This window comes from Lepidothrix coronata, unplaced genomic scaffold (genome assembly GCF_001604755.1).
Source record: "Lepidothrix coronata isolate B3197 unplaced genomic scaffold, Lepidothrix_coronata-1.0 Scaffold10, whole genome shotgun sequence".
Classification (NCBI taxonomy): Eukaryota; Metazoa; Chordata; class Aves; order Passeriformes; family Pipridae; genus Lepidothrix; species Lepidothrix coronata.
Genome location: NW_016690190.1, coordinates 10,089,721 through 10,233,899, shown reverse-complemented (window position 1 = coordinate 10,233,899; position 144,179 = coordinate 10,089,721). Strand labels below are relative to the sequence as shown.

The 144,179-nt window shown below is 40.9% G+C and overlaps 3 protein-coding genes across 7 annotated transcripts in view; 2 read left to right on the top strand and 1 right to left on the bottom strand.

Annotated features, from left to right (window-relative positions):
* Window positions 1-9,957, bottom strand: part of RECQL (RecQ like helicase) — a 20,357-nt gene extending 10,400 nt beyond the window's left edge. For 2 of the 5 annotated variants that reach the window (XR_001873115.1, XM_017804849.1), the window contains exons 1-7: window positions 9,682-9,957; window positions 9,119-9,174; window positions 7,410-7,478; window positions 5,692-5,889; window positions 3,599-3,778; window positions 2,576-2,682; window positions 1,279-1,477 (exon numbers count right to left, since the gene is read on the bottom strand). Coding sequence is in view for 1 of the 5 variants with exons in the window: in XM_017804849.1 (XP_017660338.1) it covers window positions 1,279-1,477; window positions 2,576-2,682; window positions 3,599-3,778; window positions 5,692-5,889; window positions 7,410-7,425 (700 nt within the window). In the remaining 4 variants the exon portion in view is untranslated. Of the gene's footprint in view, window positions 1-1,278; window positions 1,478-2,575; window positions 2,683-3,598; window positions 3,779-5,691; window positions 5,890-7,409; window positions 7,482-9,118; window positions 9,175-9,681 lie in introns of all 5 variants that reach the window. The other 3 variants (XR_001873116.1, XR_001873118.1, XR_001873117.1) reach the window with 3 other exon arrangements.
* Window positions 9,958-10,085: 128 nt separating this feature from the next.
* GOLT1B (golgi transport 1B) lies at window positions 10,086-24,226 on the top strand. The gene is made up of 5 exons (XM_017804924.1): window positions 10,086-10,196; window positions 15,357-15,448; window positions 17,211-17,389; window positions 20,140-20,221; window positions 21,577-24,226. The coding sequence occupies exons 1-5, from the start codon at window positions 10,172-10,174 to the stop codon at window positions 21,613-21,615; spliced, it is 417 nt and encodes a 138-aa protein (XP_017660413.1). The 5' UTR covers window positions 10,086-10,171; the 3' UTR covers window positions 21,616-24,226.
* Window positions 24,227-33,161: 8,935 nt separating this feature from the next.
* Window positions 33,162-94,809, top strand: BCAT1 (branched chain amino acid transaminase 1). The gene is made up of 11 exons (XM_017804886.1): window positions 33,162-33,261; window positions 49,557-49,628; window positions 65,338-65,538; window positions 68,902-69,012; window positions 69,903-70,022; window positions 72,278-72,441; window positions 73,572-73,714; window positions 79,568-79,653; window positions 81,898-82,038; window positions 83,164-83,238; window positions 87,429-94,809. The coding sequence occupies exons 1-11, from the start codon at window positions 33,253-33,255 to the stop codon at window positions 87,468-87,470; spliced, it is 1,164 nt and encodes a 387-aa protein (XP_017660375.1). The 5' UTR covers window positions 33,162-33,252; the 3' UTR covers window positions 87,471-94,809.
* The last annotated feature ends 49,370 nt before the right edge of the window (window positions 94,810-144,179 follow it).

The following is a 144,179-nucleotide window of genomic DNA, read 5'->3' as shown; positions in this document are numbered from 1 at the left end:
ATATTTATGTAGATAGTATCCAGTGGGATAATACTGCAGTTACCAAAGTAGATGTCTTCTAATTCAATTTTACAGAATCACAGAATGGTTTAGGTTGGAAGGAACATGAAAAAGTATCTAGTTCCAACCCCCCTGCCATGGGCAAGGCACCTTCCACTAGACCAGGTTGCTCAGAGCCCCATCCAACCTGGACTTAAACACTTCCAGGGATGGGGCATCCACAGCTTCTCTGGGCAACCTGTTCCAGTGCCTCATCACCCTCACAGTAAAGAATTTTCTCCTAATATCTAATCTAAACCTACTTTCTGTCAGTTTGAAGCTATTTCTCCTTGTTCTGTCACTACATTTTCTTGTAAATAGTCTCTCTCCATCTATCTTGTAGGCTCCCTTCAGGTACTGGAAGGCTGCAATTATCAGACAAGTTAGGAAAAGTGAGTGGCATCACATTAACCAGTATTTGGGTTATTTTGCCAATCTGTTTTTACAAACAGCTTTTGAGTAAACACAGCTTTGCTAATAAATAAGCAATGTGGAATTTGGATACACAGACCAGACTGTAATAAGGAAAGAATTTAAAGGCTCAATACTGACAATCACTTGCTGCCTTAAAACAGAAACGCAGCCAGAGGTGCATATCCAAATGCCACATTGCCTGTTTAACTGTCATGGCTCTTGGCTCTGACAACACTGTTCAGAAAAACTGCAAAGGTTGATTTTACAGGTCATATTGCTTCAAATCAGGTTTTCTTTCAAAGGCAAAGAAACAGTAACCAGTAACAATATTCTACAACTGCCAAGACAGGGAAGAGACTGAAGCACACTTTCTTCCCCTGCAAGTCAAGGGCATTTGTTTCCAATTGCTTTAGAGGTGGTTAAAATATATCTCATGAATTTACAAAGTGCTCTACCTCTGTCACCCAAAGTGCCAGGGAACAGTGCACAGAATGATACTTTTTCATGTAGCAGTAGATTAAAGATAACTGTACTGTCCATATTAGAGACAGCAGCCAAAAACGTTGATTTTATGAAGCTCCAATTAAAGTGAAATGAATAAGGAGTTTTTCAGAACACTGACAGAAAAATCTAAGTTGAAATCATCCCTATTTGCACGCACTTAGCTCCTGGGCAAGGATACAGTCATTTGTGAATTAAATTCCTTGAGCCAACAGAGGTCCTAGTGATACACTAAGAATTTACTCAACACATGAAGAAAGCAGCTTTATTTCAGGCCCAATTATGCCTGAATAACCCTGCAGACTGGGTTTCTGAGGAGCATACCAGGCCTGAAGTCATGGCCCCACTGACTACAGCAATGGACCTCATCCACAGCAACACGAGCCAGACACCCGGCCTGGTAAGCCTTCTCCAGCTTGGACATGAACATCTTGCTCTTTGCAATCTTCTCTGGGGTCACATAAATGAGCTTCAGTTGTGAATTCCTGTTTAGCATTTCGCTGTGGACCCACTTCACGTGTTCCTGTTCAAAACAAAAGGAGACAGCAGCGGGTAACAAACTGGGACAGCACGCTCAAGTTGCTTAGTGCTAAGGCTCTTATGAGGTGATTAGCAATTCAGAAGGGGTAATTAACAGAGACTGACAAACTGTTACACGGTGTTTACCACTACTGTAAGCCTCTGGAGAAGATTGTTATATATAAAATGTTCATTTTAATACTTGGAAAAATCTCTGGTGGAACTTTGAAAAGGCAGAGTATTGAATATTTGTCTTTGCTTCATCATGTGGTATCAGTATTTTCCCAGTAAACTGTAACAGTTGGCAGTTGGGATAATTCTCTGCCATAATCTGATCATACAGTAGAAGCATGATCATCACAGAATCATAGAGTGGCCTGGGTTGGAAGGGACCTGAAAGATCACCTGGTTCCAACCCCCCTGCCATGATAATGTACCAAATATGCCAGTGGTACTACAAGTGTAAAATAATTTCTTGCACACAACCGTGGTCTTTATTACTGAATTTTCAAAGTGCTTTGCCTCAAAGTAGGCTTCAAGTTTGCACACTGCATCAAGCCACTGACTTATCAAATCCAGTGTCACGTGCAAAGTTAATGATCCCAGCCTCCTGCTAGTCAGGAAAATATATTTTACTTTAAAAAGCAATTGACTAATAACAGACTAAGTTGGGAAATAAGTTGCTTTTTGGCCTCTGGATCGAACATCTTTCCATCCTAAAGAGAGATAAATAGTAATGTCAAAGCCTGCAGGGCTCATCATGTTACTAGTGGACAAAAATCACCTAGTCCAAGCCTAGAAACCAAGTAAAAATTTACAACACACACCAGCCAAAGGTACTTCACATCCTCTAAACAGCCCCAAGAAACCTATTTATTCCATGGAAGCTGTTGGTTTCCATGTTTGTTGATGTCATTAAAACAAGAACAAAAGATACTCACTCACATTACCCATATCACAGCACCTTGCTGGCAAGATACTGTTGACAGAACAACATTAGCTGGTAAATCTGTGTCATCCATTCAATACTGACAAGCAACACTGAGGTGAGACACCAGCACATACAGCACAAAAACCACGAAGACTTGGCAGTTAAACATACCTTGCTGCTCGAGGCATTTAATGAAGCTGCAGAAATACCAAGCTGTTCCAAAACCATGAGCTGATCTTCCATAAGAGATATCAAAGGACATATCACGAGTGTGAAACCTGTAACAATCAATCATTGTGCCAACTGAACTCTTCACATGTCACAAATATCTCCTCTAATACTTTTTACTAATGCATCAGCCCTGCTCTCGAGAAACTGCCAAATGTAAGCTTAAGCTTCATACACAGCAGCAGATTCCCTTCCAAAATAGCTGACAAGTGAGTGCCAGATCACACTGGGATAATTCTTATTAAATGTCCATCACATGCACCTCCTCTTAGGATCTAGACCACAAGCAACTGAGCTGCAACAAACAGAGTATAAAAATCAATATACAAACCAAAGCAAGTTGGATATCTGAGTCATGAGGGAAATCTACCACAGAACTAAGCAGTGGTAGGTAATGGTAAATTTGGTCTTTGTAAATAAATAAAGTTCCATGCAATTGGATGGGTTATGTAAAAAAAAAAAAAAACCAACCAAAATCAAACCAATCAAACAAAACCACCAAAAAAAGCTTAAAAACCAGAACTGGATACTTATTTTTAAAAATTATTATCCCAAATAATCTGAAGCTCAAGCTTCAGAGTGGAAGAGACAAATGATAGATATCCATACTTCAATACTTTACAGTCTGTGTATTGAATTAAAAAGGAAAGAAAGAAAAAATAGTGACAAACTTTTTAAAAGTTCTTTCAGTGTTTAATAATAAAATGCATTGAGTAGAATCTTGATGAAATATGTGCCTTGGAGATATGATTTAGATTTAAATAATTTAAAGCAGCTATTGCTCCTTCAGAGAAAATAAAGAGAGTAAAGCAAATATTTCTAGCAAATCTATCTCATGCAGTTGCTCTTTTTTCCCCCCCATACTGTGATATCAGACACCAGCATAGTGGTCATTTTCCACATACCTATAAAAGAGAGAAAATAAATGCACTTCTTTATGTATGTCCTTTTTTTTTCCTTACATACCATCAGAACAGACAGCTGGTAACTGGTAGCAAAGGCTCTTGCCACCACCTGTAGGCATGACAAGAAATATATCCTTTCCTGCCATTGCAGCATTTACTGTTTCAAGTTGCAGTGACCTAAACTTCTGGAGTTTAAATTTGCCCTGCAGTGCAGTTTTTATCTTCTCATACCATGGAAAATCTGTTAAAGGGAAAAAAAACAAACCACAACAACAAACATGTTTCATAAGCAAGTTGAAATATAAGAAGGAAGGGTAATTTACATATTCAATAACTAAATCAGGAAGCAACACAATTTTAAGTTCTGGGAAAGTGTTTAAAGATTCAGTAATGGCACAGAAAAAGCCATACACAGCCTGAGTCCATTTAAACCAGTTTCTAGGGTGGACTTTTGGAAACTCTATAAAATGTAAACACAGTCCACCCCCAGATCAAAGCTCTCATTGCACATAAATGTGAACTAATGCAAAAAAACTCACAAGCAGATGAAGAACTTCAAAGCCCTAATGACCATGTTAACTCATTAGTCCAAAATTAACTGGAAATGAGAAGCCCACCCTGGAAATAAATCAAACCAGACCCTGAGCCCTGCAACAGTTGTCCAAACCCTTCCCTCATACAAATGCAGCAATTACAAATAGTATAATGAAGCAGGGATGCCTTTTTTTTTTTCCATATATTCCATCAATAATAAGCATTTACTAAAAAGGTGGGGGGAAAGTTTAATCTTCCCCAAAATAATCACTCCAATGTATTTTTTTCAATAAAGAGCTAAAGACTGCATTATTTAAAGAGATAATATTGTAAAAAACTTAAGTTTCAGATGCAATGGTATGAACTTTTTTCATGCCATTAAAATTAAAATGCAGAAAAGCTGTGGGAACCCCAGGTTACACCACATGCAATACAAGAATTAAACTCTGGGACATTACAAAGAAGTTTACAAAGAGCACAGCCAAGATCCCAGGCTCTCTATACCCAAGAAAAGCTTCCTACTGACTTCCATGAGCTTTATACTGGGACTAAATTTAGCCACTGCTCTTATTCAATGTGCACTCAGCATGGGATTGCAAAGATGTTGGTTTTCAAAGCACAAGAGGAAAGAATTAGGCACAGAGCTACCCAAAACAAATAATTTGTTCAATAGCATCAATTTGCAATTATAAAGTATCAGTATTCTTACATATGCATAGCAGTTCTCTCAAATATAGATAAATATGGATTAAACTACACAATAATTTCATTTTTTTAAAAAGCAAAAAAAGCAAATACATACAATAGATACAGACATTTCCAAATTGCAATTGAAGTAAAAAAGGAAGGGAAAAATAATTAAAATATCTGAGTCAAATTTGGCAAGGCATAATGTGGTCAAGACCCACCAACTATCCAAGATCTCTGAACTTGAAAAGACAGCACTTCCAAAAGGACAGCAGCCCTCAGACCACCATGGGGCACTTGCCTCTTGCACTAACTCCACCATACTAATGTATTCTACATTAATTTGGCAGTCAGCATCTATCTAATTTGCATTAATTTGGAACGATGGTGAAGCTGCATAACCCATGTCAAACACCACCAATGTCCTACCCACTCAAGCAGGAAAGAACTCAGAGTGCAAAACTGTTATTCTCAAATCTTGAGACGATCCAGAGCAATTATTTTTAGAGCACAAAGTGGGAATGTAAGTATTGCAATATCACAGGATCACAGAATATTCTGAATTGGAAGGGACCCACAAGAATCGAGTCCAACTCTTAGCCCTGCAATATAATTTAAGTACACGAGCATTGCAATAAAAATTTACTCTGGGATTCTTAGAGCAAATCAAATCAAGTTGTGACTTTGCAACAAGGAAAGAATAGAAGTAGTTGTGACAAGCCATTCTTGTAATAATTCTGCTCAGAACTCAGATTAGTATTTAGAAATGTCCAGTGAGTACAAACGTTACCCCATGTAGGATAGCAGGTCACCCAGCTGATGAAAATTAAATAGGACAATAAAATTATCCAAACAAAACTCTCTATGAATGCACTTTCCCCTACTGAATTAGTTTACCTCTCTGTTAAGATATTTGAATTTGACTCTGCAAACCTTTTTTGTTCCATGCCTCGGCTGAGGTTTCGGTGTCTTTACTTCCACCTGCCTCCACGTCTCCTGAGGACTGTTTTATCAGATTCTTCACTCTCATCTTCTTTTGAATGAGTTCCTGCTGTTTATCCACAAGCTCCTGTATCTGCATCTCCACTGCTTGCAGCTCATTCTCAATGGAAGCCAGCACCTCCTCTAGCACTGCAAGGAAAAGCAAGGTGAAGGCACAGCAGAGATTTCGGTAACGTGCTAATCCCAGTTTTAAATTGCATTTAATTTGTTGGTTGAGAACAATCCCAAACTAAACATAAACAAAAAGCATCTGGAGAGACAGACAGCCTGACAGGGGCACTGAGAAGATGATAACATCTAACAGTGTACATGCCATGTAAAAATACTTGTCAAGGCTTAAAAACTTATTTCTTCTGTTAGGAGGTCATACACACACAGGTGCACTGTAAGCTGTCATCTCTGATACACTGTATGAGAGATATGCAACACTATCATTGCCTGTGTTGACTAATAGAGAAAAAAAAAATAAAAATCCAGTTTCTCAAAAGCAGTGCCTCTCCAGAGAAACATCTGGAATTATTTTCTTTCCTGCAGCTGCATGTCAAGCAGTGGAAAGCACACTGCAGCCTGATACTAAAGCTGCAAGAGTTCCAATGAACACAAGGATGAGGCCAATCCCAAGGTGAGCACAACATGAGAACATTGTTAATAGAAAGCATTTACATGTGAGAAGCAGCATTAACCTCAGCAAGTTAAAGTCTTCTGGGTGTGGAAATAGGGACGTTTCAAAAAGCTACATTTCACACATCAAGATCTCCCTCCTATGCAGAACAAGAGGATCTACTGAACAACAAGGTTTGGATATGGAGAAAAAACACTTTTTTGAAGACAAGCAACCCTACACATCTGAAAAAAAGTGAGTAACTACTCCCTAAAATCTTGGGCTACATAAGTGAATTTGCCTCTTTACTTCCTATTATGCATCTGTATGAATTACAGATTGCATTCTAGAATCCAGTCCTCAGGGTTTAAAAGAATAGTTAACACACACCCCTGAATGCCAAGTGTGTATCACTATTTCAGAGTCAGGTTGGAAAACCATAAGAAGAAATCATTTCCTCCCCCGACAACCCCCAAAATAAGAGATTTTCATCCAACCATAGCAGATACGATAACGTGCTCGTGGAAGCAAACATGTATGATATGGAAAAAGATATCCTCCTTTCAAATGGCACAAAGTAGGGACATTTGTCTTCCTAAATGCCCACTGTTACCTCAGCAGGAGTTAAAAGTATCTTAAAATATGAAGCAGGTTTTCAGAATATTGAAAACCAAGCAACTTCCTTGACAAGCTTGATTGTCATCATAGTATGTTTTGGTTTGTAAAGTACCTTAAAGACCATCTCATTCCAAGCCCCCTGCCATGGGCAGGGACACCACCCACTAGACCAGGTTGTTCAGAGCTCCATCCAACCTGGCCTTGAACACTTCCAGGGATGGGGCATTTTGTTTTAGTTTTTATCTAGGAAATAAAAGTTAGCCAGTAAAAGAAATTTTTCCTTCAAATCTGAAGTATAATAGGATAGACCCCACAAACTCTTTTCTGCATACATTACATTCATACAAATAACAAGCAGTAACATCAGGAGACAGTGTCTGTCAGCTAAAAGAAAGCAAAATGAACATATTGAGTACTAAGTGTGGATTACCTGCAACAGCTGTCATCTTTGGAGATTAACAATGTTATCCTTGGGAGACCTTATTTAACCAAGCAGCTGCTACTAAGAAGAAAATAAAATCAATAAATTTAAAACTATATTTTGTAAGCAAACTTTCTAAACTTAGAACAAGTTTACTGCAAGAGATTCTTCATTAACATCGATGTTAATATAACAGTTTAAGTACTGGTTCATTTAATCTCCTTACATAAACAAGCCCCATTAGATGACAACTGCTTTTTCCTTTCTTCAAAAGGGACAAACTCACAACCAATTCCCAAGGGAACAGCTTGACAGCCTTCTAAATGAATCCAAGTGATAAGTATCCAAGCCACAAATTTTCTGAGAGTCATACACAGACCACTCACTCACATACCTTTGACCTATCTTTTTATTTGCCTCTTCAAATACTATTTTACAGAAAAGCCTGAACAAATTATAAAGAAGCAGCCACCATAACACCTAGAGAATCTGCTAGGAAGATGGAGAAAGGTAGTTTGATTCAGAGAAGGGGGATTAGTTTTTATTAGATCATCAGTGAAATTAACTTAGAATTCTATTTATTGGCTCATTTTTTGATCAACATTCTTTGTCATATCATATGGTAACAATATCAAACTTAAGAAATTTGATGTTCTCTCTGTTATTGAATTCTGAACTATTACATATATGGAAGCCAAGGGAAGGTGAAAGGGAACAAATTCAGCAGATCCTCACTGTCAGCTGATTCTACCATAACAAATATTTTGCTGTACTCCTTTAAACAGGGAGAAAATATAGATTAAAGATAACGTGTGAATAAAACACTGACTTTGCCAGAAGAGGTTATGATTAAAAGTAAGTTAAAAGTTCCCACTTCAGAATGAAGTTGACTATTGTATAACTCAGCAGTGTCCAGGTCACACACAAAATTTGAGCTACACAGTTCTGTCTTTATACCACCTGTCACTTGCACAAACATATATGGAAACATTAGTGTCCCCAAAGTACAGAGCAAGCAGGGACATCCAGAAAATCAGTAGGAGTGGCACAGACACACTGTAAAATGCATTACACTACTGCTATTGCCCAGTAAACATGAACCCCACAAATATCACTGGGCTGAGAGCCCAGGAAACATGAGCCATTTTCTTATCCAAGCAGTGGGAAGGGAATGAAAATTACCTATGGAAGTTTCCCTTTGTGCTGCTAAAGCTCCACAAGTCTTTAATTTAGCGCCTGTCTCTAAAAGCAGTAGCTCAGCATATCTTAGAATTCTGTACCACCACTGCCAACAAAGACCCCCAAGTGCCAACTGACTCACCCTGAAAACTTAATATGAGCTCATAAAACTTAAGTTAAACTCAGAGCTTACAAACCACAGTGGAGGAAAGGCAAGTGGGAGTATCTTGTCCATCTGGCAGATTTACCCCACTGTAAAAACAGTTCAGCTCCTGTGAATTTATCCCATTTCTAAAGAGCCCACGAGCAGGGAAGAGGCCTCTGAGCAGACACACAACGGCCTGAGGCAGACAGGTGAGTCACCAGCATCACCTCCCACTCTGCACCGACAGAAAACACCTTCCCAGTACTGGAAACCTTGTTACTCCTCCTTCATCCAGCCTCCATACCAAACCCCTCCTGCCCCAACCCTGAGAAGTGATGGTAACAGAAGGTTATCACGCCCAGAACCCTGAAATTACACAAGCAGGATGTGTCACCTTAGCGGGAGTTCAGCCGGGTACAAAATCCCCCATACGGAAATCTGGGAGGTCACCTTAAAAGAAAAACAACAAGAAACTATTAAGAGGAGGGCATAAAAGAGCCAAAGCGACAGCAGGGAGGTGTGGATATAGGGATACTGACAGAATCATGGAATCATGAAGGTTGGAAGAGACCTTTAAGACCATCCAGTCCAACCGTCCACCACCGTAACCCCTAAACCGCATCACCCAGCGCCAGATCCAGGGATGGCGACTCCACCACCTCCCCGGGCAACCCGTCCCAATGCCGGAATAAACACACGGGCCGTCTCAGCCTTTTCCATCCCGAACATCAGCTGCGGGCACGGGGCCGGCACGGCCGGGCGGGGGAGCACCTGCTAGGCGGGGTGGGAGAGAGGGAGGGAGGCAGGGAGGGAAGGAAGGCAGAGAAGAAAGGAAGGCAGGGACGGAGGGAGGGAGGCTGCCGGGGGAGGCAGGGAAGCACCTGCACGGCAGGTGCGGGGCAGGGGGGAGCGGGATGGATGGAGGGAGTGATGGACGGACAGAGGGAGGGAGGATACCAGGGACAAGCAGAGAAGCACTCGCTCATCGGGCGCAGGGCGGAGCAGGACGGATGGAGGGAAGGAGAGAGGGAAGGATGGAGGAAGGGACAGAGGCTGCCGGGGCCGTGCAGGCGGAGCAGGACTCTCCGCATCTCGCTGTCGCTTCCTCAGGCACGTCGGGTTTAGCCCTAGCCCGGGCTGACGCCGCCCAGCCCACGAGTTAGTGCCGGGACACGCTCCCTTATCCCAGTCCCTTATCCCGGTCCTCCACCCCGGTCCCACCTGAGCCGCCCCGGGCCCCGCCCCTTCCGCCGCCACCGCCCCTCGGCCAATCACCGCGTGGCGCCGCGTCCGCGCGGCGATGCAAGGCGGCCGCTGATTGGCGGCGGCCCTGCCCAATGGGCGGGCGCGTCTCACCCGGCGGTGCGTGTTTCCGGAAGACGTGGCCGCTCCCACCGCTCCCGATCCCGCCGATCCCGGTCCCGCTCATCCCGCTCCCGCCGCCACCATGATCTCCCTGTCCGACACGCAGAGTAAGCTTTGCCGGCGGTGCCCGGCCGGGCTGCGGGCGGCGAGGCTGGGGGGGTCGCAGGGCCCGGTGGGCCCTTTGTGCGCGGCGGCGGCTCCGGGAGCGGATCCCGCTGATCCCACGGGCACCGCCGGGAACAGCGGCGGGGTGGGAATGAGCCCGGGCCGGCGGGGCTCGCCCGGCCGCACCCCCGCGCTGTGGGAGCCGCGGCCGTGCCGGGAGCTGGCAGGGAAGGCGGCGGGTGGAATGGGATGTGGGGATGCAGGGAAGGGCAGGGCCCTCTCCTCGGCAGGGCTCTGTCACCAGCGCTGTCGGCGTTTATCGGGCTGCGAGCGCTGTGAGAATCACAGGAGGTTTGGGTTGGAAGGGACCTTAAAGATCACCTCATTCCACCCCCCTGCCATGGGCACGGACACCTCCGCTAAACCAGGTTGCTCAAAACTCCATCCAGCCTGGCTTTAAACACTTACAGGGATGGGGCAGCCACAGCTTCTCTGGGCAACCTGTGCCAGTGCCTCATCACCCTCACAATAAAGAATTCCATCCTCATATCCAGCCTAAATTTCCCCGCTTTCGGTTTGTACCCATTGCTCCTTGTCCGGTCCTTATAAATAAATGAATGAAAGCCGAGTGGTAAACAAAAGTATCACTTAGCTCGAGTCTTCCCGTGTGCCTCCCTGTGGGCGTCAGTGGCCTGGAAACAATTAGGTGCGAGTGGCTTCCCTGCATTTCTGGTGCTGTTATCACACCAGGTGTTTGCAAGTGACACTGAGGGGGCTGCGAGGTGAGGACCAGACGCTCAGTCTGGAGTGGGAAATAAAAACTACTTGTGTATGACTATAGTTTTGTGTTCAGTGAATAGAATTACTTGGAAATAGATATGCTTAAGGGGAAAGTACAAAGAAATCGAAGTAAAGAGGTTCGTAAGTGTGCCCTTGCAACCAGGAGAACCAAAGGGATCCAGGGGTGCATCGGGAAGAGCGTGGCCAGCAGGTCGAGGGAGGTGATCCTGCCCCTCCACTCAGCCCTAGTGAGGCACATCTGGAGTGCTGTGTGAAGGTCTGGGCTCCTCAGTGCAAGAGGGAAATGGAGCTGCTGGAGAGGGTCCAGCAGAGGCCACAAAGGGGATGAGGGGATCTGGAGCATCTCTCTAGTGAGGATGGACTGCGGGAGCTGGGCCTGTTTAGTCAGGAGAAGGCTGACAGGAGATCTCATCAATGCACATAAATATCTCCAAGGCGGGTGCCAGATGTTCGTGCCAGAGGATGGTGCCAGGCCCTTTTACAGTGGTGCCCAGCGACAGGACAAGGAGCAATGGCCATAAACTAAACCACGAGAAGTTCCACCTCAATGTGAGGAAGAACAGCTTTACACTGAGGGTGGCAGAGCCCTGGCACAGGCTGCCCAGGGAGGGTGTGGAGTCTCCCTCTGTGGGGCCATTCCAAACCCACTTAGTCGTGTTCCTGTGTCACCTGCTCCAGGTGACCCTGCCTTGGCAAGGAAGTTGATCTTCAGAGGTCCCTTCCACCCCTGATGATTGTGTGATGAGAGTTTAAGCTGCAAGGTAAAGGAGTCTGTGAGGTCTTTGATTTAAATTAACATCTCATGCATGATGCATTTCTGGTTTGATTGCCACAAAAGGAAAGGAGTTTGCCTGATAAGCACCACAGCATCAGTTATGAAGGAGGTTGTGAAAAATGTAGAAAAAAAAGTTAAAATAGCTAAGTTTGATTGCAGAATACTGGAAATGGAGGTACTGGAGTGCCAGTCAAGGCCAAAGATGAAGACAGGCAGCAAAGCTTAGCAGCATTCAGGGTCAGTGATTTCTTGAGAAATTCAAGTGCTGTGCTCTGTTACTGGGATGGGTACTAACCCTTTGGGTTACTTTTGAGATTTCTGGTTGAGTAAATCCATGTGGGCTTTGCTTTTGTTCATTCCCTAACCTGTCCAGAGTATTCACTGGGCGAAAAAAAAAAAAGAAAAATATCTTCAGGAAGAGATTCACTGTTTCCTAGTTCCTCATTTGGGACCTTATCTAGTTCCACTGTAGGCTTTAACTGTCAGAGCCAAGAGCAGTAAATAAAACACTGTGAAGTTTAGGGGGTTTTATGCGGGGTTTTTTTCACATTTTTTTCTGAAATTCTGAAGATTTTTCATCAGGCATTTTTAAACTCACTTCTGTCTTTAAAAATATGAAGTTAGCCATAGTGTCACTGGTGGAGTAGTGTGTCAAATACCTAGAGAGAACCACTGCATTGGTTGATGCTTGGAAAATTAAATTTGCAGCTGCAGTCTAGGACACCATTTTTAAGCAGTGTATTGAACGGTGTTATAAACCACCAGTAACTGCAAAAGAATGCACTTAGTTTTTCTCCTAGCAAATTCAGTTTTCAATACTAAAAAATGCTGCTAGCAAAATGATAAAGATTGAAACTTTTCATAATCTGTAAACTCCAGTAATTTTTTGTTTTCTGAGAGCCTGTAGTGCCCATTTCCATTTTATTTTGTGCTAAAAAGGCAGAGAATGTGCATTGCCTGCCCCGAACTTTCACAAGAAATGTAGCTTAATTTTAAGTCTTAATATTTATTAAGCTGTTTTGACACAGTGCTGCAGTTCTCTTGCACGGCTTATGGGATTTGTGCAGAAACATTGATGAAGTTTTGCTCACTCCTCTCATGAAATCATAATAATTAAAAATAAATTAAAAAAAAACAAAACAGAGTAAATGCAACCTGGCTAGTTTATGTGTCTGCAGTTCTAGGCATTAAAATGTTGTATTTGACTAATGTGGGAAAGCTCTTCTGGCACAGGAGAAAGCATTTAAAAATAGTTTGCTCCCTCTATAAATATTCATAATCTGTTGTTGAAAAGATTTTATACAAAATGCCAGCACTTTTTTTTTTTAATTCCTCTGAGAACATTAGTCGAATACAATTCCACATTCTGATATGAATCAAGTCAGTAATACCTTCTGCTGAGATATTAGCAACAGAGAATAATAGTCCTGGGCCATTCATCGTCTTCCAGCAGTTATTTTGGGACAATGACAACGGTGTTCCTTTTTTTCCCCTTTCCCTCCACTAACTAGAGAATATGGGTGGCTGCTAAAGTGAATCTGAATCCATTGTAGCAGAAGTGATTACAGGAGTGTCAGAGTGGTGATTGCAGCAGCTGTTGGGAGTTGGCCTCTGCCTCCCTGCCAGATCCATACCTTGTGCTGTGTCTGCGGGAGGAATGAATGCTCACCTCCCATGGCTGCATATTTGTCTTTCTGGCAGCTGCTCATTCCTTTGAGTCCTGCCTCCAAGTGTTTCCCTTCCAGAATACAGACTGTTTCTGCTCTTCTGAAGCAAAGAGTACTGGAGAAAAGGGCAGATTGCAATTGTTATATTGCCTTCAGTCAGCAGATCCGTTGAAAATGCACTTTGCAATTCTGTTTCTCGTTGTAAAGCAGTGCTGAGAACGTCTGCAGTAAATTGATTGTGGCAGGTTACTTAGCGGTTTTAATTGTGGGTTGTTAAAATGCTCATAGTAACACTTCAAAGTGGCCTGAGATAATGTAGAGCTACAGTTTTAACATCACGTGCCCTGCAGCCTTGCTGAAAGCTGAGCCCTTGCAGGAGTCTGGGAAGTGGAATGTTGCTGTAACAAACCTCTTTGAGTTGCTTGGAAATTTATTTGCAATAACTAAATGGAAGTTCTGAAGCAGGCAGAATGATTCTCCTTTGCTCCTGAGCTCTTCAAGCAAACTATCAACTCAATCTACAATTGCAGTCCAAAGTGTAATTAAAATATATTTAGGTAGCTCTGGCCAACAGTAGCAGGGAAGGCTGTGACACTGTGGGTGGGGGGGTTTTTTGTGTTTCAGGATAGACTATGCAAAACTACTTGGAACTTCCAAATACATATATATACAGACACTCTGGGCTGCCAGCCTGTCTGTGGTATTAGGGCTGGTATAGAATTTATGTATTCTGAAGGTTTCTAAATTCTCTGGTCCCAGGGATAGCAATAATGTAAGGGTGAGTGCATGGGTAGATGCAAAGATTTTTGCAGCCGTGTTGCTGCTGTTCCAGGTTTTTCTTTCCCATTCAGTCTGTGTGAGAGTCAAAAGGAAGGATTTAGAGGTTTAAAATTGAAAGCAGGATGTATTTCTAAGTATGGTCTTCAAGATACCTTAGAGGCCATTGCCAAGTGGTAATTCTAATCATAGTTTCACACTTCTAGTCCACTGTTTCACACAAACCTTCCATTCTACTCTCTTGCCTTCTCAGTATTTCTTGAGCAACTTTTACAAAACTCAAAGATCATAGAATTGTTTAGGTTAGAAAAAACCTTTAGGAGCACCAAGTCCAGCTGTTAACCCAGCACTGCCCAGACCACCACAATATAAGCCAAGACATTAACTGCAAAAGGTAGTTAAATCTGCATGGTAAGATCACATAAAATTAAACTGTTATGCAACACTAGTAGTCTGGAGATAATGTATCGTATCAAAATCTAACATTTAATTATGGAAAATGAAATAAGAAACATGACAATGATAATTGAACATTAGTCCCTCAATATTTAGTTAATCTACTAGTTTTGTGAAAACTGGCAAGTGTCTGGAGACCCAGGCTAGTGTTTGATAGCTGTCAGCACAAGTGTAACTTGGAAGAATTCTGCAGATTCATCTGAGTTGTGTTCCTTCCAGAAGCTGGGGGGAGTGGGACTGCTGTGCAAGGCTATGGGAGGTGGAATGTGAAGTCTCAGGAGGATGGAAAAGACCGGGGTACTTACCTTACTGGGTAAAGATAATGGGATAAGAACTGGAAACAGAAAACAAAGTTTTGTTGTCTCTTTACAAAACAATCCTTTTCTCCACAGCAGCAACAAATCAAAAGGGATGTCTTTGCCATATGAATGTATGCATGATTTTTGGCTGCATTAAATTTCAGTGTATGGTTCCAAATATGGACTTTTTGATAAGCAGCTTCCAAAGATCTGTCTGGTTTTGAATTAATTGATGTCTACAAGACTTACTATATTTGTACCCTCGGGGAAGCGTTTAAATTTAAAATATCTTTAGATTGGACATCCTAAGTTTGTTCACAATTTTTATGCTTGACTTTTTCCTGGTACCATGTTTTGTTACGTGCCTAAATTTGTTTCTTTTTTCAGAGATTGGAATGGGACTAACAGGCTTTGGAGTGTTTTTTCTCTTCTTTGGAATGATACTCTTCTTTGACAAAGCTCTTTTGGCTATTGGAAATGTAAGTGCCTTCTCTGCAGTCTTTAGGATTAAGTATGTGATATATTAAAGATAAACTAAAAATAGAACAGTCTGTTATCAGTTCGAAGCTGGATCACAAGAACTGCTGTGGTGAATTTGGTATAAAGGAAGAGTTATGCTGGATGATGTGAGTGAATCATTTTTCCTGATTGAAGTTAGAACAGCTCACACTGATCTAAATATCATACCTTGGGTCAGGCCTGAGGGATGTTGGTCAGACAAGAAGCAGCTTGTTCCACAGTTGTTGTGCTGCTGCAAATGTGGGTTTTAGATTGGCTGTCATTACTGAGGCGCTTTTTTGTGATCTTGTAAGATAACTGTCAATTTTAAGTATATATTTGGATAAGAATAGTGATGTGTTCTCTGTGTGCTGGCAAATGTAGCTTTGCTGTGCTTTATAAGGAAAGAAAGAAGTATGAATTACTGGTATTTGGGTTTAGAAGAGCCTTCACAATAGAGAGATTTAATATCTTCAGCTTTTACCGAGTCAAAGTTGTTGCATAAAGCAGCACAGGAAATAAATCCTAGGTCTGGTACACAAAATTCCCAATCCAAAGCAAATATAAAATGACAGGGTGTTTTCTGCATGTGATAATTAATCTCTGTGCCTCTGCTGTTCTCAGCTTCACCAGCCAGCCCAAGAACAGCCTGGTAGATGTTCACCCCCTCTTTTGCTGATGCCTAAAAGTCTGCAGGCTTAGGTTCATTCTCAGTCAAATACTGAGATTCACTGAAGGGAAATAGGAAATTGTGTACCTGACTTTGGGTGCATTAGCTGAAGCATTGCTGTGAACCATCCATCAAGTGTGTAGTGGAAGAGTAGAAAATAAAATAATGCTTATTTTTTTCTTTTCCTAATGTATGGTGGAAATACAAGATCCTGTTTAGGGAAAATGATGAAAACATAGGTAGGAAGAGCCAAAAGCAGGCTATGTGGTAACCAAAGATAATGCAAGAAAAGGTACTGTAGCCTTGCAGAAAGGTTCTTTTGGGTTTTTTTAAGGAAATTAGGAAGGGCAGGAGGTGATAAGAAAGTGATTTATTAAATAATATAAACTTAAACTTCATCTATAATCCTTAATAAAATCTGAGATACTATCACTTTCTGAGAAAAAATTTTGCCCAGATTTGTGCTTAAAAGCTGAAATAATTTCAAGTCCTGTTCCTGCAGGACACTACAAATAGTTCTCACTAGTTGGGACAAGAGTGATAGTGTTCAGTCTATGCTGGAACAAATAAACAGTAGAAAGACTCTACACAGTAAAAAAACCCAAAACGACTGATAATGCTGTTCAGCTGTTTTCCTTTTTTGCCTTTGCACTATGAGGTGGATCAGTCCAAGCTGTTGAAGATGTCAGTGCTACAGAACAGAGGTGCTTTTATGTTCTTAGTTTTTAGGAACCTTTCCTGTCAGTGGTACAAAGCTTCAGCACCACTTGTGGTAATGATTGTACTTATGTGACGGGACAGATGTAACTGTTGTCAGTAGGTCTTTTGTCTTGAGTGTGTTTGTCAGAGACCACAAAGGTAGACTCTTCACTTTTTAAGCAGCTGAGAGCTGCAAATGCTGTAAGATGGACTTTACAAAAAGAAAATCAATAGTAAATTCATTCTCACCATCTGTCTTCTGGTATTAAAAGAAGTGGTGCAAGAAATGTAGTCTAATTTTGTAAAACATATATATATTTACATCCTAAACTTGGGGACATAATTAGCTATTTTCTTTCTTTGGTCTTTTCTAGGTTTTATTTGTGGCTGGCTTGTCTTTTGTTATCGGTTTAGAAAGAACGTTTAGATTCTTCTTTCAAAAACACAAAATGAAAGCCACAGGCTTCTTCCTGGGTGGTGTGCTCATAGTTCTCATTGGTTGGCCTTTAATAGGAATGATCCTTGAAATTTATGGGTTCTTCCTATTATTCAGGTAAGTCCTGTTTCAAAATAACTTTCTGTGTTGGTGTATCTAGGAATAAATGTATTCATATAGTGCTTCTGTGTTACAGTTGACAAAGCAGCATTCTTTAAATGTTTGTTTTGACAGATTTTAAATGAAGTTGTTAATTTACATTTGCTAGAGGTGGAAAGTCGATAAATATTTTTCCAAGACTCAAATCTGCTAATGTTTGTGAGGCATATGTCAAACTGACTTTGTTCAGTTGATGTCTGACCAAGAATTGTAAAGCTGGGAGCCCAAATTGTTAGCAGTTCAAGGTTTAAATATTTCCTCATACAAAAAGCAGATACTTGGTATTTTTTTTTGGTGGGGAGTTAATTCTTTTCTTTAACAAATGTGGCAAAATACTTGGTTACTGCCATCCTTAGGTTTGTAACCATTTCATTACTATGGCAGCCCAGTGGAAAGATGTTTTCTGTCATGTTTCATGACACCTGTGCCCTAATAGAATCAAAACTGCTGGTTTGGTTAAGTGTCATCTCAACTGAGTTAAGGAAAAAATGGAAATTCTAATTTTTTTAACAGCAAACTTGATACATGTTGTAACTTTCACAATGTGTCATTTAAGTTCTTCATAAATGCAACTGTAATGGTGAAAGAATTTGACTTGTTACAACTAGCATACATATCTGTATTTTTATCTTTATTTCCGTGGTTGAACTTCCGTACTCGCTACAGAACAAAGCACAGAATATGCTAAGAAGTAAAAAGGGAGGCTTTTAGTTGTCCTTGGACTTCTGTCCAGATGAAGACTGTTTCATTAGTGCTTATTGATTGAGTAACAGACCCTGGAATATTCAGCAACTGGCTAAATAATACAGTTACTGTTAACCAAAGTCAGACCACTGTTCTCATGGTGTTCTTTTTGCACTCAGTAAAATTGTTTGCTGATCTTCTATTTAGTTTAGATTAATTTTTTTTTTAAAGTCTTAACTTGGCTCCTACTGAAGACAGTGAGATTTCAGAAAATGAATTTTGCCTGTTTAATATATGTTTCTTATTCTACTCTGTGTTACTCTGAATTCTATCACTGCAAGTGCTTTGATAATCACAGTATTTCACTGAATACATTGTCACTTCTTGCACGTAGCACTTGGGTTTAATCAGCCAGTACAAAGCAAGTAGAGTGTGTTTCCAACAAAACACCCTCCTTTTAAAGGATCTCAAAAGAATTATAAATTACAATGTGTAGGCAGGTAGGGTTATGGATTATCTAGTGGTGCTAGCCAGGGGCTACAGGGTAAAATAATGTTGGAGGGTTTATAAGAGGTCAATAGTTATCTCTAGTTCACTGGAACTATCCCTTACTCTGAAGAGTATCGACAAGGGATAGATAATTCCATGTGGGAATGTTTATCTGATCTGGATTCAAAACATCTCAAGACCATTGGAGACCAATGGTTGGACTCGGTGATCTTCAGGGTCTCTTCCAACCTTAATGATTTTGATTCTATGACCATCTTTTCTAGTGCTTACTAGTTGTTAGAATCTGAATCCCTTGCCTCAAGGTTGGCTGGTAACTACTTCAAACAAAGCTTTTTGTTTTGCTTCAGTCTTGTTCAGGTGTTTTCAGCAACTTGTTCCCTTCTGAAGAAATTACAAATGGAACCTTTCCTCGAGCATAATTTTATCCAATCCCTCAGGATCCTGTTGCTTGGTTGCATAGCAGAAACTTCCCTGGCTATTATGGGACAGTTTCTCTTGTGATCTAAGCTGCTTTTGGAGCCTTGTTCAGATTACAGGCAGCCAGAGTTATGGCTAACATTATTATCCTTCCTGTACTGACTATTCCTTATTCTTGGCTACACCAGCTGTTTCTATCCGCTACAAGTGGTTTGTGTGCCCTGCATCACAATTTGCTGGCCCACTGAAATGATCCAATCTTCAAAACGAGAAAATCTCCAAGAAAAACTTTTTGGTATTGATATTACCCAACAAAATATTTTTAAGCAGTGTGGTGAAGAGGATGATGACTTGTCAAACTTCACTGTTTCACTGTGGCTGAGGTCTCACTGCACGTTAGTCCCTACTGTACTCAGGGAATGTATCGCTCACCACGGGATCAGTGGGAATGCCACCCCCAGCTGAGCTGCTGCAGTTGGCTGCAAACAGCTGAGACACTGCCATAGGAAATCTGTTTTCCTGCTGCAGAGACAAAGTGGACAGTGCAAGGCCTACACTATGACAGCTATGACAGGCACCATGATTCAAACCTCTAACTTTATATAAATTTGGGAAATAAGTGAATACGCAACTCTGTCGTGCTTTATTTTCTTCAGTTAATGTCAAGAGTACCAAATATGCTTTTAATTACTCAGAACTAACTTCAGTTGTTTCTATATCGGGTCTTACAAGAATGTATTTCCTATAATGTAAAAAGAAATTATCTCAAAACATGTGTGGTAATTTTGAGGAATCAGTTGGGAGCATCAGTTTTGTTGACATAAGTTGGGTATTCTCCCCTGAGTTATTTTTTCATGAGCTGACTGAGCGTTGCCAGCTATGAAGGAAATTAAGTCAGTTTAAAAATAAGGTGTTTCTTTCCTGGTTTTCTCCTTTCTTTGCTGAATGTCTGTTGATATATTTGGTAAACTAGTATGCTGCTAACAAGCTCCAAGATTAATTGGTTTAAAAACTACCTGTTATTTTTTCATGTTATAGCAATATGAGAATTGCTTAATTACAACAACTAATGCAATCTTCTGGTATCTTACTTGAAGGGGGTTCTTTCCTGTGGTGGTTGGCTTTATTAGAAGAGTTCCAGTTCTTGGATATCTCTTGAATTTACCTGGTATAAGCTCGGTAAGTGTTCAGTACTTCATGCAACAATTGAAGCTTCTGCTGTGTTTTATTCCATTCATACAGCACCAGTAGAAATGCATCAGAAATAAAGCAAATATAACTTTAGAGCAATGACTTTGAGTGCATTCCTGTATAGTTCTTGCTTGCACCACACAGATCACATTCATTCCCAGGGAGAGACTTCTAGATGTAAAAACAGAAGGACACGTTTCAGAAGCTGCCTCTGCTTATGTGCTGTGAAGTGGGAGGAGCCCTGGACTGTGACCTGGAACTCTGGGGTTCTTTCTGCTTCACTCTTGGCCCTGGGTGACCAGATTGGCAAATCCTGCCACTGCCCTGTGCCTCTCCTTTTGCCCATAGGACGAGGAGGACACTGTTCTCTTTGTGCAGTGTTTGGATGTATTTACAAAAAGTGGCCTGTAAAAGCAAACAGTAGAGTACAGTGTTAAGTTTCAGCTTGTATGGCAAATCCAGAAACCCTCCTGGTGCATAATCATTCATCAGGTATATTTGTTAAGGTTTACTGCACCAGGCTACATCTTGCCATTACTACAATTTGGATTTTTTCAAATGGAGGTTTCCATTTTCTTAACAAAATAATCAGGGATTTGAAGACAATTAACTGGTGCCAGAAAGATGGTAATCTAGGGTGTTTCAGTCAACTACTTTTACTGTGCTAATTTCTGTATGTTTTAACACAAGCATTTTTAACTCTAGTTTTGAAAGCAACAGTTTCAATAGCTGCTACTAAAAATTAATAGGGGGAATTACTTGGATGGATAGGCTGTTTTTTAAAAATGAGTGTTCAAGATCATCTGTTCCAGTCTCACAGTTAGGCCAAGTTCTGGCTCATGATCAATTGAGTGTTTCATTTATCAATTGATCTCTTTTAGTCATATTTAATTTGATCATAATGGGGTTAAATCCTGTTTTAAAAAGATAATTGTTAATGTTTTATTCAAAGCCTACGTAGGCTCAGAAGAGAATCCACAGTAATGGTCAGTTGAAATATCTTCCTTGGTCTACTAATGCATGTGTGGCTGAGACTGTATTGTTTTGTTTTAACCATTAAGCTGGCAGTGTTATCTGCATTTCTTCTATTTCCTTTCTCATCCTGTTGCATCTTCATGTTGCACTGTTAATGTCTATATGAGACAAACATGTCATGCAGAAACACAATTGCAATGTAAGATTTTTTAATTTTCACAATCCTAAACCATGAGACCTCGGTGAGTACTACTTGACTCTCATTTCCAGTCACATACTAACTGTGCAAGTAGCAAGTAATATTTGAGAGTAGCTTCACTGTACGTAAACTTCCTCAGCTTAAAACCTTTTTGTCTCCTTTTCTACAGCTTGTAGATAAAGTTGGAGAGAGCAACAACATGGTATAATGACGAGAGGGCCGAAGACTGATTCTAAACTTACTGTATTATTTATAAAATCCTTTTGAAGAATACTCAGCACAAAGATTAAGTTGTGTACAAAGGAAAAAGCTTGTTACGTTCTTTACATAACAGTTTAATTTAAAATGTATAGTCAACAAAATACATTAGAAAAGAAGCTCGGCAAGTGTGCTTCTAGGAAAGTAACTCCAGAGTTCAGGAAGTAAACTGAAGAGGTGAAAGTCATGGAATAACCCATGTTACAACTGTTCAAGACTATTTTTGTTGGTTTTGGAAAACATGCTAGAGGCAATGAACCCTTGTGGAATTAACGGTGCCTGTGCTTTACCTCCTTATTTTGAAGGTGCAGTAGAGCAAACAGGCCTACATTTTTAAGGGTGACCCTTACCCAAACCCTCTGCTTGCTATCCTCAGAGTGCAAAAAATCCAACAGGAAACTTCTTGTGTAACAAGAGATGCGTCTTTGCATGAAGGTTAAGATGACTATTCATCTATAAGTGTATTATGACAATAAAAAGGAAACCCTACGCAGTCCTGTTACAAACATTTTTGTAAATATGTGGCTGAAATAAAACATTGTTATCTTAATGTTTCAAAGCCAAATGTTGGTTGATTGTATTTGCCTTCCGTTTCGGAATATGCAAAAGGTCAATCTTTAATAACTTCGGTCTTAAATGTTGGTTCTGAACATGTAGAACTCAATAGGGAACTGTGGAAACTGGTTTGCATTCCCTCCAGGTTGTTCTCCGTGAGTCATGTTACATGTGCATCCAGAGGAGAATGTAGCCCCTTGTCAGTAACATGAAAACTGTGTAAGATATGCTTAGTTCACAAAAAAAATGCATTAGGTTGAGGTGCTGATGTGAACCCTGTGAAATGTAACTTATCAGAATTTGGACCTTTGTTTTTAAACAGTTCGAAACTAAGGTTTCTTTGTTTACTCTGGAACTACACATTGACTTTATTTTTTACAGTAATAAAATGGAAACTTAAAGTTCTGTGTACGTGAGTCTCTGGGGAGAAAACTGAGCAACTGGGGCCGGCTAAAGGTCAAGTGCCAATCTCCATATATTTGTAGCTTTTCACTTGGGTTATCTTCAAATAACTTAAAACTTCTGTCCGTCACAGCCACAGCTTTGCTGTTACAGAGGATTCTTGGCTAACCCGGAATAAATGTCCCCTACTAATGCACGGGTCATTGGAATGTTAAATTGTGCACTTTCAAGAGGTCATTGGAATGTTAACGTTGTACACTTTCAATAGACTTAGTTATGTAGTGTCCTCACCTAAGAAACCAGGATTGCTCAGTGAATTGTACTTCTGTAGGCCTTGGGAGTTTCTGTTGTTTCACGGTCTTTTCAAACTTAATCCTAAAACAAATTACCCCAGAGTAGTATTTCAAGTAGCTATGTAGCCTTACAGGTCTAATGACTGTTTTTTTGGTGGTTTTTTTTGGTTTATTGTGCAGTTAAAATTGAAATTTTCCAAAATAACTTTAACTTAAAAAAATCCTCATATATCAACCCTTTTGAATGTTGCTCTGCAGTTTGTTTGTATGACATGTTTTATTTTCGTTACAACCATATAAATGGCTACAATCCACTATTGTCAATATTAAATTTGCTTCCTTCTCAAACAGGCACAAAATTATTCAGTAAAAAAAAGAAAAAGCTGTTATATTTACAGCTATTGTCAGTGAATGACATCTGAAAAAATCAGTGGGTTTATTCTGTAAATAATCAAAAATGGCTATATTTGCCTGATGGCATGTGTGGTATAGTTTACAGACAGGACTAAATATGATTTGTGGGCTCTACCTCAAGAGATAAACCATTTTAGATAACCCAATTTTGACTGCTCCTGTAGATCTGTTGTGTGTTACAGTGACTACAGAATAACACTACAGCAGCTTAGCAAACTCATCCTGTTTGTTCTGGTAGGGCACTAGTCTGTGCTGTGGGAACCAAGTGCTGCTTAAAGCAGACAGAGTTCATCATCTACTTTAGAAGTCAGCTGGAAGTTTTGTTCTTGTCTCTCAAAAAATAATGTGATGGGAAAGGTGGATTGCACCACATGACTATGGAGCCCTGGCTGGCAGCAAATTGCTTGGTGAGCTGAAGTACCCTCATCAACAGGGAAGCTGATGATGTATTTCTGAGGTGATTAATGTGTTGCTGTGTATGATGTTTTAGCTCTCTGAAAATCCAGGATATAGGCAGGTCATCTCACTTATAATTGAGTCATTGTTTTAAATCAAAAGTCAATTTTTTGTCACACGTGAACTGTTGTGAAAAGTGTCCGAGGGAACAGAATTGTATGTTGAATTTAGCATAGTCTTTATCCCTCAAGGTAATGTTGTCTTTGAGACGGTTTTGCCAAGATAAATGTGGGTGGCAGCAAAGGTCAAAACAACTTAGCCTTAAAGTGTTTCTGTCCTTGTAAAAATATCTCTAACAGAAACATGCTTGGAACGTTTCCCCTTTTAAATGTAATTTATAATCGCTGCTTTAAAACTCATAAGGATGGATCTTATTCTGAGCAAATGAATACTGTAAATATCCTTGTCATACCTTGAATAAATGGGTACCTTTTTCTATAATTTGTCTTCGTGTCTCTTTACATGCACATTTGAAGAAAGTCTTTTGGTAAGTTTTCCTTTCCAAAAGGGAGGGGGTGCATGCTGTTACTGCTTGGCTATCGTACACTGTTGTGACTTTTACAGTAAATAGTGTCTTGGATTAATCTTAAATGGAAAGGTTTTCTCTCTTTCTTACAATAAACCTTTTACTTAAACATGGCCCTAGTTTTTGGTGTTCCAGTTTTAAACACATCGCAACAAAATGTGGAAGTTACAGTTATGTGGGAAATAGTTTCTTTATTAAACCACCTCCTTTCCGAGGAAATAACTGTGAAACTTCAGGAGAGAAAGGGCACGTGTCTAGAACTTAGAGCAGACTTTCAGTTTAGTTCAGGGATATGACCATGAGTTCCCTGTATGCTAGAGAGTGACCTGATAAGCAGGTTTACCATTCCATGGTGCTCAGCAAACTTCCAGCCCACTGCTGAGCATTTTCAGAGGGAGCAGAACAGCAAAGCAAGGATTTTAACTGGTTGTTGAGGTGGTGTGTTGGTGTTATGTGCCAGTTAGTGCCCTCAAAACTTACTCTGACTAAAGTTCCAGCCTCTCGACTAACCTTTACCAAAGTTGGTTCTATGGTAAGGATTCCAAAGAACTGGCACTTCCTAATATAAAAGAAAACAAATTCACAGCAATGTCTGGTTACATTTGTTAAACTGTGAGAGGTATAAGGTATAATTTTAATCTGTAGATAGCTCATGGCCCATTCTCTTCAGTGACTAGAGGCCATTCATTAACCAGGAATACTTTGGCTTTGTTACTGCTCACAGTATGGTGCCACAGCAGTTCAGAGTCTCAGTCAAAAGCAACCTAAAGAAAAGAATCTTGCCCCTGTGGCAGATGTCAAAATCAAGGTTTTATGGAATTAAGTTAAATTTTTGATTCACCAGGTTTCAAGGCACAGACTCATCTACTTGTTACCAGACTTGTTGTCTGGTTCTTTTGATTATCAGTTAGGGTGGAGAGTAGAGTCCATGTCCCTAAACCAAACTTGTGTCTCCCAGCTCTCTCTTCAGAGGTCACTGTCACTGCCAGCCCTTGGACTCCTGTCTCTGTGTGGCTGCCGCATCCTGGCTTGCTTTGGCTGTTCAAATTGCCATTACCAGCTGTGACATCACTAGTGTGTCACTACCAGACTGATTTACCCAGCAGAATTTGTCCTTTGTAGCCCATTTGTTCTAAGCTTTACCCCTCTGGTATTGATCTTGGCACGTTAAAGCATCTTTTAGAAGACTTGGATCACATGCTTAGCCCAACAAAGAGATTATGCAGCTGCTGTAATCCCTTGCCAAGCCTAATTTCACCACAATTATATGCTAAAGCATCCTCCTCAAAAATATAAAAATTTACAGAAAAATGACAGGACTGACATGGAGTAATTTGGTGCGGAATTCATTATCTCAGATTAAGTGTTATGACTGATAATTTGGGATATGGACCAATATCTGTTTATAGAAATGCACTTAGTGTTGGTTACAAGTCATTAATGGTAGTTTAATTAATAGTTTACCCCCAGACGCAGCCCATGCCCAGAGGTGTGCTTGCCAAAATCCATCTGTGCTCCTGTGTGCTTTGCAGCAGGTACCATTTTCCATTGAGCACCGCTTTTCTGGGGAACCTGGTGGATCTCCTATAAAAATATATAAATTCGGAGTATCTTATAGAAGCATTGAGTTCCTAGCTGGTGATGGTCCTGCGGTCAGGGGTCTCCCCGCTGCCACCAGGAGGAGCCACGAGGAAGCGAAATTCCCGAGGTGAGGGCAGTGGGAGTGGCCCTGGGACTTGGGGGGATCACCGGCTCCCTTTGAGCACCAGCATGGTGCCAGCAAAGCCTGGGCAAGGGGTCATGGGGTGATGTCTCCTGTGCTCAAGGGCAAAACATACCTTTTATCGTCTTCTTTTGATTCAGCTGCACCACAAGCCAACAGCTCCGAGTCCTGTTGCAGGTAAGTGGGACCTGGGAAACAGCTTGAAAATTCCTGGCTGGTTTGTGGCTTCTGGAGCCTTTCTAAGCTTGACTTAATTTAGACCAGGGAACCTCAACGTGGCTTTAAAGTACAAAGAGGATGTTGAGCTTTTTATAGAGAGCTGTCGGTGCCGGAATGCTGCGTGTCAGCCCCGCTCCGGGCTGGCAGGATTTGAAGCAATCGGGTTGTACTTTGGAGATGGGAAAGCAGGCTTTCCACTTGGCACAGCTCAGCTGCCTCGCTGCCTCCTTTTTCTCCAGGCACTCCAAAGCTCCTCCAGTAACATCAGGAAAATCAAGATTTCACATTGATTTCTGTAATTTAATTCTACTACTTTGAAATAAAAGGCGTTTTTGGCTCCAAATGTTTTACACCACCAAAACAAACAAACAAACAAACAAGCAAAAACACACAAAAAAACCACCAATCCCCCAGTCTTCAAATATTCAGTTTTCATACTGAAACCAGGCAGTTCTGCAGTGAGTCTTCCATGTGCCCTGGCTGAGTGGCTTTTATCATTAACTGTCTGACTTTGTGCATCCAGAGAAGGGCAAGAGAGCTGGGGAAGGGTCTGGAGCACAAGTCTTATGAGGAGCAGCTGAGGGAGCTGGGGAGAGCTCAGCCTGGAGAAAAGGAGCTCAGGGGTGACCTTAACACTCTCTACAACTGCCCGAAAGGAGGTTGTGGTGAGTTGGGGGTCAGCCTCTTTTCCCAGGTAACAAGTGACAGGACAAGAGGAAATGGCCTTAAATTGTGTCAGGGGAGGTTTAGGTTGGCTATTAGAATTCTTCACTGAAAGGGTTGTCAAGCTCTGAAACAGGCTGCCTAGGGAAGTGGTGGAGTCACCATCCCTGGAGGTATTTAAAAGACAGGTGAATGTGGCACTCAGGGAGGTTGTGGTGGACTTGGCAATGCTGGGTAATGGTTGGACTCAGTGATCTTAAAGGCCTTTTCCCACCTAAACAGTTCTGTTATTCTATGAACTTGTGTGGAGAATTAGCCTCAACTTGCTTCTTTCCCCCCTTAAAATAAAACCCAGAACAGCACAAAACATCAAATGTTTCCCCTCTCTCACTTTTCTGCCACTTTGCGAGCAGGCCTGAGTGGGGTACAAAGAAGTGACTTAGCAATTATGGAATCTTGGGAGTGACCTTGAGTGGGGAAAATGGGCTGGCAAGGAATCCTGGTGCTTCCCTTCGAATGTGAAGGAGTGGGTTGACTTTGATGAGAGCTCAGAATTCATTCATTAGCACCTCATTGGTCCAGGTGCTAAAGCCTCAAACGGAGCCAGCTGGGGTGGGTTCCACTGCTGCTGCTCATGGCATCTCCCCGTGCCCCCTTTCCCACCTCTGGTACACTTCAAGTGCCCTTTGAAGGCATTTGGAGGGAGTTTAAATGCCTTTTGAAGGCTTTGCTCTGTAGTGTGACTGACACTTCACCTTCTGTGACAGGAAGGAAGCCGGGCCCTGCTGAGGTGAGGAAGGTGTGGCCACACAGAACCTTCTGGAAGAGCCCCATGGGGAGGCAGATGAGAGGAGAGGAGAGGTGAGGTGAGTAGCTGGAAGACAGAAGCCTGGAAGAAATGCTGGAAACAAACTCTGTTCTCGGTCAGTTCCCAGAGCGCAATGTTTTTATTGCCTCTTGGGGTAGAAATAAGTGACACATTCACAAAATGCTTATTTAGGAAGAATGCATAAAGTGCTGTTTCCCTGAGAGGGTGGGAATGAAAGGGCAGGAGATGTTGTGTTTATTTGGTTCCAATTACCCTCACACATGCACGACTTTTCCTTTCAGCCTTTTTTTTTTAGCATTTTCCTGGTTGTCAGATGTTGTGAGGCTGCCTCCCCTTTTATCTCTTCTCAACTCTCCTTTTTCAATGTTTCTTTCTGCGGGTGTAATTGTGCAGCCTGTACAGCTTTGTGAGGGCGCCAGCTGAGACGCTTCCTGCCCTTTAGCATCTACAACAATCACTTCCGACTCCCGGGCTTTTTATCTGTGGTTTTTACACCCAGATCCCTCTCCTAATCCATTTTACAGCAGAGCCCACACACAGTGGAATTGACGTGCCCAAGGAGATGGAAAAACGGCAAGAGGATGGGAATGAGCACCAGGAGAAAGTGCGTCTCCAAAAAGATCTTGTTTCTCTGGAAATAGCATCCAGTGGAACTTTACATCCCCCTTGAGCCTTTCCACAAGGTGATCTGTGCCTGTGACTACGAGACAGCCAATAGTGCCTTCATCTTTCTACAAAAGAATTTTAACTTTCCTCTCCTCTCCCAGAAGAGAACTAATAATTGCAGCCATTGCTTGCTGTGTATATGGCTTATTATTTCAGCTTCTCTCATCATTCTGTTGCAGCCCCAAACAGAAGAATTTAAAGGACCTGTCCTTCTCTGAAGTAAAAACAATTTTAAAAATCATCTTCCCCTAATACTTTGTATGTATATACACATATAGTACTTACACAATACTTTTTTCCTGCTAGGAAATTTCTACAGCACCAAGCTGATTCTCATCCAAAGGTTTTTGTTTCCCTCACTTTAAAAACTTTCCACAACTATGTTCCCAGTTCTGCAAGGCAGCTATATGGAAATCATATCCTGCAATTACCTTCTTAATTGTTCTTGTGAGTTTTAGTTTTGTGGCTGAAATCAGGCACAGGCTTTCCCTGAAGAATACTGTAGATTAAAGTTCATGTTTCCTTATTTTAAGTTTTGTGCCAATGCTCTTACATGCAGTTGTAGAAAGTATGCAAGACTGTGTTTTAGTACAAAAGCTAAGTAGAAGCAAAGTATTTCAAAAAGATCAAAACATAACATTCTGATTTTTTTGAAAATATACAATTTCTTTTAATAACTTTGGAACACATTTCAAGAGGACTTACATTACAAAGAGCTTTCAAAGTTTTAAAAGATCAGGATCAAAGTGAAACACAGATTTCGTTCAGAATTATACTTTTTGTTTGAATCAAAATTGGTTTCCCCACACTTTACTACAGGAAGTTTTCATTCCATTTCAGAAGGAAAAAAAATTCTCAGAATGCCAGCTTTCTCTTAAATGGAAAACCTGGTTCCTACCCACCTTCAACCAAGTTCTTTATGCAGACCAGGGTTGTGAGAGAAAACCCTGGAAAGTGTATCAAGAACGGCTTCTGTCCTTGTAGAATTATGGAATTACAAGTTTCCTCTTTCAGAATTCCTCCTTTGGCCTTATTTTGTAGAGCCTTTTCATTTTCACAAGAGCAGTTCCTCATATTTCTGTGACTTAAAGGTGAGTTTACTCAGCTCTGGTTTGGATAATGTGCATGACACAAAGTCTTCCCCTTGTGAATCCCTAGAACTTGTAGAAATACTTTGGACTTGGAGCATATAAATTACCTAATTCTCTCATATTTGTGAAAAATTTATTCATTAAAACTTCTAAAGTTTAACAATGCTGTAAAGCGTTCACAGAATTCTTGGTGTTAATGGAAAATGAAACGGTGTTGAAATGAACAATGGCTTGTTCTATGAAAATGAAATATTCAAACTGGAGAAAAGGTAAATTCTTACTGATGGATCAGTACAACTGAGGGAAGGAGTAGAGGTAAAGTTGCAATGCCCCTTGCCTTATAACTTCTGGAGTGTTACATAAAGAAGTGTAATAGACCGAGGTTATACAAACCAACACTGCAAAAATATGTCTGTATGGCACATTTACTAATGGCAACATCAGGTTTTCATATGTTGCAGCACGATGTAAGTTTTAAGGTAAGTTCTGTAGCTTCTCTGAGTTTTGTATCCCTTTTCTGATTTTTAATTTGCAAGTTCAGGGGCAATTTGGCTCTGAATAAAATAAAAAGATTAATAAAAAAAGTCTTTTTATTATATATCCTAGGTAACTTGGTGGTTTGGCTTTGCACCGATCCTCTGTAGGTCAGGTAATGTTTCTTCTTTCCCTTTCCTTTCCTTCTTCTATTTCTTAGTTTTGCTCAGGCCACGGATTCTGCTCTGTAACTCAGGAGTTTAAGGCAGTAATTTAAGGATAACTTGAAATGCATCTCTACAATGGAGCATGTTGCAGAGAACTTAAAAAGAAAAAAAGCTGACAGCACAGTACTGTTCAGACTGGCAAGCTGAGCTCTGGAAACAGTAAAACTGCACTCAAACAACTTTTCTTCCAGAGGGATTCAGGATACTGAAGTGAGTCTGGAGAAAATGTGCAACCTGTAATAATGAATGCAAAAAGATAAGTGGATAAATATCACGTTGAGGGGCAGACTCAGCATGACTTTTCTGAAAGGAAATCCTGACCTGCCCATCTAGAAAGTTCTTTGAAGGATTCAATGAGCGTGCAGGCAGGAGAAGTCCAATGGATACAATCTGCTTGGATTTCCAAAGGACTTGACAAAGTCTCTTACCAAAGGCTCGTAGAAAATAAGCCCCCCAAGAAAGGTGCTTTTATGGTTGCTCTCATTAATGGGTTTAAAGATAAGAAACAGGAGAGTTGAGAAAATGGAAAATGGAGAGAAATAGAGAAAGGACAAATTTGCCTATGAGATTAAAGCCTTCAAGAAAAGGGTGTTAAGCAATTCAGCCAAAATAGAGCTATTTGCAGAAGGACCTTGTGGAATTGAGTACACAGTTGTCAAAATAGCATATAAAAGTGCCAGTAAGTATAAAATTATGCACATTGCAAAACAAAACAAAAAAAAAAGCTAAATTTATGTAAACAGGGGTTATGAATGACCTGTTACCCAGAAACATTGGAATTAAATAGTTTGTAAATATATCTGTTTAGTTTAGTAATCAGGAACAGTCAAATTAGGAAACAGAACTGTAAGCATTGTGAAAAGAAATGGGGGGAAGGGTGGAAAGCAAATTAAACAAATATGGTGACCTGCATTTTGAGAGTTTTGTGTACTTTTATATCCCCATCTTAAATCAAGGATGATAAAGGTTATTGAACAGTTTTATAGTAAACCAAAAAGATTAAGACTCTTCATTAACACTCAACCATCAGATGGCTGACAGAGGATTCTACAGCAGACTGTAGAATCACAAATGACATAGAGGGGATGAACTGATCTTTGTGTTTACAGTCTCACAGTATCAGAAAAAATGGAGAATGATGTGAAACTTTCAAGTGGCAAGTTCAAAATAAAGCAAAAATTTTGCATTCTTCCACACAGCAGAGCTAAATTGTGGAACTCATGAGCACAAGATCTTAGAGATACCAAATTTTACATGGCTTCAAGGAACAAATTAATAGAACAAAAATCCATGAGGAACTGTTCAGCCTAGAGAATTCATCTTTCAGGAAGCTGCTGTGGTACAAATCCCTTGAGGCTAAAAGAGCATATCAGGAAAGTGCCTCTACATGCTTATTCTCTTCTTGAAACTCTTCTCTAGGCATTGTTATTGTGTACTGCCAGAGACAGGGTATTGAATTAAATGGACCCTTGGCCTGACCCAGCATGGTTTTCCCTACATTATGAATTGAAATCTGAAGATAACTCCTTGTGAACAGATTGAATTGCTCTCATGAGCACTGAGTAGCAGTGCCCTGATTATTAATTGTATCCACCTGATGTGTCTTTGCTGCCTTCCCTGCCTCTTGTTTTTTGCTCCCTCTTTCTTCTCTCTTAAATAGCTACTAAAACAGCACTGTTCATGTGAACTTGTGTTTTGGGTGGCATCGTTTACCTGTGTTTCTTTGAAATCCAAAACGCTTGTAAATTCATTTCTTACCTGGCTGAAGAGTGGCAGGAACAAAAACCTGCTTACACTTATGTAACCAATCTCTGGCACTATACAAGAGAGAATAATTCATGTACATCCTGCAAAGCAGAACTTGGCACTGCTGACAGAGTACCAGTGAGATAAAACAGCTTTCTACAACTGCTCTCAAGCAGATCAGAAGGAGAAAATCTTTACAAGAACAGTAGTAGAGGAAGAAAAGACTCGAACGTAAAATCAGTTACAATGAAAGCAGTAAGCACTTTGTGAACATTACACCGCGGCTACACTGGGATTTTCTCTTAAAAATTAATGATTTTTTGTATTATTACTGTACACTTTCACTGGCGGCAGCATGGGTAGAACTAACAGAGTAGACCGGCCTCTGATGTTTATTTTGTCTTCAGGTGCTGGTCACCTGCCTGGCGGGTATCTACACACAGAAATCAGCGCTAGAGGCTCGATGTTGGCCAGCTGGGGTGTGAAGAGCTGTGAAGGTACTGCCCAGCACGGACTGGGCACTGATCAGCGGGAGAGGACCCAGAGCCCCTCTGGGAAACATCAGCTGTCCCCAAACAAAACGGGTCGGGTGGGCCCCTCCTGTGTTGGGTGGCAGCGCTGGAGGACTCGGCACAAGCCGTGGAAATAGCGGTGGATGGGGAAGGCAGCGGGAGAGCCCAAGGCTTGCTGACGGTGGGAGGGGTAGCTGCGAGGTGTTGGTGTGTGTGCGCCAGACAGAGGAAATGACTCAGAGACAGCAAAGGATGAGTTTGGTAACGATTGTTACGGGAGAGAGGGCTGAGAGCGTGTTGCCCTCAGTACAATTCCCAGCAAAAGCACTTAATTACTGTCTCCGCTTGGCAGGAGCAGCGCGCGGCGCGGGGCCATTTTAGGGACGGGATGACCCTGCGGAGAGGTGCGGGCGGGAGGTCGCCCCCGGTGCTTCCCGAGGTGGGATGTGGGACGTGGGACGTGGGACGTGGGCTGTGCCCGTGCCCGCGGGAGGAGCGGGGCGGGGCGGCCCCCAGCCCCTCGCCCAGCTTCGGCAGCGCCCGCCGAGCGCGCCGCCCTCGCCCGCTGATGCAATCGGAGCCCGGCGGCGGCAGCAGCTCCATCCCCGGCAGCAGCTCCATCCCCGGCAGCAGGAGCCCCATCCCCGGCAGCAGCAGCAGCAGCAGCAGCGGGTGGACCGCCCTGCTCCGAGCCCGCCCAGCGCCGCCGCTGCATCCGCGCCCGGGGAGCTGAGATCCGCCGGCTCCATCCCGCCGAAATCCCGGCAGGAACATCCCCCCCGCCCGCCAGCATGATCAAGGTAAGCGGAGCGGGTTTCCTGCCGAGATCCCCTCGTCCATCCGTCCGGCGATGCGGAGCTTTTCCTTGGCAAATGGGTAGTTGATCGGTTTGTATTTTAAAGATTTTAATGCTCCGGTTTGTTATTTGTGTTTTGCGGAGGGGGTTTCTGTCCCCAAAAGATGTATTGTTTGAGGTTCGGAGGCAGGATGTGTGTGATTGTACCTCTTTCCGTGCAGACAGCATGTGTGGAAAAGAGGTAATTGTGTGGAAGAGAAATAATGAGTCGGGATGGAGAAGGGGGGAAGGGAAGGTGTATAATTTCCTCTGGGGGGGATTTCTTTCTGTTTATTTCTAACAGGGGACTCTCAATGACTAAAAAGAAAACAACAAAACAGCAAAACAAACCTGCAAAGGGTATGGTCTCCTGGCAGACATCAAGGCTTTCTATGCCTGTGAGTTTATTAAAGGACTTATGCCTGCCATTGTACTAAAATAGACTATGGGTAAAACCCAGTAACATGTGCTTAGAGGTTCTGAGTAATTTCACAACTAACTTTAAATAATGGAAGAGGAGTTGTCGGTAGCAAACACTGATGTGGCAGATGAGCATTTGTGGGGACTGTCCTTTTATAAATGTCATGTTTATTATGTTCTTCTGCTTAGTGAGGCTGATCTGGGGATTAAAAAGAAGTCTTCCTTGTCAAGGCAAAGGGCACGGAGATAGCACGGGTGCTTTTCAATTAGAGTGAGGAAACATCACAGCCAAGATACACCCTGTGGAACAGCTGCACTAAAAATAATTCTTGGGTTTTGAAAGAGGTCTGTGCTGGGCTGACTGTCAACTACACAGCTGCAGCCTGATGCCAAAGCTAACAGCTGAGGAAAAAACAGGACTGAGTTATTTGCTTTCCTTGGGTAACTACAGCAGATGGAATATGGGCACAACAGGTACGAGACTGGCAGGTGTCTCCCCAGCTCCTCTCTGCCGGTGATGGCAAGTGTTACTCACACCTCATCCTAGGGCTCACCAGCACTGCTCTCCCTTGGGTGGCTCTGGCACTGGTGGAGGTGGCACTGATGGCGGCAGGGCTGGGACAGGCGAGCCCCTGGAGAAGCCTTGGGAGGCTCTTGTAGCCCCATTCGCCCTCTCTGCAACTAAAGAGTGGCAGAAAACTGGTCTGAAACGTCCCCAGGCAGCTCCCACAGCCACAATACTCAGAATGAAGCATGTCAAGGAGTGAGGCAGACTGTGGTGTTCTAGATCATTTCTGATGTACCTGTTGTGTGTCTGGGAAAGAAGGCATGATCCCAGTCTCCAAGGTGTTGTCCAGCACCTGGCAGGAATGCTCTGGCATGGCCTTACAAAAAAACCCAAGTAGCTGGCAAGCCATAGACCTACCAGCCTGTCTACTCAAAGCAGCACTGACGTCTCATTGGAATCTTCTCACCTGCACAAACCTAGCTTTTTATTTTTACTGTAGAAAACACAGAGGGAAGCAACAGCTACAGCAGTGAAAGTACACTCTTGCCACTTGGAAGCGATGTGGCCTTGGGCAAGTCAGCTCTGTCTGAGCCCTTTCCCCTTTATTTGCCTCCTCTGTTCAGACTGTCAGCTCTGCAGGGCTGTGGCTGTCACTGTGTGTTTGTAGAGCAGAGGTACAGAAAACTGTGATTTGATTATCGTATTTATGCAAAACCTGAGACATTTATAAAGGTATCAGTAGGCAACAACATTATTACACCTCTTTATCCCTTCATCTCTCCCTTCATCATTTCCTGCATTTAGTCACAACCCTCCATTTTTCCTTGGAACTATTTCCAGCCCAACCACAACCTTCTCTTTCTGTTCTGTTTAAAGTAATGTTGTGCATAAGGAATGAATTACGCCTCTGGTTTCTGCAGTCCTGCCTTGTCCACCTAATGCACTGATTATTACTGACAGGCCTAGCACTCCTAACATTGTGTGATCCAGTGGATATGCTGATTTTTCCCAAGGAAATTGAGCATTGAAATGTGCTGCAAAATCATAGGTAAAAAAGAAGGTTGCAAAGTCATTAGGTAGCTGGCATCTTGCTAAATAGTCCACAGGCTATATCCCTGGTAGAATTTGATAGATGAAAATAATTAAAATGGATTTTATTAGTCATTAATTTATCCCTGGGAAGGTAGTGTTAAGAAAGGAGATAAATCAGTTCATTAATTGTGTAAACACTCAGGTGCTCTGAATTTATTCACCCATTTTAAAACAAATTGTCTGATGTGGGCATGCTAAAGAACCAGAACAGACATTATTTTCATTACTTCCTTTTGCTATGCTATTTTCTTAAATGAATAATCATAGCTGAATGTATAAGGAATTGAAGGTTACAAGTAGGTTTTAGGGCAGGACCCTCAGGGTTAGAATGAAGGAAGTAAGGTGTAAATTCTCTCTGTAAAATTTGCACAATCAGCCTTCTGAGGCCACACATGAGGACTGGCACATTCAGCCAGTGACATGTTATGTACTTCATGGTGCTAGATAAGGTCGTCAGAGGCTTCTATGACTTCAAGGCACTCAGTGCTGATTGTGGCTTTTGATAATAAATTGTGGCCATCCAGCTGCTACTATGGCTGTAATGGAGAGATTAAACGCCCAACCTTCATCTTAAATTTCTGGCTTTAGGTGGTAGTCGAGCATAAATCAAAGTATTATGTGATCCTAATTTGTCATTCATCGTCACTTACATGGTTGCAGCTTGAAACCTCTGATTCTTACATAGGATGAAGTGAATGGGGGGCCCCATTAACCTTTTAAACAGCTTCATTGCTTTATGACTTTATACATTAAAGGGGCAGGTGATACCACATCATGAAATAGAGCACCTGTTGCAGAAGGGCAATTTAGCAAGTATAACCATATGCTGTTGCAGAGGAAAATCCAGTGCCATGCTTATGGGAAGGCCTGATGTTGCCCTTCAGCACGTATATCAAATGGTATGAAAGTTAAATGGGAATAGTTGAAACTGTCTTTGAAATGATCAAGAAGTTTTACCCATCTGGTTTCTTGTGCATTTTGGCCCATTGTTTATTACTGTTTTTGCAAGCTAATGTCATCATACCATTCCAACAAAGTTACTCATTTACTTCCCTGTGCAGTGTGTTCCAGGTTTTATTTTAGATTATACCTGAAGCATTAATGAAGGACAACACATGACTTCTCAGTAGGTACACAGCTACTGCTAATTCAGTTTGCCTATTAGAGCATTTCCCACACAATATTTGATTAAAACACTCCTAGTAAGCACAGAAAATTAATTGTTTTCCCCGGTGTACAAATAGGGTTTAATTCCACAAGATTCTGATTGTATTAATTTCCGCTAGGATATGGAGAGATCAGTACCACACAAGTCATGTCCTCTTGTTTAATTTCATTTAGACTGTTGTCTCGATAGTTATCACTTCTGTAATAAATGTTTGAATTTGCATTATCTTTTCTGAGAATGAGCTTTTTGAAAAACATTGACACTGAGAGTCTGAGGGAACTGGGTGTGTCCAGTCTGGAAAAGAGGCTTTGGGGTGATGTAATAGCAGCCTTCCAAAATCTAGAGGAAAATTACAGAGATGGGGCCAGGCTCAGCAGTGATGTATATTAGGAGGACAGGAGAAAATGGCATAAATTAAAATTAAAAAGGCTCAGACTGGATATAAGGAAAAAATTCTCCCCACAAGGACAGTCAGGCAGTGGGTTGCCAAGAGAGAATGTGCAGTCTCCTTCCCTGGGAATTTCAAGACCCAACTGGATAAAGCCTTGAGAAACCTGGTCTGAGCTGAGAGCTGACCTTGCCTTGAGCAGGAGGTTGAACTAAAGACCTCCTGAGGTCCCTTCCAGCCTGGATTTTTCCTGTGGTCCTGGGAAAAAAGCTTAGAAACTGAAATTTTTTTTTAAAATCAGGTTTTAGTTTTTGTCACAGCGATGTCGATCAGTACATGTTTGTTCTGAGCCCTGACTGCTTGGCTTTTAACAACACAAGGAACTCTTTGCAAGGATGGTCTTTAAAGCCACCACTGCAGGCAGATTTCTTTGCAGAAGGTACTTTCTTTAATGTGTCAGTATAGTAGCAGTATTTTCCTCTCTGTTGTCTCAAGGAAGTCCAGGTGCTTTACAGAAGAGATTGAACTTTTTTTCTCATATTCAGAATACATCCTGACTTTACTAAACTTTTTTTCTCCTGATGTATTTTAAGAATAACTCTTTAAACATGAATTACTGTACCAGTAGTTGCTGCCCATGGAAAAGGAAGAGGTATGTCAGCACTCCTAGGGAAGTTACTAATATCAAGGGAAAGTTAAGGGGGTATCTCAGAGATTTAAACATTATTATAAAAACACCAACCTTAAGAAAAGTGCTGTCTTAAAAAAATAAAAAGGCTTCTTTTTTTTTTTTTTAATTGAATTTACAAAGTCTTCTTTTTACTTCTTTTCAATGCAACTGACTGCAAGTAAAATTCAGTTCGTGGTTAGAATTCTTACAGCTTCTGTGAAGGTTCTGTCTGGCAGTTTTCACTCCTGTAATACTTGATGTTAAAAGTTCTGAATTGTGGAATTTTTCCTTTGATACGTGGAAAATGAAACACTCGAAAAACTGAATAAAAGAGATGCTTTTGATTTTGTGTAATGTGGACATGACTGCATCTCAAATGTAATATGTAACTTTACCATATAAAATTGCATATCCTACTGTTAAAAAATTATGAATTCTCGAGGCTTTGTCCAACTGCATATCATCATGGAAGTCATTAAAAATCACATAAAGTCCACCTAAAATCAGCAGTAATAGTATAATTTCTTTCTTATATCTTATAATTTCTAGCTAATGTAGAGAGTCTCTCACCCTCCAATAAAATAATAGAAATTTTTAACCAAAACAGTATGGGAAAGAAAACTTCGTAGCAGATTTTAAGACTTGTGATATTCTCAACATATTTATCAGGCTAGCTGTGAAGCAAGTTTCTTACCAGATGTATGATACAGGTTTTATTTCCCTGATTCTAAACTTTGAGGAAACAGGTGGAGAGGTTAAGTTTTTGCTCCTGGATGAATAGAAGCAGAAGTAATTTTTTTTAATAGGATCTATAGTTAGTTCGTTATAAACTTTATTTGTGGATTTGTAATTCAGGAGTACCATAATTATTTTTTTTAATAGAACATCAAGATTTATTAATATCATCAAATTATCAAGGTCACAGTCAGTGCTAGTGTTGAGAGTCAAAACTGTGAGTCTTGATTTGTGCCCTGTACTGTGGCAATGCCTACTTACAGTCTGACAACACTCCTCCTAACTGCTAGAAAGTATTGCCTGAAGTATAGAAGTCAAAAGCTAGAAAAAATAAATAGTTGTGTCTTAGTATGGAGTATAATGTGAGCCAAGTTTATTCCTTTCACAGCATGAAGTAGAAGTTGTAGCATAGGATCTTATATAGTGGCTACACAGGCATCATTTCTGGCACACCTGTACAGCTGGATGTGTACATGCATGCAGAAAAAAGTCATATTGTATTCATTTGCTCATATATTTGAGGCATTGATCCATCATAAGTATATCATCTGAGGGTTTTTTTAGTATTTTTAATATTATCTTTTGCCTGTCAACACTTTTTCAGAGATAATTTTTGGCATTTACAGTTTTATTCTCTTCTTGATACCTGGAGAGAGAAGTTCAGTAACATCAACATTTTTTCTCGTTCTTCATTGATCTGAAAATCTAGCATTTATCATTGTTTCCTTTGAGATTTTCTTTTAAGGTGTTGTGCTGCAGCCAGCAATGTTTTTATTGTGTCAATTGGGAAAAATATTTATTAGAACATACATGTAAAATGCTCTGTCCTGCTGCTTCCAGGTGAACTGGATTTCAACAGTGGACAAATCAGATGCAATTCTAAACTGTTTTAGGGTGCTTCCAATTAGCTAGCTGGATACATTCAGATATAAGATGATGTATGACCAGAGATGTTCTGGTCAGGAGCGTTGATGTTCATGTGGATTGAAGCTGGACAAAACCCCTGGTTCATGGGGGTGTTACAAGTCATTTAGCAATTTACATTTGTGGAGCTGAGCTGGGCTGTTTGATCATTGGCAGAGATGTGGAATTGTAGGAAAACAAGCCCACATTACTTGCCATAGACCTGTTTATCATCTTCATTACAGTGCCATTTCTTAGCATGTCAAAGTCACCATTTTTCTAGCAGAGACTGCATCACTCCTCATTTGTGGTGCTCCTTTACCAGGCTGTAATTTGGGCAAAGGACCTCTCTCTTTGCTTTGTGTTCTTAATGCTGACACCTTTACAAGTATCTGTTACCGCACTTTTCCAAGGCCACTTTTAATGTGCTGGGTGATATTTTACTCTCAAATTCCCTGGGTGGCATCCAGTTTGTTCTGGGCACTGTCAACAACTGATAGGGGACTTCAGATGAAGGGCTTGCTCACAGGGTTTTTGGAAAAGACACAGAGTAAGTGTAACGGAGCTCCAAAATTTTGGAGTCTTATAATCCAGGTTTTCCCCCTGCCTTAGAATTGTTACACAGTTGAATACATACTAAGTAGGTGGAGTATCTGATTTTATCACTATTTTGAAACATTTTACCTCTTTTGAGAAGGTATCATCAAGAAAAGCAGCTTTTTACTGGTGTTATCTTGGTGTTTGTCCTCATTCACGGGAGTAATGTGTGACACTGTACAGTGATGCTGTAGTTGTGCCCTGCTTTTCCTGGATTGTTAGTAAACTTCCATGGGATTATTTACATTTGCTTGGTGTGGTGGATTATGCTCCTTACCTTTTGGTGCACCCACTGACTGCAACCCAAAGACTGTAAAGCAAGGAAGTCCCTAGAATATTCTGAGCTGCACATCTATCATGCAAATATGCTCCATCTCTGCTGTTATTTGAACAAGAACATTATTAGACATGCTGTCCTCAGACAGGTCCCAAGGATTTTCTTTTGGGTTAGCTCTGTTCCTAGTGCCCCTTATATCAAGGGGAAATCTTCAATTTCCTTTCTACTCTGTTGAATTGTGTCTATTTAAAACAAGGCAGTGTTTGAACACACAGCAAAAGATGCGTCACAAGGGTACAACCCAAGCTTTGGTAAAAGCCAGGGAGAGATCTCCCATTGCTTCAAATCTATCATGCCAGACTTAAAACCTGCTGAAGTCAATATAGGTGAGTCTTCTGCAGTTTGCATAAGTGAACAGCCAAACCCACATTGGTCATTTACATTCTTTCCTTTTCCCTAATAAGAACTGTAATGGATTGGATGGGTACATCTCTCTAAGGAAAAGGAGCTACAGATTTAGCTCCTGGGGAGCTGTGCACGCCCCATTCTGGCACCTGTCGCCTCCCAGTGAATTCCCTGAAGCAGCTGCTAGCCAGTGTGAGGTGTGGGATGGGACAATCTACGCCTGAATTTCCTGTCTGTAGAAGGGACAGATGTTTCTACCTTCCTTTACTTAGGTTTTGTGACTGTAGAGCCAGGCTTCTAGGTATTACAGTGAGAAAATTTATTTAAAGCTTATAAACAATAAAGGTCTTGGTTCTTTATCTGGAACAAACAGTTCCAGCCCACTATCAGAATCCAAGAGAACACAGTGTTTGCAACACCTGTAGACAAAGCTTGCTGCCTTTCTCATGTGATTTGGTTTTTTTTTTTTACCCTGCTTTGCACTATTTGTTTAAAGAGACCTCCTAGATCTCTGTGAGCCTTGAAAGCTCAAGATTGGGTCCTTCTTCATCACTGTGGCCACATGTCCAGGCAGAACACACATCTGGGTGTACACAGTTTTGCCTGCAAGCAAAACCCAGGGGCTTTGCTCAGCCATTTGAGAAGACCAGCATAGCAAAGAAGCACGTTTATAAGGAGTGCTCCTCTGACTAGTGAAGCAGAGTGTACCTGCAGACCTGAGCCCGTTCAGATCCCAGGTTAGATAGCTGCTGCCATGCTCTATCAGCTTCATCTGTTGGATTCTTCGCAGGTAAACCACCTGCTTGGGAAGCAGGGAACAGGAAATAACTGCACTGACAGCCAGCACACTGCAGAAAGTCATGCTTCTTGTGCCTTTGCAGCAGTGGCACTTGATACTTGGTGACGAATTAAACGGGCCACGTGAAGTTATCAGGGCAAGATGTGATACCAAGCCAGCCTGTGTCGGCCCTTTGCAGACCAGCCACCACATGTGCAACTGCAGAGTGTTTTGTTATACTCGATGTTATTCGAGAGCCAGCTGTGTAAGTTACTGTTTTATTACCTCTAGTTGGACCGTGCACAGGACTTGTGGTGAAAAAAAGTAACTCTTTCCTCCTCCAAAACCAGTCTTTTTCTTTTTCGTCCACAGAGCTTTTGTTTTCAGTGTGTGATTCATCTTTGCTCAGCAAAGGTCTTATGTAAACCTTTATTCCAGTGCAAAATGGACTTAAATGGGACACGGTCTAAGCACTCTGAGAATAGCTACAAATGACCCCTTATACAGGCCAGTGATTCAGGCTTGACCCCGTATTTCTCCTGGTTCCGCTGTAGTTATGAGGGAGCTTGCAAACAGGACTGTGTCCTTAAAAACAGGATTTTGTTTGCTAGCTCTTTTCTTTAAGCATGTCAGTTCTCATTTTGGAATCCATCACTGTCTCTGCTGTGGTTTGGTTTTGTGTGTATTTTTTTTTTCCCCCCCAGGAGCCTATAATGATTTATTTGCAAACTGCAGAAGCTTTGGTCTCCTGCACTAAATTGTCTTGCTTCCAGTTCTAAACCCTCAGACAATGACTTTATTTGTTTCTGCTCTCTGTGCCTTCGTGTTATTTACATTTTCATTTGGGAACTGCATCAAGCCAATTGCCTTGGTCATCAGCTGCAGGATCTGCGTGGTTTCCACCACGAGGCAATTTCACAAACAAATTGCAAGCTATATTGTATGCATCTTTAAATCAGATATGTCATTTATCTCAACAGCTGTTTCAGAATAAGAAATATAACCTGTGCAACTGAATCTTTGAGGAAAATAAGCAGATTAATTTTTATTATGCTTAGGCTCATCTTTGCTGGTATAGCAGTGCAGTTAAAAATGCATCCTGGTTAACTTTACTATAGGATCTTAAAATGCTGATTTAGTACCTGGCATTATAGAATACATGGGCTAAGAGAACTGTTAGGGAAATTATAATGAAGAGAAGCTTCCTTGTGGTAAACAGCAAAGCCCTTCTAGAGTGGTACAGAAAACTATGTGACAGTATTTATACCCTTTGTTTTTGGCAGTTTGATGTAAAAGGTCACATCTCAAAGAGAACTGGGCCTAAACACAGCAAAACCATGGCGACTTTTCAGAATTTTCACTTATTTTGTTTGTGCAATCTCCATATCACAGACCCACGAGACACTGTCTAGTTAGAAAACAGGCAGATGAATTTATAGGTCAACTAGATCCAGCTGGTGGCTTTAACATGTTTTTCTTTATGCCATTCTAGCAAACAATGCACTTGTTAAAAACCTAATTAATGCTAGAGCAGACAAACAAGCCAACAAAAGAGTCACTTAGAGGCACTGTTCATAGGAGTTAGAGATGGAAGAGCTCCATTAGGTCATCTGCCTCTTCCCCTAATTGTACGAGGCTGTTTTGCTCCATCAGAAGGGAAAAGCCAGTAAACTGTGAAGACAGAGGAAACACCATTGGGGAGTGAGAGCAACAGGAGGGTCACAGAAGGGAAAACAAACAAGAACAGTGTGAACAGGTGGGCTTAGAAATCAAGGTTAAAGCACACTGCATTTGTGAAGAGCATTTCTTTAGGGTACTTGCCTATTTCTCTGAAGAAGTAGGAAGGACAATTGTCTGGATATGCAGGAAATGTATTAAGCCAAATTAGCTAATGCCTAAAGGGGCACCACACAGAGATTACAGCTGCTTTAGGTCCTGCATTGCATGGGGCTGGTGGTAGGTTTTCAGTGTTTTTCAGTTGGGAAGGATCACACTTCAGGCTCCATGTTGTATGGGTGTAAGTCACAGCTAATGCAGCAATTTTTTCTGGCAAACTAATTTTAGCCTGAAGCTGAATAGATCCCTGCTCATGTTCTCCTTAGAGTCAGTCACAACAAATTAATCTGTCTTCTGTTTCTAGTGAACTCTTTTATTTTAGCCTTCTTGATAATTAAGTTTGCCAAGCACACAACCTTTTTTGATTTCAGAAGTAATCTTTCACCTTGTCTTGGATTTCAGAAGTAATCTTTCACCTTGCCTAGCCTTGCTATCTTCCAGGTAAACTGATAAAAGCTTTCTTGTACAACAGGTTAGGCATTACTGAACTAATTCAAATATTATTTTAAGCACCGAGTCAGAAAATTGACATTATTTCCAAGAGAGGTTTCTCATCTGAATGCTGACTGAAATGACTTTTACATTGGCAACATTGTCTTGTGTCTATTTAATTTCTTGAACGCAACCTGGTCTTCTTTGACAGTTGTGATGTAGTTATAAATGTTACTAAATAGGAATCTTGGATGGGCTAGATGAATATTTTCATTTCTTTATGTTCTCCGTTTTAAGGTTTTTCTAACCAATAAGTTAGAAAGTACTCATATAACCTGAATTGCCTTTTATTTAGACATAATAAAAAGAGTGATGCTTGTTTTAAGAGGAGCTTATTTCAATTTTATCCAAACTACTTAAATTGCTTTTAATTAAAGCAAATAAACTTCAAGCCAGAGCCACAGATAAGTGCCTGCACAGTCTTTGGGACTAATTTAATAACAGTCTATTTCAATTCAACCTTACTTTATGCAATGCAGCTTTCTTACACAAAGGAACTCTTCTATGTTCTAAGGCCTGATGCCTTTGTTCTGATGCAAAATTATCACTAAGTAGTGTGGAAGCTTTCATTTTCTGCTGTGCTGGTTGCCTTTTATTTTCCTTTGTTTTGTACTGTTATTGCACTGCCTCACTGTTTAACCAACATTAGTGCCAGCTCAAGGTTGAATAAACAGCCACAATAAGGCGATAATGTCAAGCTGACAAGGCATCAGGGCAGATGTATGATAGGAAGAGTAGTCTTAAAAAGTGTATTGAAAGTGCAGAAATCAACACAAATTCTCGGGAACTCAGTTAAAAGCTACACACTGAAACCACTTATAACAAATTGTCCTTTTATGTTTGGTTGGTTTTGGTTTTGTTCCCCTGCCCCCAGTGCTGATCTGTGAGTACCCTGAGGTGTATCATTGTAGCTGCACACCTTGATTTTGTGCTGCACACCTTCTGAATTCATGTTGAAGAGTGTCAAGCCAATGCTTGGAGAGTGCACCAGTCTAACAAAGATACCTCAAAGGTCTCTGTTTGGCTTGATAAGTGGTCAGAAATATCCTTTAAGAATAAGTCCTCCTGCTTCTTTCGTCTTGGTTTTGTAAAGAGCAGATTTAAAAGACATTGGTGGGTAAGTTGTGCTGCCCTGTCATGTAAATGACCCAGCACAAGGAAGATACTTGGAGATACTTGCACGGTAACACACATATAGGTATATGTTCCTGTTCACATACCTGCAATATAAAGACAGAATTAAAATATTTTTATATCATGCACCTTCTCCCATGACAGCTGAGGTTAACGTACCTGGCTGCTGGATTCCATAAATGACCTTCTTAAACTCTGGAAGTCTTTCACAAATGTCATTAAATAAATACATATTTTAGTTGATATTAAAAATAGTATTATAAGACTCGACCCTACAGCAGTTTTTCAGAATTTCTCTCTGTCTGACAGTGTGTGGATTTTTTTTTTTTTTTAAGCTGTGAACATCATTACTGTTTCGTTTTTCTTCAAATTCATCTTTTACGTGGTGTGGCTGCCAACACGTATTAACATTTCTTTGGAAGAGATGAAAGCTGTTCTGAAGTCATGGTAGTGCTTTTATAAGACTGTAGCAATACACAGAATATATGGCATTTGTGCACATTGGAGTCTATTCTATACCTGGTCCAGAAAGGCAACTGTGATTTGGGTGGCTTTGAATGACAAAGTGCTGGTCATCACACCCCTCACTTGCCTTGCCTCTGGCAGTACCATAATATGGGGTTGGGCACTGAATTTATTCTGATTTGCTATATTCCTGCAATCTGATAAGTGTTCTAATTTCATTATCCTTCCAGTGCAAATTAAAGGATGAAATATTTCTTAGACACTTAGTAGCCAGAAGCAAGCACGGGAAAAAGCAGTAAGACACTGTTTTAGCTTGGAGAAATGTCTCAGAAAGGACTTTCTTTATTGAAAATTGTCTTTCATACGACTGCAGAGGAAACTCCCTCTCTGACTTTGCTGGGGCCTGATGACTGCTACCAGATAGTCCTGGCTTTAAGTTTCTCTGCATAGCAGGAGATGGAGTTGCCTTGGTAGAAGGAACTCTGTGCTGTCACAGCTGCGCATCTGTTGTTTGTTCGCTTCTTTAGGTTCTCCTCCTCCCTGAATAGCCAATGCTTGCCCCAAAAAGCACTGTCTGTGATTCTTTCATGGGCATGAATTTGGGTTTTCAGATGTTCCCTGTCAGTGGTAGTTCTCTACCAGGGTGGTGGTGCTGTTGATGAAATTCTCACTCAGAGTGGAGGCATCGGAGCTGTCTGTGGGCTGACTTCGATAAACTGACTGGTGAAACCAAAAAAGATGACTAAGGATTTTCTGAAGCTGCAGCCCTTGAGTTGTTTTGAAAAGTGGCCAAAATGATTTTCTAGCTGAAAGTGTGAATTCTGCAGAAATTATTGGCAGTTTATTTCTTTACTCCTGCCTTCTGCTAGGGAAAGTTTTCTGTTCCCCAGTAGTGAGAAGAGTTACCAAACAGGGAAAATCAATGAGCGTGGAACTGATTAAAGAATCAGTTTTCTTTGAAAAAGGTTGACAAAGCACATGGCACATAGAGGTAACTGCAAAACATGTTTGAGAACTGGAACCTTTATTTTTTATTATTAATTAAATGATCTCATGCACTATAGATAAAGAAATGCAGTTTGCAGCATAAGTTTACAGTGATGAAGTTTCTGATAATCTTCGGTTCCTGTTTCATTACTGAAGGTGAGCCAATGAGATACTGGTGTATCTAAAACCCAAGCACAGCAGCTTGACAAAGCATCTGTTGGAATTGCAGTTTATAGAACAGATAGTCCCAAATGAGAAGAAAGAATTGGTGTCTCAAAAACCACTAAATGTGAAGGCTCAGGACAAGTGAAGGCAGACTCATGTATTCTAGGAAACCTAGAGAATCTGGGGAGGAGATGGGCCTATTTTTGTAGCAGAATGGCCTTTCAGCTGAAGGATAACTGATCTGACTGCATAGAAGACGTAGAGAAGGTGTGCCAAAGACAGCAGGGTAGCCAAGAGACAGTGATTGCAGGGTCACGATGCTAAAAGATGTTGAAAAGATGTATGTCTAAGGCAGTTTGAAGACCAAATAGAGGAGCTGAATGTCCAATTTTGGGAAACCTCTAGCAGAAGATGACAACTATTAAGCGTAAAATGTAGTAGAATTTCACAGTGAAAAATGACACATACACTCTATTTTTTTAATAGCGTTTAATCTAGTGTAATGCTTTACGCTTTTTTTTTTTCCTCATATAGGCTTTACAGGAATGGTAAAATGAATGTTAATTTTCAGTATCTTTGAAGGAAAATTTTGTAATACTGTTCTATCTTCAATTTACAAAAAGTGGTTACATATACCACAGCTCTACAACATGACATAGGAAATACGTCATGCTTGTGTAAAACTGTCATGCTTGTGTAATTTCATGGCAACTTTATACAGTCTTGAGTGACTTTTGAGAAGATGTTGACCCAGTGGCTTCAAATGTATCTTTAGGATAACATCACTGTTTTAATGGATGCAGTTTTAAATGTACCACGCTATTAAACACAAAGGGCAGATTTATGCTTGGCATATATCCCTTGGCAATGATGGCACTTAATCAGGGAGCAATTTTTCCTATTGCATTTAGCAGGTTTCAGATTTATAAGCCATGGAGCCATTAAAATATGACTCCATCAATTAGAAAGTAATTGTGTAATGCATTTCTAGTGCCGAGGGATTAACTCAATTTAATCTCAATGCGGTTAACAAAGGCAGTGAGCTACTTGCTTTAAACATGAGTTAAATCTGTAAAACATAATGACTTCATGGAGAACAGGATTGGCCCCATGGCACACGCCCAAAAACTGGGCTGTTGGCTTCACTCAGTTTAATGGGAACCTTTAACTGAAGGGCAACATGACTGAGCCCTCAGGGGCTGCTCCTGTAGGTGGTCTGTACTTGAAACTCATGTACTAGTTTGGTATCTTTAAAAAAGATCATAAAAGAGGATATTAAACTGTATCCAGCTTCTGTCCTCTCTGTGTTGATGCCAACACTTGCTTTAGGGCAACTTCATAAAGGAGAGACGGGGAGAAACTGAAGCATAATGGTTGAGCATTTGTCAGTATTTGCTGACATCAGTAATTATTATTAGAAAATCCAGCTTGGCATGCTGGATATTAGACAAAAGCCAGCAGTGGAACTGGAGCTCCTTGAGACATTCTTGTTCCACAGCTGGCAGTTCCCATCTGTGTTAGCTGGTAACCAGCACGCTCTCCATCCTAATTCGTTCCACTGCAAAGAAAAGTCAGTTGGCTTAATTAATCTGCAGGATACTTAACAATTGTTAACTGATGGTGTCATGAAGGCCTTCTGGGGGTTTTACACTGAATTTGGAAGTATTTGAAGGACATACTATTATACAATGTCCCTCAAAGAGTCCCTCGGTTTGGATAACACTTTAGTCCTGCTAAGGTTTGACATGAATGCCAGTGAACACTCTATTGAAGTCTTGTCCTTCTGGAGTAGAAAACACTAAGCTTTCAAGCTAAACCCCCCATATTTTTTAGTAAAAGAAAAAGCATATTGGTACATTGTAAAGAGATTTGTGGTTTCTCTCGACAGATTCTCCTTTAGTGGGTAGGAAGGATCCTGTAGCCATGATTGCCTGTCTCTCTGTATAGGGTTAAAAATAAAGAGGAAGAGAAGGGTTAAAGCTGATGGTGAGAAGGCAGGAGGGATGCTGTGGGCTCCCTGGGGCCTTGGGGGGAAGGGGACAGGAAGTGAGATCTGCTGTGGCTGGGAGTTTGGCTTTTTCTTTTGTTGATAGCAAGCCTGCAGTCTGTTGAAGGCCCACTGAAGATACTGCCTTTTTTTTTTTTTTCTATACCATATCCCCAAGATCTGCAGAAAGGGAAAAGAATAATGTTATTTGCCTTGTGTGTGTCACGCTTCAATGCCCATGCTCCATCTGGTCCCACCCCTGGCCACACAGTTTGGTGGCTGCTGTCTCCCTGACACAGCCATCCACCTGCAGGGAGCCCTCCTTGTAGGGTGGGGGCTGCTCCTTGGTTAAGAGCTTGGAGCAGGGATCTCACAGGCTGACCATGAAAGGTTTCCTGTGCACCTTTCCTTCAGGGAATTATACCTGTGACCTGGGACTTCCCACCCAAGATGCAGCAAGGGCAGGGTGGGAAGCAACCACCAAGAGGTGAGCAGCCAATGTAGAGGCGAAGTAGGGCTTTTCACCTGGAGGGTTGAAAGTCTCTTAAAGTCTCTTGCTGTCAGCCCTGGCAACAACATCCCTTAGTGTCTCTGTCTGTGTGATCCCTCTGTTGCTGAACAGAAGGATTCCTGGAACTAGCACTTCTTTTTTTTTTTTTTTTTTGTTCCAGTTCCTTTCTAACATAGTCAGTGGCAAAAGCCTGAAGTTCAACATAGTATATAATTCAAAATATTCTCATTATTTATTCGTATAGGTGGGCATTCCTTATCACTGTCTTTGTTTAATGAAGGATTAAATAAAACCAATTATTTCTTTTTCCTTTCACTCTGCCTACTCAGACTTCTCTGAGAACAGGCAAAAGTGAATCTGTTAGGTGGATACTCTAGTAGAGAAACTTGACTCTGATGAAATTGTGTAAAAGCACTATTTTTTTAGCTTTGAATGAAAGACTTGTGATGTTGTCCATATCCTTCTGCGCTTCAGAGTGATAATCTGATCTAGGATGTTGTCTCTCCTAGAAAGCCCTGAAACACAGTTGTGCAAAATAATGCAATTGAAACATAACTAAAAACCTAGAGGGTGGAAAGTTGTGCTAGGAAACTACCACAAAGTTCTTGCTAATATACTTACTGAAGATGAAGCTTGAATGGTCATTCAGAGCAATCTGTCCCTAAAATGAGTTAACTGAATGTGTTTCAATGTTTCTGCAATGTGCATTGAGTTTGATTTCCTCTGGTTTTATTTCTTCTAGGGCTGTCAGAATGAGTGCACGGGAGGAGGATGTTCAGGAGAAACAGCAAAGCACGTGACTGACTCTTTCAAGGTATGTTTTTTGTTAAAAGATGACTGTCTGAAGCGTTTCAGTGGATGGTGCTAGCCAGTATCCATAACATGGTAATGATTGTTGTGCAGGCATTCAGAGCTACTGACACGCTTGACTGTCATAATTCTGTAAATAATTCTGTAAATTGCATTTGCTGAACATGTTTTCTATGTAGAAATTAAGAATGTTACAAGAAGAAGTTTATTACAATTTCTGGTACTAGCTAAAAGGTTAGTAGTAATTAAAATTAAAATGAGATAGGTGACTTTAATTTTACTCTTATCTGCTTTGAATGCAATAGAAATCAAGATTGATTTTCCCCCATTAAGGTCTTTTTTCCAAACAACATTTCTGTAGCACTCTATTATTTGTTAAACTTTGGCATTATGAATGGTGTTCAAAAGAAGGTTTTTTCCATCTGGTCCTAAAGTTGCAGAGCTAAGGATCTCAGAAGGACTCCAAAGCACTCTGCAACTCTGCCACATTATGAGCACTCCACAAGCAAACAGAGCTATGATAATAATGAATGCTGAGCAGCTGCCAGGAACTGACATGAAATTGCATCCCTCTCTTTTTATTTTAATCTTATGCTTAGAACTGAGCTCAGTTAAGATATCATTCTTTTCTTCTTCCTCCTTCCTGAATGCAGTGGAAGTAACTAAGAGCTCATTTTAAACACTGTGTGGACACAGATGTCAAATTCCAGTTTTCTGTTGGAAATGTGAAGCCTGTCAGCACGTGCTCCTTTGAATTCTACACTGTGCTCATTTCCTTTTTTCCTGCCTTTTATACTTCTTTTGCCTTTATTCCTTATGTCACACATCTGTAATTCTTTCTCTCCCTCTCTTTCCCTGATTTACAGCCTTTAAAAAGCCTCATCTGTATTTTGCAGACATATAAAAGTAGTACCCAGAAAAAGGTGACCTCGCTCGTGCTTTTTCAGCAGTCCCCTTCCTGTTATTTCTGACTATTGTCAGCAGTACACAAAATGAAATTATAATTATACACTTTGTCATGTTCTTCCTGATTTTTTTGGGTGGTGTCGCTGCTATGCAGTCTTCTGAACTATGCTAAAGTAGCTAGTTCCCTTTCAGTTGTCAGGCTTTAAGCAGATAAGAAAAATGAGTGCCGGAATAAATGTTTTAAATTGGACTCCTTGATAAGGTTTATACCAGTGCTGATGTCATTGAGAACAGCAAAGAATTCTTGAGAGTCCAGGACTACAGAATTTCACCATGTAGCAACATGGCACTTAATTTCTATTTCCTCATTCTCAGCCCTTCCCAGTTCTCCTCTTCCTCATTTCTTTGCCTTGTGTCTCTCTGGCAATTCTGCCAAAGGAGGAAAATTTAGGATGATTCAGAAAATGCTGACAAAACCAGGCATGCAGCCAGGTTTGAAACCCCAAGAGTTCACAAGTGTGGAGTTTTGTGAATTCACCTTCAACAAATAGACAAGATAAATCTCAGTAGATTCATTCAGTGGAATGTGCTAGTGTATCTGAGAGCAAGAATTGCTTTACAGAGAGGAGACTCTTGTGTAACAACACTAAGCTCCTTCTTTCACTCATTGAGGCAGTGCAGAAGGAAGATAAAGTGGCAACCAACTGTGGTAGTGTTTGGGTCATAGGTGAACTGGGCATAAACTGAAGCAGACTTAAGGCAGATTTAATTATACCAGCAGTCAAGCGGGTGCCTTACCAAAGCTCCACATATTGGGTGGCACAAAGTTGGATTTAATCCAAGTTCTTTTCTATTGATACTTGTATGTCAGCCAGGATGGCAAATCATTGTAGTGGAAAGTCTGTGTGAGGGGAAAAATGTGTTAGCAGGTGGGACAGATGGTCATAAAGGGAATAATGTTAGAAAAAAGCAGCTGGCTCAGGCTGAAGTCTAATTTATAAGTCCATTCCTGCCTTATGGCTCTGTTTCTGAAGATTAGCTGCAGTCGCCAGAAGGGGGTAGAGATTTCTAGAAAATACCATACTGTGGAAGGTGTGCATATGAAAGTTAAGATGAGAATATAGGTACTGGTTGTAGTGTCATGCGTTATAATAATTATTTCCAGTCTTTTTAACTTCATTGTCAAATTAAGAAGAAAAACTTTATAAAAAAAGGAAGAACCAGCACCAGAAAATGAAAAATTAAATAGCCTGGATTCGTTCTAGAAAAATTCGCAAACATTTCTGTGGAAGAGAGTTATGGTTAAAATTTCAGAAACTATAGCTAATAATATTCAAAGGAATCCAGTTGACCCATGGGGCTGACTGTCCTGAGGAAAGCTGCAATTCTGTGCCAGCAACCTAAATAATCCAAGATTGTGGGAATGTAGAAAACAGGGTATGGTTTTGGTTAAATCTTACATAAAACATATTGTTTACAGTGGATCACGTCCAACATTTGAGTGCCACATTAGTGTCTGAAGACATTTCTTCTTAGAATGCAGTGCTGTGCTTTTTAGGTGGGCTGAGCTTCCTTGATTTTTACTGCAGTTTCTGCCTGACTTGGAAAGGTGGACTCAGAAAGTCCCTAAACAATGGGAGGGAAGGAATGAATGTTACCTACGATTTCTAGCAGGCAGTGAGCCCCTCTGCTAGGTCAGAGTTGTTGCTTTCTTCATTTTAACTGCTACTAAACTACCTTAATTGCTACTGAAATACCTTAATTTGACTCAATTCTGCAGTTAAAAATCTCATCCTGACAGGTCTGTGATTTACAGGATATTTAATGTATGGCATTTAGAGTTGACACATGACCAGTGATCTTGGAAGAGCTAAGAAACATTGAGGGAAATAGTGATTACGCCAGAGTTTCCTGTATTGTAGAAAGTGTCAGATCTCCAGGATTTATCTACCCACCTCCTTCCACGAGAGTAAAATCCTTCTCCCTCCCTTAACTGCTGTATGCACATAGTTATATATTTGTTTATTTAAAAAACTGACGGGGATTTGTGACCATAACCTAAGAAATTATCCTTGAAGTTTTTGCCTGTTGTCAGCATTGGAACTCTACAAGGGGAATATGAAACCACTTATAATGGAAAGTGCAGTCACCCTCTGTAGCACTGAATGTTTTTTGGAAAGTTGAATCAAGAAATGCATGTGTCTGGATTTGTTCCTATACTTGCATTCAGCAATACCACAAAACAGCACACAGTTATGTCTAAGGCACTTGATTTTTACGACTAAAAATCTGGTAGTTTCTTTAATGCCTTCATTCTGCCTATTGTCCTGTCACAAGACAGAAGGAATGTTGTTTGTATAATGTGGTGATCTCTTTCCATATGTAACCGGTTCGAAGAAACACAATCAAAGTCAGAGCTAATTCTATGAATCTGTGATTGCCACTTCCTTCTCTAATGTTATCAGTCCATATCCAGAAAGATGATTTTCTTTTTGTTTTAACCTTTTGTCATGGAATATGTTTTCTCTTTGGGACTGATACATGGAGCACTTTAAGAAGGTATTACCTACTCTTACTGTGTTTCTCTGTGTTTCAGTGATCTGAAGCTATGGAAAATTAGTTTGGCATCTTAATGCTGTGAAGTTCAGTTCTTTTGTTTTAATTTTTAATGGCCTGTTTAGTGTGCTAAAGTGGTGCAGACTTTCTAGGAAAAAGGACTAGTCTGCCATGCCAAAGCAGAGCAGAATAGCTGCAGTTTACAAGTGGGTCTGGACTGACTTGCTCGTGTGAAGACTCGTGGCTGTAGAATGAGAAATGTGCAAGTGGAGCTTCTGTATCTGAATGGCTCCTCATGCTGCTCTAAATAACTATGAGTGTTCCTCCAGACAGACTCAACCTTCCCAGGCTCCAGGCCAGTGGGATGTGAGCCCATGGCAGACTGGAAGCCGTACAGGCAGGTTAGTGCAGTGCTGTGCTCAAGCTGATGATCCCTGTTGGGATCTTGGACTTGCTAGGCCGAGTACAGTGCTGTGGTAATATGTTTGCATGGCTTCCAGTTTGAAGCCAGCTCAAGTCCTAGCTGTGAGAGACGCTGGATATAGTGAATTATCTATAATTATGTATTTTTAGTGTTTGTTTCTTGCATTGCTGTAATGGTTCAAAGCCCAAGCTGTGAACTAGCTGACACTGTGCCAGACACTGCACAAATTAGAACATAAAGATTATTTCCACACTATAGGTATAACCTACAAAAAACCCCAACCAAAATGTCTGACAGTTTTTCCACAGAATCTAAAGCTGTAGTGTGTTTTACACTAGAAAAAAACCCTGAACATTTATTTCCAATGCAGGCATTTGTGGCTCAAATTGAGAGGTTGCCAATGCAAGTTTTACATTACTGTGATTTGTAACCATGTTTATACTAATGAAACTATATAATGAAATATAGTGGGATATAGGGTTCCTTACTCTGGGAATTGGGAGAGGGACTAAGCCATTTTGAGATAATAGACAGTTTTAAGCTTTATTTGAGAGAACTATTTTATGTGTGAAAACATTGCTGACAATAATAAACAAGCAATTCTCTGACCCTGTTTTCTTTAAAGAAGAAAACTTTTGCTTCACCAAATTTTTTTCCTTCTCCTCCAATGCGAAGATTAAAAATGTGTAAAATACAGAAGTCTAATTTTTGAAACATTTTTTTAAAATCTGAACTGATTGACTGCATCACACTGTCACATTAGCATGACGTGGTGAAAGTTCCACTTCTTGTAGAGTTCAGGAAGTACAGAGCAGTTTTCTTGTGATTTTATATGAGCAGTAGGTAAAGTTACTGACATGCTCAGAGCACGTGGATCAAGGGAACACTGATATGTTTTTGGAATGAGGAAATACGTGCATCATAGTTACCACATTACCTACAAGGCTGACAAATATAAACCAGTTTACGTGGTTTATATATTTTCAGTCTCTTTACAGCTTGTATCAATTTATAATTTTCTACTGACATCAATAAATTATTTACCTGCCAAAGCATAGGGGCACTCAGTGAGGCTTTCTGTTGTGTTGAGGCTGTTAAATCCTCTGTGGGTTTAGGGTTTAGTTGGGAGTGTTGGGAGAATGCCCTGCATTGCCATTTTAATTTCTCTATTAGACCCCATTAAAAATTTTGATTGATCAGGTACAATATTTCCTTTATGTTGGATTGAATGGGGAAAAGTTTATTATAAAAATTTACCAATATCTTGATGCTGTGATAAGCAGTATCTCCCCAAAATATGTATGTAGAAAATCTACTTTTACATAAACTGTCTTGAAGCAGTAAAAGAAAGATGACCAGTTGGATATCTGTATGTGTGTGTGTATAACATCACACAGTAAGGCATCTCCAAATATTTATCGTCTTAGAACCTTAGGTCATCCAGTCCATTCTTCCACTGAAAGTGGTTTATATGTCTGCTACTCTCTCTGCAGTTATTAGGAAAGGATTTGAGATCTGTGGCAGCTCCTTTCAGCTTCAGCTTGATGGCAAGTGGTTCTGTGTTTCTCTTCGAGTGGGTAATGTTCTTCAAATAGTCGCAGGCTTTTAGGAAGTAGGTTTTCTAAGCTGTAGTACAGGAACTGATTGTCCCATTATCTGAAGCTGAAGGATTTGCAAATAAAGCTAATTGTCTTCAGCAAATAACAGGAGCTTTTAGTCAAGATAAAAGGAAATTGCTAGAAAAATAGCCAGGGGAGAGTTTGGCCGAGTTGATTTATGGCACAAAGAAAGTGATGCTTTAACTTCTTTTTCACTAGGAGCCTAAGATATAGTTGGTGTCTGTAGAAGCACAGAAATTGCACTAGAATTTTGGAGATTCCATTTAGCTTGTATCATTTTCTGGATTTATTTTTCCCAAGGTGAAGAATTGTTTTTAAAACACAAAGCTTAGCGACAGCCAATGATTCCCAAAGCAAATTTATAAACTGACTCCAAAACTTATAAAATTCATAGTGTCCACACCTATTTCCAAGATTACTTAAATTTTAATGTCATTGTGATATCAAGTCCCCAGTTTTGATATTAAATGTTTTCTTTGCTGAACACACAGGGATAGAAAGGACAATTTAGGAAGAGAAGTTAGTCTTTTTTTTTTTATTATTAATATATATAGTATTCTCTTGACTTTTCTTTTAGCTTTAGAAGTTATCTCTATATCCTAACTCTCCATGAACTACCAGCCTAGTGAGCTGGAAGAGATTTATGTTAATCCCGTATTTAGTCCCCATTTCTAAGAAAGTACTGAATGAAAGGAAATGGCAACTGTGGCAGTTTCAGTGGCAGATCAAACAATGAATTTCATGGCAATTTGTGAGTTTACCTTCTTTCTACCAGTGTGAGAGAGAGATGGAATAAGAGAAAAAGGCAGGTGTGGTTAACTGAATGTTTGAAATTATTCCCGTAACCTCTGTGTAAGAGACTATAAGATAAAAGCATTTTATATTTCCAGAAGGTTTTGAAATTCCATGTGAAATTATGACTGCTGAATGCCTGCATTCCATGAATCCACTTCTTGGCATGTCTACAGGCTTATTAAAATCAGGGTAAGAAGATTTAATTGCAACTGCTCAGGACTTGGACATGTGAGATTATGGTTCTATTCTCGGCTACTCCACATAACATGTTTGTGACTGCCCAGGCTACTTAGGCAAAATATTTCCAACTTGTTTGTCTGAGATTTAGGTTTGCAATTCACGTCCTCCTTCAACATGGCTACTTCTTTTCGAGAAGCTTAGATGTAAATACCTCATTTTTTGTTTTGCTTGCTTCATGTGAAATAGAAATGATGTTTCCCAAACCAGGAGACAGTCGTGTCTTAAATCTTTGTGGACCAAATTTATAAGGTTTGTTTTTGTACAGCATTATTTTTACACCTAAAACATTTGCACACGGCTGTGCAAAGATGTGTTATCAGTGAAATGTCAGAGATCTCTTTATTCCGGTTTTGTGTCACAGGCCATTGTGAGCCCTCATCTTGTGTTAGACTCAAACCTTCTCCCAGGCGAACTCTTTCTAAAAATGGAACATTGTGTTTATGCTACAATGCAGAAATACAGCGGCTGTGAGGCAAGGAGCAGCACAGCATCAGGAATTGCATCAACCAAGCTGTCAGATCTTTTGAGAAGCAGCAGTATATATTAAGAGTGAATCGTGTGAATAAGGTACTTAGTTAATGTTTTCCATTAGTGAAGAATGGTCCTAGTTGGTTTTTTATGGAAATGTTTGCACGTGAGTCTGCGAGAGGACTTTCTGCTATTACAGAATTGCAGTCTGTGTTTGCCCACATGGAGTTACTTCTTTCTTTCTTTCTAATCTAAAGCCCAGGTATATCTACATTGCAGACGTGAAATGCAGTTCCATGGCCAAAGAGGATTTTTATACAGCTGACTCAACCAGTGAGCTACAGCAGTGTGTTTTTCAGACCAGTGCAATGATTGCATTAAAGCCTGCTCATACTTTCTGATCACCCCACTTAGTTAATTGGAATAGCTGTTAGTAAACAGAAGTGGTTTAAAGGACTGAAATGTGATAATGTGTCTAGTTTTTGTCCCTATGTTTAATAGTCTTATCAGCATCTTGGTGGTTTGAATTTTATAGAGGTAATCATATTTGAAATATTTTATGCAGTTTTCGATAGATAATACATGACTGTTTTTCATATATCTGAAAATAATATTAACTGGAGTAGAGTAGATAACCTCATTAAAATCAAATAGATGCTTTCCTTAAGATTTCCTTAGTGTGAGGTAGAAGGTTTCCTTAGGATCTGTAGGAACCCCATTTTTGCATCTTTGTTAACTTTAAGAACATGTCTTCTGAAACGTGTAAGTGGAGAAAGACTAATGAGTAAGGGAGAAAAAAACCCCAAATCTAACAATTATAAATCCATATAATTTTCCTGAAGTAGTAGAAATGGGTGAGGCTATAAAGATTCAGGTAGTTTTGCCTCCCTTAGAATCCAAATTCCTACAAAGCTGGAGGAAGGGGTCTTGATTAACTTAAATGGGCTTTGGATCAAATCAGTGGGAAGCTGCACGGGCAGCATTTCAGCAACATATGGAAAAACTCTTAAAATTTAGTTAGTGCTATTGAATTAAATGATGTTATGCATTATCCATGTGCTTGAGTATTTTTTTAGAACAAAATAAGTTTCTTCAGTGCTTTGTAGTCTAGCCTTACTGTAGCTTTCCAATATCTTTATTTCCTTTCTGGTATGTTTTGGGAGCTTCAGACTGTGTTTTCAGCTGTGCTGCTGCCCTGGGTGCCCTTTTCATTCTCTAAGGCAAGAAGTTTATGCCAATTCCAGCCACTCATCTGTTGTCTTGTCAGAGCAGGTTTACTTCCCTGCCTGCTGCTCCGGATCGAAGATTCCTGCATCAGAGTTGGGGCATCTGTCAGATCAGGGGAAAGGTTAAAGAAGCCAGCAGTATGCTGTGCTGCCCTTCTTTTCTTCCCAGTGCTTGCAGAGTGTAGCAGTATTTCATTCTTTGCTTTGACAAGCATTTGATAAGTATCTGTTATGAATAGTTTAGGTTGGATGCCTTGCAGAGGATGGACGAGACAAAGTCCTTCCAGCCATGTTTTCTGTTGTTTCCATGACTGACTCGCAGCTGACGCAGAGCCTTGACTTTCTTTTGCTTTGTCATTTGTTCTGTGGTTTATTACCCAGTGTACAGTCAGTCTGATGCAACGATTCCAGGCCCCAGTCCAGTTACATGTGCTAACATATTCTCAGATGAAGTCTCAGGGAAGCTTTACGCTGAAAAAAGTCTGGGTATTTTCCCTGAGGTTGCAGAAGACCTTTTTTTATATATTTTGTTTCTCTTGATTTTTTTTTTTATAGTAGGAAAATTAGAGCTTTCTTCCTGTTCAAATCTTATTATATCTTGGCATGCTTTCCATTTTCAAGCCTCAGGCTCTGCTGTAAATTTGAAATAGTATTGATGACAAAGGCATTATAGGATAACTTACATTAACATTAATTTTATAACTACAAGCTAGCAATAGATTTCTAACAATTTATTTGACTCTTTTTTATTCTGTTCTGAGTTGATAGAACTCTTAGTGTTCTTCTTATTTTTATTATAGACTTAATTATTGGTATCAGAGCCATACAGGTGTAGCCCTATATGAAAAGTGATGGTCTCTGCCCCAGAAAACTAACAGTCTTTTCCAAAGAAAGAGGGATGGGAAAAGAAACAAACCACAGACCTTGGTTTACTCAAGGCCTGTAGGACATAAATATCCTCTTTTTTTACTGAAGTACATGCTGCTGTGGTGTCAGCTAGTGATTAGTGGATAGAGCTGAGAGATAGTAAGTCGGACAAACTAGACAAAAGTAACACCTGCTAGAAGAGGGTGCAGTTGGTTTCATCTACTGAAGCAATATTCAGCATTTTTGTTTCTAAGACAAGGTCTGGGAACAGGCAGAACAGGTGGTTGCTTATTTTGTCTCGATGGAGGAGGAAAATATCAGTTGCCCTAACACCACACATAGTCTCCATAACCTTTTCCTACCTTCTAGTTGCTCAGCCTGGCTCTGCTCAGATGCCACTGATGGACGAGGTGCTGTGTCACCCCTGATTCCTCTCAAGAGTTTTGCACAAGCTATTTTTCATGCAGTACTAGTTATTAAGCATAATTCATGACATCAGGCTGCAGAAAACAGGTCCATGGGGTGGAAGGCTCTTCCTGGACCAATTTGCAATTCCCTGTGGGCTGCTCATAGTACCTGTTCTAGAGAAGCAATTACATCCAACACAGAGTAGCTTGAATCCTTCTGTATGAGGCTGCTGGGCTGGAATATCTAATGGATAAGCTTCTCCAGCTGGATAAGATCACTGCTCAGGTCAGCAAGAAAATGGGTGCAATCCTCTGCCACCTGCAGCTGGACATCTGAAAAACAACACAGCTGAATTAGAGGAGAAAGTTGGTGTCTTGCTCATTGGCTGCAAGGCCAAAAAGAAGCCTCCTTAAGAAAAAACAGGTTTTTGGCTTCCAGAGGTGAATCAACAAGCAACTTTGGTCAGCCTAGTATCCACAACCTCCCAAAATTGGCAGCACTGCCTGGCCCCAATGGGTCACAGCTTCCCTGAGCCCAGGCTGTTGCCATGCTGTGGCAGCCGGGGCAGTGCCTGGGTCAGGCATCCCAACTCAGCCAGAACAGGGAATGGAGTCCAGAGCAGGGGGCCCAAGGTGGCCCAGGTCTGGTGGCAGCCTCACTATCAGCCTGGGTGTGCTCCCAGTGCTCCCCAGGACGTAGTAGGACATGTGCTCCCAGTGCCAGGGCGCTGGAGCCTGGCCCGACCAGGGCACCCTGGGCAAGGCAGAGACTTGGGGACAGATGGGGCTCAGACATGTGAACATCCCACGTGGGCAAAGCCCTGCTCTGGAGTGATATCCTAAGCATATTGAAAACCAGGATCTGTTCAATGTCCCATCATCGTTCCCACCACCAGTCTGCACAGGTCTGATTCCTGACCTGTCAGGCACTCAACCACAACTCACAGCAACCCCAGGAAACCTTCCAGCTGTGGAGAAGAGTGGCTGGAAAGCTGGCTGATAGAAAAAGATCTGGGGGTGCTGGTTGACAGCAACCAAACGTGTGTGAACACCAGTGTGCCGAGAAGGCCGATGGCACCCTGGCTTGTGTCAGCAATAGTGTGGCCAGCAGGACTTGGGAAGTAATCATCCCTCTGTACTCAGCACTGGTGAGGCTGTGCCTTGAATCCTGCGTTCAGTTTTGGGCCTCTCACTTCAGAAAAGACATTGAGGTGCTGGAGCTTGTCCAGATAAGAGCAACAGAGCTGAGGAAGGGTCTGGAGCAAAGTTCCCCATCACTGGTTCTCCTTGGCAGTGCAGACCTTTTCTCCTCAGCCTGTCATTTAGGAGGAGGCCAGGTAGAAGGTGCTGTGAGGCAAAAGTAGCTGCTCCATCAGAAAGAATGGCTTCCTTGGATAGAGATGTGTGTGCTGGGGAGGGCCCAGAAGCAATAATGAGGGTGCCACAGCCATAAGGACTGAAAGGCAGGATCTTGGTCCCTGGAGCCCTCCTCAAAACCATTCTGTCTAGTCCCAGCCTCAATCCCTCCAGCTCCTCCCAGCTATGCCCTGTCACCTTTTCCCTTCACAGTAATTCCCCATGCTCTTTGTAATCTGTCTCCCTCTCCAAATTGGCTCCACTGCTGCAACCATATTTTGCCGTTCACAAGTGCAAGGGCAAAATGAGTTACTTGAATTTGTCCACGCTTCTGTGTTTGTTATTGCATCAGAAGGCCCTGATCTTTCCTAGGATACGCTTACAAACTCAGCATAAGTAATAAAAAATAATTACTGCGGTTGCTTTGTGATCTTAATCACCTTGACTGGAAGTCAGGGAGGTTGCTTCAGAACACGTTACATTCAGTCTCACTGAGTGGATGTTAATGTGTTGAGGATCTCTGCTGAAACTTGCTGCTATAGTGAGGTAACCTGTAAGCTGTTTTGCAGCTGAGACTGCCAGGTCTGCTTTTATTCAAGTGAGAGAAATGCCTGGCCCAGCACAGTGTTTAGAAAAATTTAGGTATGTCAAATGAGTTACACCTGTTAGAGCTGCCCAGCCTACTGCTTATGGTCTAGTATTTTCAGTGCAGTGAAAATAGCTACAGCCAAGGGTCAGTTGGGAAGGCATTGACAAAACTTGGTGGAAAGAGTAGGACAAAATATGTGCTTGCCTTCTGTACCTACCTGAGACGTTTGTCTGGGGTAAGAAAGGTAGGAATGGAGTAATGACAGTCACAGCTCTGGCTGGGGGCTGCTCTCAGCTCCAGATCCACTTAAGGGTATTGCAAAGGCTGGGTAGAACAAGCCTTAAGCTGACAACTTGGCTAGAGGCACCAGGATGTCTTGTTGCAGCTTTGGTTAGAATTGACACTGGCCAGCACGTCACTTTTAATTCGACCCAGCTCATAATTGAAATGATCTGTTTTGATCAAATGATGAATTTGAGTTTCCAGTGGTCGCATTATATCTTCTTTACTTGGGCTGGGTAAAGCTTTGCCCTGGGAGATGCTGCATTGGAGTCAGCAAGCACTTTTCAGATGAGGGGCTTTTCAAAGAAAGTGTGTCTGTGTGAGCCACTGGCTGTTTGTAGGTGTACTACGAAAGCCTTGAAAATCAACATTATCCAACTGGCTTCCCACCACTCCCTATACAGGCAAGGCAATCTGATTCTTCCTATTCCTTACCAGACCATCTTTGGCTGGGCCATAGGCACATGCATCTTGTATGTGCTGTTCTGCTGCAACCTGGAGAGTTTGCAGGCCTGGAACTATGTCTTTGTCATTCTGCTTTAGGCAAGAGAGGCCAAATAGCTGTACTCAATAGATCATGTGTCCCATCCGCTTCTTTTTTACCTCCCTTACTCTTTTTGTTCTGCTTTTACTTGTTTTCCTTCCAGTTCAATGGTTTTTATTAGGCAGCAGCGCCAGAAGGTGCTTGAGAACATGTTGGTAAACAAAGCAAGAAAAACATAAACCAGCTGAAACTTCCCCTGTGTGTTGGCAGTACAAACAGTGGAGATCTGGATGGGTGCTAATGCCAATCCCTAATGCATCCTCAACATGATGCTTTCAGGGCTGGGGGAATGTTGGCAAAGGAAAGAAATAAATTGCTGTTTATAAAGGTCATAGGTAATACCAGGGGAGCATTGTGGTAATCTTTTAATGAGTGATATTAATGTAATAGGCACTGATACTTAATCAGTACCCCTGGTATTAGTCATCTGGCCTTGCTCTGCTCCCATTGTGCAGGTTCTTTTGAGTGTTTGGTTTCCCTCCTGCTAGTGCTGCTTGATCAAGTGAAACCAAAAGACTCTGTGAGCCAGGCAAAGTGTTGTGTTGGGAGCCTTATTACTCAGGGACCTAGCAGAGGTTGAGGGTGGTGGCAATACTTTGTGCAGACCACACTGTGGCAAGTGCACTCCAAGGATGATCCTCCAACCCGTTCTCCCAGCGCATCACCCTCCATGGAAAAAAAAACATTAAATGCATTGCAGCTCTTGATGGTGTCTTGACGTGAAAAGCATTGTGATTTTGAAAGCTTTAGGTGCTTTTGTACACTGTTAACTTGCACTGCTTGGTAAAAAGAAGGAGAAAAAAGACATTATAATGTATATATATATATAATATATAATTATAATGGGTAAGGGGAAAGAGCCTTAAGAAAGTAATGTCCAAAAATATCTTAAGTGCAGCTTCTGAGAGCTTAACAGGATTATAAGGATGAGAGAAAAACTGCCTTTTGGCCTGTTGAATGATAGTTGCCCTACTGGTCTGAGCAGTTTAACCTATATTTGAGGTCTGATACAGGGTGTTCCTGCTGTTGTTTGAAGGAATTGTTATGGGTGAAGTGCTGTACCTGAATGGTTGAATCAGGTGTTGGCATGATGGTTGAAAAAAGCAGGTTTCCCTAAATGATAAAGGAGGTAAGAAACAGTAGTTGGTCTCCTTGTTCAGAGTGTGCAGCTCCAGGAAGCTCTGTGTTCTGGAAATGATTTGCTTCTTTTCTGAACAAGCATCATACCTACTTCTCTACACTTTCTGACTTCAAGTGACTCAACCTGAAATCCAGTGAGTGATTTCTGCTTCTGACTGCAGAAAGTTCCCAGTCCTTGGGGCTGAGAACTAAGTAGTGTGGGCCACTGCTCTGAGCAGTCACTTGCAGCAGTGAGTGCTTGGCTGGCCTCTTGAACTCCACATCTCCAAATCTGGAGAAGTATCTTTGGTGGCAAAATTGGAGCCCAGATGCTCCCAAGTGAATATGTTTTGTCACTTGTGGCTGCAGCTTGCTGCTCCCTCCACGTGTGCTTGTGGGTCAGTAAGAACAGCCAGGTTGAAATCCTTCCCCATCCTCAAATAAAAGCTAATTGTTAGCCCCAACGAGCTTAGCAAACGATTTTGAAGTGCTGCCTTTCAACTAGTTGTGCCTCCACCACTGAGAAAGTGGCTAACTGAGGCATAAAAGCAGGAATCAGCACACTGATGGGAGTTCTAGGGCATGAGACTCCACATGATAATTATGGCCCCCAGGCCAGCTTATTGTAAAGATAATTATCCCAGTGAAAGTGAACTGAGGTGAGGAGGAAGCCTGGACTCCAGGGAGAGCTGTTGACACCACTGGAAGAAGCTGTGATTGTGTGCAGAGAAAGCCCCACTGACATCTTGCTCCTGCATGAGCTTTTTCCTGAGCTGAGTCTTTCTTTGTGGATAATGGCAAACACTCCTCTGTGGCTTTTATTTTGATCCATGTTCTTCTGTGATGTCTTTTTTTCTAAAGCACGCGATAAGAGGTTGCCAGGTAAAATTAATTTTTATTTTCAGGACATCAATAAGTAGTGCTTTTCCCGTTGGAGCATTTACTGTCAGAAGAATAAAGAGAAGAGTTAAGAAGAGTAATTGTTGTTTTATCAGATTATGTATTAGTTCAAAAAGGCTAATGCACTGTAATTGGAGAGAGTTTGAAACAGGCTTTTAGCTATTCATGTGCTCCTGCCCTAAGTTAATTTCACATCTAAGCTATTAAGCAAAGGAAAAAAAACAAACACAAAACCAAACCTAAACCAAAACAACCAATTAATAAAACACAGGCTTTTGTGCATTAAAGACATCTTGAAAGTTAGGTTGTTTACAGAGGCAGGAGTGCATGTGTTCTTTTTCAAAAGCTTGGGACTGGTTTTGACTCATTTTGCAAAACGTGTGCTGGGTTTGAGAAGGCCAAGTCAGTGATATGTCTTGCAGAACTGCCTTTTTAGTGCATTTGCAAATCATTTTAACGGCAGTCTGAACTACTTATGTTCCAGTCTATTCTATATGAGCCCAACGTGGAAGAGCAAGCTTTCACTTGGGGGTCTGTAATAAGGGTCAGTGCTTTCTGAGTCCTGTTAGGACGGAAAATGGAGCTCTGCTTATGATTCTTTGAATTCTCCCTTGCCTCTGACCAGCACAGTTTAAATGCTCAGATGAGCTAGAAAGAGAATGGAGAGGGTGGATCAAATCTGCCCACTCTGTAGCCCTCTCTAGTTGTTTAGACCATACCTGTGTATAAAAGAGGATCCTGCTTTCCTTCCTTGCCTGCTGTTCTTTAGGATGATTCACACCATAGAAGGCACCATAAAGAAAATTAACTCTATCCCAGATAAAACCAGCACAAAACCCTGTGGGTACATCTCTGCAGCTACAATCCCTCATGCAGGGAAACATTCAGACTTTTTTTACTAATGGGATCTTTCTAGGAAAGTAAGAATGTGAATGAACAAGCTGTGACACAGGTAATCTGCTGACTGCTGGCTCTGATCTCACGTTGGTTTTATGTATTAATGGAAAGTTGGCATAACATCCACTTAGTTGTGAGAGGGATTAATTTCTGGTGATCAGCTTATGTTCTGAGATACAGCAACTGGGTGTTTCTGGAACTTGTACAGATGTGTTAACCTACGTGTCCAAGAGATTTTCATCTGATTTCTGGTTTTGCACCTTGTACTGCTTCCCCAACTTAGCAGGGTTTCAAAATATGCTGCTTCTTGTATAACAGCACTGTGTATATGTGTGTGTGCACAGTGTGAATACTTTGCCAGCTACTTTGAGGTTATCTGCCTGTAACCATTATGTCATTAAATGTCCCTACAGAGAAAATATCAAAGTTTGTCCGTGTTCACTGATGCAGAATCATTTTTAAATCAGTCTGACTTAATTATTTTGATACGCTTCATTTTTGTCTCCATGTTCCTTCAGGCTTCCGACTTGATTATCACGCCAGCTACAACTTTCAAGGAAAAACCAGACCCCAGTGGTTTGGTATTTGGAACTGTGTTCACTGATAATATGCTGACAATTGAATGGTCCTTGGCTTCAGGATGGGAGAAACCCTATATTAAGCCACTGGAGAACCTTTCATTGCATCCAGCCTCCTCATCCCTGCATTATGCTATAGAAGTAAGTAGTGAACTGATTTGGAAACCACTATTTTGTTTTGTTAGCTCTTGAAGCCACAGCTTTGTAACACAGGGACTATTACTGCCTTAAGTTTATTAGTATTGAGTCATGTTTTGTTTTGTTCACTGATGTCCTTCCAGAATAATTGCATTATTTACAACAGGGTTATGTTTGTGTTAGCACAACTCAGAAGCAGCTCTGGCCTGTGGATTCTAGCTCACTTAACATTCTGACCTAGTGAAGGTGAGCCCTTTCTTGTGTGGTGACAAATCCATGTGAGAAAGCATTCTGTTTTACTGACAGTGGATGGGTCCAGTTACTCTCTCTGATGTAACTTAATGCAGCGCTGGATAAGACCATGAGAAATACCAAGAGCAGCTTTAGTTTGGGGACTGAACCTGCACCTTGTGAAAGTTATTTTAAGCTGGTTTAAAGGTTGATAGGTTGGATTGCAGGACAGACTAGAGAGGTGCTTGTTTGAAACTCCGAACGAGTCTGGAGAGCTCAGAACTGGATCTGATGCATTCAGCACACGTGAGTGTATTTAAGCAGAGGGTGTACAACAAGAAACTTTGGGAAGTGAAATGTTAAGTCGGAAGCCAGCGTGGTTAACAGTCTCCGTGCTTAGCTGCTTTCTGTCTAAAGCTGCCGTTTGTGTCTCCAGAGCAGCTTTGGCTGTACTCACACCTGTGTGGGAGCCTTGGTAGAGCACATATCCCGAAATGGAAACCCACTTCTCCTCCCACTTCTGGCTAGGTGGGAGTATCTCCACTGAAGTGTGTGGAGTTGCTTGTGCTTCTTTCATTATTTCTCTTTTTTTTTATTATTATTATTATATTTTTTTATTTTAACCTCAGGTATAAGGGAAGGATCAAGCTTTTCCCTGCTTGTTGTCCCTGAGCTCCTGCCTTCACTGTTTTTTTTGTGTTTACTGACTTTTTCCCCATCTAGTCACCAAGCCTTCAAAGGCCCTGTGTAAATTTAAACAGGCCCCTGTGACTAAGGCTGCAGCTCTTGATCTGCCCAAGAAGTAAGAAACCACGCTGGAGTCCCAAATCTATATTTCACTCTTAGTACCATATTGCTTTAATGCTTGGCCTCTGGCCCAGTCTGAAATCATTGCTAATATGAATATGCTCTTATTTTTTTCCATTTTTTTTTATTCTTTTATCCTTATTGCATCACGTTTCCTCTAGCCAAGAGGACAGACAGAGGAGAATCTGGTGTCATTGCTGTGGCTCAATGAATACACAGTGGGTATAACAAAAGTGATGAATTTGGCATTCCCTCCCCTTCCTCCTTGCCTTCCATGATGCAGTGTGATAATCTGGATCTGCTGAACTCCAGATCCAGCTCCCATGATGTACAGATGTCAGATAATACTGTTTTCACACCATTGTAGCAACCAACCATCAACCAAACCACAACAATTGCTTTTATTCAAGTTAAGCATTTCTGGAACACATTACTATCTTCCCTTTTAATGAATGAAAGGTTTTACTGAGCTCTGGAAGGTTAAAAGTATTTATTTTTGGAGAAAAATATTTAACATCTTGTGAAGGCTTTGTGTTTCAGTAATGATGTGATTCTTGCTTCTCTCAAACCATCGATCAGATCTTAGTAGTGGCATTCCTCCCTTTTCCCTCTCATTAAAAGTTCTGTGAATGTGTCTGGGAGAAGGGTGGGCGGGGTGGATAAAAGTGATAAGAAAGTAGCATTCCAAAAATGTGGCATTAGTTAGTAACTGGCCCGATTAAAAATTGTTTCCAAGTATCATCCATATCACCAGCTATGCCATCCTTTATTAAAGATACGACCTTTTTTCTTGTAGCTACAGTGTTTACCCTGGGAACAATTTCTTTTTCAAAACTGCCTGTAAAGCTTTTAATAAGGTTGGCATTGCCATAGGAATAAGTTAAATTTTGAAGGTAAAAAAGTTCTGGGTTTTAATTCTGGTTCTGCTACTTAGTTGGCACATAGCCTGAGGAAAATTGTCAGGATTCCTGACAATTCCCAGTTACAACCCAATTAAAATTTGTCATGTGGAAGGACCTAGCTCTGCCATGGGACTGCATGAAAGCTTTCTAAACACTGCGTTTCACTGACCCTTGAGGGAAGATATCACAGAATTTAATAATAATGAAACCTGGAGTATTCTACTACATTACTTGTACACAAATATAGGTGTGGGTTTTTTTTTTTCCAAATAAAAAAGCTGTGTGTGTGTAGACTTCCAACAACATGTTATGTAGTTCCAGCCACTCGCTGTGGAACAGTCAGAGGAGGAGAAGCCTGAGGAGACTGACAGCAGTGATGCAGTTAAATTCATAGAACTTCTATTGAAATTCACATATAAAGAAATGCTTTAGAAAATAAATTCTAAAAGTCTGAACTCTTGTCTATAAGCTTAAGTGGCCTTTTAGTACTTAATCTAAATAATACACATATATATATGTATCTATTACTGTGAGCTTATATCATACATAAGGTTTTTATCTATAAGTATAACCAGAAATTATCAATCTGTAAAAATAACTATGGGTATTTATTTATCTCAAAATAACTGTGGGTATTTTGTGGGCATGTGGCTTTTGCTGTGATTAGGAGGTGCTGTAGGGCATTCTGCTGGGAGGGCACTGATTGTGTAGGGGTTTCTGGTAAAATGGTGGTCAACACCAGTCATGTGGATTCTGCAGTAAGATAGGATAATTGTGTTGAATTTACGTTTCCTGTGAAGTATATAAAGAAAACATTTTCATGCATTTATCCTCTAGTGTAAGGCTGATGCATCCATCTCTCATGCAGGCTAAGCCCCCTTCCACAGCATAGGCATATATGGGGAAATAAGTGACTAAGATCCTGCTGCAACTACAGAAAGAACTTTTAACAGAATTCTCTTAATTATCTTATCTTACACTTCCTACCAAAAATGTGTTTTGGACAGAGACCTAAAAATTAGTAATGTAAAATTCTATAGATCCTTTATGTAAGGGAGAATACCGTTTTGGCTTAGTCGTAGGTACCAATCAGGATGTAAGGGAGTTAAGTCAAACACATGTTACAAATTTTAATTGCTGTAACCAAACTAAGGGAAAAAAAAAAAAAAGGTTATCATTAAGTTCCCTGACAGAGAAAGACACACCTGAATTATAGACAGGTCATCTTCATAATACAAACTTCATAATCCTATCTCACATGAGTGTATTGCCAGGATTCACTAGTTAGCATTTATGTTTGAGCACTGTGAACAGGACAAGTTTTTTTATTTTCAAAGGGTGTGCTCTGCATTTGCACAGATCCCTGTGGGATGACACGTCTCAATCATTATTTGGTTTCTTTTCTCTCCTTTTTTTGGCTTGGTAGCTGTTTGAAGGAATGAAGGCTTACCGAGGAGTGGATGGCAAAATCCGCCTGTTCCGGCCAACTCTCAACATGGACAGGATGGCACGGTCAGCAAGGAGGACAACTCTGCCAGTACGTAGCCAAGGCATCTTGCTCACCCTAAGTCAGAGCATATTTCCATTTTCAAAGTGCAAACCTCTGAAACTTTTCAATAGTGTGCTATTTATCAAAGACTCTAACTCTTCCATAGTCCAGTTAAACTTTGTTAACAGATCTTATTCAGTGAAAGAAACTGTTTGACATGCTTTTTAAAAAAAATCAGAACAATGTTTTGCTTGCTTTGTTGTTTCCCTACTGTTTCAGTTGTACAGTCTGTTTCTGAGGAGTGGTGCAGGTATTTGCATGCAGACAGCTGATTAATCTGTTCTGGTGCTAATAGTTTCCTTTTCTTCTTTCCACTCCAGTTAAGTCATTGAGGCTTTGACTGCCTTCGTTTTTGATCATGCCAGCAACTTAATACTGCTTTTAGCAGTTGTATCTTGGCCAGTGAATTTCCTCCTAGGCTTATTAGCTGTAAGATCTTGGGAACTTTGTAACAAACTGGGAGACTTGCTGGCCCCCTGGGGTTGTAACCCAAAGCACTCTTCGGCAATAGAGGTGGTGCCCTAGCTTGCTGCTCACCAAAGTGAAGGTGTTGGGGGCACAGAGGTTTCTGTCCATGTGCTTTGGAGGCAAGAAGGGTCAATGGCTTTTTTTTAGTACCCCAGGATGATACTTTGGACCAGAGGAGGACATGCAGGGTGCTATACAAAAAGGCACAATGGCCAAGACCATGGTATCTTTAATTCTGTAAAGAATGAACTAAAGCAAGGTGATGTATGTAGGTCCTATGAACCTCTATGGGCTGTCACTGTTACATTAACTGATGAAGTGTTCCTTGCAGCATCTGGATCTGTAAAGACCATGGAATGTTCCAGCTATATTTCTCCATTTGCTTTTCTCCCTTTGCTTTTCCTTCCCAGTCTTTTGACCAGAATGAGCTGTTAGAGTGCATCCTGAAGCTCGTGGAAGTGGAAAAGGAGTGGGTCCCATACTCAACCGCTGCCAGCCTGTACATCCGTCCTACCTTAATTGGAACTGAGGTGCGAAACGCTTTCTTCCCCCTCTTAACCTTTGTGTATTTAGTTATGAGAGAAAAGCCTCCATCCATAAAGGGAAACGTGCAGCAGTCAGTAGATGACAGGATTACAGTTCGGGGGCAGATTGGTTTTGTGTTTTTACTTTTGAGTTTCTCACCTGTAGCGCTACTGCACGAATTTAATGTTGACCACACTGCCACTCAGTGGGCACATCGGTTCAGAGCACAGAAAGTAAACTTGGATTAACTGCTCAGGGTGGGAACAGAAAAATTAACTTAGGGTTTGCACTGAAAGTATAGTTATTTGTGGCATGCTAATGCATGCCTTTAAAATCCTAATAGTCTGAAGAAAGCATGAGGGAACAGAAATTTGCTGTGTGCATTTTGTGATTTAAACCTATACCTCCATCCTGACCTTAGTGAGGTGATTTCAGAAGATTCTACCCAGTAAATTAAGATGCCTCTTCTGAGAGACACTTTTAACAGAACTGAGAACAAATTCTCATGTTAATTTGTTACTGAACCCACACAAACACGGCCTTATAAGAGCTCCTTTGCTATAAGGTATTACTGCGTACCCTCTGAGTTTCACATGGGTGTGAGTCAAGCCTATTGTGTTGATAAAGGGAATTAGAAACAGAGAGTTTCTTTTAATGAAAACTTTGAGGGTGTTTGTTTGGGGTTTTTTTTAGCAGTAGCAAGAGAGAAACTTATCATGGTAGAGCATAGGACAAGGCAGCTGAAGAAAGTAGGGTTCCAAACTAGGCAAGTTACTCTTTAGCAATATCCACGACTGTAAGTAGTTACCATACATGACCATTGCACATTTCACATGTGTTCTAGGATTCCATTAATTTAATGCTTGTGAACTAGTTGCAGATTTTCAGATGGAAGAATCTCCACGCAGTGACTGTAAAGTAGTGATATTAAACATTGATTTTTTTCCCCCCTTTTTTTGGAAATTCTTTTGCTGTTGAGTTTTGTTTCAGGTTAGCCAACACATCTGACCTTTCCACTATGTCATATGTTGTTTCCAGATTTCACGTCCTACTAAGCTTTTATGAGTCAACACAATTAGAAACCAGGCAGCACAATCTTTGTAAAAGTCATGAAAAGTATTGAGATCACGTAAAAGTCAGGAAAAGTATCGAGATCTCAGTTAATCTTGTTAGAAATCTTTCTGAAGGCATAAGCTAGACAGAAATCAAAACAACCCTTTCAGTACCTGGGGAAGGCTTATTTGAATTTTACAATCATTCCAGTATTACACTATTATTTTCCCTTCCACCTCCCAGTTTAGTTTTTTGTGCTTTGTTTAGCTTTGGTCCTGAACATTTAAGTTTAGTAACTTTTTCTCAGTGGAAACCAAGGATGAGCTTGTTCTTTTTACAAGACTGGTTTCTGTGAGTGGAGAGAAAATAGTAACCCATTCAGTTGTACAGAAGATCCCAAGAGTCATGGGCAACCAGCTCTATGTAGCCCTGCTTGAGCAGGAGGGTTGGACAAAATTACCTCCAGAGGTGCCTTCCAACATAATAATTTTGTGATTCTATTGTCAATCCCAAGCTTTACAGAATCATGAAGGTAAGCAGTCTCCTACCAGAGGCTTCAGACTTTATCCAGTACCAAACTTCATCTCCACCTTCAAGTATTGATGGTGATGACTTGCAGGATGGGAAGCCCTCCAGAGAGGAGGGGGAAAAAATCTGATACATTCCAGGTTATTTCCTGTGCTGTTGTGTGAACTGTTTCCAGCAGCCAAATAATTTTAGTTGTCACACAGTCATTCACAATGCCAGCACTCAACTCTACCAATGCCAGTTCTAAGTGGCACTGGCTAATTCTCCTCACTAATGCAGCTGACTGTTTTCTCCACTGTTGTTATTGCTAGCAGTGGTTCTTGCCACTCCTTCCCCTAGAAGGCTTTGAAGGCTTCTGCTATGATTAATTCATGTAATTATATAGCACCTTGTTAAGCTAAATTCTGAATTCTCAAAAGGTTGGAACTCTTTGAGAAGATTAGAGTAATATATAGGTAAATGGAATGCTTTAAGGGAATGGTGACAGCCTATAAAATTAGAGTTGTTATGTTGCCTGGATGGGGGGAAGTTACATAAATATTTTCTCTTCATTGCAGCACTTTGCATTGTCCTGATAAAAGCTCTCATGCTGCAGTTCCACTGAAAGGAGTGTTTCAAAAGCACCTGATGTTTGAAGCGTGCCAGTGACTTTTGATTTGTTTACATTCCTTATTTTCAGCCTTCCCTTGGAGTGAAGAAGCCGACTAAAGCCCTCCTGTATGTCATACTGAGCCCTGTAGGCCCTTACTTTGGAAGTGGAAGCTTCAATCCAATATCCTTATGGGCGGATCCAAAATACGTAAGAGCCTGGAAAGGAGGAACAGGGGACTGCAAAATGGGAGGGTAAGAAAACATTGTTCTGCATTTCTCTACATAGCTCACAAAGCAGATTTGGGTTTTAGTGAAGTACCTAATCCAGCAGATGTAGAGACATTAAATGCAGTAGTTAAACAAACAATGTGCTACAACAAAGATTTCAAAATCGTACTTCGCAAATATTATTTATACAGTGCAGTTGCATGGTTTTGTTTGAATATTACTGCCAAGTTGATTTTTTTGCAGCACCTCAAGCTAGGGAACTGGAGCTGGAAGGTGTCCATGTAATACTTTCGCTCTCCCCCTTGGTGCAGTTGACACTGAAGACATCAGTTTTGTGAAGCATCATCCAGTACAGCATCCTGCTGCCAGCTGGGCAGGGAGCAGCACTGGCTGCTGACCTCCTGCCTTGGCAGGCTGTCCCAACAAGCCATCTGCAGTTAGCAGAGGGAGTTTGGGGGTTTAAGGGAAAGAAGAGCCAATTATCTGCGTTGACTTTAGCCTGGCAGTTTTCTGCTGAACTAGGCCTAAGCGCAGGTATTATTCAGTCGGATTTGCTCTGCAGGCAGCATTTTAGGAAAACATTTTGCTCCTCAAGGATATGGAATTCATCAAGGCCTGTTTGGAGCTCCTGAAGATACTTGTTCTGTGAATGTCTTTTACTGGAAAAGAAATAACTTACCTCTGTTGATATTTGTGCAGCAAGAGATTCATCTGACACATATTACTCATCTGTTAATCTGAGATATATGAGATGAGGTAGATGATTTTTTTTTCTTGGTTTTTTTTTCTAAGCCATTAACTGGAGAGTAATTGTTATTCTCTCTCCAGGATGCCAACTGCTAAATAAAGATAAATGCTTTCCTGTGGTGTTTAATTGCAGTAATTAGAATGTCCAGAATATGGAACAAGATGTATTTTTAAGACAATTTGGATGGATATGTTTGAGCTGTTGATGCTGTTCAGTTCTTCAAAGTTTTGGGTTGTAGATACAAATGATTTAGTAAAATATTTTCCAAAGAAAATGTCCCAGGTACAAGCAGTGACTGTGCAGAGCACTTGCTCATAAGGTAGATGTGCACAAAATCTTGCTTAAAAATGAAAAGATACCCAACCAGATAGTCATAACTGTTTGCTCTTTCTTTTTGTTTCTGAAGGAATTATGGTTCTGCTATTTATGCCCAGCAAGAAGCCCTGGAGTTTGGCTGCCAGCAGGTTTTGTGGCTCTATGGAGAAGATCACCAAATAACTGAAGTTGGAACAATGAATCTGTTTCTCTACTGGATCAATGAAGATGGAGGTACAGTAACATAAAGCATGAAAACTTTAACAGAGTAAGCAGTTTAATCCACAAAATTATTAATAGAATGCAGATCATAAACTGTTAAATTAAGATGATTTAACAAAAGAAGTTATTATTCTCTTCTGAAAACTAATAGGTGACTGTTAATTATATCACTGTGAAAGAGGAGATTCTGGAGCAGGTGTGAATGCTGCCTGCTGATAACATGCTCAACTGCTGGGCCAGTCCATGTGCTCAGAAGGGCAGAGTCTACCCAGACAGAAGGTCACACATCAGGCTTAATCTCAGCTGTAGCAGCTTGATCTCTGAGGAGGTGTTGGCTTAGAAAAGACAACTTGTGGCTGTGCATCTCTTCAAATTCTGTGGCTTTGAGCATGAGTGGCTCCCATCGTTACTTTCTGGCAAGTCAGATGTTCCCAAAGCATAGCCAGAAGTATTTCAGCATCCAATTCATGAAGAAATGCTCTTTCTTCAAAGAATTTGAAGTTCTGTCCAGTGATGACAGACAGAGAGAAGCATGTCAGTAAGTGTTCCAGATCGCTAATGCTCAAATGATGCTTTCAAGACATACCACCATTCTTGAAGCTATTTTTGCCCCTTTGTACCCAGGGTCACCTCTGAGCAATGTAGATGCTGATTAGAAAACTAGTTAATGAGCTGCCAACTATTTAAACATCTCAAAAACACCCATTGTGTATGCATATATTCAGATCTTGAAAGGTGATAGCTGCACCTGATAACTGGTTTGGAAGACTACATGACTCTTCAAAGGACTGAGCCAATGTACAGGCAAATGAAAAAAAGGATACCTCCTGACTTCCATGGATGCTGGCCCTCTATGAATATGAAGTGTTATTGAGTTTTTGCACTCAAATTTCATTGTAGTGCCACGGGTACCCTTGAAAATTGCTGTTTTTCTGACAGTGCTCGGCTGCAGAGTACAGAGGCAACATTCTGTGGGGACAGCAGTGTGCTTTGGATAGTGTAGGATAATAGGGATTCAGCTACCTGACTCCCAGCTCTGTTTTCATTGTTTGTCCTGCAAAATCTTTACCACTTTTTTTAAAGGGGGGATGATACTCCCTCGGTGTGGAATGTGTCCATGAAGTTTTGTGAATGAAACAGTAAATACCGGAAATTTTCTTGTCATTATAGCAGCAGTAGATTTGTCAGTGTAGCTAGATGGCCAAATTTATGCCTTGTGCAACTTTTCTGGAGAGATATGAAAATAGATTTTGGCTTGTTCTGCCCAGGGAAAGGACACTGAAGCAGGGACATAATTAGAATTCAATGTTCTCATTGTGCTTAAACCAGGAGTATGCTGGAATTATCCAGCTGCAGCACCGTACTGTTCCAAAGATCTGCCAATCACTGTGTTACCAGTGCACTAGTGAATGGTACTATTGTGAGGTGGCCGTAGCAAACAACTTGTAATTCATGCCACCCAAGCAGGCTGTGTGCTGGCAAACCTGCCCTCTCACAGGACACGGCAGTATCCTCACTGGAGCACTTCGCTGTCCCCCGGTGTGTTGGGTAATGCTTAATTTAGGGGATCTTGGGCTGAGAATTGCTCCTGCTGCCAATCTGTGTCATCACATGCCTTACCTATGGCTTTGCAGCGGGGTTTAGAAAGCGCTTGTCATTGTGTTCGGTCGCTTCGCTTAGGCTGTGGTTTGGTTTTGTTATGCAAATGCTGCAGCTGAGAGAGAGATCAAACTGAGACAGGCAGAAATTGCAGACCATCATGGAGAGAAAAATGCCTTTCTTTGTTCTGAGGTCACTGCTGAGTAGCCAGAACTGCTCTCCTTGGTTTATAACCAGTCAGAGACCCATCCCGGTAAAGCCTAGACCGGAGGACATCCATGCTTCCCATAGGAGCAGGCTTTTCTTGCAAGCCTTTGCTGTATATTTTCAGTTGCAGCATTGTGACTAAACACGACCTGTTATCCTGGGTGGCAGGAGGAGCCTGAAAAAATGTTTTATTTGTAACATCAAGGAGGGAGTAGGGGGGGAACCACTCAGTTTTTGGTAAAATAACATGACATGCTCTATGCAGTTCTTGTATTCCCCCTGCTGCTCTGGCAGAGGCTTAGAATATGACCATACCTGGATATCTGCTGTTGCATAAATACAGGAGTGTGACATTTCATTCATCAAATCCTATTTGCAGTTTATGTTCACTAAGTGAAAAATCTCTTTGCCGTACAGTCCCTTCCACCTGCCTCTTCAGAGCACGGAACTATCCCAAGAAACTGTTGACACTGCAACTCATTTCCTGCAACAATGTCCATTCTTCTGCCTAAAATATAGGGTTGGCTTTATGGAAAACCCCAAAATTCAAGTGTATGTCCAACATGAAGATGGCTAGCTATGAAATCTGTGTGCACTTTTGAAAAATTCAGTTTCTTCAGGTGATTTGGAACCATTTGGGCTCCACTTCTAGCTCTAATGTTAAGACATTGTTAATAGCATTCAGACATTACTTAATATTAAATGGTGATTAATAGTACCCACTTCAAAATTTCATAAATTAAAAAATAGATATGTGAAAAGATTCTCTGAAAGAGGTAAAATTTGAGGTAAGTTCGCTTAGTGTTCTGTAGTCAGAAGGTTATTTGTGCTGGAGAAGTATCTTGTACAGGTAGATAAAAGAAAATAAAGATTGTATCTTCTGCTCTAGAAAAGAGCCATAGCAATAGCATGGAGGGAAGAGCAGCAAATTAATGAGATGACAGACAGAGGAAAGGAGGAGAAAGTAATTGAGGAAAGCAAAGACAGAGTGACTGCATGAGGGAAGAGTAGAAGAAAAGCCTGATGGGAAATAAGAAGAAAGAAAGGTCCAGAACAAACTGGGAGAGGAAGTCAGCTGTTAATAATAGTGAAAAAAGGGTTTCCTGGGCTCTTTTTGACACTGAAGTTCACTTGGCATTTGTTATCATTTTGGTAAAATATATTTAGGTGAATTTTTCAGTGTAGTTGTAGTGTGACTAGTACTGAAGGCATCTCGTGTTTGCAGTCTTGTCTGCTATATGTTCATAAATACAGGTGTGTCGAAAAAATCGAAGGTGTATAATATGCAAGACCTCACTTAAAAAATCCCTTTAAAACACTGACGGAATTCCATTGTTATAGCAAACCTACACTGTGCCTGGTTTAATGGGGCATTGGTCTGATGGTGCTACTGCTGCAACAATGTAACAATAACAGGAGAAGAGAAACCCTGACATTTTCCTTCAAATGCCTTCCCCCCTCCCTTTCTGTGACTATACATTTTAAGGCTCCCAGTCCATCAAAATAACTCAGAAGGCAAATGGAGTCTGTGAGCTCCCAGCCTGGTTTCTGGGAGATGGACAAACTGATGTCATATGGAGCCTGGTTTGGCATCAGTTCACAGAGAGGATGAGCTTTTGGCATGCCATGTTGGATAATGTTATCATCTCTGCCGGGTACCAGGGGAGCAGATGTTCCCCGGGTGGCCCCAGGCTGGTAGTTATCATATGTACACTTGACAAAATTCTACAGAGCAGGCTGTTTGAAACATTTTGAGACTTCCATGTCCTGTCTGCTCAGTGCTGTTTGGTGGCTGGTTTGGCCTGGCACCCTTTCAGACTAGCTCAAATCAATTAATATATGTTATTGAGCTTAAACAGGTCCTGGACAAGATCTGTGGCAACATCACCAAATAGAGAAGAGTAGTGACAACATTTGGTATCAAAGTCCACAGTATTTGAAGTTTTGTATTAAAGAAAGGAGTGCATTTGTACGTGACTGTGTCACAAATGCAGGACATCAGGTTTTCCATGTTCAGAATCAAGTGAACTCTGTGGCTCATGGAAAGTTTTAAAGTCCTCTTCTTTTGAGAGTTGTGCCAGAATTAGGGCCAGACATGCATCATAATTAGGAGTGATGCTGTACAGACTTTTAAGAAAGGAAAGCTGCTATTCTTGACTGTATGAGAAAGAAGAGATCACTGCTGTGCTTAGGAATCTGGATAGGTTAGGGAATGGCACTATGGGTTAGTCAAAACAGAGCAGAACATATAGCCTGTCCTAGGGCAGCTTTTCTATACATTCTGGCATGGCAGTTCACATCTGTTACTTATGTGTGTATGGATGCTCATAAAAGGATCAGGGAAGCATAGACAAGAAAAATTTCCAGTCCAAATGAATAAATCCAGGGCTGGCTGCATTAAAAAGTAATGGCTATTTCCTGACAAAATGGAAAGTTGAGTAGTGGATTCAATGACCAATTCCATTTAATTAACCTCCATTTCCCCTATCCCACCCCAGCCCCAAAGCCCCCTCTTGCACAGTGGGGAGAGCCCATGCTGTAGTCAGTCTGGAGCTGTGTGTGCTCTGGCTGGCAGGCAGTGTTTGTACATGGAATTATCTACCTGAGTGCTGAAAACAGAGTATTGAGCAGCTGAGCTCAACCTGCTCCCACAGTCCAAGGACGAACACCGTGTTTCTGTCTTCTACTCAGCTGCAACTTTTCACAGGACTTTTACAAATATTTTAAAGACAGCTTCTCCTTTGAGAGGGGTTCAAAAAGGCCTGGATTAATTGATCTTCTTGTGGTCCAGGGAGATGGGGACATAATAAAATCATGAAGACACATATCTTTTCCTTTTATGTGACCTAGGTAAAAAATAAGCAAAAAGCTTAATGGTTTGTGGATTTTATGAGAAAGGGTAGTTTCCTTATAAGATCAAGAAAGAAAGTGAATTATCATTGGGGAAAGAAAATGGTTAGAAAAAAATATGAAGAGTATTACTGACAGACTGTGGATGTCTTGATTTCTCAGTGCAAACTTGAGACTGTCCTAAAAGTCTCTGTCTGAAAAAGAGTGAATGATCAGTGTTCTCTGATAATAGAAACCAGCAAATATTTTAAATGTTTATATTCCTTTCAAATGTTGAAATGTTCAAATGTTAAACTCTGTTTACAATGAAAGAGATAGTTCAAAATGAAAAAGAGTAACTCTGATTTGCGGCAAAGAACAGATGGAAGAACAAAGTCTACCTACAAACTTGTGTTGTAACTCAAGTATTTACCAAGTGTGGATTACCATTTATCTGCCATTTCACTAGTTACGTTAGACGAATATTTATCTAATGTTCTTTTTCAAAAGGAAAGAAGAAGCACAAGCTAAAAAAAACAAACTAGTTGAAGAACTTGTTCTTGTTGTTGGAATTTTCTTAAGACAGCTCTAATTGGTAAAGAGAGAATTAGGAGGGGAAAAATGATGTCTAACCTACTGCAAAAGATCATTAAGGAAGTCTCTCAAGGAGGGTTGGCAAGGTTTCCACTGCTTTACTGATTCAGTAGATGGATTTCAAAATTTTTGGTAAATGTTTCATGTTGCTGCCATGAAGTAGGTATACTGAGTCCCATATTCCTAAATTAAATAAAGCAGTTCAGGGAAAGTCATGATCTACCCTGGGATTATTAGGTGTGGCTTTTCCTCTGCTTCTCTCTTCAGAATTTGAAGACTGAACCATTAGATGGTTTCCAATAGTTATACAGTGAACCCATAATGCACTAAGGAATAAAACCTGCTACTAGGCATTAGCCGTGTGTATACTGATGTATGAAATCTGTTTTTTCCCCACCCACTGAAGTGTACTCAAAAGGTTCCAAACACTGAACAACTCTTTATTTGAATGAATTTTCTGTAATTTGTCTTCTTACTGAACTCTGATATAAACTGCATCTTACTGGATACCACAGAATTATGGAATATGCTGAATTTAAAGGGACCCACATGTTTGGTGTAGTATCAGTAAACATGTTTTTCTGTTCCTTTGGTTGTTTTTTAAACTAGTGTTTCTATTTCTTCTGTGTTCGACAGAAAATGAACTGGCAACCCCACCTTTAGATGGCATCATCCTTCCAGGAGTGACAAGGCAAAGCATTTTGGATCTGGCACGCAGTTGGGTGAGTGTTTTGGCCTTGGCAGTAATAGTTTCAAATACCATGTTATAATGTCAACAGAAACAAACATTTCTGGTGCTCAGTACCTTAAAGTTCAACTGATCTGGTTAAATCATGGAATCATAGAATAGTCTGGGTTCATAGAATCATAGAATGACCTGCGTTGAAAGGGACCTTAAAAGATCATCTTGTTCCACCCTCCTGCCATGGGCAGGGACACTTTCCAGTGGACCAGGTTGCTCAGAGCCCCATCCAACCTGGCCTTGGAAAGGACATATAAAGGCATCTATTCCAACCTCCCCACAATGAGTAGGGACATCTTCAACTATATCAAATGGCTCAGAGTCATATCCAACCTGTCTGAAAATCTATTTCCAAGGTCCCTCTGGATGGCATCCCTTCCCTCCGGCGTGACAACTGCGCCACAAAGCCTGGTGTTGCTGTCAAACTTGCTGAGGGTGCACTCAATCCCTTAACCTAAATGGGAACTAAGGGCATGCAAATTCATGGAATACCAACAGCATCAGGATACCCACACCTGTCACACAGAACAATACCAATCCTGTTAAAGTAACTGCGTGTAGCATTTAACATGAAAATTCTCATTAAATCCACCGGTACCAGCAACTTAAAGCAAGGAAACAAAGAATTACCATGCATGACCATAGCTATACTTCAGTCATCAGCACACTATTTCTCCACTTAGTTCTCATGCTTCCAGCCTTGTTTCCACTAACTAGCATGCAACCTAGCTAGCCACAGCCTTGAAGTCATCTGTCTGCTTCCAGTTCCTGTTCTGTACTGTAGCCATCCAAGAACTTATTTGGACACTTGGGACTATGTCATATCTTGAAATGCAGCAATCTGTTCACTCTGCCTCTACAGTATTCATAGGTTTTACTGTGTCTTGGGTAAAAATAAGGGTTCATCAAGCCCAGTATCCTGTCTCCTGGTTTTGACCAGGCCTAAGTTTAGGGTGGAACAGCAGGAATAACGCAGGCATGTGTGATACTTTCTCCCTGGTATTAACTCAGCTTCCAATCACATGTATCTAAAAGACTTGCAGAAATAGAGTTCACAGTTTTACCACTTAAACCTAACTTGCACTGAGGAGTGCTGAGCATGTATTTCATGGTGCATGTGTGCCCCTGATGAGCTGCCCTGAATTTTTATGCATCTTTATTTGTACTGGTACTCCCCAAGTGCAGACATGCATGCACACTTGTCAGTCCCACCTCCCTTACAAGACAGACTGACATTTCCAGTTGATAGGGCTTTTTTTGTGAGATGCCAGATTCTCACCTTAGTCCACTTAAATAATCTACTCTCACAAAGGCTGTTCTCTTCTTCCTGACATCCACTGCCTAACCTATCTGAAACTCTGCTTACATGGTGTCCCTGCCTCTATCTCTCCAAATACTGTCCTGTCCAGAGATAATCATATTTTCTGCCATCATAAGCATCTCTGTTTCATGTTAAAAAGCTTGCATATAAAAGAAGGGCTAAGCTTTAGTTTTGTCTGATAGGACAATAATGTCCCTACAAATCCACGAAATGAAACTTTCAAATTTTGATGTTTATTTTTTTTCTCTTAAACACATCCCCTCAATCAGTTGCAACGCGTTCTTCAACACTTTTAGGAGGTAAAACACTTCCAGTGTTAAGACTGTTCAGTGTGAATTGCTTTACTCATGCCTGCAGTACAGCTAATTTTTGTATGTGACAACTGTGTGCAGGCTACAGTGTGAAATTTCACTACGGATTAAAAAACTGTATCACATCTGGTTGGCCTTGCAGGTGGAATTAACAGAATGTATTTTGCTTAGGAATCAGTGATTCTGAGAGTGGGATGCAAAGGCTCTCTTGATATAATTGAGTAATTTTTGTACAAACTGAAGCGTGTTAGAGACCATGAGTAGTCAGATCCTGTGTAACATGACAAATGACAAATTATTGGATGTTACTCCCTAGTGTGATACAGATATTCTGTACTAAAACAGAGGGAAGTGTCACTTAATCATCAGCATTGTGTCTGGCAAACCATCAGCTTAGTTGAAGGTTGTTCTTTTGATTAAAGTCTATTTTGTGTGATTCTGGGAGGTTTGAAAAGTTCACAAGATCAGAGCCCAAACCTGATTGATTTGCCACTAGGCAAACAGTTCTATTAAAGATGTTTCAACATGGAAAACAAAAATGCAGACATTTTTAAACTTTTTACAATTTTTATGGTGGATTCTTCTCATGCAGGGAGAATTCAAAGTGTCTGAGCGATACATCACCATGAGTGATCTGACAGCTGCCTTGGAAGAAGACAGAGTAAAGGAGATGTTTGGTGCTGGAACAGCTTGCATTGTATGTCCTATCTCTAAAATTTTATATAAGGGCAAGGTAAGAAAATGTCTCTTTTTTTTCTTCCTTTCTTCTTTCTTCAGAATTTTATTGTAATTAATTGCAGCTGAAGCAAAAAACAAGGGAGATAGAAAAGCAGTGCTGCCTGTAAAGATGAGCAGTGTTTTTCAAGTGAGTTACTGGTGTGTTGTCAGAAGGGAACTTTCCCTCTTGTCTGCTAGAAATTTTGTAATAGTTAAAAACATAAAATTTCAATTGCATGGAAAATGAAAAAAAAAAAAACAACAAACAATTCCCACCCCAGGGTTGTTTGCAAATACAGAAAAATACATTCTCCCATGTTTCTTTCATTGAACATTTTTTTCCAAAGCTAAGGCACCTGGGAAAGGTGAGGAGAGGAAAGACTTTGACAGGAAACCTAATTTCTGGGCCACTGCTGTGTTTCCTTCTCAAGCTTATCTCTTCTTCACCCCTCATCTCAGCTCTGATGGAAGAGCTGTTTCAGGAGGGTGCACAGCTGCTTCCACCTACTATGGACATATGGGAGATTTCTCCTGCACAGGTGGAACTCCACAGCCATTCAGGCTGTTCAGCTGACTTGATGCTATTTAGCCAGCAAAAAGGTAGTTCAGAAGGCTGGGGCTTTGAAGTTGAATATAGGGATGTGCTTTGTTCCATTAAATGTGGTAAGTAGAGTAATTGGCTGTTAGGTGATACTTCTTGAATTAATAAACTAGAATAAATATATTGTTACTATCTGATGCTAAGAGAATATGAGAGACATCAAGGTGCCAAGTGATAAGTTCTGTAAGTGTTGTATTTCTACACGATATATTTTGAAATGAAATACTGCATATAATGTTACTACTCTTGCCTACACAATACTCCCTCTGTTTTGGACAGATCTTTTGGAAGGCTTAGATTAGCCTCTATTTAAAAACAGCATAACAGTTCTACTAATCTAACTTTTCACTGCTTCAGCATGCCCTCCTGTAAAAAAAACCACCATTTCAACAACCTTTGACTACTTGTAAAGAGGGCTAGACAGCATGATAAATATTTATTAAAATTGTTGGCAACCATAAGGCACTCATATGTATGGTTATTACTTCATATTACTCTCTTTTTCTCTCCCCCCTCTCCTGCTCCTTTATTCCATGTCAGGATCTGCACATTCCAACTATGGAGAATGGGCCTGAGTTAGCAACTCGTTTCCTGAATAAGCTGAGTGATATCCAGGTAAAGTGTTTCCTCTTCTATAACCAGATAAAATAATAAAAGGTGAACATTTGAAAGCACTGGAAAATAATCTTTTGGGTAATGGTGCTATAGAAAGCATTACATAATAATATAGACTGTTTCATTTGGTGTGATTATTCTATCAATATTCTTCTCTTTTCCTTGAGAAAATATAATAGGGATGAAGTGTAATAGGGTTTTTCCCTGTTCATCTTGGAAGCTGGATAGGAGTTGCAAGATATTACTGTTATCAGTGAAATCTAGTACTATTGTTATAGGTTCCTTTTTAAGGCGAAAAAATAGGATTATGAAGCATTTTAACCATGATCACAAATGAGTACAGTCTAATCAGTAATGGGTGAAGCAGCAAACAGTCACAGGATGCAGCCAACTGATCACTGTGTCTCTTTCTCAGCATCTTTCCAATCACACAGTCACTTCTTGTTCTTAAAACAGTTCCTTTCTCTGTGATTTGCTGAACATCACAGTCTATTTGGAATCTGTGCTTTATCTCCATGTCTGGGCACAGGAGCCAATACCGTTTCAGGTAAAGTCAGTGATCAACATGAGATGGCCCTTCTTATTTTAGTTGCCTGTTTTCTCTCCCTTATTTAGTGTAGTTTACGTGGTCTTGAAGACCACCTACTTGTAAAAGTAGGTCTTGTCATGTTACAAGCCCCTTTATTTAAGATCCAATAGCAGTTGCTTGGCAATACTATCAGGATTTCTTCAAATTAAGTCTTATGGTTTCCATTCCACATTCTTAGCTCTTGGCTCAAGATGCTAGATTTGCCACTAAAATTTTTAACTTCTTACCGGTAATTCTGTGATATGTGTCATTCTCCCTTGCCCAATATATAGTGACTGGCTTAAGACAAATTTATCCAGCCTTCTCCCTGAGGTTTCCTCCATGCCCTCCCTGATCACACGATCACAGAACGGATCAGGCTGGAAGGGACCACAGTGGGTCATCTGGTCCAACCTCCCTATTCAAGCAGGGCCATCCTAGAGGACATTGTACAGAATTGCATCCAGACAGTTCTTGTATTTCTCCAGTGAAGGAGACTCCACAACTTTTCTGGACAACCTATTCCAGTGCACTGTCACCTCCGCAGTAAGGAAGTTCTTCCTCATATTTGGGTGGATTTTTCCGTGCATCAGTTTCTGCCCATTGCCTCTTGTCTCATCACTCTGGTTTTCCATCACCAACCAAGGCTCAGGAGGAGGCTGAAAAAGTGTAGATTGTTACTAAACATTATTTTTCTTTGACCTTTACAACTGTGCATATGGACCTTTTTTGCTTTCAACTGTGTACATACCCTGTGTTCATTAGTTACATGCCAAGAGTAAATTCATTACTCCTGGACTATTATGCATATATTTACTTCTGAGTTCTTGTCCCAAGCCTTCCTTGGGCTCATATCCAAATGGACCCTAGGATGTCATACAGAAAACAGTGCTGCAACAGACAAAATGCAATATCTAATATTCTTAAAATGTCAGGGGGGTTCTCAGGATCTTTGACCAAGATCTTTTATATCTTCTACCAAGAGGGCTAAAATAAAAGATCTCTTTGCAGTATCACTGGACTATTGTCATACCATTTGGACAGTTTGAGGCTGTTCTTCCAAAGAATTTTCAAGTTCTGAAGAATAAATATCAATGGAAATTACAGCCAAACATGGCTTTGGTCTCTGTGCTGTTGCCTGAACTAGGGCAACGTATCCATTTCATGTTGAACAACAGACATTTGTAAAAAAGTAAAAATTCTCAGCACCACCACTGTCCTGCATGTGAACCTCTGACCAGGAGGTGCAGGGCTCTGTATCCAGTATTATTATACCAATTCTCTTGAGTACAATGCATGCTTTTTTAACATTTTCATACTCTCTTCATTATTGTGTTTCCAAGTCTGTTTTCATGCTGCTTATTGTTCTTTCACAAGTCTGCTGTGTTCAACAGGATTTCTTTGGGTGTGAACAGCTGTTCAGTGGAACTAGAGCTGGAGTGACAAATTAGAAACTCATGGGCAGAACTGATTCCATTTCTCATGCCAGTTGAGAGAGACAGTAGTAGAACTGCAATACACATTTCCCTTCCCATCACTGAGTAGATATCGTGATCACTAAAGGTTGATAAAGACTTCAGTTTAAATCAATTACATTGTAAAAAATAATGGTGTGTTTATGAATGAGTTAGTCATAGTAAACTGTCTTCTATAACTGCTTGAGTTAGAAGATTTAGGGATGAGATTGTTTTCTCTGGGAATATACTTGGATGTTTCTGTGGGTTTTCATCCATGCTTTGAGAATAAACAAGCTCTTGTTATACCCTTTAAAACATAGATTAAGATGCAACTTGAAGGGGTTGGACAGAAGGTAAGATACGTTGATTATGCTACATGATAGAAAATACATTTAAACACTGCAGTCAAGACAGCAGTGAACAGATATTTAGTCAACCCCCTGTCTTTTTCAAAGTTGCACAATCTAAGTGGATAGGCCACTGGAAAACAACCAAGAAGGGAGAATGAATGTGTTAAGTTTTACAAAGCAAGACTTGGGTGTGATGGGCAGTGTAAGAGGGATGGGATTGACAAGCCTGAAGTCAAAAAGTCTTTGACAGAATTAGAAAAGGATGCTAAACCTGCTTTTATTTCTGGAATGAAAACCTCTTGATTGTGGTATCACATTTCATTCCCTCTTTAGTTCTGGAAGCAGGTGCAAAATGTAGTCAAATGGCAACCCAGACCAGTCCCTGGAACTTCTGGTCAGCATCAGAGCATTACATGATACTATTACTTAAAAACAACAAAATTTACAAATAATCCCCTGGCCTCTGCCTGCTCTCTGGTTTGGAGGACGTGGGGATGCCACCTTTTCCCTGAGAGGCAGTGATAGGAAGGTCAAAGACATCTCTTTTTTCCACCCTTTGCCCCCAGCCTCAACAGAATTGCCTCACATGAAGGTAATTTAGTGTTTTGTGGTTACACTAACAATACATCTGCTTTGCCTTGGTTATAATTCCCAAGGCAACCACACTGACTACTGGAAATATAAGCTGAAAATCCTTTGAACAAGTAATTTGTGCAAGGTCCTGTGTAGCACCTGACCAGTGTTAATCAACCACGTTGCAGACTGAAGAACAGGAGCAGCAGAATTAGTAATGAAAAGTAGATGTGACACATATGAAGGTCACGTAGAGGCTTTACCTGCTGGATTAGAGAGTGAAACACAAGCACAGTGAACACCACTCCTTGGTGGATCTTTGGCTCATCCTGATTTGGAGCTGTTGTCTTCTCCCTGTCCCTTTATCTCCTCTCCTGATGATGTAGAACCTGAATTGGAGGAGTTCCTTTTATCCACTCTGGATAAGTTATCATTAAGTGATGTTTTCAGCCTACATGAAGCTTTTAAAATCAATCTTTATTTCTTGTTTGAAAGTGTTTTTAAGCTCCCTGAACTTAGTACTGAGGGAAAGGACTCCCAACTCACATCTGCCTCTAGTGTGTCCACCACTGTTTTATTTACTTAGTTGAGCCCTGTGTGTGTTTTGGGGTCTCTCTGGAGCATTGTTTACAGGACTGGTGACAGAGCTTTAGAACATGCAGCCAGCTTAGCAACTAGAAGTGCTGCCTAATGACTGTATCCTTTCCTGCCATAAGTTGCCTTCGTTTCTGCCTGGTGATCCTGTTGGTTTGTGTATGGAAAGATGACTTGTTTTATTTTGGATTACAATTCTCTCTAATTGTACTCTCTGATATTTGTGATGCTTCTGTTTCACAGTCAGTCAGAATGTTATAATAAAAAACCACCTTGAAAATAAAAAGAAGTTAAAAAAAATTGTTTGTTTATTGGAGCTTGAGCAGGGGCTTAGTTAGAAGAGAATTAGTGAGCAGACCTCAGGGAATAACTGGATTAAACTGATGGAAGTGAAGCAGGACTGTTCTGTATCATCTCTAGTATCAGTATTGCCCCTTCCTAGTCAACCTGCTGGAATATGGTTAAAGCTTCAAGCTACTTTTAGGCTGTGGTCAAATCAAAGACAGAAGTAAAGACATAAGAGATAGTATAAACTACTGTCAGAGCAGTGGAAATGAATCTTTCTGAGGCCAGACCTAAGAATGTATCATAACTGTACACTGTTTCTTTTAACTTCTATTCTTAAACTCCATTTTTGCTTTGTTTCAGTATGGAAGAGAAGACAGCGACTGGACAGTGCTGGTGTCATGAAGGTGGACGAGTTCAGACCCTCCAGATAGAACAGACACAAATAATGACAACTTCTGTAGCTGCCAGTGCGTAGCATAGTTTAAGTATCAATTTGCTCCCCGGGATGATTGTTTCCACAATCCGGCAAATGTGAACACAATCATTTTGATTTCTACTGTAATCTCCTTGGTAGAAGCCTGTCTTCTTGGTAGAGGTGCTAAATGTTAGCAATAGAACTTTCCTAATGGTTTCCTTAGTGCCTCCTTATGTACAGTCTGAAAACTTGTAAAATGCTCTTCAACTGCTCTTCAGTTTGGTTTGTTTAGCTGCCATCACCAGCAGAACACGTCGTGTGACACGAGGACATCGCCTGTTTGCTGCCTGCAGGGTTCTGTTGGCATTATCCTGCCTTTTGCTCTGTGTTTGGGAAACAAATACGTTTAGCCATATGCTCTTTCCTTCAATACTCTGCTTGTATGGGAGATTCCTGAGTTTGCATAGCCCTCTAGATCCCCTCATGCATACTCTGTGGAATAACTCTGTCCTTTGGGCCAAAACTCTCTAACTCGGTCTTAGCCTGCAATATGGTCCCTGCTGGCCTATTGCCTTTCCCTCTGTGGGGATATGCAGTGGCTGCTCAGGGCAGTGCATACCTCTCTAATAGTTGAATACATTCCTCCAGACATGATTTGAAGGGCATGGTCAGGCCCTGCTGAGGCAAAAGTTCCCCTTTGTTAGGCCTAGTACAGAGCTGGAAATTGTGGGCACAGTGTTGCCTTCCAGCCGAATGTCTAGAAAATAAGATTAGACAACTGTGGCTGTGAAAATTCAACCACTCTTCACAGCAACCCAGACTTTGGATTAAGGAATTTCTTTCATCATCCAATCACATAATTTAGACCAGCAAAATGTTTTTCTTGTCCCCTTCACCCCTCACTGTGAAATGTATCCAGTCTTCATTGACATATGTGTACTAGAAGGGCCTTCCTATTAAGGAACAAGCAATGTTGTCAACAAGCAAATGTCTAGCACAAGAAGGAAAGAGCTTTCATTCAAAACCCTGATGTCATTCTGTTTAAGCACATAATTCCCCATTTAACGCTGCTCTCTCACATGCAGTCTTGATACTTTGGAAGCAATACAGAGCATGTAGCCCCTAGTTAGGGAAATAACTTCTGCAAATGTTCACTAACAATCATTCTGTAATATTTATTAGCTTTCTCCTTTTGCACACAGCTTTGTTGAACAGCTTTAAGATCTCTCTTGCCAAAAAGGATCACCATGTTCTGTATCAATGTTCCAAAGTGCTACTTCAGTGTAAAACTGGTGGAACTTTATTGACACTTTATTGGAGTCCTATAAGAAGCAAAAGTGAAACATTTCTTGTCCTAGTTTGCAGTAGAGATGCACCAGTATTAAGGGAAACATTTAGCACTTTATTTTTTTAAGAACCAACAGTATCTCTCCCATGATTTGTAAGTCCGTTGTAGTTACTGGTATTTGTTAACATAGTTTAAAAAGGCAAAATATAATTTATAATAGACCATCCATGCCTTATGCAACTGTTAAAGAATAGCCTTATGGCTTTCCTGTTCATTTTTGGTCTGGTTTTAAAGACAACCCTTTCTTAGCCATTTCTTTCTTTTGCTCCCTTAAATCATGACTTTTCCTACCTTTCACTGCGGTCCGATCTGATCTTTTAATGAAGAACAGTTGAAGGTTCTCTCTGACACTGTAATCATTGTTAAAATTTGTTGAATAGGTTTTTCTTTAGACAACAACTGCAAGCACAAAATGGTGTTTCACTTACAGTAGCAATAGTGACGTGTGACTGTATTTCTGACCATTTGAATCTGTACCGTGTGCTGGTCTTCGTTCAGTATCTTACTGTGTACTACAAGCTGCTGGTAGCCTTTCCTTTTTTTTTAATTACATGGCTGGAAAAATTACATGGGGAATATGTCAAGATGCAACATGGGGTAGGAAGATTTATCTGATGAGACCAGTATCGTAACTAAAGAGTGCCTTTAACTAGAGTGTGGTATGGAGCTCTCTACAAGAATATGTAATGAGAAACCACATGTGGCTTCCTTTTAACTGAACTATCTAATCTGTCCCTTATGTTCATCTTAGATTTAGCAGCAAAAGGAAAAGTGAAAATATCTATCTTCAGTGGTTGTACAATACTTTAACATCTCAAGATGAAGTTAGGGTTGACAGATACTGGATATCAAAAATCCCCATGAAGGCCTCAGTGCACCAGCAGTAATCTATTCAGTAGGCAGAATGAATAAGGACCAGATAGAAGAATTATTTTACTGTAGTGTAAACCTGAAAGTTGTATAAACCTCTTCTTAAACTCTTTTCAAATAATTTAATGTGAAGAAGCCAGGCGGTTTCATTTGGTGTGGTTTGCACTCTTTCCTGCACTGACCAGGGAGACACCTTTCCTTTCACTGCACATTTTGAGCTGATGGAGACTTCAAAATTATGAGAATTGAAACTGGAATGACCCATAGAAATGCATGGTCTTTTCTTGCAGGGAAGAAAAAAACATGTAGTGTGTGTATGTTAACTGTTGTCTTGAAGATCTTGGTTAATTGCTTTACTCTGGCTGTGTCAACTCAAAGTTGTGCTTGTTTCCAAATGGCATCCAGGGGAATAGGTTCTAGATTTTAAAATGTAAAACCTAAATAAGGGAGCTGACAGCTCAGTATAGTACAGGAAATTCTTCTGGTGTTGCATGCTGTCTTACTCTGAATTCTGCCACTGCTTTTTTATCCCATTAACCAAAGGAACGAAATAATATGTGTAAGTAATAGAGAGTATTTGGTATTGCATTCTCCCTGGTTTAGCTTGTAAAATTTAGGAGGGAACTGTGGTATTCCCTGAGCTAATAATAGATTGTAAAAGAACATCTGCACATCTTTTCTCCATGTGCCCTATTTGTTTAATTGCAACAGATTTACATAGAAAGAGTATGGTACATCATAACTAGGCAATTATCCATTCTTCATCACTTAGTTATGGTTCTGGTAATTGATCATTTAAGACATAAGATAGTCTAACATTAGGAGAATTTGAGACTGTTCAAAAAAAGATCAACAAATTAATATTGTTGTGTGATATTTGCATAATTGGCTGCAATTATTTAATGTTTAATTGGGTTGATCAAATGAGATTCAGCCTTTCACATGCTTATGTTTTACAAACACTGGTACTTTAAAAGGATAATAATGAATTCTAATTTTCATATGTTCTTTCTTCTTCCCTTCATTCTTTTGATTATTATTTTCAGTATTGAGCATGTCCTTAATTTTCAGTTTGGTGAGCATGATTCATGCATAAGAAAGAAGTCTGTCAAATAAGAGCATTTTCAGGAAACTGGCATTTCATACGAGCTGTTCTGGTGCCAAGAGTTACGGCTTCAGCAACCCGCATTACCTAACTAGATTCCTAACTGCAATGAGGGCAAATTCACTGAGAATTTACAGTGACAGACCCAGGTGGGAATGTTAATAAAGGCTCCTAGACTAGATAATCTGTTCAGTCCATAGCAGTTCAAAGCAAACATGGTTTTTCTGGGATATAGAAGGGAAGTCTGGTAAGACAAAAGCAAGGCAGTGAGATGTCTCTGCTCAGCCATTGTTTACACCTGTTCAGCTATCTCAAGCCAAAAAGCAGTTGTTCTCCACTCCTCCTCTTTGTGGATAAACTCTTCTTTGGGTTTGCCAAATTCAACGCAGAGATACCATACACTCTGTACACTTATTTTATACTTATTTATCCTCAGGCGTGAAGACTGTTAATTTGGAAAAATGTGATTTTTGAAATTAATTTGGAATGCAAGTTATTTGAAATGTCTGTCTAATACATGGTATTCCAAGGAGTTAGACAGAAAAACAGCTGGGACTGATTTCACAGCTGCCTAATTAGAGGAGGAACCCTCTTGAATTCAATGGCCTCTCCAGAACAATCTGTATAATCTCAACAGATTTCATAGTGTGAACTGTCTGTTGATAGTGCCTTGCTATGGAGTAGAATAAAAGAGGTGGTAGCACAGCCTGCCAGACCACAGCACATTGCCTGGGCATGGGATCCACCCCATGGGTGGTGAGTTTTCATGTTCTCATGTCAGGCTCGTATCCTGAGAGGTGGGCAGGTGTAAATGATGGCTGAATGTGTCCCGGGGTGGGCTCTTCCTTGCTGTCTTTCTCTCCCTTCCACGTGGATTTGCAGCCCCTTTTCCCCAGTCTTCTGTCATCATGCCACTGAGTCTTATACCTAAAAGTGACCATCTGCATTCTTTTTCTTTTAGCAATCATGGCAGTTAAAAAAAAAAAAAGAAAAAAAAGGCATTTTGTTCGTATTCCAGGTGTTGAGGGATCAGAATTCTGCTTTACCACCCATGTAATGCCTGAATAGACTGCTGCTGACTTTGTGACCCTGGACAAGTTATCTAACCTCTTTGTAAGTGTAGAGTAGTAGTACTACCAGTGATTTTACTTTTAACTCTAATCCAAACTTTTGCATAAAAAGTTATTTTATTACAGATCAAATAAGCTTTCCAGACAAAGCTTTTCAAGCAGTGAGAGAGATGCCGTGTAGAGTCCAGTATTTCAAGGATTACTTTAGATTAGAACCATTCTGATCATGGAGGAGAAAAATGTTATCTGAATTAGAAACACATTAAAGATTTGCTGCATGAACCCGTAAATGAGTAACAGGTGTAGTTCAGAATACAAAGTAGCATACAGAAAGATCCTGACAAGAGAATTCACCTCAAACAGGGCTATCCTATTTAAAAATGATACTTGAAGGAAGGATTATACCCCTCAGTGTAAAGTCATTAACATGAGACTGTTTTAGAGGTGCACTCAGTCAAGGAGCACCGGCAGAGACCTCTTTGTCAGTCTTGACAACAGATCTTCTGAACAGCAATTTGGAAGTGTGGAAGAACTCTGTTTTACTGTATTTTGTCACTATCCTCAAGATTTGGAAAAAAAATTCACAGGTCCTAAATTATTTAAGCTAAGCAACTTCTTAATAGAGAGAATACTGGCATTGCATTGGTGAAAAATGCTTTTGTAGCAGTCCTCCTGTCCAGGCCTTGCTTTGAGCATGACGCTTTGTAGGAATTCCAGGATATTTTCCCTGACTGTGCAAAATCTGAGTGCCATCTACAGCACACTTGGCAAATATGTCCCCAGCTCCATAAACAAAACTAGCTTGGTCGTTGCCTTGAGGTAGAACAGTCAGGTTACATTAGGATTTAGCAGCTGAGGAACAATACTGAACTAGAACAGTCAAGCCTTAGATTTGGAATAAAGTTTTGGAATTACTAGCTCAGATAAAATTCTCATTAATCACACTAGCAAGGTTAACCACACCCCAATATACTAAAAATAATCTTATTCTGTTCACTAGTAATAACAGCATGGCCATATTCTCATCCCTCTCTCTGAACATGAATTTATACTGTTTGCTTATCTTGAAAGTTAATTTATTGTGTCTGATTTTTACCACAATCCTGAATTTTCATGCCATGGTTTAAAAAAAGACTTTTAAATTTCATGTTCATAGAAAGATCTTAAGGAGGATTTAAGACCTTGATGTAGAATTTTTAAGTCTTTAAAATGCCTGCTGGGTAATGTTAAGGTAGAAACAGAGAAGACAACTTTGTGGAAGCATTTAACTCCAGTGTTCCAAGTGGTTTTCCAACACTGGTCATTTTTGGTTTTTACCAAAGAGGTACGCAGGGAACAATAGGTAAAATAAGTGTATTGCTTGTTTTTCTAAGCGAGAGTTGGGAAAGTTTCTTAAGAGCTGGTTCTCTTAATAACACTGACTCTTTATAGTTTTTGATTCTGTCAGGCTTAGAGCAGACATTTCAGGATGAGATGCAGGAGCTCAGAAGCTATCTCAGGAGGTACTGTCGGGCAGAAACAGAATTTCTTTCATTTTATGATCAAAGTGATCAAGAGATGAACATGGAATCTTTGAAATTTTGCACCTTTTTATAAAAACTTTGCTTTTCATTTTAGAAGTCTTATGCAGTGTTGCTGAACTATTATCTTACACTATCATATCTCAGTACCTTATAGGAAGAAAGCAAACATTCTTATTCTTTATGTAATCACCTCCTTTCTGTATGCCAAATTCCCTCTTCACTATGATTTGGTTGTCACTAGAATTGTGCCCACTTCAGGTGAAATAACAGGGTTTTTTCTCTACTGCACCCTACCAGTGCACTTCTCTGGGGCTTTAGTGAATAGTAAGTGCTTGCAGGAAATGCCAGAGCAAAAGGTAAAGTGAAAAGTCTTCTATTTCCAGAACAGGTGTGCCAGGAGTGAGAGGAAAAATAGTCAGTGAACGCAGGAGGCCAGAAGAACATCTTTACCATTCTTGTTCAGTCCAGGAGACCACCCAGGTATACCAAAAATCTAGCAGGACAGTAGATGCTCTTACTCAGTTGCTTAAATACCTACATCTGTGCCTACATTTTCATAACTTGGGCCCTCATATCTCAACTGAAACCTGCAACACACTTTTATATGTAATAAACCAGTAAAATATTAGGTCAAAACAAACACTTAATGCTCCGGATCATCTAACAGGTCAGTGGCCTATTCTCTTCCCATAATTTGTATTAATTTTCTAAATAATTGTTGACTAGAACTGCAAGTAGGAGACAAATGCATCGTTAACACTATTTCATAGTCAAGGACCTTGACGAAGAGCGGATCTATTCCCTCTGTCTCCAGGGAGAAGGCTTGGCCACTAATAGAGAGTGACAGAATGAAAACAGTTCTTTGCCATAATGGAGACCAGTAAGAGTTTTTTTCTGAAGCTATTTACAAACAATTTCTGCCGAGGCAGAAATTTGGAAAGACAGATGTCCTGATCTACTTGACCTTTGAGGCATTTAGAAGGGTGCAGTAGTAGTTATCTGAAACCCTAGCATATAAGCAGTGGGAAATTAGCAACTTAGAGAGGGAGAAGTAAACACCTTGAAGGGTCTCTGTTTCCTCCAATGTTAAAAGTTAACTGGGTATTTTACAAGGATCTGAAGCATATAAAAGCAGTAAAGGACAGATGTGTGAAAAAATACTGGATAAACTAAAGGAAACTCTACCTCATTCTTCTCTAAAGGTTTTGTAGAAGCACAATTAAGCGCTCCTAATGGCATTGTTACGTACCGACCATCTGGCATGAGAGAAGCACTATATTTGTATGTCTATAAATCCTGTCATAACTGTATTTTGCTGGCAGTAGAATCAGTCTATACTATTTGCAGTTTTCCTCATCAAATCTGTAATTATGCAATGTTTCTGTCTCCAATAAAGGAATATAATGGGCACCTGTTTGTGACATGTTATGAAATCATCACTGTTGACAACAGCTAAGCATTATTATCCCATAGATGGGACCATCTATGAAACACATGCTTGAAGGCTGGATTAAAAGAAAAAAAGAGTTTCTGAATGAAGGGGGGCATGTAAGAACAGCAAAGCAAGACTCAAGTGGCAGACATGCACCTACCCTGCCAAGCCTGGAGGCTGAGCCAGTTGTCTCACAGTAAAATGCTGGACAAATTCACCAGCAAAACCACCCACCTACCAACCATGTTGTCATGAAGCAGTTTTTAATATGGTGGGACTGTGTTGCTGTGACTGAATACAGCTCCCATTCTAAGGGTTTGGGGGCGATGAACTCAGGGGAGAGAAGAACACCAGAAAACAGCTTTATAGTTTGAGCACTTACGTTACAGGGCAATTTTAAACAGTCATTACTCTGAAACATGTCAACCAGTGGGAAACCCTTTGAAGATGGAAAGCACTGAAAAGTGAGTGTCATTAAAATCTTGACGTTTGCCATGTGTGGTGGTTGTATTTACCAAAAATCTTGACGTATTCCTGCTTTTCAGTGCAGGCAATACTGTGATTAAAGGTAGCACTGATCCATGCTGTGGTAAAGTAAACAGCAGGGTACATTTTCCACCTGGTTTGGTTCTCAGTGACCAGAAAAGCTGGCATGGATACAGCACACTTTAAAGAAGCTGTAGATAGGTAAGTACTAAGTTATTAATTACTACTGGGAGAGTGAACCCAACATGTCAGAATCAGGCTTTATTCCTGTGTTTTGGCCTCTCCACTTTCATCCTAGGGGAACCTTTCTTAACTGTAATTCTGGCTTGAGTTTCAGCTTTCAAAACTCACTAGTAATAAAAAACTGAGGACTTATCCTACAAGGTGCTGAGTGGGTTTCAGAGACAGACCTGTGCCTTTTAGCTAAATTTAAAAAGACCTCTTTTTTCTTTTTTTCATTTGAGACATCTCAGTAGCTGGCAATAGCTCTGCCCAAGAAAGCACTTGGATTATCACCACCAGCACTGTGCTCTTGGGGATGGAGAGTACCAATTTTCAGGGCTCTGATCTGGGATACAAACTCTTGTGAAGATGTGACAAAAAAAGTCAGTTTTAAAAGAATATAAGAGGAGGACAAAGCAGAAGGAAAATAACCGGCATTGTGCACATATAAACAGGGCAAGGAAACAAACGTTGGGGATTCCAATTATAGGCAGTCAATATTAGAATTAAAAATGCCAGTTTTGAGGGCATATTAACCAAAGTGTTGAGTATCAGTTTTTCTTCTTCATTTATTTTTGCTCAGTGTTCTGATGTTTTGGCATCATAGTGGTGATTTTAACATCTGTTAAAGAATTGCCCTGTTGCTAAAAGGAGCAAAATTTTCTGTAGTGGCACCTTCGTTCTTGATGCTTCTCCAGTGAGGAACTTGTAAAAGAAGATACAAGAATGTAGAAATAGTCTACTTCTGTCTCTCCCAAGGGAATGATTTCTAATGCCAGGTAAGAGAATGTTTGTCCTGCTTCACCTGCAGGTGTTATATTGTATCTGTACAAATTTGGGATATTAAATTCTGAGTCTTGGCAATACCAGGTTAGGCAACAAGACAAAGCAGTTCATCTTAACTCACATAAGTTCTTGTGGGTCATTCAAAGAAACTATATGTTGAAATTATTTCAGAACAACCACTGATTTATAACTTTTTTCCCCCCCATTTCGTGCATGCCATAATTCTTTTAGAATTCTGAGCAGACCAGCCGTCTTCAGCACACAGTTTGTATTCAAGGAACCCTTGGGGTCTGCCCAAAGGCAGATGTAGGCAAAGCCCTGGTCTAGACAGGGCTCGTGCAGCTGAAGCTGTGGCCTGAAGCAGAAATTTTGTGCTTCACAGGATTGTTATGTGTGAGGGAGGTGATTTTATACCTGTCCTTTATAGATGTACAAATTAAATATGTACTGGAAGGCTGCCACTACCAAAATCACCATAACCTGATGAAATCCATCTGATGTGCCACCCCTAGACTGAAAGTAAAGACTGTGATTTACCCGCCATTTAGGTGAAGTTTACATAGATGATCACCAAGCAGAGACAGTGGAAACTTCAAATTCAACTGGTATTAGCTCAGATCCTAACTTCAGATGACTTTTATGCTCTGAGCATGATGAAGAAAATGCCTCCACTCTTCTTACTTCCAGCTGCTCTATCATTGACCTCCCCTTTTTGGCACTTCTGGCACTAGAGCACTTGCAGAGTAACCTGATCACCACTTGACCACAGGAAGCCAAAAGCATATGCCCAGGAAGAGCAGGACTGCTCTCTTACCCACAGCAGCATTTCTAAGGAGCTGAACCCAGTTAAAAAGTCACGCCCGTGTGAAATGTCAGGGTTTGAAAGTCTCCCAGGTGCTACCACACTTATTACGGCTCTTAAACTTTTATGCAGCAGACCTCATTAAAGTCATTGCTGAATTCTGGGTTCATTTTTATTTTTACCTTCCTTTAGCTCATACAAACCTTGTGCCTGAGCAAAATGCGTCATATCTGCTTTACTGTGAAGTCCCAGGTTGGAAAAGAAAGGAACTTCTAAAAATTTTCTGTCTTCATCACGAGGGCATGGCTGAAAACTGATTAAAACCAAGCTAGTGAAAAATACTCCCATCTTTTTGGGAAATCTTCATGCTTTCAAATTTGCAGAAAAGTGCCACAGATCAGCCTACTGTCCCAATATCTTTTACCTCTAGGGATAGGATTCTGTCCTTCCCATTGCTCTGGATCCTACTAGCCAAGACTCACATTGCTTATAAATGTAATATAATATCCTTCCTCCATTGCAGAGTCGGTCCTTACTTGTATTATGGAAAGAACAGAAAATCTGAGAGGTTTGTCAGTTGTTTATATTCCTGTAATGAAAATGCACTTCCACAAATAGCAACCTCTAAGCATAACTTGTAGCACAGGTTCCCTTTACCACTCACTCCTTTTGCAGGTGAAATGTTTTTATGGCTCTTGAGGAAAAAAACCACTGAGTCTGATCTAAATTCAAGGTTAGAAATACTCCCTAATCTCTCCTGCCAGTCACTTTTTTACAGAGGTTTCTCCCTCTGAGGGAGTAGGTCAGTAACTCAGCTGTGGGGACAGACCCCAGCTGTCCTCAATTTGTTGTAATCAACATGTTTACTTCGTTGTCAGGAGGCAGCAATCTTCACACACTTCCACAGGCTGGCAAAGTCATTATTAGGCTCCTGAAGCTGAGCAAAGAGTTGGTTATCCAAGGCACGTTGCCTTACTAACAGAAATTACATTTTATTTTCTGCTATTTTTGTATCTTCTTTTACCATCGCTGACCGTGTTGGGCTGGGAAGTGCTAATAGCTGCTGTCAGGTGAGTCACTAATCCAAAGAGCTTCAGATTTCTCAATGGCTGTGCCAAGGACTTTTCAGACTGCTGAGTTTGTAGCCTCTGTGTGTGTTAAGGTGGAGAGCAGAGAAAGTTAGTGTTGTGTATGTTTTCCTGAAGGAGCAAGAGTGGAGAGCAGAGAAAGTTAGTGTTGTGTATGTTCTCCTGAAGGAGCAAGGAAACATTGTTTTGGGAGCGTAGGGTTTGCTTGCCTGGCACACTTGAGGAAACCTGAGCAAGGAACTTGCCTTTTGCTGTTTGGTCCCATCACATTCCTGAAATGAGACTTCTTTTTAACAACTCCACAGGCTGAATACATACTATTACCTAACTTGATTGCTTGTATTTTTGGTGTCATGGGAATAATTTGTGAGATCCCAAATGCTGCGCTTTTTTTCCCCCCTGTAATATAATTTCCAGAGAGGCAAAGGGCAATTTTTTTTTTTTTTTACTTCAGGGAAACAAGACTTCAGTCTGCCAGCCTGGGCAGAGGCTTATTTAACAGTATGTGCATGAAAGCTTTGTAGCTGATACTGGCATTATCTGTGTGAACCATAACCAATCAGCACATTTTTTGGATCAGATGGCTTCTCTGTTTTCGAAAGATAAATGTTGTTGAGTTCCTGCCTTTAAACTTCTCACCTCTCCTAAGGTGAATCTTAAGAGCTTGATTGTACCTGTTAGTGCTGTTTAAGGCTCAGAGTCCCTCAGAAGGGTTCTCTTTGTTAGTCTACACACCACTACACCCAAGCAGCACAAAGGAGAACTCCTTATTCTACATTTCATTTCACATTCCAACAACAAAATCAACACTTGTACTATTTCCCTGTTTTTGCATATGTGTAATATTGGAAAGTTTTTTCAGTATCAAGATAACACAACTCAAAAGTTAAGATAGATGTCAAGAAGGCCAAATTTCAGGCTGAAAAAGGGGAAATTCCCTCAATTTTACAGGATAAGATGATATTAGAACACCAACTTTATTTTCTGAACATGTACATATCTCTGCCAAGCCTCACAGCCTCTTTGTGGCAACTTTTTCCTGGAAAGAGAAAATAGCATGAACAAGGCTTTATTATCTGTTACTGCAATTTAAGCAGCATGAAGGAAAGCCAATGTTTGACTCAGTGAAACTCTCATCAAGTTATATATGAAGTTCAGGGCAAAATTCATTTGCTGTGGAGTTGTTTAACCTGTTGGTTTTTTTCTGTGATAAAATACATATTATCGGGAAGAGTAATTTTGCTTTTGTGTAGAGCTGGTAGCTATAAAGTGTATGGTTTTCATTTTAAAAAATGAAAAGTAATTTTTCAGGGAAAAAAAAGATTATGACCCACAGATCATCAGTATTCAGCCAAGTGTATTTTAACAATTACTGTTTCATTCGGTCATAAGATGATCAGTTTGAGATCTTTCACTGAAAGATCTGAAAATCCGAAAATCAAACTGCAATTACAGTAAATTGCCAAAACCGTGTTGGCTTGTAACAGGTTTATTTTTAAAAGATGCTGCTTCTCTTGGTGTGTATAATATGCACTTCTCTGCAGTGCATAAGATAAGTTTATCAGATAAGTGATTTCCATTAGGGAAAAATTATAAGCAATCTGGAAAGGAAGAAAAAGATTAGCAGTTAGTTTTGATCAATCCCTTCCTGTGCCTTTGAGCGAGGCAGGTAACTCTCCTAGCTCCTATTTTCCAGCTGTAAAATGTGGGTAATAGTTCCCAGCAAACCGAGTGACTCCCGTGAGGGTTAATGCATGACAGGCTGTGTGATCAATGAGCAGTGGAGGGCCATATGGACCTGAAGACAGATTCCACCATGGCTGCCTTCTCCACATTAATTTGTAATAGCAGGCTTATTCTTTCAATTAAACCCTACCATCGCATTTCTGCCAAGTTCAGTGTTGCTTCCAGTTTCAGTGAAACTTCGCAAGCTGGAACATTGCCTACAGCTGACAGTGACATTTAAATGCAAGAAAAATCAAGCTTATGCATGGCCAAACCTTCTATAATTCCAGGCCCTGTCAGCCTATGGTATGGGTTCTGGTTTAAACAAATAAACACCCAGCTCATTTTCACCTAACCTTGGAAGAGTTTGCACTGCCTTAATGTTCTGCTCTGAATCCCAGGTGATATCTTCTGGGATCATGAGTGCAAAAGCAAATTAATTATGCCAACATCAGGCACCTGGGCACAGTGCTATGTTTTTGCATAAGAGTGCCTGGCCAATTTAAGCCCTTCTTCTCTGTGCATGGGGACCAAACACAACTTGATCCTCAGGGGAGGGAGGCAAGTTGCAATAAGAAGAACTTTGGAGGCTGTACCAGAAAGTCAGGTTTCTGTGCCTACGTGTCTAGTGGCCGTAATTTTTGCACATGCATTTTTCCTAATTGAGGACCAGCTGTTTTGCAAGTACAAAGTTCTTTTATGTTACTAACCAGCACAGAGTAAAAGAATCCACACTGGTGAGACTTGAAGCATTTACTGTGTTTATCTTTGTGACCTTGACTTAAGCCCACACAGTCAGGGAAGCCCTCAGCCACTTGTGGAAAAAACAACAAGTTGGTTATTGCTTCGGAGAGAAGAGATGAACTTGAGTTGCAGTTCAGTGGCTTATCCAAAATCTTCCTGCTCCAAAACTGCCTGACTGCATGTGTGGCTGTGTGTTAGTGAAGAATTGAGCATTGTGGCCTCTTGCCATGTGGTCAGGCTGACTCTGCTCACTGTACCTGCAGGAGAGTCCTGTCCACAGGGAGGTTATTCTGGAGCTGCCTTCTTGCTCCTTTATGTAGCACCACGTGTATTTAACTGACCAGATAATCTTTGGTGGGTACAAGATGTGGTAACGTGACTGAGACACAGAGTAAGACCCATGTTTTGCCTGCTCACAGGTGAACTATTTTTGCTGCTTAAACGCACTATGTAGTGCTGGTTTAAAAGAAAAAGATAAAAAAAAGGAACCAAAAAGATTTTTCCGTGACCTCCACTGCAGAAGTAAGAGCTGACATCTGCCCTGGAGCCACTGCAGTCAGCATCTATTACATTCATGTCTGTATCTTGTCCCCACTTTGGCTTTTCCAGGTTAATGCGATTTTTGAATGCCTGAACTGCAGGAACATTCATTCCCTGATAAAACACAGAGCTCCCAACTTTTCTTCGTTTAGGTTGTGCCTAAAATCTGCCTTGTCTCCAGCAATCATGACCCCATGATTTCCACAGGCAGAATGACTCCAGGTTGTTTATCACAAATCTGACTTTCTAAGCAAATTATTCTTTTAATTTGAAACGCCTGATTGGATCTTTCTTCCTACCTGAAGAAAGAGGTCCATCAAGGGATATGTGCAGTTCTCTCCTCCCCTGAAAATCGCACAAAATGCAAGAAGTGTTGTTGTTTTTCATGCACAAAGGAAAAAAAAACCTTGCATATTTTCAGTTCACAACAGCTTCCTCTGAGTAAACACAACACTGCAAAGAGAACAGTAAAGCCTCTGTGAGGAAGCAATGGGTTTTTAGACCTGCTGTGCATAATCAACCTCCAACCCTGCCTACAACCTAAGTGGGATATACTGTGCTCTTAGGTCTGTGCTTGGGGGCATTTCATCAGTGCAGACACAGGGCTGCAGATCTGCCAGTGAAGCTGCATTTGGTGTTTGTACAGTAAGACCATACCTGGCCATGGCCCCACACAGGAAAAGTTGTACAAGGAAAAGCACATTTTTTTTTTTTTTTTGCTAGAACAACGGAGTCATTTGGGGCTTCGCTTGGCACAGCTATGCTGGGGAAATCACAATTTACCATGCTCCTAGTTGGCACTGCTGTTAGCAGAAGTTTGGAACGGAGTCCTAGTCTCACAGGACTCTCATAGCTCAGGAAGAACAGATTGCCTTTAAACTTACTGATCCCAGGCGACTCGGGTCTTTGGTGTTTTCTTGACAGCCCTGGGAGCTTGTGTGAGCTAGAACAGGCTTTTGCAGAGCTTTTGTAATGTACCATGATTTGTTTTAAACTAGAATATCCTTCCTTCATCTCTAACTGCTTCTACCCCATTACTTTTTGGAGCAGATTTGAGTACTGCTTTCTCCAGAAGGTAATTCGTAACCATCTTTACTTTAACCCATAACCACTTATTTATCTGAGATGAGAAAGTTTGCTAATAGTTTGGGAAATTGGATCTTTTTCCAGTTACCTTCCCAGCTTCAAATCTGGTGCAGGACAAAAATAGGTCAACCCTCCAAACAAAAAACATCCTTCCTTTCTGCTGCCATCCAGCACCCTGTCCTCTAAAAAAAAAAAAAAAAGAAAGCAAACCCAAATATAGAGAACAGAGGTAGAGAGTGCATTTCGGCATGAAACCTTCTATATCAGTCCTGCCAAGAAACACAACAATATTAATTAATTTTGTACTTATTTAAAAGCTTTAGTACTATGTTTGGTCCAAACCAAACAAAAACCGAAATAGAATTCCTCTTATGCTGAAATAATGTACAAAGGGGAGCATTTGGGACAGTCTACCTAAGAGTGGACCACAACCATCATCATCTTAATCCCATGGGCTCTACTTTACAAGTTTAGTTTCTTACATCACATTCTCTACTTTTCCATTAGTACTCTCCAGGTGATTACCAGTAGTATTCAGACTCGTAGCAAAGTAATTCTTAATTCTTTGCTATTTGAATTTCAGCCTGATATTGACTTTTCAGCCTTCATGCTGGTCTGTCCAGTGACATTCTGCTGGTGGGAGGATGCCTTTGGTAGGCACAGGGCAGTTTTACTGCTCCTGTACCCTCTGTGCTTTTCTTCCAAGGGGGTGATGGATTGGCCAAGTGTCTTTGTACCCTGGCTGTACCTACCATGTGCCAGAGCTGAGTGAGTGTGAAGGTGTCCTGTCAGGCACACCCTCCTCTGCTTCAGTTTCTCTTCATCCCGTGCCAGAACCTTTGTAGAAGGACCAAACCGCTGCTGATTTCTTGAGTAGAAGTAGCAGCCACGAATAGATTTGGACAAATCTTCCCCCACTGTCTGTCTTGCCTTGTCCTTTATATTGCTCTAAATCAGACCCAGCCGGTGGATGGGTCAGATCTGGTCCGTAATAAAGTTTTACTCTCCTCTCCTCCTGGCACAGCTGGCAGCACAACCTGATTGCTGCCACTGCTCTAAGGCTCTGGGAACAGGGATAGAGATAGGGATAAAACAGATAGTCAAAGTCAAAGTTGTCAGGACAGGCTCAGCAGCAGAGCCATGTGAGCCAGGCTGAGTTCTCCTAACACATAATGGGAAATGAAAATGGTCTCCAGCTTCTGGGCAGCAGTGAAAAATTATCTGGGCTACAGTATATTAAACTGAGGGAATGGCAGAGTCTCAAGGAAAGCACACCTGAATCTGAAGTATTTAATTCTCATTTTGATTTCTTGTCCACCCTTCTGTTGCATTGTGAGGAAAAATAGTTGTTATTCTTTTACAAGAAACATGCTGACTATACAGTTTATGTTGACTTCTTGAAATCAATAGTAAAGCCTAACCCAAAATCACGAGCCAGGTCTTAGAACCCTCCAAGACAGCCTTAAAAATCCCAAGCATATTTTGCAAAATAAACCAAACATTTGGATCTCTCTTCCTTGGCTTTTCTGTTTTTAAACTGCCTGATACACATATTCCACCTTTCCTCTCTGTCATATGTGCTAAAAAATAACGTTTAAAAATACTTTTTCCTGTCAACAGCATGTAGAGCTTTAAAGAAAAAAAAAAAAGCATCAGGTATTATGGAGCTTGCAACAAAACACAGACAGCTGTTTACGCTGTATCAGGTATTTTTTCTAACAGCTTGAAGATGTCCTAGTTTTATGGCTAAAGACACTCTGAAGTGGTGTTGCTCATCTTTTTTTTTGCCATCTTTTACCTCTCCTTTTCTCAGGAATCCTTGCAGCCATAGCTCTTGGACATCAGAGTTAGAAAACACGTTTCTGGTCTTTGCAGCTTGTGTATAGCAGCACTTTGGTTTAAGGAGTGTTTTCAGATCTCTACCCATCAATCCTACTAACTTTGTTCTCATCACAAACAGTCTTTACATTTTTTTGTGGAAAAGATTGCAATGTCAGTAGTTGCTTCAGAGAGAAGCAGATTAACAGCATTATCATCTGGTGCCAAGATGTCATGCAACCGACACACATCACTTCAGATACATTCAAACGTTATATACGGGGCAGTGAAAATACAGCTTTTGCTCCTGTCGTGAGGAGGAGTATTTTCCTCCCTACTCTCTAATCTTTGTCTCTTGATAGGATTTTCAGGATTCCTGTCTCATTAGGGATATGCATCTGTAAATTATTTAATCCCATGCAGGTAGAAGTCCCAAGACCTTTGACAAGAAAATAACTTTCAGCTTCATTAATGTCTCTTCAGAAACATATTCCTCTCTCCACCAGCTGGCGATGCTCACCACTAGTCTCCTCATCCTCAATCCTCAAATTCTCGAGGAGTTCTTCAGCTCAGCTGAGCCTGGGGGGATGCCTCTTGCCTTGAATATTACTCCCTTCTTTCACATCATTTGCTCACAGTTGGAAAGGGGGGACCAGCCAGTGTTGCCAAGGGACTACAAACTGTGAATAAAGACGCTGGCTTTATAGTTTGCCTGTGTTAGATATAAATACCAGAGAGAGATTATTGCCATAATATTTCAGGACAAACTTAAATTACATAATTTTACAAATATTACAGGAAAGTTGGTTGAACAAATTATCTAAGGGCACATCCCAAACTTAATAGATGTATTTTCTGGAAAACTGCAAGGCTTTAACCACCCGTCCCACGTAGAAGAGTTTCTGGCGGTCATAGGGATGGTGCTACTGGATTGCAGGAATCCTACAGCCGATGCTCCCTTCGGGAAAGGGCAGCTCTCGCATCCTTACCAAAGCAGCCTTTCATTAGTTAGCAATAGATGGCGCTCAGTTTCCACTTGTCCGACGCCGTCAGGCAGAAAATGTATTTGAAGTAATTAGGGCTGCGAGATAACACTTAAAAGGGTTACTGCTGAAGTTGATGAAAGTGTGTGGGCATGGAGAGGCAGGAGCGCCAAGATGCTTCACCAGCTGGAGAAGTCTTAGGTGAGATAGTCTGGCTGCCAGAACAGGCTGCCAAGATAGTCAGAGGGAAGGAGCCAGGAACTGGAGAACGATTTGCAAATTCTTGAGAACAGCTATCGCGATCCCCGAGCTGGCTGGGTCAGGTAATGCCTGTCATTATCAGCGATTGAGGATCCCAGGCCAGACGTGTTAAAATTCCGCTAGAGATTCTCAGTCTAGTTGGTGGTTTGTCACAAACTCCCCTCGTCCTGGGATTAACCCATTCCCCAGTGCAGCGGATATGCTTGAGCTGTGTCACTTGGAGCGAGGATGGTCTGGCAGGACCAGAGCAAAAGGCTTCAACAACTTCCTGACAGTCCTGCTGGCTCATCACCCCGTGGCTCTTGGTGCTTCCAGGCGTGGGGAGCAGACATAGTCATTTCTCACATGAAGCAGAAGGGACAGGGAAGAGTCTTCCCTGCTGAATTTTGTGTTTGTTTTTGGTGGCAGCAGGGAGTGCCTTCGCAGCACAGGGCTCAGTGCTCGCAGTTTTCATTGCACTGGCTTTTTCTTTTGTGTGCTAGCTCAGCACCCCGGGGGTGACAGGTACATGTGAGGAAAAGGACAGGACAGCTTATTGCAATAGCGAATCACTCTTGTGCATGCTGTGGAAATTATAAGAGGAGAGGCTGTCCTGCTGGGAGTCGGAGCACAGCTGGTGCCATATGGCCTTCTCCATGCTGCTCCCTTATCTATCCTCACCTGGCCATGCCGAGCAGCTGCCTGCGGTTCCCTCATGGATTTCTTAATGCTGTGCAGTCTGTCCTAAAGCAGGACCCTGCCTGAGATCCCTGCTTTTTAAGGTACAGACATGGAGTTCCTTACACAGGTGTGGAGTGTGTTTGCCATTAGGTGGGGGTGTGGGTATACCATGCTTGGCAGTCGTGGGTACCAGTAGCCCTCAAACACTTTGCCAAAGTGAGATACGCCACGAAAATCATTGAGAAACTTGTTTTCTTAAAGAGTTTCCCCACACACATACAGATGCACCTAAACGTAACTTACAGGGCCTTTTTATTTCCATCATGGAAAAATCTCTCTCTGCATTTCCCAGAAGGCTTCTCCTCAGAGCTGCTTTGCATAACGGCGTGAGCTAAGTTGGAGTGTTTTGTGGATGATGGCTGCACTGTGCATGCTTTGTAGCACACTGGCTTCTTTATTAGGTGAGCAGGAGCTGGCATTGCTGAAGCCAACACAAGTAAGGATGTGCAGGAAGAAAAGGAGTAGCCCACAAAATGAAATCCTGAGCAAGGATGTGAATCAGGCATAGAAGATAGAGAAACACAGTGCCAAAGCAAGGGACACGGGCAAACTTTGCTCGGAGACATACCATGTGAAAATTAAAAGCAAAATGAAAATCTTGTATCAACTTTGCAAAATCCTTGAAATTTGTCAAATCTGACCCTACATCCAGTAGCTCATCAGGAAGAACCAGATTGTGACTTGTTTTGTGTTAGGAAAGGCATCCAGGTTTGTGAGCCTCATCTCTGGACTCTCAGTTCTGCATCCTTCAAGTCAAATGAATGTTGCAGGACCTGCTAATTCTCCTCTGAAATAATGCCTGTTGTTTTGGAATATGACTGTTCACCAGTTTGGCACCATTAAAGCAAAGTGTAGTGTATTCAATGCTTGAAATACAAAGCCTAGAAGTTTAAATGTAGAAGCTCTTCTGCCTCTCTCCTTGCCTCTTATCCTTCAACAGAGCTTTCCACCCAGGACTTCAGTTCTCTCTCCCTGTTCCTCTAGTAGAGCTCATCTTACAACAGTTGTGTGAAAAGGATTGGTTCCATCTCTGCTCAAAGATCTAATGAGAGGTGGTATTGGTATTATTATTATTGCTGCTGTTACTACTACTACTACTGCTGCTGCAATGGTATCTCTCTGCAGTACTTTGAAAATGAAAATATTACCATAGAATAAAGTTAAAGACAGTTAAAGGAGTCCTCCTGCCACCAACCCCGTGCTTCTTACTTGTGCTTGCAAAGCTGTCTTCTAGCAGCACTTGGAAAGGGATGCCTGTCCTTTTTGGCAAAAAACTTAAGAGCCCCAATGCCAAAGGCCCTTAAAGGCTCTCTTCAATGGCAGAGTTTTGTTTATAAAGACACCAGGAAGGCTGTGATACTTATCTAAGATTCTAAGACTTTCTGATGCTCAGCTGGTGTCAAACATAGGCCATTTCACTTTGGTTCATCAGCCTGTGGCTTCGGGAGCTCTGCTGCAGGGTTTGGAAATGCTCGTCTTCACACTGGCAGCTCGTGCTGTTCTGAGGGGAGAAGAGGTGGCTCGTGTCACCAAGGACAGCAGGACACTCCTCTGCTTTTTTATGTGGCCAGACAAAGGGTGTACGGAGCAGAGCCTCAGACCCGTAAATCCGGCGTAATTAAAACACTGGACGTTAACTGTTAAAAGTACTCTGAACAAAAAGGCTCTAAAAGAGATATCAAAAAAAAAAAAAAAAACCCACAGTTTTCAGTTGCTGCTAAATGAAGCAATAAATGCACATACAGTCAGTGATGAATCCTAATTATTGTTCTGAACTTCTGCCTTATTGGTAACATACACTGGCTGGTGAGCGCAACAAGCTGCAAGAGGCAGAAGGGATTCTCCAGTGTCTCCCTTATTCCAGAAGGTGTTGCTATTATACAGCTCTGTTACAGACTCACAAAGTCATGTAGAAAGCAGGGTGGAATAAAATGTGGTAAGGCTGGATAAAAAAAAAAAAAAAATGTAAACCATACTAAGTATATAGAATTCAGTCACAAGGATTTCTATTATGCAGGGAAAAGAGAGCCTTTAGTGTAGTATGTGTCCACAGTATAAATAGTTCGGCAAAATGTAAACACCAAATATTTCCACCAGAGATCTTTGCAACCTCACATACAGTAGCTCTACTTTTCTTTTTCATTAAGGACTTCTTTTAATAAAGAGGCTTTTGTGGACTGAATTGGGAAAAATAGCAGCCACCTGTAACTTTTTTTTAAAAGCCTAACAGTACATACAGTACATCTATCAAAAGCAGAGGAATTTGAAACCTGCAGGCTTTTTAAAGAAGCAAGTTCCACACATGATATAAAACAAATGCCATGTGTGCACCAAGCCAAGCAAATTAACAAAAGGGCAGGGGCACTTCCAATATTGCTTAAATAACTCAGGCTTAATAATGGGCTCTTTTCACACAAGCTCACAAAAGCTGAAATGTGTTTAAGAAGAAAAACATGCATTTTTATTGTATTGTGTGGCAAGAATCCTGATTTTTTCGGTTTTTTATTTTTCATTAAAAGCCATTAGCCTAAGCACATGAATTCTCTATGGGGTTTTTGCCAGTGAATGTTGCACCTTGGTGTAGAGCTGTTCTCTGTGGATAAAGGGGAGAGACTGGTTTCCCTGGACTGTTGTGTATTGCTGGCCTGTCAGAAGTATTCTCTTGAGGTCCCTTCCCCCCCATAGGCATCACAGAAGTCCCCTGAGTGTTGCTTTGTTTTCTATCAGTGTTCAGGGGGAAGCCAAGTGTTGTGTGGGTACAGAGAACAATGAAGTGCAGAGGCTGGTTTGCAGAGAGGCAGATCTTACTTCATTACTGCTACAGCCAGGTTGGTGTCTTTGGACACTCAACAGTTCTGTGTGTAAAACTGTGAAATGTTCCCAAAGGTAGCACCTTTAGGTCAGGGCGAGTGTATTCTGTTAAATTCTTCCTCAGAGCTCACAGGTCCCTTATTTTTCACAGCCCTAGATAATTTACAGAACACTTAACGTGACCTTTCAGCTCCAGCTCTTGGTAGCTGGTGTGCTCATGGTGAACCATGGTGGTGTTTTACAGAGATTTAGGGTCATTAGAGTTTCCTTAAAAAGGAAAAAAATATTTATAACATGATCATACTTATGTCTTTCAGTTCAGTGAAGAGTGACAAAGAGAGAGGACAAAAAGATACCAAAAAAATGACTCATGCAGGAAATTTAAAATTACGCTTTGGTTGATAAAAACAGTCCTTTGTGTAGAACAGTTAGGCCTCATCTTCATTGGCTTTGAATAAGCAATACAACATGTCACACATTGCTTTTCCTGTTGGCCTCCATTTAAACTTCTCAGTTTCCTGCGGCCACATCAACATTAAAAGATTTTGTGCATAAGACGTTTGCCATCCTTCTATACAAAAAACAAAAGACTTCTACCATGAACCCACTAGAGATGAACTTGAGCTCCTCTGTCCCTGTGATACAGAACCCTCTCTGATTACAAGACTGAAAAATCACTGTCTTCTGACTCCAGCCCTGTCTGAGTGGGTACAGCCTGAGATTGAGGACTGAGATATTGCCGTGCCAATGTTATACTTGCCAGGTATCTGGAGCTGTTGATGGCTTGTTCTGTGTCTCAGGTGTTACAGAGGCTTCTGCACCAACTGCTCGAATGCAATTGGCATTCAAGACATTCCAGAAATTCTCCAGAAATTCTCCAGGTGACATTTTGTCAATGCCAGGGGCCAAAGGTGTGAACAAGAGCCATCTGCACCCACTAGAGACTGTATCATGGTAGGGGAACCTTGAGAATCAAACAGGTTTTATTGTAGTCCCTTCGTGCTTCCATAATATCAGCCAAGATTTTCCCTCTAGTTAAAAGTTCTTTGCAATCATTAACAAATAACTTTATGATTTAAGATTTTGTTTCCCTTTGGAAAACACAGAAATATGTCAGAGAAGCTGAGATGACCAAGAATCACAAAGTCACACCAAGGGTGTGAATAGAAATGATTAGTTCTCAGTTCCTCTTTTTCCAGCCATGGTTTTTTGTTGTAATTTATTCTTAGTAGTCTCCTATTGTCTTGCCATGAAATTAGATACAGCTTTTTGAGATAGAGGCATCAACTTTCTTTTTGCCTGTTACAGGCCTCACTAATTGTTACCTCTAGGGACACAATGAGGACTTTCAGCTGCTTGTCTATGTGATTTTAGTCAGCTTGAATTAGAGCCTGAACCTCAATTCAGCTTTAAATGCAGTGGTTCAGATGTACAACCATGTCATCCTGGATCCACAAGCTGCTGTGCATCAGCTGAGTGATGGCAGGTTGGATGCTGAGGCCTGATGCTGTACCAATTCCTCAGTTTTGCTGGTCACTTCTGAAAGATGTGTCTCCATGTACAGGCTACAATGGCATTTCCAGCTTCCCTGAAGTGCAGCTGTTACTGGTATTCTCTGCTATCATACTAAAAAGTGACTTATTTTTGTTAAGTATTTTTTATGTACAAATATTTGTCAAACTAAATAGCTTAGTGAAATATATGTGTTTGCACATCAGCCAATATAACTAAGGGAACAAGTCATCTTTTTTCTTTCTTCACCTTTTCCACTTTGAATAGTATTGGGTTTTTGAATCCAGCTGTGGGTAGATTGTCATTATACAATTCAAGAAACAAGATACCAGACTTTGGAATAAAGTGCTTCAGCTCTGAAACAGCTTATGCTGTTTCAACCAGTGACTCTGAAGTAGGACTGGTTGAAATTTGGTTGATTTTCCACATTTATTTATTTGTAATTTTTTAATCACTTTTTACAAAAAACAACAAAGAAAAAAAGACGTATTTTTTGATTTACTCAGAAATAAGTGTTCCCCAGCCTCTCTCCATGTTCTTATTTTTTAGTACAATAAGGAAAAAAAAAGAAAGAAAAGAAAGGAAAAGGAGGAAATCAAACAGTTAACAAAACTTCTTTAAACTGAAGACTCTTTAAAGAGCAGAAGAGTTATTTGCAAAATACTCCAATTTTTTTTAAAAAAGATGGTGGGATTTTTTTTTAAATACCAAAACAGACTTCAGGACAAAATGTTGTAACCACCTTTACTCGACTGCTATCTACATTGGTGCTCTTTTCCCTGACCTGACTCTGCCATAACAAAGTATAAAACCATCTTTAGTGAATGCAGAGTCCCCTCTCGTGGCTGGCTGCTTTTTTGATCTGGTGTGTGGTCTGATTAAAGATGAGACAGCTGAAAATAATGACTGCCACAAAGTGACAGTAACCCCTTTCTGATCTCAGGCGGCCCCTCAGCTCTCCTGGGCAGGCAAGTCCATCCTCAAAAACAAATGGACTGAGTGTTTCAAAGGCCTCTTCTGGGCAACTGTCAATAGATCAGGTGGGTTTCAAAACAACCCCTGATCTACCTGTAGCAATAAAAATGGGCCCTCTTGAGTATCCCAGGAACAGAACAATCCCTGATCTCTGGTTTGACCAGCACAGGTCACTGTTGTCTATGTGCAGCCCGTGTCTGGTGAGGAAGCTTGTTATGCCACTGGCTGTAGAAGCCAAAGGAAAACAATTGCATCACACAGGGATTCTTTTTTTTTTTTTTTCTGCCATGCAGGAAAGGGCAGGCTATGCAGCAGTCATCAAGCTGCAATCTGTAAGGTTTTGTTTTGTTGTTCAGTGCTGAGCAATGTGGTCAGACACCAGCACTCAGCCACTGAACCCCGTGTGTCCCAGTGCCGGCTGTTTGTGGCCTCTGTGTCTGTCTGCTGATCAGTGATTTGAGACTCTGTGCTTTATTGCTCTCCAGGCAATCTAGATTGTAACAGGGCTCCTCTAGGGCTCTTCCCTTGACTGTTTCAAACATAACCCTCACAGACAGAGGGGAGAGTCATATCACCCTTCCTCCTTTACCCCACACCCTTTTGACACCCGTAGCAGGGCCAGCTTGTTGTTGCTCTCCCTAGTACCAAGGAGCATCCTGGCTGTGTGAGCTTTTCTTGTGGCAAGGAGGGAGGAAGGGAAACCAGAAGGAAATTCATCTATGATTTTCAATAAACAGACAAATTTTGCTGGGAAAATGGCCCTTACATGGTTTGCTGGCTGGATTCAGCAGCAGGGGGGCCCACAGTTAATGAGCTCTGCCTTTGCCACTGGGTTTTACAGCAGCTGGAGCCACGTCCCAGGGGAGGCACAGATGATTCAGCTGCTGGACAAACAAGGAATTAACACAATAATATTAAGCAAGAAATATCACCATGAGCTCCTACTTCTTTGCCCTCTCCCCTTCCTCCCCTTATGTAAGATTGTATTAAAAAACAGATCTTGGCTGATGGTTTAGAGAGAAATGTTTGACATATTGAGATGGATAATTTGGGCTAGTGTAGGGCTGCCTTTGGCCAGGGAACAGTTGGGAAGGAGACAGTGGAGCCCCCTCAGCTGTGCTGGGTGTTCATGCATGGCCAGAAGTCCTGCCCACCTCCAGCTTTTTTGGCATGCCAGGCCAGAGAGAGCTTACTGTGTGTAACCATAGCAGCATTCTGGGGGCAGCCCAAGGAGGAGTGTACATTTGTTCCTTGTGTGCTCTGAGACCTGAAGAGAACAGGTGGGGGGATGGTCAGGTGTGCCACAGCATCACCTCATCCCAATGGGGAGAAATCCTTTCTGAGCCTGAGGGAGAGCCCTGTGGGAAGTGGCTCCTTCTCGCTGCTGTCCCAACACTCACCCCTTCACAGGCAGTGGCTGAAAATCTGCTGAAGGCCAAAACAGTGTTAGTGGGAGGCTGAAAAATGTGCCAATGCACGATCCCTCTGCTGGCTTTCAGGTTCTCAGTGCACAAGGGCTCCATACTGCTCTTTGAATTGAGCTGACCCTGAAAAACTTCTTTGGCTGATAAATGAAGTGAAGAATATCTCAACCTGCCTACTTAGGAAAAAGGCACAAGAGGGACACCTGGCATTCCTGCACTTTCCTTCTCAGTCATGACAAGTAAACGACTGATGAAATACCTACATATTGTCTCTCCTTATGTGATCCAACATGCCACAGGATCTGCTTCTTACCTGAATTATGAAATGGCCACCCCAGGGAAAGAGATTTTACTGAGGAAGCAATCTAAGATGGGGATCCCACTGACACAGATTAGGGAGCACTTCCAGTATCAGTCCCTTTACACTCAGGTCCGATGTGAAGTACCTGCACTGGACTGAAGCCCTTCATCATTCAGTCACTACTGACATGTTAAAAAATACTTATATACCACCATGGATAAGAGAAATGTGCAGGCTATTCATACAGACAAACATAAGCCATAGCACAGTCGTCTTCAAAACAATCAAGTTATTCTTCCTACCAACCAAGGTGGTACAAAGAGAAGTGGATTGCTGTTGTTATCCAATTAAAAATGCCCAGGCAACACTCAGATGAAATTCTATGCTGGATATGGTCTGTATTTTCATAGATCAGCCCACCATATCAGCCAAGAATGGGATGCTGGGCATTTGAACGACAAGCATTGCCCTCACAATTGGAAGGAAATTATTTGTGATCGTAGTTGTCCTTCACTATTCCTTAGTGTTATTTAATGCTCCCATTTCAATAATGCCCTGAGGCTTTGATTAAAAACTGGCAATGAATAGAGTGCAGTCAAACTGCTCTTGCTCTTACTGCAGTTGTACCCTCTCACTGGAGAAAACACCTTTCCCTCAGATACTCTCTTTCTGCAGGTCTCCTCTCCTTTTCCTAGTCAGCAGGCGTATTGGCAGCTTTCCCTCTGAGGAGTGGGATGTGCTTCCTGGACACTTATCCATCACCTCTTACATATCAGTCACAGTATTTATTTTTGATTTGCATGTGCTTTTGGAGATGCAAAATGCTGAGCATATGCTGACTGCTAGGGGTGGCATAAAGTAGATGGGGAAAATAATGTTGTTCTTTGTCTAGAATTTAAAAAATACTAAAACCTGCAACATGTTATTTAAATTTTATTCTTGTTCTGTAATACCATTAAGAACAAATATCTATCTTGGGACTTACTACATCACTTTGGTTTACTGTCCTTGTCACATCCACTATGTTTTGTATGTTTTATAGTTGCCATGCCCATTTCTTCTGTCCAGCCACTGATCTTGAAATTAAATGTCCCAAACCTTGATGCTTACTCTTTACCCAGTAGATGCCCTGGTAGAATGTGGATAGCAATAATCCTAGTGACCTCCTGCAACTTCTGTAGAAAAAAACTTTGCTTAATCCAGTCAGTAAAAAAACCCTAACAAACACAGTACAAGTAATCAGAAGGTATTTTAAAAGTAGTAAAGCTTGACACGACCTACCTGAGCTTGACCACTTGAATGAGAGAGTGGATCTCTTTGAGTATCAGTCTTTTCCTCATGGAAATTGTCAGGCAATTGCTCTACTTCAGATGGAAAGAAATCCAAAAACTAGGCTTGGTCAGTTGTCCATCTGGGCTTCAGGACTGGTAAAATTGGAGGTATAAATTGTCTGAGCCAAGAAATTAAAATAGATTCAGTTCCTTCCCCAGAACTCACTGGTTCTCTTAACTGAGGATGTCAACCTGTCCTTTGTCCTCCATGGCCTACTGTTAAATTAAAGCAGGATGCAAGAAATACACCAATACCGGTGTCATATCGACTAGTGAATGTTATTCTAGTGCAGCCCACTAGTCTTCACACTTGAATAGTCAAAGGAATTTATCTTTCTACCACTACAGATAAACATATGATATTCAGTGTCCTTAGGGAGATATAGGTCATCTGTTACAAAAACACCTGGCATTAAAAATCTGAAGAAAAGAAAAATGTTATAAAAGTATCCAGATTAAGGAAAGTGGAAAATTTGATGGAACATGCAGGATAAAGCGTTTGAAATAGAAAACAAATAAAGAGATTGGGAATATAATTTGTAATTCTAAGAGCGAAATAACCGGGGTGTTTATTATTGTTCACTCACTCCTAACAAAAATAACAATTTCTCAGTTGGTTAGAGCATGGTGTTAATAACACCAAAGGTGTGGGTTCCATCCTCATATGGGCCATTCACTTAAGAGTTGGACTCGATGATCCTTGTGGGTCCCTTCAACTCAGAATAATCTGTGAAATTGCACAGAAGCCCTCTTGATTTGTAAAAATGGTTTGTTTAATTTACAAGGCATTTGTGAAGCACATGATCACTATGGAGTTATAATGCTCACAAACACCACCTGTTGAAGAAACTAAGTGTTAATATTTCCTAATTTCACAGGGAGAAATGGATAATGAGGAGATTAGACTCAGACTAGAGACTGAAGCATTTCTGCTTCCTGTGCCTTTGTCTGCAGGTGTTACTCCATGACATGAAGATGTCCGTTCCTCTACAGAAAATATAGGATGCAAAAAAATTCCAGAAAAGTAATTGATGACAGCTCAAAGAAAAAAATATACAGATGCTGCAAGAAGTAAGTAGTTACACTCCAGTATTTTCCATATTTTGCTTTCCTCATCAATATTGATCCAATCTCACGAATGTATGCAATGTTTCAATACAGTATGATGTCTTTTTTTAGTTTCTTGACTTCTGAGAAAAGTCAGGGATCTTAGCAGGAACTAACTTTTCTTTGGTTTTGTGGGGGTTTTATTTGTTTGTTTTCTCTCATATAATACATTAAAGCTAACTAGTTGAAAACTTTTGAAACTCAAGAAGTCAAATGGTTAATTGAATTATGCATGTCAAGGGGCTTCTCCCTTCCCTCACATATTAGTTAGCAACTTACAGCTGCTGTGAATACATGAACAGCTCTGATCCTGTAATATTTAGTTGCTTACTTTGTTGTAAGTGATTGTTCAGTGTGAAGTGTAGTGAAAACTCAGGTCTTCTGTCTTCTCTGAGCTTTGCTAGGATGGGTACTGGATGGTCCTCCTCTCCCCTGGTAATTATGCAGTGTCATATTTCGAGTGATCGGTTCAGCTGAGTGCATTCTAATCAAAATTAGCAGGAAAATAACTATCTGTTAAGTTAGATGTCCATGAATTTTTTTTTTAATGGTAAACGTTGGAACAAATAGTATCCCATATTGGTTCTGTAATTAAGATATGCATATGTTGGCTCCAAAGATCCCTAATTACATCTGCTTTGGGGATGCTGTTAGAGAGAAGATAATTGTATACAGTTACTGCAGAGACAGTAGAGGAGCTTTATCTGAAGTATAGGGAAAGCTTAGAATAGTAGCTTTGGACCACCATTTTTCTTGAGAGTTCCTATCCACAGAAATTACTGCAAGCACGCATTATCCTACACATTTTATTTTAAAAGAGGATAGATATTTATATCTTGGATGTAGCTTTTCAGCTATGGATTTCCTCTTCTCGATTAAATCAATGACAAGACTCCCATGGATTTTAATTGATACTGCTCCTGCTGAAAATGCCTTTCATTGCATGGTTTCAGACTCCTGAAGCATCCCAGGCTCCATGAGCCAAGTTCAGCACCATAAGGGATTCTTAAGGCCAAGTGCACAACTTCATCAAAGATGATGGGTGGGTGTGTCAGATGCACAGTAAAAATCTCCCATAGGAATTCTTCCTTTGTGCTGATGAGATGTCAGAACACAAGGACCAAGAAGCACATGGCACGGGGATAAAAAGGCAGGGTGCCACGGAGCTTCAAGCCACAGTGTACAAGAGGCTTATGGCAGACTGCAGAAAAAGAGCAGTGCTGAACTGGGTTAGACATACCAAGACAAAATGGCTAGAGCCTGCCAGTGACTAAAAGAGTAACTTTAAAATTATCCGTGGATGGATGCTGCCTGATGACGATGTAGGCAGAATTTTGAAGCCATGCTTCCCGTCTGGGCACTGGCAACCTTGCAAACGGCAAGAGTTAAAAATTAAAAACCTGAGGACAAGTCAAAATACACTCCCTGTCTGTAAATCAAAAAAGTACTGCTTCAAACTCAGCCAAATCTGGCTGCTCCCTTATCCCCCACAACCACCATCACAATAACAGCAGCTGATTTTCCTCACACCCACCTCGGAGATTTCTGGGGGTTTTGGCCAGGTTTGCATCCCCATATGATTCAGCCTACTTTTACTTATGTTTAGCTCATTGTGTAATAAGTAAAGCTTACATAAGCTGGGGACTGTGGCTCCAGCTTCACAAACCTTCATCAAAAATAGGAGATCAGAAGCAGGATAGCACCTCATGTAGTTTTTTTTTTCTTTAGCACAGATACAAAATTAACTGTCTTTGGACTAAATGCTCAGCTCTTTCAGATCTGTGTAGAACCATTAATTCCTACTTAATTAAGCTAATTTATACCTTGCTGAAGGTCTGGTTCTCATCAATAGATGCCCCAGTGTTGAGATCTTGACAATAACTAGTCAAAAAGAACAGGGATGAAATTTTGACACAGTAAAGTCAGGGGGAATTTTCTCATTACAATCAGATAAGCCCTCACCTTACCCCAGAACAACCAGCTATTCAAAGTAAAAAACAGACCCTGCTGTGTATCTCTGTTCCTGTCCTGAAACTGTTCCCACTAGAACAGCCAGCAGTTCCTGCTCCAATTCGTTTTATCTGGAAAAGGTAAATGCAAACTGCCAGTTCCTTACAAGATGTTTGAGTGTCTTACTGAGCTGATACAAACTGCAATTAGTGAGCTACAGAAGCATGGAACATTTTCACAAGGTCCAGACTATAATATGATTAACTGGGTTACTCCAGCACCTTAACAGGCAAGGATGTGTTTCCCTTGCAATAGGTATTGCAAAAATAGAGTAGGAAAACTTATGAAGAAGTGAATATTATCTACATGATATCTACTAGCCTGAGTGATGTATTCTAAAGGTTAAGTTAATTCCACATAACTTTTAGGGTGAAATTGCTTCTAAAAATAGACATATTTTCAGTTGTTGGGTGAGTCTGTGGTCCCTGTTAGATTGATGTAGACCCAGAACTGTGTTGCTGAACTTAATAGTTATTGCAAAGTTATGCTGCAATGTAGATCAATCTGGTCTTGTGTTTAAAAATATCTGAATTCTTGTAAGTCTAGTGTTTTTTACTTCATGCAATTGATAAAAGTATTTCTGGTAATGAAATAGTTAAAAAATACAGCACCAAAAGGGCTGAGCTACAGCCCAGGAAGCTTCTGTATTTAAGGATTTATTTTTTTTTCTGCATCTTCAAGTTTTTTGTTGTTGGTTTTTTTCTTTTTTTTTTTTCTTTTACAATTTAATCTTTCACATAATGGGACAGACACAAAGCCTTGGTTGGAAATCTCCCCCTAGCCTGTTGCAATATTTATAAAGCTGTGCTTTTTAAACACGCTGCAAGATGGGTTTAGTAAAACAAAAGGCATTATAATTTATTGTTCCAAGATTATTGATTCAATAAATTAACAATAATTTCCATGGAGGGCAGGAGCCCTGGCACTATAAAAGTTTATTTATCTGCGCTTTAACTAGCATTGATTAGAGTATTCAAATTGTCCCAGTGCTGTATAATTGCTCTTTATAGGTGGAATGTCCTCTGCTGTGCAGGAGACGGTAAAATAAACATTCAGCGAGAAGTGACAATGGCTCTTTTAAAAGCCAGGTTTTTTCCTTTTTTTTTCTTTTTTTTTTTTTTTTTTTTTTAAGAGGGGAAAAAAGAGTTTGTGTAATGCTTTAAAAACACAGCCAGCTTTGGCCAAACTACCTTGCGACATCGCAAGGACAGGCAAGCAAAGGGTTGCGAAAGGTTGCTATTGTTCTGAGAGGCACAGGACACAAATTTAGTAGTTATATCTTTATATTTGACTATCTGCAAATGAGAAAGCCTTTTCCTGCTGCTATTTTAAAGAGCCCTTCCTTTTGCATCGAAGTGCCAGGTGGAACGTTTTGTTGCACATGCTTTTCCCTCTCTCCTTTTTGTTTCTAAGGTGCCCACTGAACCTGTTCAAGGTAACTGTGAAGCTATTGTTGATATGTTAATAATTCAAGCAAAACAAGCCATACTTCCTGATTCACATTCACCGTGCAGGGCTGCTCAGAAAGGAACATTTTGCCACCGTGGAGAACAATAGTTGATTTAGTTCACAAGCCATTGTGTTCTCCTCATGTAAAATGCTTAAGACAGTCACATTTTTTAGACATGGAGTTATGACAGGTCTATCTTCTGATACATATGATAACACTGCTTTTATTTTACAACTCTGTTGATGGAAAAGATTAACAGCACCTTTTCCCTCTTTTGGTTTTAATAAAACATCCAACTGCTAGAAATGTCACTTAAACCACGAGCTTGCAATAATGAAAACAAATTATGCATCTTAGTAACCCAAGGTGGATGATTAATGCAGGCTTTAAATGATTGTTTGTGTTAAATTGTTTCTCCAAATGCAATTCAGGAATTTGAAGTTGTCAGATTAACTGCTGTATTTACTGGTCTGTTTGATTAGGTGAGCATAGTTTTATATTCCCTCTTGGAGACCTAAATAGCAACCATTTCCTACCAAAACAGCACACAAAACAAAGGCCCCATTCAGAGGACTATTCAGAGTGGGCAATGCTCTATAGCCCTTTGTATCCTGAAACAACGTGGTTACTGAAGTGCCTCTAAAAGGTACAACAAATTTTTAAAAGAAAATAATAATGGTCATTATAATAACAGTTGGAATATTATATTTTTGTCTAAAGGTGAATATAGCCCATCATCAATTAATGGATTAATTTAATTATTGACCTTAAAGACATTTCTCAGAGGCCTTTATGATTAATACTGTAAAACAGGGTTTAATGAATGCATTTAAAAGGATGGCTAATATTCATTTGAAACTGTAATCCACAGTGTCAGAGTTTGTCCACTCTGTACTCTTTTCATGAACATCCACGGGGTTGAATTTTAATAGGCATTCATAGGAAATGAATTCTAGGCTTGAATGTGCAAATTTTTAACTAAAGTGAATTTTAATTTCTTTTTCTTTGGGACTTTTGCACCAGAAACTTGGCCATCAGAGCCAGTCAGGGAACAGAAAAAATGTGTCATGTGTCTTCTTTCTCTTTTTCCAGTCAACAAGTGCATAATAAGCACAGCTTGAACTTCGATCATTACAGCTCAATTATCAAAACAAATGAAGTGTTTACAGTAGATTTTGATTAAAATTGTATAGTGCCTTTCTATGTCCAGATTAGATACTAAGCATTTTTCTCTGAGTTTGATGATAGGTGTTTTATACATGCACTTTTCAAGAGCAGCTGGCTACCAGCTTTGCTGGGACAGTGGAAAAACACTGAGGAATAACAAATATTAATAACTTGTTGGCATTTCTGGGCAAAGCCAACATGATTGCCACATCATTCCTGAGAAGGGAGGGAAATCAGAGGGCACAACATCCTTCACCTTCTCTCGATGCAATTTCTTTTATTCCTTTTGAAGGATGACTTATGGTAGGAACAACTACCAATACCAGTGGAGGTGGGAGCGCTCTGCCTTCAGCATCTCATGCTGATGGTCAACAGTGCAGCTGGAGGAAAGGCAGAATTGTATGGAAAGGCTTCGGTATGGGCACAGTTGCATGCTATCCCACTTGATTGCTTTGAGAACTGGAAAAACAAAACTGTTAGGCTCAGTGCTGGTTTTACATTGTGCAGAGAGGACAGACAGACTGGAGCTGTTGCAGGAGGGAACATGATTTCACCAGAACAGGAAGTTTCTGAGTAAGAAATTGTTGGGAGAGAGTATTTTTTGAGAAATACCCTTTTCTTGCTCCCTTTCTACACTATTTCCCAGGTATCCACTTATGACCACAGCAGGGGACAGGATAGTGAGCCAGGTGATCTGACTCACTGCAGGTGTTTTGCTTGTATTTTCTTGGGATAATCCTTTCTAGGAAATGTGGTCTCTTTGTCACTCATGTGGACATAGGTGGAATAATGCAATATGCACAACACTGGATTTAGGGAGATCAGAAAACATCTACCTTCACAATTACTTCTTTTGCTGGTTTGAGGGAGTCAAACATTGTATGGGATGAATACCAGTGAAATTCAGAGAGGTTATTACGGTTTCCCAGCTCAGGAAGCTATAAAGCCTTCAGCAGTACTGAATCCAAAGCATCCTTGATTGCATCAAGCAGCTTTTCAGACTTGGCTGTTGTGCTTTCCTCATCCTCATCGAGAAGTACATGATGCTCTGCCTGGTTGGCAAAAAAATATACCTCTAGGAAGTTTCTATGGCTCTGTGCTCTGGATTGCTAAAACCATAATAAAGCAGCAGACTACTGGAAAAATCTAATGAATGTGTTCCTGGCTAGGAGGTCACATGCTCCTTCTCCATAGAGTTAGAAATCTTCAGGCAATGCCTCTGCAGTCTACTTTCTAGGACCCCAGGTGAAGGATGGTGAATGGCTGTCAAAAGTGGCCACACTACTTCCCAGCCTGCCTCCCAGCCATTGGCAGTAAAGGGGACAGCTGGGATGGTGGCTGCATCATTATACCAGGGGTGAGACAAGGATGGCATAACCGGGGTAGCTCAAGAGCTGGGAAACTGCTAGTTGGAGAACATCCACAGGGTTCTCAAAAATATCCTGAGCACTGTAGGAAATTGGACACCCTAAGAAAAACTCTAACACTGAAATCAGTTATGTGATTTGGCGCTGCAACAGTCTCAAGGACTAGATGGCTAATTGCAAAGGTATAAGCAAAGGGACGAGCCTTCTGCATCATGTAGGAATGCTAGACCCCTGGGAAAAAACAGGAAATCTATTCATTACATTTCTTATGTTTCCATTAGGAATTTATAGCTCATAAGGGTTCATATCCCTAAAGAAGAGATGAGTATATTTCAGCTAGTAGTGAACTATTTTTTCTTTTCTGCAGTGCTCAGGGGGAAATACTTGCACCATCCACATACAGAAAAGCAGCCTGGGAAGCTGGCCTGTGATTTTAGTTTGAAGGAAATATGGATCATAGGAAACTGCCTTGCTATTTATATTTACATTTCAAGTGAATTAGTTCAGCTCAGGTGTGTTGCTAGAAGTGCTTCAAGCTGAGCAGCTGGACATCAACTTCCAGGAAAACCTGGTTTGGTGCCTGGAGTTGGCCTGTTGGCTGGTCTGGGGATCAGATTCTTGCCCATACACCCTTTCACTCTCTGGTTGGACTTAGCTTTAAAGTTGACCCTCAGCCACTTTCTTTTACTTAGCAGTTTACTGATTAGTATATTTGTTTCCCCTTCCTTCTGACAGCCAGTGAAAATGTCCTTTTCCTTGACTGATTATTACATCCGAAACATGATCCCTAGAGAATCCAAACTCTCCTCTTTTGCTAAGGAACTGCCTGGTCAAAAAACTTCAACTTACTGAAAATGCTTTTCTCTAGCAAAGCAAAACAAATCCAGTCATCACACTGAAGGCTCTCAATTCCTGAAGGCTGTTCCAAAAGAGCAGCCACCTCTGAACAGAGCACTCAAGACCAGAGTGTTCAAAGACCAATGAAACGACTCTGCAAACATGAAGCAGAATTTGCACAGCCAATGTGAAGTACACTCTTTTGAATGTACTAGCTGATTTTTATTTTACATTGTATTGGATTTGCCTGGTAAGGTTTAGGTAGTGAGAGGGTTACAGAGGTGGCTTCTCTGAGAAGATGCCAGAAGCTTCCCCTGTGTCCAACGGAGCCAGTGCCAGGTGACCCGGCTGCTGGACAAGGCCAGGCTTGTCAGAGATGGTGATAGCATCTGTGGGATAACGTGTTTAAGAAAGGGGAAAAAAGCTGCACAACAGCAGTCAGAGAGAGGAGTGAGAAATGTGAGAGCAACAGCTCTGCACTGAGGTTAGTGAGGAAGGAGAGGGAGGAGGTGCTCCAGATGCTGGAGCAGAGATCTCCCTGCAGCCCGTAGTGAGGACCAGGGTGGAGCAGGCTGTGCCCTTGCAGCCCTTGGAGGTCCATGATGAAGCAAAGAATCACCTGCAGCCCCTGGAGGACCCCACACTGGAGCAGATGGATTCCCTGTGGGAATGCTGCACTGGAACAGCTCCCAGTAGGACCTGTGGGGAGAGGAGCCCACACTGGAGCAGGCTGTTTCTGAAGGACTGTGCCCTGTGGAAGGGAGCAACCCTGCAATAGTTCCTGAAGAACTGCAGCCTGTGGGAAAGAGTCACATTGGAGAAATTCTTGGAGGATTGTCTCCTGTAAGAGGGACCCCATGCTGGAGCAGGGGAAGGGTGTGAGGAGTCCTCCCCCTGTGGAGGAAGATGTGGCAGAAACAATGTGTTTGAAAACAACAGCAGAAAAAACTGAAGACCCCATTCTCAGTACTCCTGTGCTGCTGTCAGGGAGGAGATGGAGAAATAGGGAGTTGAAGTTAAGCCCTAGAGGAAGGGAAGGGTGGGGAGAAGATGTTTTTAAGATTTGGTTTTATTTCTCATTACCCTACTCTTATTTGATTGGCAATAAATTAAGCTAATTTCCCTAAGTTGAGTTTGTTTTGCCCTTGATGATAATTGATGACTGATCTCTCCCTGTCCTTATCTTGACCCATGAAGCTTTGCAGCATTTTCTCTCCCCTGCTCAGCTGAGGAGTGGCTTTGGTGGACACCTGACATCCAGCCAGGGTCAACCCACCACATATGTTGAAGTGTTCAAAGATGACATAAGGACTCACAATTCAAAAAACCCTAAAGAGATATGTTATCTATTGCAGATTTCCAGTTTTTCAGTGGGTGTTCATTTCTTTCTCCCTATCAGATATCTCTGACAGGACTAAGTGCTGCAAAAAGGTGTCAGTCTCTAGGTCACAGGTGACATGTATCTTTTCAGTATTAGAGCTCGAGCCTGAATGCTCAGTGAGACCCACTGAAGTTCAGCGTTCTGCTGCTGAGTGTCATCATAGTTTGGAAGCTAATTTCCTTTGAAAATCCCAGCACAAAGGAACATCAAAGAGCGATGACTGAACATCATGTTATTGTGAAATGAAAGAAGTAGGAATATATAGTGAAGGGTTTTTTCTTTTCTTTTTTTGCTGCAAGACTCCATTACCAGTAGAAAACATAGGGAAAAGCGGAGACTAGTAGAGGTAACCTTAAAATATTTGTGGCTAAAATACTCAAAGTCTTTTTGTTTCAACAAAGTTCAGATTCTTTTTAAGGAAATAGCATGCTAATAAAATGGTAGCTTGCAAAAAGTCAGTCTTCATAGAAATAAAAACAGAAGACTTTTGGCTAGCTAAAGATTTACAATTGTATGGAGGATCAGGGTTGTTCCTGGCAATAAAATGGAAGAGGTGGTGTCTTTCGCTACAGATGTTATTTGTGCTGTCAGCTAGAAGAGAAGATCTTATAACTGGATATTGTGCCTCTTGCAGAAGATCATAAGCTAAGGCAGCTTATTTGTCCCTATCTCTGTGTTGGTGACAGAGCCTTGAGGGTCCCTGTCCAGACTCCCTCTGCCCATGGCTTTAGGACCATCAGCTGCTGCCCCAGTAATGCCACAGCTGATCTCTGGCCCCCCACAGCCCTGCCCTGCCTGGCTCTGGGTCCACCCCACACTAAAAATGCTATTAGTGGCAGCCACATACAGCACAGAAATAACTCAGCTACCAGTATACAGGCAGGGTTTATATTTAAAAAAACCCAGAATCTGTTATGGAGAAATATTTCCACAGTCTTTAGTCTGCTTCCAGTGCTTGCAGTTAAGAGAATTTTTCTCCCTTCAGTTTTCATGGGATCAAAGGCAGGTCAGTATTGAGCATTTTGAGAGCTTGTCCAGTATTGTTGTAAATTGAAAGCACTTGATACAGAAGTCACTAAGGGTCTGTTTTCACTGAAGTATGAACAAGAGTATTGCCCCTAACGTGAATCTTACTGACACAAAAATCTCCTTAACTATTAATATGAGTTGTCTGGCTTGTTGTGGAAAAGAGGGGGAATTTGCTGTGGTTCACACACCTCAACAGTTGCTAACCCTGCAGCAACTCAAGTACTATTTTTCAGCATGGCTCTTCTCACTCAAGCCTCCCTAACTGTAGAAGTGGGTAGGCAAGTTGAGCTAATTCTGTAGCAAATGTATAGCAAGAGATGGTTAATTTTACTGAATTATTTTACAGCACAACATGCTAAATTGTAGCTCCTGTGGCATGAAACCATGTTTATACATATTTTCTCAAAATCCTAGAGTGAAAAAAACCGCTCTGTGCAGAACAATATTAGAGTTTGGAAGGAGAATTACCCTGAGTAAAGAAATGATGTTCTGTAATTGGTGACCTTATGCTACGAGGAGCAGAGTTTGCAAGGCTACTGGAATTTTTGTAGATAACTTTAAGCAATGGCTGTTGACTGGATTAACATGCTGCCTTGCCTTCTGCTGATCTGTTACTCATGACCAAAAATGGTTTACAATTGCGGAGTGCTTGCACTATATACAGTCCTGGAGCTCAGAAGCATTAGATTCACTGGTAACAATCAAATCAGTTAGTTAATGAGTCTGTGAGATCTGGCATTGGCATCCCTTAGCTCACAGCAGTCAGTAATATATAGACTCAGTGTGTATACGTGCTGAAGCTTAATTTGCAATCCTATTTAGAGTGGAAAAAAATGCCACACTTAAAAAAAAAAAAAAAAGAAGTGCAAACAGGGTTCTTTTCACAGTGGACAGAGAATACTGTTAAACAGAGGAAGCACAATATCCCTTTTCATAGCAAGAGATCAAATGTCTGCAGAAGAGTTTAATTTATACTTCTTCATGTGCCAGAGCTGTGTCTGAGACATTGCAGCATTTCAGTACTTTCAATCAGGTCATAGTTTCCAGCACAGATGACTTCATCCCTCTTAAAATAGAACAAATAGAATAAATGGAATTCCACATAATCATGGTAGGAGCTGGGATTATAGGAAATTAAAACACATATTTAAAAGCAGAGTTCTGTGCGGTAAATAATTGTGACATGGAGCTTGGAAAGTAGCGCTTGGTCCCTCCTCGGTAGTTAATGGGCAGTGAAGGCCTTTGGCTCTGCAGCTTTCTGTAGCGTGAGGGTGTGGGTGTATCCTAGAGGAGGATGATGAGAGTGATGGTGGATAACGTGCAGCATCACATGTAATGCAGTTGCTGCCTTTCCAGAAGAAATATTAAAATTACACCATTTGACTCAATTGCAACCCAGATTGCTGATGGGAATCAGGCATGGGCTTTACACTCCATGCACCACCATGTAGCTTTGATTGCTTTCCCCAGTTAGGTCCTCTCTTCCCTAGCTGTTACAGAACATTTCACATCTCCCAGCCACAGCTCTGCGTTGGCAGTCGGAGAAAAGGTGTTGATGAATTCTGTCTCAAATTTCTGCGTGTCTGAAGAAAACCCTTATAAAATAGCAGCATATATTAAACTGATAACCCCCAAACAGAGAAGTAGCTCACTGCAACCTGGAATGCTTTGAACTAGCACTGTAAGACAAGTGTTTGCAGTAGTTATTACAACAGGAGAAAATGAAACTAGAAACACGTTGTTCCTTAATTATAGTATTTGCCCAACAGTGCCCTCATTGTGATCCATTTTTGGCATTACAAGAAAAAAGAACTTTCAGTAACTTATTTGTGACATGACTAAATTCCAGCTCACATCAGAACTATTTCATTAGGCAATAGACAAGCATGCAGTGAAGAACAGCCCTTGCCCCCAAAGGACTGTTTTGTCTACACAAGTGAATGAGAGTCTAAGATATTACATGTGTTACCTCAAGTCACAGAAGAATTCAGAAACAAGGCTGGGAACTGAATTTTTCCCAAGTCACAATCCTTTGTCATCAAAGATAAGCTCCCTCTGGTCGTGTGTGTTTTATGTATGTGTATGTATGCATGAATACAATCACATTTGTCTAGTTTGACATGCAGGCCGGACTGTGGGTCTGTAACTTGCATATTTGTATCCTTTTTTACATCATGTCTAACTATGGTAAAGATTACACTGACAGACTAATTCCATTTGCGAAGGTTTCTGTTTAAAAGCGAGTGAAACTCTGGGGGAGAAGGAAAATTCATCACTGGTGAGTTGGCTGAATCCAGTCACATGCTGTATAATGTAACTTATCCTTAGGAATTCATGCCTCCATTGGGTCTGCCTACCAGATAAGCTACACTGAGATGAAAGTGAGTTGCATCAGATCCTGGTGCCCAGAGCACACAGTTCAGGCTCTGTTTCTCCTTTGTTCAGCTGGATGTTATTTAACAAACAGCATTCCCTCTCTCAGAAAAAGAAGTTAATCAAGGGGGAGATATACAGGTAAAAGTTTTATGCATGGCACTCTGTTAATATCTCTGAACATTTCAAAAGTGTATGTCAGCTACTTGTGTTGACTCGGCTTCTTTAAAAGTTTAACCTGGATTGCTTTAATCGCAGAAAACAGAATTCTCTTGCTTGATTTCGGTAAACACAGTCACCTAGTGACATCAAAGATTATAGCAACTGCAAGGCACTAGTTTGCCTTTGTAGTTCCAAGTTCCTCAAAAAACTTTTAATGTATTCTTGTAGGTGTAACCATGTGTCATAAATATACCCGCCAACAAGAGATAAACCCTAACTTGAAAACAACTGTTAATCGATTACTGCAGAAAATCTGACAAACTCGAAGTGAATAATGCTAAAAGGTGTTAATTTGTGGATTTCTGTAGGCTTTGAAAAGCGAAATTAAGTCTGTATGGGATCGTGGATGTGTAAGATAAACTGTGGGCCATGTGCCTCTCTTGCATAAATCAGCATCACTGCACTGAGAGCCAGGAGAGCTGTGCTGTGCTCAGCTGAGAAAGTGGCCCATGAACACAGGGTGATCAATATCAGTTTTTGTTGGGTTTCGTGTATTTGGGGAGGGAGGTAAAAGAAGCTAATGAGGATTTGATAAACTATTGCTCAAGTCTGTAAACATTTTTCCGTTTCTGAAGCCTGGTGCGAACTGAGTATGAATAATGTTTTGTGCTTGACCAAGCTCTAGACCCCCAAGCCCTGGGGACCCTGGCAATGATCTAAGCATTGTCCTAGCCTGCTAAACAGCTCCTCTTTCCTTGCAAAAACGCAGGCACACACAAAAACACTCATCTTCAGAGCTAGGCAGAATTTCTGCAGTGAAACTTCTTACCAGCTCTGTATATTTAGCTCCAGAAGAAACAAATTCACAAATCTGTAAAAAAAAATTGAAATTTTGAATTTCAAAAAGAAATGTTTTGGCTTTTTTTTTTTTTTAATTTGTAGTGCTTTGCTTTGTTATCTTAAATTTCACTTACAATCATAATTTAGAAAATAATTATGTCAACAAAATGAAGGAAGGGTTCATTTAGGTAAAATAAAAGGAATGTAAAATTAGAGGAAAAAACTGAGTTTGGTTGGTTAGCAAACTAATGAATCATCTTAGTCATAAACTTCTCTGCTTGTGTTCCTTTGCTGCATCCTTCTCTGCATGATTTTTCAATGGGTACAGGAACATTTAATGAGGAACAAATTCAGGTGAAAGGCCATTAGAATATCTGTTGAGATGGATATCAGATGTCATCTGACTCTAGTGTCCTAGAAAGTCAGCTGAACTGTACCTTTGCCTTCATGGTAGAATTAATGTGGAGAAAGGAAAAGGAGGGAACAAACAAGAACCAAGTTTTATGTATGTATGTACATATATGTGTATTTTTTTTTAGTACTTCAAACTAAAATTGGAAAATCTCCTTCAATCTGCTTTTGGGTTATACTTGCAAAATTTTATGTAGCTTTTTGCCTTGAGTTGATAGGGAAGAAGAGAAGGTAGAGTTACCACCCTGGATTACAGTAGCCATCGAAGTTCATGCTGGGCATGCAATGCTATAAAATGTCGTCCAAACAAAGCTCCCCCAGTCGCTTCTCAGTGCTGTGATGTGAAAATCACAGAATGTTTGGGTTGGAAGAGACCTTAAAGATCATCTAGTTCCAACACCCCTGCTATAGGCAGGACAACATTCACTAGCCCAGGTTGCTCAGGGCTCCATCCAACATGTCCTTGAACACTTCCAGGGACGGGGCATCCACAGCTTCTCTGGGCAACCTGTGCCAGTGCCTCACCACCCTCACAGTAAGGAATTTTCTTCTAATATCTAACCTAAACTTACTCTCAATCCATATTGGAGCCATCCCTCCTTGTCCTGTCACTACATAACCAACCTTTTGTCCTACAGCATCATGAGTGAACCAAGCCTTGGCATTGGGACTTCAGAGCTCTCATGGACTGTAGGATGATGCCGATGGCAGGCTGTGCTGGAAAGGCTTGGATGTGCACAGGGCTTGGTCCTACGGCTTAGAGACTGCTCAGCCTCACAGGAGGGCTGGTGGCACTGTCCTGCCAAGGAGCTGTAGGATACCTACCACTGCCACTGCAGGTGCCTCACACCAAGGGGAAGAGAGGGAAGCTGACTCAGGCAGGGAGCAACTTCCTCAGCCTTGCTGACTTCCCACTGGCTCAGTTTCATGGCATAGGGCGTGACGTGGAGCCAACAGGGGAACATTTTGAGAAATTGGTGTATTTTGAAACTTGGTCATGTTTTTCTGGGTGCAAATGCTTGTACTTCTTTAATTTTAGACCTGGTAAGGTTTAAGGGTGATTGACATTTAGCAATGTAAAGAAAAGCAGAGTGCAGGCATGAAAAGCCCATGACTAAAGCACTTCCAACACTATCTGTGCTGCTTTAGCCTGCTCTGTGTAGATTGGGCATAACCTGTAGCAGTACAAAGCACCTCCATGCCAAAGTACTTGTGCCTTTTATAAGGGCTGTGGTCATCTCTGGAGTGGGGGAAAACTACTTATTTCACAGCTGCAATTGCTCCACAGTGACACAAAATACTGAGGTAGCTGTCATAGAATGCAGGCAGTGCCAGGCCCTTGGCTAATGAGATGGTTTCTCAAAACAACAACATATGAAGCAGCCCAGCCCCACTCATTCTGCACTTTTCATTTTAATATTATTTACCTAGTTCACAGCCCTGATGGTTCTGGGAATTTTCTTTCCAGCAGGGATGAAGTTGTAATATGAGGGGAAAAAAAGGCTCCTACTGCAACTCTTAGCTGATCTCGAGGCGCACCAAAAATTAAACATTTGTAACCCAGGGTCTGTTTGGGCCCATTGTGCAGAATCTCTCTTTGTACTGACATCAGTGAGACTTTTTTCACCATCCTGCATGACTGGGACTCAGCAAACAGCAAATTTACTTTTCACAAACTGATGTAAAAGACGAGGTATGCGCGACGTAGCTGAGCTAATTGTGCAGGAGAAACACGGGGCCAGATGCACAGCGATTATCGATTGAACCGGAGCCAGAGACTCAGCCCCTTAACTTTTCAAATCTCTGACTCCCTGATGTTGCCTCTCCCTCTATCGCACTGCATTAACTCACAGCGTAGCTGGAACGTTCCGCAGTTGCTTACAAAAAAGGATCTGTGTGGGAAGGTGAAGGAGGTTGGTGGGGGCGACAGGCAATTCATGGGGAGGAAAAAAAAAAAAAAGGAGCTGGAAAAATCAAGAAATAGAAAGAACATAAGGGGGAATTGCATCTTTCCCTAATTTGAGTGGGATACTTTTGGCATTTCTGCCACTATGAAGTACTGTGTGAAGTTATATATTGGCTCACCTCTTATTCAAATGATTTAAGATGGCATTTCAGAGCAGTCAAGATTTTCGTTATCCTGTCCCTAAATATGCGTCGCTCCATCAAAAGACGGTGGTGAAGTAAGTCCATTTAACTCCCCTGCAATGTTGTCTGACAGTCCTGAAATATTCTGGAATGTGGATGGCATAGTTTCTTTATAATTGGCATCTGAAAATGTGGTCCTTCAAAAACCCCTTGGCCAGTTTGCCTCAGACTTTGTTTTTTCAACAGGGTCTATAAAAACTGAAGGAAAATGCATTTGAAGTGCACAATTTTGGTCATTTTTTTGAAGAAGAAAAAAAAAGACGTTTGAAACTTGGAGCAGAAGTGTTTTCCATCCTACTTTCGTAGCATAAAATATCTGAGTAGACTTTCTTTCTCAAATTTTCTATATGTTACCTTCCATTAAGACCACACATGAGAAATTGTAGCACAGAATTTATTTCATAAAACACATAATAACAAGAGATTAGAGTGGAATTTCAGGGTACTTCACTTAAGTGCCTGCTCTTCTCCAAAGTTATGTCCCTCTGACACACATATGTGCACGCACACTTCCACAGAACCACTGCAACATTGCAAAAATCACCATTTGCCAGCATACAGGGCAAGAAATTGCATTTATTTCCTGTTCAAAGCAATTGAGAGGAGCCAATGGTCTATTAGACCCTACTGTGTGACAAATAATGGCTGATGAACAGAGATCTGATTTTTAAAATTATGGGTGTATGTGCATATACTCACAGAGGTGGTGGGCAGTTGCAGCTGCTGTATGAATTTGGAAGCTGTTGGTGTGCACACACAGTATTCTCACACATACAGCCAGGAGGGCAGGTCGTTCCCAGAATGTGTGCTAGAGGGGAATAACTTCAGATAGAACCGCTTTGACATCCACTCTGGACTTGCATATTGGGTGGTCACTGAGAGTGGAAGTGCAGCGAGGACAGAGAATTCCCAGATTTCTCTTTATAATCTCCTGAGCAGCACACAGCCAAAGACCTGCCTTAGCATGTATTCCTTTTCTGTAAAATGACTGGTTGTCTTCCTTACCCAAAACTCCTGGGTCTCAACTGCAAAAGGTTGCATGCTGGGATGGCGTGTGCTGCTGCGGTATAGCTGGATCCAAAGCCCACGGGCTTCCTTAGATCTTGGCTCAGGTCAAATGATTTGTAAGCGCTACGATTGCACTGCGATACTACCCTGCCCCTCTGGTGGTTTGATCCTCGGTTATGCGGAGGGAAAAAGAAATGCTTCAGGTTCACTGCTGAGCATCTCATAGGAAAAACTGCTATTTGGGCAGGGCTACTGCCGCATCAGACCTGCACAAGTGCCGGTCAGTGGAGCACAGGCCCTCCGTTTTCTGTGAACATTTTTCACCTTGTTCTCTATTTAACACAGGCTCTAATGCTCTGTGACAGCACCTGAGAACACGGGCCAGCCACGAGCCGTTGTGCCGAGCTCCTCGGAGCCGCTGGCAGCCCAGGCATCCCTGGCTCCAGCAGAGCTTGCCAAGCGCAGGCAGCACCGGCTGCGGGGCGCCCGCGCCTGCCAGGGGCAACCTCTTTGAAGTGCAGCCACTCTTCCCGGCCCCATTCCCTCCCTTCTGCTAGGTGTTAACACAAACATCTCCCCCTCCAAAAGGGTTCCATTATTTATGGGAGGCTACTTTCCTGCCAGCTGAGGCCCAGACTTCAGTAGCTTTGAATGAGCCAAACAACTGGATATATGTCTCCAAAGATATCGTAAAAACCTGGGTAAAATGGCTATTGAAGGTGCACATTGAGCACCTTATGAAAGTAATCTCTTGTGAGCGTCAGAGTGCCAAGAGAAACAGTGAACAAGCCCTCTCTGCAAGGAGGTGCTGACAGTGACAGGTATTAGTACCCTGATTACAATGGAAACATTTGTATATTAATTGCAAACCACTCAGACTTACCCCCCTCCCTGGTTTGCCTTTTATGTTTTTTGGGGTTTTTTTAAGAAAAAAAGTGGAGGAGGGAGGTTTTTATTATTGCTGATCAGAGAGTATTACTTGCATCTCTCCCATGGCATATGTTCATACGCCTGTGGGCTCACACACGGAGCGTTCTCATTTCAAAGCTGAACAGCTCTCTTAGCTATTTTTCTTTTCCCTTCTTCAGGACTTCAAGGAGTGAGTAGGATGTATTCTCAGAGTGAGGAGGCTTGGTTCTGTGCCAGGCACAACTGACTTACCACATTGTCCCTGAGTAAGTCACCTCACCTCTCTTCTCCTTCATCTTTCCATCTGTAAAAAAGAGAGAGTGATATTCTCCTTCCTTTGTTTAATTAACAAGTGGTGCTTTAAAAATTCATAGACTGAAAGCTTTCACATCACATTTTTTTTTTTTTTTTGTTAATTAAAACCTAATTGACTTCAGGGCATTGTAGAAACCTCCAGAAACATGCAGTTTGAGTCTTATCTTACATGATTACTGTAACCTCACTGCTTTAAATAACTTCCATCATTTTAAGTGCTAGTCTGCCTGTTGCAGATGTAATAAGGAGGCAGTCTTGATCCAGCAAGGCTCATCACTGGGACAATACTTACATGGGCCTTTGCTGAGCATTTAGGGGAAAATCCAGCTTTACCAAGGGATGTGGGAAAGAGATTTCACCTTAAATAACAAGACACAGACGTCTTACCAAAGCAGGGGTTGAATTTGTAGTACCGTATAAGTATCCAAGTCATGGGGAATAGATGAGAAGAAAACCATATTGCTGTCACCTGACCCAGCTTTCTGCTTGTTGCCTGTCTTATGCTTTTTCATTTGTCTGTATTTATATAATTGAAACTTAAGAATTAGAGATGGGAAAAGACACCTGGGTCTTTTAATTTGGTTTTGTGCGCTGCAAAGTTGCCTTGTCCATCCTGTTTTATGTATCAGCATGAAGGGCAGAAAGGAGCAGAGAGGTGACCAAAATGAGAGCAATTGCCCACCCCAGACAACCCCATTCACACTTTTCCTCTAAGCCCTTCTTTCAGGTAGCAGCTGGGATATGATTCTGTGATTCCTGCTAATTTGAATATAAGCCATTTTTGTATGCAAAGGATTGCTGACACCAGCAAGTTTCACTGTAATGATTACTATGGAAACGTTTATCTATAAATATAAAATTCTTTAAAGCTTAGCCTTTTATCTTTATAGAAAAAGGCCTGTTTATGTCACTTCTAAGCTTCCAGCTTTAATGTAGACATGAGCTGTTCTCATGCCAAACAAGATAACCTTAGTGTTAGAGCTGTGCAAGCTTTGAAACATGGGAATTTGAGCTAAAACTATTATTTTTTTAATACAATATTAATAGCTGAATGGAAAAATATTTTAAAATGCCTTTCTAAGCCCAAAGCTCTAGTTCACTTGTAGTCTTCTTTTCTATAGGATTTATTGTAATGTTGCATGTATGGAATAGCTGCTTTCAGCTGCCAGTCTGTCCTTAAACTGTGTGTGTGTGTGCACATGCACGTGTGTGTGTGTGTGAGATTCATGGTGAGGATTAAGGAAGCAGAGCAGGAATGGAGAAGTTACTTATTCATTAACCTTTCTCCTCTGGAATGTTTTTAGATATTGCTCTTCAAAGCCTATGTAAAAATATGGATTCTAAGTTTAGGTTCCCAAAAGATGTTTTGGTTTTTCCTTTTTTTTTTTTTTGCTAAATGGCAAAAAAAGAGACATGATTTTATGTTAACAAGATTAAGGGTTTTGTTACTTAAAACCTACAGTGAAAATGGTGCATTAAGAAAGATGAGGACTAATATTTTTAATTTGCATTTCTATCTAAGAATTTCTGAAAAATATTTTTCTTCTACTTGGACAATTATACTTGAGAAATATCTATATTAACACTGGGGGTTTTTTTTGAATATACACACTAATACCACAAACACCCACATTTGCAGATACTCTAAACCTACTCCATTAAAATTATTCTCAAAAAAAATGAAGTCATGAGGGTTAAGTAATATAAATTTAGGGTCAAAACTTAAAGTGTTCCAAAATGTTTGCAGGATCAGGTCCCCACAGACTTTGGAAACAGAACTCATGACATATGAGAGTAAAATCATAGCTGATGACTATCAGAAGGTTAATTTGTTATTCATTGCCAGGGAGCGATTGATAGCAGCAACCTTGCCTACAAGGGCACAATTCATATATATGTATTAAACTTCCTCTTTGTGTAGGTTTTGATTATTAATAGTGATGATTTTTTCCTTCCACTTTTGGGTGGAATGAGAAAATGGACAATTAAATGTTTCATTTAAAATTCAGCACTAGCCTGATGAGCTAAAACCAAGAAGTTCAGTTCAAGGATAGAGGGGGCTTTAAGCTACCTTTTGTTCTTCCAATTTTATGGGAGAATTAGGGAGATTCTTGTCATGATTTAGACACTGGGGAGAGCAATTTTTTATGTTAAAATGTCTTTCCTGGGTTGTTCTAGGGACTGCAGTCCCATCCACAGCTCTTCCTGCACAGGAGTTTGTGAGGTAATCCTGTGTGAGAGGACTAAAGAGGCTGCTGGCAGCGAGACATGGTCTTATCCTCCTGTTTGAGTTTCCTTTTGTTCATTTCCCTTGGTTTTTCTCACCAGTGGAATGTTATTAAAGCTCTCTGAAATTTTAAATGGAAGTGCAGCTGAAGCACAGACAAACCATTCCAGACTTCACTGGGCTGTACAAACCTCTGCCTGCCCTCACTGTGCTCTTCCAAGTTCACTTACAGTTTCATGCTCTGAGAAGAGCAGCAGTCAGAGGAGTCAATTGGACACTGTTAGTAACTGAACAGATTACCTGGAAATAAAAGATCTAAGAGCCAGCATTAAACCCTTAGATAGGACATGCAGTCAAAGCACAACAATATACTGTGGCTCCCATAGGGCTGAGGGAAAATCAAACAGTAAAGATCTCATATTGAATTCAGAGAGATACTCCCAAATTTAGAAACCTATTTGAATCCTATCCCAATAATTCAAAGTTGTTGGATCTGTAAAATTAGCCTGTAAATCTCACAGGAAAGGCTGTGGGGTATTTCAGCACTTTCAGTTTTGCTCCTGGCAGGAGCATGAGTATTAGTATAAAAACATAAAAATGACCATGAAAGTAACTTTTAAAGCAGTAGCAGATTTTTATTCTCTTTCAAATCCTACAGAAAGGATTAGAGTTGTGGGAAAAGATTTAGCTTAATTTCTATTCAGTCCTAATTGGCTTGCCCAGCCTTGATATATTAAACCATACATCGCTAATGTCTTTATCAGGTCTCTATTTCTTGTCCTGTTTCAAGGTTCAGATCACGGTCATCAATCCTCACCAGAAAACAGTCTCCTTTTCTAGAGGGTTGCCTTGTAAATTTAGCAGTGATTAAACTGGGAGGACTGAGGGTAGGGGCTTACCATGATAACTGGTACCTAGAAGGAGGGGCCTGGATGAAGCTTCCTGAAGTAAAGTCAAGAATGCCACTGAGAGGGACTTGCATCTATAGCATTCTCCTCAGCCTAAAACTGTGGGATGTTCCTCTATTCTCCTTCTCACAAGCTGTGCTCACTGTGGTGCTCCAGAAGCACATAGCCAGGACCAATGTGGTGAGGTCTTTGGGATGCGAAGTGTTTCCTACTGGAAGCCTTTGCAACATCTCACACAAAGAGCTCAAACAGGCAGTGGGGAAACCATAAAATTATAAAATGGTTTGAGTTGGAAGGGACCTTAAAGATCGTCTCATTTCAACCCCTCTGCCATGGGCAGTGACACCTTTAACTAGACCAGGTTGCTCAGAGCTCCATCCAGCCTGGCCTCGAACACTTCCAGGGATGGGGCATCCCCAGCTTCTCTGGGTAACCTGTGCCAGTGCCTCACCACCTTTTACACTGAAGAATTTCTTCTGTAAAGAAGAATTCCTTAAACAAAGAATGCATGGATGTGTAGCAGAACCATAGCAGTAAAATCAGCACCTTCTTTCCTTTAGAAAACTGGAACAGTACAGGAGGCATTGGCCATAAAATGCAACACAGGAAATTCGAATTAAATGTAAGAAAACACTATTTTTACTGGGAGGGTGATTGAACATTAATAGGGGATTCTGAGAGTGACTGACAAGTCTTCAACCCAGCTAGACATGGTCCTGGACAACATGCTTGAGCAAGCAACCCTGATTGAGCAGGGCTAAGTGATAGTAATCTCTACTACCTACAGGTACACTGGTGCAGGCGGGATGCCTTCCTCCAGAAGAGGAAGACTGTGTGACAGTGAAGGAAAGTCCAACAGATTTCGCCTCCCCTGGCAGAAATATGTAGTACTGCAAGGCACTAGTACTGGAAGAGGTAAAATTGCAAAGCAGGTCTGCCCTGTTTGGTCACACTGGGTTATTCTGGCATTGTATTCTGAAGAAGTTCGTGTGTTTTCTGTGCACTCCAGAGATGTTCACACCATCTTCCTGGCACAACTGTAAATTTTATGCAGAACAAGGTGTACATCTTTTACGTGCATATCTACACGTGTATGAATATTAGGCCTGAGGGTTTGGTGGAGAAGTAGGTCACAGCTCAGTCACTCAGTTTACTCAACACCACCTTTGCTGGTAGATACTGCTGTTACAGGGTAACAAGCATCAGCCTTCCTGATGTGTGTGAAGCTGGGGTTTAGCCTTTTTAATAAAGTACTCTGTAGAACCGGTGATTTATCTGAGGAACTAACCCATCGGGGCAGCCAGCTTTAATAGCCAAGAGCTACAAAGTGCTCTTTCTAAATTAAACACGTTGTTGTGTTTCTTTGGGTTCTGTTTCCATGCAGTTTGCGATGGAAGTACCTGTTTCCATTCACAAATGGATAAACACAAGAATACGTTTACTCTTCCGACTCTGGGAAAAAGCTGGCTAGCAGGCTGACATGGGGAGGCCCAATGTACCTGGAATAATATGAAACACCTTTTTTGTGTGTATTAGTTTACATACTGTGTTCAGGAAACAGGGTACAGAAACTTCCTTAAACCTCCAGGAACAATAGCTATTGTTGGTTGTTGATATGGCATGAGCTCATATCCAGGATACCGAGAAAGGAACTCCCGACTACAATAAATAATATACTTCTTAACTCCCAGTGTGAAAGAATGTATTTATTGTTTTTCCAAAGAGAGGTGGAGAAATAGGGCTTTAAAAGGAGGGGTTTGCTTGGGAGGATAAAGGCTCTGATTTTTTTTTTCCTCTTAAAAATTCAATTAAGGAATTTCTTATGCAAGAAAAAAAAGTTTTATAGTCGGGTTCCCAACAGTCTGCGTTGAAATCTATTTTGAATTTGACTGTATTAAATGAAAATGATAAGATTAGTGTGACAGGTCTATAAAGCTATTCCTTCTAACTGTTTTTTTTTCTTGCCTTCCTCTGCAGTGGGGGTGAGAAACTATTCATCACACAGAGCTCAAAGCTCTCGGTTGAAGTTATACGGGAATATGTTTCTCTGGATTTTTACAAAGTTGATTAGGGTGAAGGAGCTTCTTTAATGCTACAGTCTGTCAGTCCTTTAGGAGCACAGCCTGAGTTGTTTGAAAGAGAAATTTGCAGAACCCTGGCTGTTCTATCTCAAACTGACACTTACACTAGATTTAGTGGATACTCAAGACTAAATTGTGCACTACAAAAGGAAGGGCCTTGAAGGGAGCCTAATCTTTAAGTGGTATGCACCAGTTAAAACACAGGAGTGGGAGTTAGGGGGCTCTGCAGCCTTTCTGATACTGTGGCACCAGTCACGTCACTCTGTAAAAGAAAAGGGGAAAGGCTCCTATCTGTCCTGTGGATCCTCCACCTCCTGGGAGCGTTACCTCTTTTCATCCCTTTAATGCTTCCCAAGAGAGCCATCTGGAGTACTTTGGTGAAGTAAAACTTTGTCACATACATCATTTTACTGAAATGTTAACCTCTGCAAAGCTTTGCCCGGGTGGGTTTTGGGTTCAGAGGGAGTGCTTGCCTGGCCTCCTGGAGGTCTGGACTGTGTAACACTGGAGCCAAATCCTCACTCCCTACTCGGTCGCTTGGAGAGGACCCTCATACCTCTGCACTCCCAGTCTTGCCATAAGCACCCAGCCTGTGAGGTAGACTCCCCTGGAAAACTGAGTTGTCTTTCTTTGTTCTTAAGATAAAAGGCAATGGACACTCAAAACTGCTCTGGTTTTTAAAAATGTCTCCTGCCCTGAAGTCTGCTTTTTAACTACCCCAGTGGCTATTTCAGATGTTCTGTGCATTAATGTGGCTGTACAAGTGTCCTGTAAGGGCAACTATTAAGCCTTACAGTGACACTTCTTAAGTGAACTGGTAATTTTTTTACAGACAAGCTCAATCAATATTAAAACCCCGATAAATTCTGAGCACCAATGTCTGGCAGTGGGGTTTTTTTCTAATGCTGTGTATGGTCTGAGGCACCAGTTTGCTGTAGAATTATGTATTGGCTACTGCATTGTATAGGTGTCACAGAAATAAATACCAGAGTTACAGGCTCCAATCCGGGTATGGTAAAAAATGGAGAGTGACCTTTGATGGGTTATTTTTTCTTGATTTCTTTAAGTCACTTGCCCCTACTACACTGAACAATTCTTGGAATATCTAAGTCTTTTGCTAACTTCTGCAAATAATTCTTGGTTAGAGAGAACTCAGATTTTTCTTTTTAAGTCTGTGCACTTTACTTTTGCTTCGAAGAGAACATGGCACTCTTTTGATTCCTTGGTTGCAAGGCTTTAAAAATAAACTCAGTGCAATGTTGCAAATGAGATAAGATGCATACTTTGACATTTATTTTTGTTTCTCCAAATTTTAATGAGAAATTTAAATAACTTACTATGAAACATGCCTAGGAAGTGGTAAAGCTGTGCAATGTGTGGCTTCAAGGGAAAAAGGGTCCAGTTCAAGTTGGTCTCTACAAGCTGGCCAGTATTTGCTCAGACTGGAGCTGGTGACACACTTAGGCCTAGCTCTTGATTTTCCAGGTGAAAAGGAAGAAACTTTGGATGATGCTTGATCTGTGGTTTTTAGACTTTCTCATTTTAAGGGCACAGAGGAAAAGACTGAGGATCAAACATAAATCCCTGCAGGGTAAAGTTGTGAAACTGCTTCTTAGCCCTTGGGTGCCAAGGCTGTGATCCTGCAGGGACACTGGGCACATGCTCTGCACTCGTTCAGAGCCCTCTGCACACACAGAGTGACCGACCTCCCCTCTGTCACTAGGAAGGGCAAATCCCACTCTTACGAGCCACATTCAAATTCATTACCAAGTGAACCCCAGCCAGAACTCCCCCTGCAAAAATTAACCCACAAAACCATTTACCAGGGTGCCAACATCCCCTCCAAACCTCCCCAAGTGTGCTCTCAGAGTTGCATAAAACCCATAATCTATCAGAAATGGGGCCATGCTCTGATACCTGAAAGACAGGCACTTTTAAAATTACCTTGGGTTTAAAGTGATGCTACCATTTATAAAGAATAAGAATAGTTTTCTTCTATGAGCTAATCAACAAACAGTTCCCTGGGGGATTTTCTTGTAGAAAATTAGGAGCAGTTTATCTATTGGTGGTTAAAAATTACACCACTTAGTGCTGAAATTATGAGGACTTTCTAGTCCATCTAGTCTTATAACATCCTTCAACAGGATTGCTTGGAATAAAATGTTTGCAACTCATGTATGATGGTGAGAAAAGTCTGAGAAAAAAAAGGCATCTCGCTTGACAGACAGAATTAAATTACATAATCTTTCAGAATGCAGAGACTTTGCTTGTATTTCAGAACCCTTTTCTGAATGTTCATGTTCCATGGTAGCCAACTGGACAGCTCAGGTGGTGTAAGTCTGAGTGTGAGAGAAGGTGGTTTAGAACAAATTTTGTAGGACTATTTTTGTTTCCTTGGAAAACTACAGGGATGTTAGTTTAGCAAGTTGAAGCTTTGACTAGAAGGTTATATATTCTAAACTTTCCACTGTATAATCCAGCTACAAAAGCTGCTATAAAGGCAACCTCTTAAATGTCCAAGGGCAACCTTGCCAAATTAGAATGACAAAACATTCCTTCCTAATGGGATAAGCCTTGTTCTCATACCTTCTGATCTGTTTGTATCTCCTCTGATTATTTTACAACAAAAAATAGAAGTTGCTGATCCAAAAGTACTGAAAATACTTAATCCTCACATGCCAGCTTTTTTCCTGCTGATCTTGTTGCCAGTTCTGTATCAATATTTACAGACATTCTTCTTCTTCCCTTTCTCCTGCTTAGATTCCCATTAAAGAAACACAGAGTGGAGTTGTTCAAGTACCCAAGAGCTGGCTGGTTTTGGGTGACACTGAGACAAATAGCTTACAGAATTTATTTTATTTTTTAGTAAATAGATTAAGCACTCCTGTTAATACAAATAGCAACACAATAACTGGAGCTAAAAGAGAAGGACTCCAGTCACTATGATTCTCCGCAGGGGACACTTGATATCTGGGGCTGTAACTCAGTCCCTTCAATTTTAGGATGAAGGGTTATGAAGTGCATCATGAGAAGCTTTTCCTTTCTGCTTATGTACCAACCATTATGTTTTGTTTCAAGCAGGACACCAGTGATAAATGGTACTTACCCATTATGTGTTTGCAAGTCTTAAGTAATTGTTATCCTCAAGATCAAGCAACTTGCACACCAGAAGGGAAAAATATTTTCCTTACCTTCACTCTCAGCCTTTATTTATTTTTGTAAGTCTAAATGAGGAGGCTGAAAATGATTTCACTGCGATTCTGTAGTAGAAGCAGCAATCTAGACCGTAGTTGAGTTTTGTGAAGCTCAGAGGAAAAAGAAAGATAGGAAAGAAATATGTGAAGAGCTAAGTTATGTTTTTTCTTTCAGGTTCTGGTCCAAAGACAGGGCTTTCCCAAAAGAAATTAAAGCTGTCACAAGGGGTTCTGTGATATAAAAGTTTTTATGTTTGTTCTAGTCTGTCCTGTGTGGTTAGGGGTCATATACCACAGCTGTCATGTGAAGAAGCTAGAACAAGTCCCTCTGATTCTTGTTAAAATAGCTGCCTTTTTAGGTATGTTTTCAGGATGAATGTTAGATAAACATATTTGTTTTTTCAGAGCTCATTTTGAAAAGTATTTTAATTGTACCAGAGTAGTTAAAACATCCCCTTCTACCTACAAGAGGACAGACCCTTTTTAATTTACTTTCTTAGTCAGCTGGTGGCTTCATTTTTATGACTACCAAAATGCTTTTCATACACCTTAGATCTCTATATGATGAGCAATTTTTTATGCAAGCATAATTCAGCTTTTCAGACATCTGAAGGCAAATGTATCTGCGGTATATTGCAGAATTCAGAGTAGGGTTTGTTTTGCCTTTCTTTGCTTTTTCGAAAAATACAAAATAATTCAGGTCAGGAAGAACCCCTTTGGTCAGCCTGGTGTGCTCCAAAATAATTTAGTTGCTGTTGTTACGAGCTTCAGCCTGTATAAAGACAGCATAGTGAGAAGATAAGTATCAATGTAAGATATCTCTGTTATGTAGTTTACAAGAGCATCACCATTATGATGGCATAATCAAGATGGAATTGCAGGACACTGCAGAAAGTATTTGGATAGCAGAAAATAAGACAACATACAATCCAAAACTTCTTTGTCACAGTCAATGTAGATAAGGAAATGGGAAATTGATAGTAAAGAGGAGGCCTCTTCCAGCTTGTTCTGTTTCTTTTTAGTGTCAGACATTCAGAGTCGTTACTGAAAGTAATTCAGTGACTTCAGTTTCATCAGAGCATTGAAACTCCTCCTTAAAGCTGATTTAGACAATCCAGCAAGGGGAGGTGGATCCACAGAGCTCCTTAGAGGGCACTGAAAACATTTGTGGCAGCTGGCCTTCTCAGAGCCAACCTACAAAAAAGGCATGATCTTCCTAAGACTGACCTATCCTGTTTTTTCTCTCTAGTACTCTTAGCTTTTAGCTTTAGTGCAGCAAGCAACTTTGAAAAAATTTGTATTTCTGACATATAGAAAACTTTATATTGCTATGCCATGTGTTTTTTTTTTTTTTGAATGCCAAACATTTGGAAGCTCTCCAGTATTTCCAGTATTTGCACTCTTTGCATCCCGCTCTACTGCTGCTATTTGGAGCTGCTGCATTTCAATCCATTAAATTATAACATCTTTTCTCAGAGACTCACTGACTACATTTCAGCAATTAGGTGCACTTCAGGCATGTGAGACTGCATCTCCAGTGCTATGAAGGACCTTAATTATGGAGAAAAATGCAACAATTTCAAAAGGAAAACCAAGTATCCCTTTCCTCAGCTTTGCTCCCACCTGTAGTTCTGCATCCATATGCCACAACAGATATGATCACAGTCTTTTAGGAGCTAGCTTTTTAAAATACCCCTCTATAATGGGTGAGGTCCATATTAAAATTCCAGGCTTTGGTCCTAGAGAGGAAGAAGAAAAATCAAGAACTCTTCAAATTCCAGTTGACCACTCAAATTCAGAAGATACTGTCCATTCTGTACACCTGAGTTTATTTCCAGTTTTCAGAAGGTATTTGGGATTTGGAATTAGTTGAAAACTTTCAAGTTTGTCTTGATGAAGAGGCAGATCCTGTATTCTTTGTTGCTTTAGTGTGAGGTTCAGTAAAGAACCTGCTTCAGTGTGCTTGGTGAGCCAATAATCTCCAGCCTCCGTTTCCATTCTATATGGTAGACATCTCTTACAAACAAGGGACTAGACAAGAACAGGATGTGCAATAACTTAGTGAGGTGAGAGGGAGACCCTTGATTTCTGCAGATCGTTTCTGGCATGCCCAGATGGAGGAAGGCAACTGCTCTGCATAACTGTGGGTCCTGGCTTAGCTACATTGATGGGCAACCAGGAGGAAGCCGTGGCCAGTGCTTTTGTCATTAGCGTTTGTCAAGGACTTTGACCTTCTTTTCTTAAATGCAGCATCCCTAAATGGAAGCAAAGACATTAAGCAGAACACAAAGCATTAACTCAAAGGCAGAAACGAATCCAGAATATTTCCTCTGCAGTGCTTTGCACTAGGAGCATGTCAGAGCAATGATTGCAAGTCATGTGAATACTCATGTCCCTGCGAGTGGCTGCCTGTGTTGGGTGCCGGACAAAGCCAGCTGCTTAGAGACAGAAAGGTGTTTGAAAAGAATGTAGAATAAAGACTTAATGGGCAATACCTGGCTTTTTTGCATCCAGATGGTAATTTTGTCCATTAAGCTAAAAGTGGCTCAGGTGGGGCTGCTCCTTTTAGGGTGAACAGCTGAGTGTGGGAAGAGGAAGGAGTTTCCAGCCTGCAGTGATCAGGTCAAAGTAAGGTGAGTGTGAGGAGCAGGAATGTGAGACTGATGCTCCCAGGGCAAAGAGGTTGCTGTAGAGAGCAGGCTGTAAACCCCACAGCCAGGTCTGTGGTGATGGGAAGAGTGGTTCCTTGGCACCTGAGAGGACTTTCATATCTGTGCAGTTTGCTGCAAAGCAGAGCCATTAATTTGTT

What these genes read in the sequence shown, in the direction of transcription:
- GOLT1B (XM_017804924.1), top strand. Translation starts at nt 10,172, where the DNA reads ATGATCTCCCTGTCCGACACGCAGA. An exon ending in CTCCCTGTCCGACACGCAGA is followed by an intron (nt 10,197 to 15,356) that starts GTAAGCTTTGCC and finishes TTCTTTTTTCAG; the next exon opens with AGATTGGAATGGGACTAACA. An exon ending in CTCTTTTGGCTATTGGAAAT is followed by an intron (nt 15,449 to 17,210) that starts GTAAGTGCCTTC and finishes GGTCTTTTCTAG; the next exon opens with GTTTTATTTGTGGCTGGCTT.
- BCAT1 (XM_017804886.1), top strand. An exon ending in CAAGGAGGACAACTCTGCCA is followed by an intron (nt 69,013 to 69,902) that starts GTACGTAGCCAA and finishes TTTCCTTCCCAG; the next exon opens with TCTTTTGACCAGAATGAGCT. An exon ending in AAATTTTATATAAGGGCAAG is followed by an intron (nt 82,039 to 83,163) that starts GTAAGAAAATGT and finishes ATTCCATGTCAG; the next exon opens with GATCTGCACATTCCAACTAT.